General features: G+C 40.3%; 1 protein-coding gene across 1 annotated transcript; it reads right to left on the bottom strand.

The window, feature by feature from the left end:
* Positions 1-26,570: 26,570 nt before the first annotated feature.
* Positions 26,571-137,499, bottom strand: LOC134340875 (otoancorin-like). The gene is made up of 24 exons (XM_063038447.1): positions 137,362-137,499; positions 109,175-109,279; positions 104,759-104,793; positions 93,949-94,115; positions 92,107-92,261; positions 87,247-87,383; positions 85,682-85,815; positions 84,770-84,881; positions 84,388-84,603; positions 81,365-81,532; positions 79,102-79,245; positions 78,202-78,257; positions 74,666-74,771; positions 73,103-73,212; positions 64,286-64,424; positions 47,528-47,721; positions 47,324-47,417; positions 45,307-45,451; positions 36,268-36,449; positions 31,651-31,803; positions 30,524-30,672; positions 28,034-28,173; positions 27,188-27,285; positions 26,571-26,585 (listed from the first exon to the last, which is right to left on the bottom strand). The coding sequence occupies exons 2-24, from the start codon at positions 109,263-109,265 to the stop codon at positions 26,571-26,573; spliced, it is 2,940 nt and encodes a 979-aa protein (XP_062894517.1). The 5' UTR covers positions 109,266-109,279; positions 137,362-137,499.
* Between the last annotated feature and the right edge of the window lie 6,680 nt (positions 137,500-144,179).

Here is a 144,179-nt window from a genome sequence, read left to right as displayed (position 1 = left end):
GGAATGGGTGAGTCACCAAAGTTGTATGACTTCGATGTCGACTTCATTGATCCAGGAGACTTTTCCTCTACCATTTCCCCAGGAAAGCTAGGCACTAACATCACAGGAAAAATTGGGGCTGTCAGCACCCCACGCCTGAGGGTAACCTCTCTCCTTGAGATATTTCTGATAATCACTATCATGTTTGCATAGATAGCTGAAGATTTCCGCAGTTCCGGTCTCACCAGCACTCCCGCGGGTAAGCGTGACTCTTCTTCCTGATTGTCAAGAGCATCTACCTGGATGGCCAAGGCATAGGGCATTTTGGCAAATTTGTCACTCTAGCTATTCCTCCAGGATGTAATATGACAGATTTAGACTGGGTGTTCCACACAGTTCCTCGATTCTGCTCATCATCCTTCTCAGGACGAACTTGCACCTTCTCAAAAGCAGGTCTGAACACAGGATGAATGGACAAGGTCTTCAGAAAGTACTCTCCATTTCTCTCCTTGCAAGCTCCCATGAGCCTTCTCACAATAGAAGTATTCGTTCCCACAAGAATGAAAGCTCCACCCTTTTCGACTGGATCAAGGCAGACCAACAGGGGTCTGTCAATAATTACTCCAACATCTTCCAAAAACTCCAGTTTCAATGACAAGTAACCATCATGGGTACTCCTCAGTACTAAGCTCCCAAATCTGAGGGACACTAAGTGACGCCAATGGTAAATGCATCAAATACCATTTGTAAAAGGATCTATAAAGCAAAGTAACTTGAGAATCTGCGTCAAGTACGGCTCTAGCTTTAAAAACCTTCAATCCATTTGGATACATCAGAGATTGGTCCCACTAAATCTTCAGGAATACCCCTATTATTTGATATTGCATTAGAACCTCTTGCAATTGCTATTCGAGAATCTTTAAATATTACTGGGATAACTCGGGGATTAAAGTCCCATAAATTATCACTCTATGCTGATGATTTACTTTTATATATTTCTAATCCTGAGAGATCCATTCCTGCTGTTTTAGAGTTATTAGCACAATTTGGTCTTTTCTCAGGTTATAAATTAAATCTTAGTAAGAGTGAACTTTTTCCGATTAATAAACATCTTCCCTTATATTATAAATTTCCATTTAAATTGATTAATAATTACTTTTCATATCTTGGGATTAAAATTACTTGTAAACATAAAGATTTATTTAAGACTAACTTTTTACCATTAATAGACCATATTACTCAACTTTCATCTAAATGGTTTCCCTTATATTTAACTTTGATTGGTCGTATTAATGCAGTTAAGATGTTTTTTTTGCCAAAATTTTTATATGTGTTTCAGGCATTACCAATTTTCGTTCCTAAATCTTTTTTTGATAAAGTTGACTCTAAAATTTCTTCATTTATTTGGCAGAACAAGAATCCGAGACTGGGTAAAATACATTTACAGAAAGCTAAGAGAGATGGAGGTTTAGCATTACCTAACTTTAGATTTTATTATTGGGCTATTAATATTCGACATATGAAATTTTGGTTACTTGACCGGGACATACTATTTATTCCTAAATGGGTAGCATTGGAATTACAATCTGTTCAGGGTTATACACTTGGTTCTATTTTAGGTTCCTCTCTTCCTTTTGATTCGAAACGTCTTAAGCAGGTCTCTAACCCGATAGTTAAATATGCTTTGCGCATTTGGTTTCAATTCAGAAAATTTTTTGATCTTAATCAATTCGGGTTAGCGATTCCTATTTTAGGTAACATATTTTTTCCTCCCTCTTTTACGGATCGCGCTTTTCAAACTTGGAAGACTAAGGGTATTTTACGGTTTTTGGATTTATTTTTAGATGGTTCCCTTATGTCTTTTGAACAATTATCTAATAAATATAACTTATCAAGAATACATTTTTTTAGATATTTACAAGTTAGAAATTTCCTAAGTACTATACTTACTTCCTTTCCAATGCTTCCTCCTATATATATTTTAGATTCGATAATTAACCTTAATCCATGTCAGAAAGGTGCATCGGTTATGATTTATAATATTATTATGAAACTTAGGAAAGCTCCATTTGATAAGATTAGGGTAGATTGGGAACAGGAATTGGGGCTTACCATTTCTGTGGATGATTGGGGGCAGATTTTACAATTAGTTAATACTTCCTCTATTTGTGCTAAACATTCCCTAATTCAATTTAAAGTGGTTCATAGAGCACATATGTCCAAAGATAAGTTAGCGCGTTTTTACTCGCATATTAATCCTTTCTGTGATAGATGTTCGGGGCAGATAGCCTCTTTAACTCATATGTTTTGGTCTTGCCCTACTTTGGAAACTTTTTGGAGAGATATTTTCAATATTATTTCTAAGGTATTAAATATAGATATCTCTCCTCACCCTATTACTGCTATCTTTGGACTACCTAAAATTTCTAGTAATCTTTCCCCTTCAGCCCGTAGAATGATTGCATTTCTTACTTTAATGGCGAAAAGATGTATTTTACAACATTGGAAAGAGCTTAATGCTCCAACTACCTTTTTTTGGTTTTCTCAGACGATTTTATGTTTGAATCTGGGGAAAATTAGAAGTAACCTTTATGATTCTTCATTTAAATTTGAACAGATTTGGGGACCTTTTATTCGATATTTTCATTTAATGTAATATTTACCCTTCTTGTTTTTTCTTCACTGTTTTAATGGAGGTCGGGATTGAGGACGTGATTTTAAGTTTAACTCTGTTTAGTTTCAAGTTAGCCCATTGCTTTGCTTTGCTTTTAGTTAGCTGCACGGTGGGTTTTTTTTTTGGGGTTTTTTTTTTCTTTTTTTTCCATTGATATATATAAAATCTAGTATACTATTATGCTATCTTGGTTTCTTATGCTTAAATTACATTGTTTGTAGTATTTTCTTTTTGGTATTGTTATCTTTTGGAATTTTATTATACTTTAACATTGTATTAATGTTTATATGGCTTACCTTTTTTGTATACTTACTCAATAAAAAGATTTAAAAAGAAAGGAATAGTATTTTGCACTTTAGTATTTCCCTTGATACACTGATTGGAACATATTCTCTCCAAAACACCAGCCCAGTCCTTTACTGGGTCTCTCTGTCATTTTGCCTCTTTTCATCTCTGTTTGATTAAACACTGACTTATTTTTCGAATATTTTCATGTCCCTCACAATCTCCCTTGAAATATCCACCTCCTTCAGAGTTGTAACAGAAAATACCAGTCACCGTTCCAGTCAAGAGACCCTTTTCAGCAGCAGTCCACCTCGTTGTAAGTCCTACAGATAGGTCGAGTTTCCCTACGGACATATCACATTTAGCTGAAACATTAGCGGACATCCATCGAATCAGCTCAGTTTGAAGGTTTTCCACCTCATTCTTTTTCAGTGGCATCCGGGACCACTTTAGCAACAGAGGCTACGACTGAAGACACTACTCAACTTTTGCAAATGTCCTGCTTCTCAATCGTATTTTCCTTCTCTCTAACTTCTCTGAGTAACTCAGTAAAAAGTGGAGGAGGGCAGGTCATCCGAATACGTAGAACAATCACGTCATGTGACAGCACACCCCTCACAACTTGCTCCATCCTCAAGCAATTTATCTCAGACAGCTGAATGCCCCCTTTGTGGAACAAGCAGTGCAGCAGTTTCTCCAGCCTGAAAATGTAGACTGACAGCTTCTCTTCTTCCTCCTGGAATATGTGGCTAAGCTTCAACATCAGATCAGCTGCACTTTCTTCCAGAGCTTTCAGGTAATTATCTAACGTGGTTAATGGATTTTCTGCCTTTAGGAACCTCACTATATCAGCTGCCAGACCCTTTAAGCTCTCTACCAGTCTTTGTTTTCTCGTATTATCTGAGCACTGCCATTCATCCAGTAAGTGAGATGTCTGCTCAGCCCAAGCCCCATATTCTTCTTCCCCATCGGGTGTGGGCTTGACCCCAGAGAACACTCCCAGCCTACAATAACTTTGGCTGTCTGCAGATACACTGCTGCATTTATCAACAGTGATGTAATAGTCAAAAAACCAGCCCAGAGTTTAAATCAACCGCTGACGGACCTGTTAAATCTTTCACATCAGTCAACTCTCTTCCCTCAACTTTGCAGAAATGAGAACTTGTCTTTGAAGTCTTCACCCTCAGCTACATGCCCCCCTTCTCTAAAAATAAAGACTGCCCATGGCCCCGCTTCCCCAGGGTCTCCCAACCTATCAGGCAGTGTGACTTCAGTCACGTCACTGCTGGTCTGGACATCCATACCAGCTGATTGGTCAAAACACTGTTCAATCAGCATAACTTTCCCCAAAACTTTTACAGAGCTTAGTACTCTGCCTAAAAGTTCATTGACATCCACGCCGCTCAAAACACAAACATTATTTGTGGATAATCTCTTTGAATCATACCAAACCTTAATCCCCGTGGTGTCCATAGTAAAGTACCTTTCACTTTCCCCAACACTAGTTTAAACACAGGCTTAAACACAAATGGTTTAATCAATTCTTAACAGCAATTACACAGCATTCAGCGAGTCGCCAGATGGTAGCCCCCACGATGGAACATCCTCACCAGACTCGTATGGAAACTTGGGTCACTCCCAGCCCCGCTAACAGCCACGCAACTCAGCGGTAAGGAGGCCACCTTTCATAAGCAATAGGTGTCTAGGGTAGGTATGATTTGGAGTTCAGTCAAACAGGAACATGGTGATATTCCAATTAAAATAACCTCTATTTGAGCAAATGCTGTGTAAATACTGCCCATACACCATCGTCGGTTGGCAAGAAATAAATCATACACCGCATAAAATTGTAAAGAAAATACATTTACAATTTCAGCTTCATCAAACGGTTAGTAGGAAAAAGTAAATGGGAAAAGATATAAAAGGGCCCATTACAGTTAAACCTGTCTAAATATGCACATCATTGGAACTCATCTTGAAGTTGTCTATTTATTCACGCGCTGGACCACATGAAAGCACACACCACATTCTGAACTTTGCTTGAAATTCATCCGAAACAAATGGGATCTCTCTCAAGAGTATTGGCCCTTCCTCCTTGGAGCTATTCATCTGCACAAAGCACCTTGTGCAACAGGCATGCTCCTTCCATGGCATCCTCAACCATCTTCCCTCCTGTCCTCTCTGCAGCTCCCGCCAAAGAGACCAAGGACCTCACCAGTTCCCATCACAAATCTCTCTCTGCCCATCTTTCTCTAGAACCGTCTCTCAGTTCCACCATCCTGATTGGTTGACACAACATTCCTAAGTTGAACAGCATAGCCCCTTATCTCTAGCCGAAACCCAAACATGCTCTCAGCAGGCAACACTGCTTTTACAGAAAGCTACTAAATGAAATACCCTACAGCATTAGCAGTAAAAATCTTAACTAGTCATTGCATTAGTTTAACCAGATCTATTCTACTTACAGTGCCATGGACTTGTTTTGGAGTTAATCATAAGGAATAGCACAACTTAACTTCTGCAGGATTTTGTATTTCTCTTGGTGAGTTTTCCATTCTTTCCATTCTGCTAAACGTCAGCAAGTACTTATTTTTGAGCATGTCTTATTCTGATATCTTACTGTGAGCAGCAGCCATTTTGCACATTATAGCCCTTATTTTCATTGGTGTTTACTGCCAGGCTATCTTCATCAGTCATCTGAAATGTTTTATATCAACCAGCCAACTCCATACAAACAGTGAAGGAAGGGAGAGAGGGGCAACCTTATGGGTATCTGTTGTAATGCTTCCAGCTAAGTTTAAAATCTCAGCAATCAGCAATCAGGTTTGAAATTATGAGTTAGAACCAAACTTTCAGGCAGGTATCTCATCGTCTTCTTCTTTCAACCTTTCACAAAAATAATTCTATCAACTAAAAGAAATAGAATCATGGAAACATAGAAACCCTACAGCACAATACAGGCCTTTTGGCTCACAATGCTGTGCCATACATGCACTTTACTTTAGAAATTACCTAGGGTTACCCATAGCCCTCTATTTTTCTAAGCTCCATATACCTATCCAGGAATCTCTTAAAATACCCTATCGTGTCATCTCCACCACTGTCGCTGGCAGCCCATTCCACGCGCTCACTACTCTCTGCGTAAAAAAACTTACCCCTGACATCTCCTCTATACCTACTTCCAAGCACCTTAAAACTGTGCCCTCTCATGTTAGCCATTTCAGCCCTGGGAAAAGGCCTCTGACTATCCACACGATCAATGCCTCTCATCATCTTATACACCTCTATCAGGTCACCTCTCATCCTCTGCCGCTCCAAGGAGAAAAGGCCAAGTTCACTCAACTGATTTTCATAAGGCATGCTCTCCAATCTAGGCAACATCCTTGTAAGTCTGCTCTCCAACCTTTCTATCATTTTCATATTCTTCCTGTAGTGAGGTGACCAGAACTGAGTACAGTACTCCAAGTAGGGTCTGACCAGGGTCCTATATAGCTGTAACATTACCTCTCGGCTCTTAAACTCAATCCCACGGTTGATGAAGGCCAATGCACCATATGGCTTCTTAACCAGTCAACCTGCACAACAGCTTTGAGTGTCCTGTGGACTCGGACCCCAAGATTCCTTTGATCCTCCACACTGCCAAGAGTTACAGCTTAAATGGATTAAACTGTTTGATTCAGGATGAAAATTATATGCAGGAAACCACACAGGGGGCTTTTTTTAGCTGTTTGACTTTTCATTGTGGAACTGAGAAAGAGATCTCTCATAATTGTGCTTCGTTAATGAGTCCATTTTCTTCAGGCAATTGTTGATCCATTTCCCTCCCACTCTGGCGTCTTCCTGCATTCAGTATCTAATTATGGGAACTGCAAGATAAAAAGCACTTACAGGTCTAGACAAAAAGGCCAACCTGAAATTGTGCAATTTTAGCTGTAACATGTTGTTATGGTATTATCATCAGTTTAAAGGTTAATGTGTTTTGCTCGCAACAGGATTAGTGATATTAGTGTGTGGAGATTGTGCGAAGGATATGAGGTGAGGGTAGAGCACACGGATTAAGTCTTTGGAATGTGCCAGTGGTGTTTCTCAGGCTGCAGTAAAAGACAATGATCTATCGTTAATTATACTAAGTGACCAAAGGTCATGCTCCATGATCACCCTAAGTATCAAAAACAATCACCAAGTTTTGAACATGCTGTAGCAGTAACCAGAGATGATATCCCTAATTACAGTAAGTGCCTGAAGGCCATGCTCCGTGATTGCCCTAAGTATCAAAAGCAATCACCAAGTTTTGAACATGCTATAGCAGTAACTAGAGGTGAAGTACTCGTGTGTGTTACATTTGGAAAGATGCACTGACAGACCTATTTGTGCAGGAATTAAAACTCAAAGAAAGTTTCTGAAGCTGGAGGTGATGTTTTAAATTACTTCATGTTGAGTAAGTTTTAAACTGCTAGACACTATGATGCATGGCTTATACTCACAGCCAAGTCCTTTTCATTCTTTATCCAGAGAAATTAAAAAGAAACTGGTGACAATTGAAATGTCTTTTTGTACGTTTCCACAGTGCCTGAGTTGTCAACTTGACTTGGATCTTCTAGTCAAAGAGAATTACATCTAAAAACTATGCATGAGAAGTTCATCAAATATGAACTCGTCTGTTAGATAAGTTATCAGATTTTGCGTGATTGAATTCTTTCATGATCATCCATGTAAATTCTGCTCTTGATATTCAAAACTTGGGTCAAGTATTTACTTTCACTCAGATTATCACAGATGATGTTGGAGTTTAAAATATTAATCATTTAGAGATATGTGTATGCAGGTAGCGGTTCCATCACATTAACCTTCAATTGAACAGGAAAAGTGCGGTGTGAGTGCAATAGCTACTGACGTAACCTAAAAACTCATTTATGTTTTTCCAGCATTGATATTCCATTCTTCATCACAGCAACACTGCATGTGTAGATATTGACTGATGACAAATCCTGTCTCAGTGTCGATGCCTCTCCACAGTTGAATAATTTACTGACAGTTACTGTCAAGTCTTGCACAAGAATAATGGCCAGGGCAAATTTATGGAAGGTAACCACTCCCTGCAGAACTATAGCAGCAGAGTACAAGTACCTTTAGGAGAAGACGGACAAGGGGAGAGCTAATGAAGCCAATTAGTGAACAGAAATGTATTTTGGTCCAAAGGCTGTGTTGTTTTGTAACCAGGGGTACCGACTGTGATGTCAGCAACTAATTTAAGGATTCTTAGCAGGTGCTACATCAATAACTAATAGAGAATGAAACCTGTCATTGTTCTGACCCTTTCTTCTAAAGGAATATGAAGCTTTGTGAAATACATAGCTGATGGATGATGAAAGTTGACACCCATATGTTATTATTGCTGAAGTACACAGCTGCTTGGAAAGCTGCAGAATTCAGAGGATCAAGAATTAAAATGCCACTGTCGGTCTGTTCATTACCCTGTCCTATCACCATCAGTCTTGCAGAATCTCCCTCATGTCGGACAGTCTGTGTGCTTGTCTGTTCTCAGCCTACATCACAGCTCCTCCCACAATTAGAAGAATGAAGACCTGATTGCTCATTTGCAAAAGTTTCGGGACTTGAGTTGTCCCATTCACTTCCCCAAACTCTTCAAGCCCTGTGTACTAGCAGTATCTTTTTTATACTTTAGACTCTTTGCATCCCCTCAACCCACCCTATCCTCCCACTGAACTCTTTACTTTCACTGCCCTATCTTTATTGGTAATTTTCAGGCCTCCAAAACCCACCAGTTCTGCACTCCAGTGTTTGCTCGGTAGAAGAACACGGACAGGACAATCTACAATCATGACACTCAGGGACTTGGGCTAAATTATTTTTTTCTTTGTGACTGTATGCTTTGCTGAAATCGTAACTACATGTGTTATTTGTGCTCTGTCTATGTGCAGTGAGCTGTTGGTAATGTGTTTTGCACTACTTTGGCCCTGGAGGAACATTGTTTCGTTTGGCTATATTCATGTATGGTTGAATGATAATTAGGATTGAACTTGATACTGGAATACCATTCTTAAGCTCCAATCTTTTTCTACTTTTCCTTCAAGAGGACCATTGAAAGTTGCCTCTGAGATGCACATTTAGACTGAGACATAACGTAAAGATTCTTACTCCTCGTGTATGTGAAGGATGTAAGGAATAAAGTCAATTCAAATTCAATTCAATTCAGTTAGCTTACCTAATTTTTCTCCCAATCTGTTGGCACACAGGTTTTGAACTCTGAGAAATGCCTTGCAACTTATCCAGGATTAACACATTACTTTGAATGGTTAGAAGTCAAGAAACACCATGAGTTGGTAAGGATTTTCAAATTTCTTTTTAATGAATTTAAGAATAGTTTTAACTGCCCTCTTGGTACTTATTGTGACAGGGTTTGGAGGTGAATGTCTATTTTAGGACACTGATGTTTGATTAGTAGCTTCAGAGAATATTGTAAATACGACTTAATGATACTATACCAAATGCTTTCTGGTGCTTGCTAAGACTCCATGCCTCTGATGTGTACGGAATGAAAGGGGTAACTGACTGGTAGACCATAGGCTTCATGCTGGGTTGGAGGTACTCATCTTCAAACACTCTTTCCCTCAAATAGCCAAAGGCTGTGCTGATGTACCACAAGCAGTGGTGAATTTCATCATAGATGTCAGCCACTACTGAGTGGCATCTCCTGAGTTATGGAAACGGTCATTAATTTCCAGGAATTACATTGGACTTTATTGTTGGGGGAGGGGGGTATTTGAAGGTGCAGGAAGTGTTGTGCAGCAACATCATTTGCTTTATTGATTTTGTTTTAGGTATGTAAGACCATAAGACATGGGAGCAGAATTAGATCATTGAAGTAGCGAGTGAGAAAGCAACGTCTTGCAGGGTGGGAAAGCTGCAAGTCTCATTGGGCGTGAGTCTTATTTGAGCCAATAAAAAGAAAGGTGTAAGCAAATCGGCTGTTGTGTGAGTAGGTCAGTGTTTGGAGTGGTCAGGCCTTGGATCAATAGGCTTGGGCAAGCACAGGCATAAGGCTAAAGGTGCTGAGTCTTTTGAAGGCATTTAGTTGATGGTAGAACATAAGGTTAAGAAGTTCGAGCCAAAGATATAACAAGTGTAGGAAGAATGGTAGTTAAGGCACTGGAATGCTCCTCCTGTAAGACGTGGGATTGCAGGGTAATTACGGTCTCCCTGATGACGACATCTGCGGGAAGTGCACCCAACTTCAGTTCCTGATTGAAAAGGTCAAGGAGCCGTAACTGGATGCACCTAGGACCATTCGAGAGGCTGAAGATCTTGTAGATGAGAATTTTACTGAGGTGCACACACCCAGAATGCAAGCTTCAGATAGCAGATGGGTGACCACCAGGAGAAGTAAGGGGAGTATACAGTTAGAGTAGGGTTCCCCTGTGGCCATTCCTCTCAGCAACAAGTATACCCCTTTGGAGACTGCTGTGGGGGGGGTGGTGGGTGAACTATCAAGGCATAGCAGCAGCAGCCAGGCCAGTGGCACTGTGATGGCCTCTGAGGCTCAGCAGGAAAGAGTGAAGACTGGCAGCGCAATAGTGATAGGAAACTTGATAGTTGGGGGACAAACAGGAGATCCTCTGGTCGTGAAAAAGATGCCCGAATGGCATGTTGTGTCCGAGGTGGTAGGGTCAAGGATGTCTCAGAGTGGCTGCAGAATATTCTTTAGAGGGAGGGTGATCAGCCAGAGATCGTGGTGCACATTGGCACTAATGACTTGGGTAGAAAAGGGGAAGAGGTCCTGTGCAGTGAGTATAGGGAGTTAGGGAAGAGACTGAAGAGAAAGACCTCCAAGATGGTAACCTCTGGATTACTCCCAGTGCCACATACCAGTCAGGGCAGGAATAGGGTGATAGTACAGATGAATGCATGGCTGAGGAATTGGTGTAGCGGATAGGGTTTCAAATTTTTGGATCATTGCGATCTCTTCTGGGGAAGCTATGACCTGTACGTGAAGATTGGGTTACACATGAACCAAGGAGGGGACCAATATCCTTGCAGGCAGGTTTGTTAGAGCTATTGGGGAGGAATGAAGAATGGGAACTGGAGTGATAGGGCTGAAGATGGGTGCAGTTGCCATGCCAGTAGATGCAATGTGCCGTGAGTCTGTGAAGAAGGACAGGCAGATGATAGGGCAAAATCGCAGTCAGTAGGATAAATTGAAGTGTAACATGGGGGAAAAGTCAAAAAGGGTGATGAATACAGGATTCAAAGTGTTATATTTGAATGCATGCAGAATACAGAATAAGGTAGATGATTTTACAGTGCAGTTAGAGATTGGCAGGTATGATATTCAGGGCATCACTGAGTCATGGCTGAAAGAAGCTGGGAGCTTAACATCCAAGGGTACGCCTTGTATCAAAAGGACAGGCAGGTAGGCAAAGGGGGAGGGGTGGCTCTGTTGGAAAAAATGAAATCAAATCCTTAGAAAGAAGTGACATAGGATCAGAAGATGTAGAATCCTTGTGGGTAGAGTTAAGAAACCGCAAGGGTAAAAAGACCCTGCTGGGAGCTATATACAGGCCTTGAATGGCAGCCAGGATGTGGGATATAACTTACAAAGGGAGATAGAAAAGGCATGTAAAAAGAGCAATGTAACAATATTAATGGGAGATTTTAATATGCAGGTAGATTGGGAAAAGCAGGATGGTGCTAGATCCCAAGAGAGGGAATTTGTAGAATGCCTATGAGATAGCCTTTTAGAGCAGCTTGTGGTTACAGGGAGGAAATAGGAGAATTGGGATGAGAAGGGTAATAAATCATCCATGATGGAATGGCAGAGAAGACTCTATGGCCTCAATGGCCTAATTCTGCTCCTATGTCTTATGGTCTTGTAGTCATTCAACCCATTATGTCTGCTCAAACATTCAATCGTGGCTGATTTAGTATCCCTCTCACCCCGTTTTCCTATCTTCTCCCTGTAACCTTTGACACTCTTACTGATTAAGAACCTATCAAACTCCACTTTAAATATACCCAATGATTTGGCTTCCACCTCCATTGTTGGCAATGAAATACATAGATTCACCACCCAGAGGCTATATAAGTTCCTCCTAATCTCTGTTCTAAAACGATGTCCTTCTATTCTGAGGTTGTTCCCTCTAGTCTGAAATTCTCTTACTTTTGGAATCATCCTTTCCACATCTGCTCTATCTAGACCTTTCAATATTCAAGACCCAGCTTCACATAGACCAGAGAAGGATGGTTTAGAAGTATCTTTGAACTTGGCTTCTGAACCTGCAGGTATGTATCATGTGCATTCTGTAGCTTTTTTACTGAGGTTGCAGTGACCCTGGTTCTGGAGTTGAGGCAACAAATGTAGGACAACACTTAATTTGCAAGGAAGTTTGTCACAGAAGACATGCAATATAGCTGGAAGAAAGACTAAGAATATTCTCACTTGGCCTTGATCTTTGCTGGTATTTGTTGGTAGAAATGTACGGGTGTAGGAGATCTGCAATGCCATGGTGGGATCAGTTCTTGACAACTTCTGTGAATTCAATTTCAGCCAAGAAGAATGACAAGAAATGCTGTATATAACAGACCTTGTTTCAGTCAAATTAATCAAAATAACTGATGTAAAATTGTCAAAGATTGTCAAGAATCAGTCTTTTAATTTGCTCAACAGCCTTTCCATTTCTCATATTATTTCTTGCCATGCCTGCCCTCTGATCTCCTTCTTTTCCAATGCCTAGGGATCTAATTTCTTCCTCCAGAAAAGTAGTGATTTCTTTGAACTCCTCCTATATTAGTATACATCATTAATGGTTCACAATGTGCTCTCCACAAATACAGCCCATATACAGCAGATGGTAATCTTTACGCAAGACAATTCAATTCAGTCAATGAGCAAATCCCATTCTAACAATTGCTTCTTACTTTCATTCTCCAGGGCAGTCCTATTTTGACCTCTCCATTCTAATAAAGCGCAGTGCAAGCAATAACATTCACCTTCTGGCTAAACATAACCGTCTTCTGGATTTATTAATGAATTCGAAATTTCTGATAGTCTTCAATTCCAGCTTTAAATCTCAAAATTCATAGGTTTAGAGTTTTCCCTTCACTTCCACTTCTCTTTTCTGTTAGCAATTTCATATTTATTTGCCTTCTCCTATTTACTCCTTTTCCAAATTTACCTTTTGATGTTTAGTAACATATTTGTCACCTTTATTCATAGAACATAGAACAGTACACGCCCTTCAGACAACAATGTTGTGCCAACTGACTAAAATCAATCTAACCCCTCGCACATAGTCCTCCATTTTCCATTCATCCGTGCCTATCTAAGAGCCTCTTAAATGTCCCAAAAATATCTGCCTCTAACACCACCCTGACAGTGTGTTCCACACACCTACCACACTCTGTATAAATAAACCTACATGTGACATTTCCCTATACTTCCCTCCGAACACTTAAAGTTATGTCCCCTCATATTTCCCTGGGGAAAAGTCTCTGGCTGTCCACTCTAACTATGCCTCTTATCATCTTGAAAATCTCTCAAGTCACCTCTCATTTTCCTTATCTCCAAAGTGAAAAGCACTAAATTATTCAGTCTATCCTCATAAGACATACTCTGAAATTCAGGCAGTATCCATGTAAATCTCCTCTGCCCTCTCTCTAAAACTTTTGCATCCTTTCTATAATGAGGTGACTCAAACTGAACACAAAACTCCACTATAGTCTAACCAGAGCTTTATAGAGCTGTAGTATTACCTCACGGCTCTTGAACTCAATTGCCTGGCTAATGAAGGCCAACACACCATATGCCTTCTTAACCACCCTATCAATTTGCACTGCAACTTTTAGGGATTTATGAACATGGACCCCAAATATCTCTGTTCCTCCATGCTTTTTAAAAAAAATCCTGCCATTAACCCTGTATTCTGCCTTCAAGTTTGATCTTCACACGTTTCTGGATTGAACTCCATCTACCATTTCTCATCCAAGCTCTGCATCTTCTCAATGTCCCATTCTACACTATCCACAACACCACTAACCTTTGTGTCATCTAATAATCAGCCCTTCCACTCCTCATACACATTTATCACAATCACAAAGAGCAGGTATCCCAGAACAGATTCCTGTGGAACACCACTGGTCACCAGTCTCCAGGCAGAATACACTACATCTGCTACCACCTTCTGTTTGCAAGCCAATTCTGAATCTCCACAGCCAAGTCCTTGTAGCCCATGCCTCCTGACAGTCTGAATGAGCTTACCATGGGGAACTTCATCAAAATCCATATACACCTTGCCCACTGTTCCATCTTCATCAATTTGTTTTGTCACTTACTCAAAGAATTCGATCAGTCTCGTGAGGCATGGCTTGCCTCTAAAAAAGCCATGCTGAGAATTCCTAATCCAACAATGCTTCTCTAAATGCTCTTAAATGCTGTCTCTAAGAATCCTCTCGAATAGAAACCTGCCCTCAGGGATATTGGTCCCTCTCAAGTTCAGGTGTAACCCAACCCTTTTGTACTGTTCATACCTTCCCCGGAAGAGATCCCAATGATCCACACATCTGAAACCATGTCCCCTGCACCAATTCTTCTGCCACAAGTTCATCTGCCAAATGATCCTATTCTTACCCTTACTGGCATGAAGTAAAGGCAGCAATTCAGAGATTGCCACCCGTGAGGAACTCCTTTTCACCTTCCTCCCTAGTTCTATACATTCTCCCTTCAGGACCTCATCCCTTTTCCTAACTATGTTGTTGGTCCTAATATGTATCACGTCTTCTGGCTGTTCACACTTCCCCTTTCGAATGCTGTAGACCTGATTTGAGATATCCCTGATCCTGGCACCTGAGAGGCAACATACCATCTGGGAGTTTCTTTCACGTCCGCAGAATCTCTTGTCTACTCCTATAATTATGGAATCCCTAATCACTACTGCATTCTTTCTCTCCCCTCCCTCTTCCCTTCAGAGACCAGGTCACTGCAGCTTTCCCTAAGTAGGTTATTCCCCCAACAGAATCCAAAGCAATATATTTATTTTTGAAGGGAATGGCCACAGGGAAACTCTGCACTGTTGGCCTACTCCCTTTCCATTTCCTGACAGTCACCCAGCTACCTGCCTCCTGCAACTTAGGTGTGACTACATCCTGTAGCTCTTAGCTATCACTTCCTTGCTCTCCCAAATAAGCCAGCCCCAGCTGTAGTTCTCTAACACAGTCTGTAAAGAGCTGCACCCAGATGCGCTTAATGCAGATGTAGCAATCAGGGAGACCGGAGGTCTCGCCGATCCCCCCATATCTTGCATGAGGAGCACACCACTGACCTGGGATCCATTCTCACTAATTTAGCTTGACACTAATAGAGAAGAAATGGAAAACTGATGCAAACCTCAACCTAACCCTGTCCTATTCTAACAAAAGTGGCTGTTCCATTTAAATGTTCCATTTAAACCTAGTTTCTTTTTATTGGTCCTTGTATAATGCTATTGGGTTTGCTGACTGTGGAGGAAGTTTTAAACTGCAAACTTCCTTGATCTAAATAACTTAGCCAGTGTTGTTGGCCCAATTACACAATCCCATTGTCTTGCACTGCATCTCTTAAGCAATCAGCTTCATTTGGGCTATCAGTCTGTGCTTTATAGAGAGTATTGTTTGTTTGCAAAGCTGTCCTTTTAAATTCAAACTGATTATTACTTGCCTTTTGCATTAATAACTGAAGACTGTTCCCATTTATGGCAAGAAAGTGAGCAAAGAACATCTCATATTCCATCAAGGTAGCCTCCAAACTGATGGCATGAATATTAATAGCTCCTTTGGGTAATTTTTTCCCTCCCCTTTCCCTTTTCTTCTATTTCCCGCTCTGGCCTTTTACCTGTACTCCTCACCTGCCTATCAGCTTCCCCTAGTGCCCCGCCTCCTTCCCTCTCCCCCATAATCCACTCTCCTCTTCTATCAGATTCCTTCCTCTCCAGCCCTTTACCTTTTCCACTTACCTCCTCCCAGCTTCTTTCTTCATCCCCCCCACCCCCACCCACCTGGTTTCATCTATCACTCCCCACTTCCTTTCCAGTCCTGATGAAAAGTCTCGGCCTATAATGTTGATTGCTTATTCATTTCCATAGAGCTGCTGGACCTGTTGGGTTCCTTCAGCATTTTGTGTGTGTTATATTTGTTGGAAGTTTAACTTCCTCAAAAACAGCTCTTTGATCTTAAGTATATGAGAATCTCAACAATATATACGTATTTGGATATACAGGGACTGACATCATGTCTTTGTGTGTGATAGATCATCTCTAACAAATCTTGTTGAGTTTTTCTAGGAAGTTACCAGGAAAGTTGATGTTGCTGCAGCTTGCGCGGGGGGGGGGGAGGGGTAGAGGGACATTTGGGGTTCTAATGTTTTTCTATCATTCATTCTTTTGGGCTTAGGAACATAGAAAACCCTTACAGGCCCTTTGGCCCACAAAGCTGTTTTTGTGGATGTCTGCAAAGACAAGTATTTCAGGCTGTATACTGTATACATACTCCGATAATAAACTGAACCATCGAACCATTGAAGTTGATGAAGGTAAAGCAGTGGATGTTGTCTATATGGACTTCAACAAGGAATTTGAAAAGGTTCTGCACGAGAGGTTGGTCAAGAATGTCCAGTCGCTTGGCATTCAAAATGAGATAGTAAATTGGATTAGACATTAGCTTTGTGGGATAAGTCAGAGAGTGGTTGCCTCTTTGACTGGAGGCCTGTGACTAGTGGTGTACCCCAGGAATTGGTACTGGGTCCATTGTTGTTTGTCATCTGCATCAAAGATCTGGATGATAATGTGGTTAAATGGATCAGTAAATTGGTGACTGACACTAAGATCAGGGGTTTAGTAGACACTGAGAAAGACTATCAAAGCTTGCAGTGGGTACTGGGCCGCTGAAAAAAATGGGCTGAAAAATGGCAGATGGAATCTAACGCAGACAAGTGTGAGGTGTTGTGCTTTGGGGAGACTAACCAGAGTAAGTCTTACACAGTGAGTGGTAAGGCACTGAGGAGTGTGGTAGAACAAAGGGATCTGGGAATACAGGTCCATAATTAATTGAAAATGGTGTCACAGGTAGATAGCATCGTAAAGATCATCGATCAAAGTATTGAGTACCGGAGTTGGTGTGTTGTTTTGAGGTTGTATAGGACTTCGGTGAGGCCTAATATGGAGTATGTGTGCAGTTTTAGTCACCTACCTACAGGAAAGATGTAAATAAAATTGAAGGAGTACAGAGAAAATTTACAAGGATGTCCTGGGTCTGGAGGACCTGAGTTATGAAGATTAGAACTTTATTCCCCAGAATGTAGAAGATTGAAGGGAGATTTGATAGAGATATACAAAATTATGAGGGGTATAGATAGGGTAAATGCAAGCAGGCTTTTTCTACTGAGGTTGGGTGAGACTACAACAAGACATCATGGGTTAAGGGTAAAAGGTGAAACTTACAAGGGGAGCATGAGGGGAAGCTGCTTCGCTCAGAGGGTGGTGAGAGTGTGGAATGAGCTGCCAACTCAAGTGGTGTATGTGAGCTTGTTTTCAATGGTTAAGATAAGCTTGGATAGGTACATGGATGGGAGGGAGGTTTGGAGGGCTATGGTCGTTCAGGTGCGGGTCGATGGGACGTGGCATTTTAAGTGGTTTGGTACAGACTAGATGGGCCAAAGGGCCTGTTTCCATGCTGTGGTTTTCAGTTACTCTGTGAATCGAAGTGTCAGCTGCTACGTTAGAAAGCTGAGCTTGAAAAAGGAAACCCCCCCCCAACCCTGGCCCTGGATAGTGAATATCCATCACACTTGCCAAGTGCCTATTATCCTATTTGCGGAATATCTTGACAAGCCCTACTCACTTTTTAAACCTGGCACTTAAAACTCCACAAGAAACTGTCTTCACAATCTCATTCTTTGTAGAAAGTAAAAAAGGTGCTGGGGCTTCCACATTCGGTAGGCCCCAGCACCCCTTTTGTCATGTCTTTCTCCCTTATGCGGACCTTCCCATTCATAAGTTTGAGTCACACCTTATTCTCTCTTTCCTATTTCTGTGGAGTTCTCAGCCTGTTTCTATTTCCAAACATGCTGCCTTACCTACTGAGTGTTTTGACCATTTTAAAATTTCCAGCATTTATGTTTTTTGTTTAATTTGCAAGGAATGCACTTATTTTCGCTAATGAGCTTTAATCTTAAGCATTCTTCACTCTACCTAGTGCAGAGAAACCACACACAGCTGCTTCATGTGCAAAACAAGAGTCATCTGATTTTTATCAGTGATACTCATTTTAGAAGTCAGAGATCTATATCTGTTTCTTGTACTCCTTGCTGCTAAAATTTACCCTTATCTTTTTGTCATAATATAATGGGTCACTCTCACCTTTTAAGTTTTTCGTATTTATTTTTCTTTAACTCAAACAGAAAGTCCTATAAAATGTAGTGGATTTGGCCCAATACATCACGAGTAAAGCCTTCCCAACCGTTAAGCACATCTACATGAAACACTGTCGGAGGAAAGCAGCATCCATCATCGGGGATCCTCACCGCCCAGGACATGCTCTGTTCTCGCTGCTGCCATCAGGTAGAAGGTAAAGGAGCCTTAGGACTTGCAGCATCAGGTTCAAGAGCAGTTACTACCCCTTGCTAATCAGGCTTCTGAAGCAAAGGGGATAACTTCACTCGACTTGCCTCATCATTGAAATGTTCTCCCAACCAGTGGGCTCACTTTCCAGGACTCTTCAGCTCATATTCTCATTATTTATCACAATTCATTTATATTTGCAATTGGACAGTTTGTTGTCTTCTGCACTTAGGCTGAATGCCCTAGTTGCGTGGTCTTTCACTGATTTTGTTATAGTTACTATTCTGTACACAGGTTGAATATGCCCACAGGTCAATGAATCTCAGGGTTGCATGTATATGGTGACATATGTACTTTGGTGATAAAATTTACTTTGAACTTTGAGGTACAATTGAAGGTGCCTCTGTGGAAATCATGCCAAAGTTCAGGTAAGGAGTACTCTTCTCTCAGACATACTCCTAATTCATAATCATGATTTGTTTTTGTTGATCTTCACACTCAAACTGTCCGAATAATTTAAGTGAAAGCTAAACTGAATAAAAGGGCAATTGTTTTAAAGTCACCAAATTCCTTCCAAAAGCTTTAAGTCAGTCAGAAATGAATATCCCAGCAGAACTTTAACTCAATTATTTGACCTCACTACTGCATTTTCTTGGCTTTATTATGCCCATAAGTTTATTAGAACACAACTCCAATCTCCGAGAATGCATTATAAAGAAAATCGATTGGATGACAATTAGAAAACCTGCGAATAATGAACAAACAGCAAAACAACAAGGTCAAAAGGAACAAATTAATCAACAGCCATTTCATTATTGACTTAGCAAGCAAATTGAGTAATAGTTACACCAGTAATAATTACAACAGGGGATAATTATCTTCCTCCTATCTGAACCTTTATTTTTTTTAAAAGATAAAAACATATTTTTGATCACAATTCTATAAAACAAACAATAAGCAATGTGCCTGGCCTGCAATTAACAGTTGAAAAGCTTTTATGCAGTAAGATCTGCCGTACAATCATGTGCAATTTTTCTATCCCCATTATTTTTCAAAAATATTATAACAGTGATTGGTACAGTTACCCTCAAGAACTTCCGTTTAAGTATATGGAATAATATGGATACACTGAAATAATTTGCACTTCATGTCCGTTTGATCTGACACCTTTCTATTCATATTTTATAATGTTTCCCTTGTAAATATATCACTCAACATTTCTCAGCACTAATTATTATGACTATTCTCTTTGGAGAAAAACAAGTACTCTAACAAGAACAGTTTATTCAAGCCAAATGCTTAATTTGAATATTCAGGCATGAAGTTGCAATTCTTTCCGTTCACTGTTACTGACAAAGATAGCCTACAGTCTTCAGTAGCAATTCTTGATGGATCTCTGCTTTCCTGATGTCAGATAAGGTATGACTTGGAAAAATACAATTCAATATGTTCTTATTTTTTTAAATTAATTTTCTCTAAAAGGATTAAGCAGACACAAAGGCCAGAAGAATCTCCTCTTCAAAGGTTAAAGTAAATGATTACTTTCTGAGATTGACGATTTAAACATACAAATCTAATATTCTGCAGACACCAGACCTGTGATCACATTTGCGTAGAAAGACCAAACTAAATAAATGCTTATTTTAGACCATTTATAAAGTAACGGTGAAAAAACGTTGTCTATTTAGGCATGAGAAACATTCTGTAGTAAATTTAATCCTAGTGAAGATAAATATACACATGAACTTTGTCCTAGAAATTGCCATTTGTAAATTGTGCTCTTACCTTAACCTCTTAAAAAAAGTTATCCTGGTGCAGTGATTTTATCAACTGTCTGGTTGTGCATTATAATTAGCATGTTTTTAAAACTCTTGGAAGAACATTTCTGGGAGGAGTTATGAAGCAAAATTTGTCATGGCTGGAAGCAGGTGATAACCAGTCAGCAGTTCATGTAATACACATAAAATGCTGGCAGAACGCAGCAGGCCAGGCAGCACCTATAGGAAGTACAGTGGACGTTTCGGGCTGAGACCCTTCGTCAGGACTAACTGAAAGAAGAGATAGTAAGAGATTTGAGAGGGGGAGGGGGAGATCCGAAATGATAGGAGAAGACAGGAGGGGGAGGGAAGAAGCCAAGAGCTGGAAAGTTGATTGGCAAAAGGGATACAGAGATGGAGAAGGGAGAGGATCATAGGGCAGGAGCTGAATTTCCAGCATCTGCAGATTTTCTTGTGTTTGGCTTCATGTAATACTTTGTCCAATTTGTCCCCTCTGGTCAGCATAATGGTGTTTAAATTTTCCAGTTGAGTGGATAGGTACTAAATGGGTTTATATACCAATCCAGTATTTTAACAAATTTTTACCAGCTATTTCAGTTACTTCAAATGTGCCAAGATATCTGATCATACACGTTGCACACATTTAAGACTCATGGGTGCTGGGCTGACTGGGTTGCACAGAATGGTTGATATTTTCTGTTCTGTTGAGACTACACCAGACTAAAGTGAAATAGGTGTTACATTGGTAACATGGCCATGCTTCGACTGCATAACTTAAGTAATCAGGTGAAGTGAAGTAAACCTAATCATCTCAATTTTTTCCCCCATCAGGCTACAAAGAAATGTTAAGTAACACACTCAACCCTTTACCTTCGCTATATCACCCAAACTTCTATAAAGGTCAGATATATTTTCTTCCAGCCAACAGAGGAAATTTTTCATCAACACACCACAGACTAACCCCTTCAAAAATAATCTGATAATTTTGGAATGCTACAAAATTCACAGCAGAAATGCTCAGCTGATCATAATCTCTCAGCATTCTGACTAAATTTAAATCTTTATCTCCACCCTAGCACAATACTACTGTACTCCCTCTTGAGAAAGTCACACAGTGAGAGAAAAAAAAAATAGAATCTAGCCATAGTTTGGTAAAAAGAAACACTCGGCTTAAAAAAAAATTCTTCTTCAAACCATTCAGTTCAATAGAAATTGGTTCAGGACCTCACTTGGATTAGCGGGCACTCACGGGGCCATTTACTGTTTATATAATGTAATCTCTGCAATCACCATGTACCTTAACTTGTTTCATTCCAATCATGTGTTTATTTTAACATTAACTAGTTACGATGTACTTGCAGGTTAAAAAAAAATCCCTGCATATCATGTATAAATTTCCTTAACCAGAATACCCCATTTTCTTTCAATTGTCTTCTTATTTAGCCAGGCTCCCTTTCAGTATGATTTGAGTTGAGACATTTAAAATTAAATCTGTGTTGCTAACAAGCTGTATTATTCAATAGTTTTGTGCTTCACAGATCTTGGGAGAAATTCCTTTTTAGCCGTAACATTTTCTTAAGACAATCTAATTATCTCTGCAATACCAATAGTAAGAAATTTACAGTGATTTATAAATTTAACCTAGAATTTCAATGGTTAACTGTATTTGTTGTTTTACTTTCTCATTGCTCAGCGATTGAGATTTTTCCAGTTCTTTAATTCACATTTTAATGCAGTGCCGCTGTCAAGCTGAGAACCAGAAGGGTCAACATGATCACAGGATTCCAGTAAATCGAACCTGATCAGAAACAAAAAACACGAAACACAAAGCAGTCAGTCTGAAGGAAAAGCCTAGCCTTGTTCATGTAATAACATATTAAATACTTAATATTAGAGAAATAAACCAGACTAATCAATTTCCATTTTGTTGCAAATAAGGTGACTGACTTTATTACCCTGCCTGATACCATCATAATCTTTCCATTCAGCTAACTGGGGTGTTAATGGAAAAATAGACAAGGAGAGGTCTTGTCTATTTACAGGTAAATAGAGAAGACCTCTCCTTGGACTATTTTTAAATATACAAGTATATAAGAGATATACGAGTAAAATCATTATCAAGGACAGATTAATCTCATGGTTGTGCATCACTGTTTGAAAGTCTAATTTGTATTTGTTATTTGGAGAATTTCTAGCATTAACACTTGTCAGTAGTGCATTCGCTGCTGGATGTGGAGACAGCTAATGAGATTTACACAGTAAAAGTAGTTTCTAACTAGACTGACACAGCCAGCAAACAATGGAAATGAAAAGCCACATCACTATCAAGATATTTTGGCAGAAGAGAAAGTACGAACAATTCTAATTATAAACACAGTCTTGCATGGAAATTTAGCTCTGGTCGGTGGCAATGAACATGCTGTCTGCCAGAAATAACATGTAATGCCCTGTTCCAGAATTCAGTCCCTTTCAATTCTGTAGAGGTGCATTTTGGATACAGTCTTATAGTGTGTTTGGCATTGCCACTTGGGAACAAATTCCGAGGCCATAATTTATATTCTGCAATGAGTTATATTCTGTAATTATTTATTAACCTTTGCTGTAAAAGGAACAGTAAGGATAGGCAGGATGGAAAGTGCCTAGCTTAAAAAAAAATGAAGCTTTCCTTGGCATTTGATTATTTAATACCAAGGTGCAGGAAATGGTGTAACTATACAAGGACTCTGAGGGCAGAACCATAGTCTTACAGGCACCGTAAACTAAAGGGTTGGGCTCTGTGTAGTTGCCTGTGTCTTGTTTCAGGAGAAAATGTGTGGCATTGATGCATTGCTAGAAAATTTATTGATCATGGCACAATGAATAGAGAGAAAGATACATACATATTATATATGATGTCCTCCAAGAGGACCACAACCTACAACCTTGTCATAGGGTTTGGAGGTTTGCATGCCTCAATGACCCGGAGAGCTACGTTGGCTGGAGTCAGGACTTTGTGCTTTGGCTCTTGCTAGGGTCACCCATGTCAAACGGATCAAAGGGTAGAGCACAGTCTAAGGAGTGGCCCACAGGTCTTCCAGGTTCAGGGGTTCAACCCTGACCGATCAAAAAACAAAATTGTTACGGAAACAGCAATGAAGAATCCCTCTATATAGACAGAGACGGACGGCTTCCATTGCTGCCATAAATGCCAGTGGCATAATGGGCAGTAAGTATCAATTAAAATAATAATGCACAATTTACAAAACTAAAACAATTTTTGTTATAGAATGTCAGCATTATGTAGCTATGATTTTATAGCATAAAAAATTGAAAGTCAGTGAGATCTGTACCTTTTTTTTTCTACACACAAGCTGAGCTCAATTTCAATGTGCATGTTTGTTCCTTTCTCAATGTCCCAGTAATGGGGGGGGGGGGTAAACACAAGCTGTCCTTACATATTTTCTTCCTTTCAGTTACAGTCTGATCACAAAATATGCATGGGCAGAGGTGGCATTTCAGTGACTGAAATCCCATCTCTGTGCATGTACATTTTCAGGAAGAAACCGGACAAAACAAAGCCTGCCACTGCTTTCCTGAGGGCTTGGTTACAAGCTACATTCTGCACAGAATAAAGGACAGATCTGTGAATTTGTTGGATCTCCACAGGTAACTTAGATGTTATTCCCTTTTTTTGACCTACTCTAAATCTTTGAAAATTTTCCTTTGCGTAATTTAATCCCTAAAGTGGACCTTGGGTCCTCAGTTCTCTTAGTTGACTAGGACCTTTTGGATCAGCCACAGGCACAATCCAAATGTCCATGTCCTTCAGTAGGGCCTGGCATCACACATTGCTCTGATTCAGCTAAAGGTAATCAGCAGATAGAGAGTCATGCTAATGTTTGATATGCTGGTGGATGGGAGCTTGGAAGGATGGTTGGATGTTGACGCAGGTGAAAGACTAGTCCAAAAGGCTGGCTGTCAACGGGCACATCACAAACAGTTTCTGAGAGTCTGCCCACTGCTGACAGAGGAATTAGGTAAGTATTAACACTGGCATTTACCCATCACCAGTCACAGGCCTGTGCTTGTCAATGAATGGTTTAGGGAGAGGGACCAGAAAACCAAGCAACAGGAAAGGATGTGCAGAGTGTGAGTGATTAGGAAGATGGTCTGTTTCTTCTACTATTTACACTGGACATTTATATGCTGCTGACATATTGATTGGAGGTTTCCAATGTCACTTCAAGTAGAGTTTTTAAATTTTCATGGACAAGAGGTTCCTGTAAGTTGGTTGATATGACACTTTTTTCAAGGAAGCTTTGAGAGTATCCTTGAACCATTTCTGCTTATCACCCAGTAATCTGTGACAGAGTTTAGAATAGAATGTGTGCTTTGGAAATCTTGTATTGGACATGAGAGTCTTGGCCTGATCTATGAAGCCTCAATGCTGGGGCTACTGGCTTGGGTGAGGACAGTGCTATTGGTTCAATCACACTGACAAATGCATACAACTGAAAAATGTTACCTTGTGACATCTGTAAACTCAAAACTATCCTGCCCATTTACATTCTCAGATAACTAAAGTTTTGATACTTGAAGGCAACCTCTTTACTAGCTATTTTACCGCAGGATCCCAGTATTTTGCATTATCTGAGTGAGACTGTCACGAAGTACAAAAGCACAAATCTATACTGAAAAGCATAGTTGGAAAGTGCAGAATGAATGGACTATTAAGTCAGGCACAGTTTTGATACAATGATATATAACAGGTAGAAATGCTTGCTATTTTTCCAAATCATTTTAGAAGCAATGTTCATTCCAAATTTCCACTACTGTGCAATTCAGAGGAGCCTAACTAGGGAGAGACAGGAGTTCTCACAATGAGTGTTTGTGAACCAATTCCCCGGACATGCAAAAACTCTTTAAGAACCTTAAGACAATGATAATCAGGGGCTCACCTGCACCACCTGTGCTTCGTGGAATTCCAATATTTTCATTCAAAGCATCTCTCTGTGCTGGTGACAGTGCTTTCTTCTGTGTTTCAGTTACAGCACCATAATTTTCTGGTCCCAAGTTTTTCAACTGCTCAATAGTCATAGCCTGAAGTGATGGAGCAAGAGGCATTTTCATCAGTAAAATCAGAGCAATAATTGTACTCCAAACTGAGTTGGTCAAGAAAACTTCGTACTTACTATATATGTCCTCATTTTTTAATTTAAAAAAAGTAGCAGTAAAGAATTACTGAAACAAAAGGGAAGCATTTTTTTTAAAAAATTATTTGGAGATACAGCACAGAACAGGCCCAACAAGTCATGCCTCCCAGCAGCCCACTTGTTTAACCCTAGCCTTATCACAGGACAGTTTACAATGACCAGTTAACCTACTAACAGTCTTTAGACTGTGGGAGGAAACCGGAGCACCTGCAGGAAACCCACGTAGTCGCAGGGAGAATGTACAAACTCTTCACGGACAGTGCAGGAATTTGACCTTCAACCTCTGATGCCACAAACTGTAATAAGAACAGCACAACCACCATGTGGTTGTTGGCCTGCATGTTTCGTTGTGTAAGGTATGAATAATATACATTGATTTAAGTTTATATAAGTTATGCTTGTCATGTTTGTAACGTACTGTACTGATGCTGCAAAAAGCTGATTTTCGTAGCATTTATACCCTGGTTTTGTGTGCTCATGACAAGAAAATGGAACTTGAACATTATACTTTTATACAGTCTGTTAGTTGCTGTTCATAGAAAAGTGTATACAGTATACCATGGTCATAATGATAAACCAAAGAAACATCCCAGTGAGGTAGATTTCCTATAGTATATTTTGCAAATTGGGGTTGAACATACAAAAAAAATGGACTGAGTGCCATTCATGAATTGCTGCTCTACAGACGTTATATTTCTTTCTTTCTTGCTACAGCAGTATAAGGGTTCTCATATTATATTGCACAAAAAAGGGTCTACTGCCAGGCGGCACAGTAGCGTAGTGGTTAGCACAATGCTTTACAGTACCGGTGATCCAGGTTCAATTCCTGCCGCTGTCTACAAGGAGTTCATATGTTCTCCCCGTGACAGCGTGGGTTTCCTCCCACAGTTCAAAGATGTACCGGTTGGTAGGTTAATTGTTCATTGTAAATTGTCCTGTGATTAGGCTAGGATTAAATCAGGGGTTGCTGAGTGGCACGGCTCAAAGGGCCGGAAAGGTTTATTCTCCAATGTATCTCAATAAATAAATTAAAAATTATAATAATTGCAGGATGGTGTCACTGATGATGCATCTATTTATAAATTAAAAGGTTGCAATTTCACTTTCGCAAACCCAAGTATTGGGAAATTGCAAATTAGCAACCCATTAATCCAGTTTCGTTTTATTGGTTTCAACTATTCCATTCTAAGTCCCATTAAATGGGACTTTGACAACCTTTTTGGATGACAATGAGTTGGCATTGGTAAATGAAGGATATCAACATTTCTATGGCCAATGGAACCAAGAAACCAAACCAAGAGAAAACAAATGTTAGATGCCCCAACCCTGCACATCGTGACCCTTCCTTCTACAAGTTCACTTGCAGGTGGATCTTGTAACCTATCTTGAGGCTACAATCTGTTGAGTTTCCAAAGGTGTCCATTTGATGATCTACAGCTCAACTCTAGGATTTCAACTAGGTCAAGGTTGTGAAATGGTCAGTTCTCCCCAGCACTGAATGATTGGCCAGATGGTGTACATCAATGGTCAGTCCCATTAAATAAACATGGATCTTAAGCACATCAAAAGTCAAAGGTATATTGTCACACATTCTTTTTTATGTGCTTCTCTATTGTTTTGTCTTCTTTTAATGATCTTGTTTTCCCATAGAAAGAATAGGGGGAAGGTACTTGCCGAGAAAACTTTAGGAGGGAATTTGGAGACAGCTTCAGGTCTCAGGAACGAAACTGCAGATGTCATCAGTTTTTGTACTTCTTTTGCACTTAATCCAGCTATGAATAGAAAGGTACAGGTACATGATTTTTTATGATCAGATAATTCATTTCTCACATTTGCCATGCTGGACCTTACCCACATTCTACAACACAGAATAACTGGTGTCTGGTTTTGTGAGGTAGCTAAGCCATCCAGCAACTTTTTGTTTTGAAGCGTGCTGCACCAGACAGTCAGCCATTCTTGTCTGGCGCATAGTGTCAGGATTGGTCTCCTTTCGGATTAACTGGGTCACAATTTGAGCATTCCTGACACGACCTTTTATTTTACGAGGACGAGTGGCTAGCTCGACGCTCAACCCGGCATGGATGGAAAGCGTGCTCGTGGGGTGGCCCGACTTGGATTCGAACTTGGGAGCCTTCGCTCCGGAGTCTGGCGCTGATGCCATTGTGCCACCAGCCGGCCATCCAGCAACTAATTCCCCAGATAAATTTTTATTGGCATGCTGGAAGCTTAATTGTTCCTGCCAGTTCTTTTCAATTACACCCTGACCAAAAGCACTGCTCTGGTGAACAAGAGGTACGATTTGGAGAATTCATTTCCAAGGTTAGTGGAAGTGACATAAATTGTCACCATCCAAGATTGAACTGGAAAGATAGAAGATAGAAAAATGGCTATTAGGATTGGGTTAGTAAGTATGAAGGGCAATATCTGCTTGTCTGGTGTGGAGCTAATGGAAGGGGAACTGTTGGGCCAAACGCCCTATTTCTATTTTATTAACCATGCAATCTTTAACATAAAAATTACCTGCTATGACTCCTATCTCCCATAGCTGTGCTCCAGTCCAATTTTCTACACTGGAAAATGCCTGGACTGCTTTTTCTTTCAAAGCAGTGAGAGTTTCTGTCTCAGGACACATTATACTCCCAATATCCCTGGCAGCAGATCTATGTAGTATAAGGGAAAACAAACAGTGAAAGCATGTAATAATCTAAATAATAGTAATGCACAAGTTCATTGGTGTTCAGCTGTGCAAATGAGGTTAATGAACTCCACCTACTTCAAACACTTTCCTTCTCCTTGGTCCTTCTCTACTTATTCATCAATGCAGTTGGTCTAGAGCAGGGGATCCCATCCTGAGGTCCACAAACCCCCTGCTTCATAGTATTGGTCTATGGCATAAAAAAGGTCAGGAACCCCTCATCTAGAGAATAGACGTACTGCAGAGAGAAGAAGGGAGCAAGTCTTGCTCCTGATTCAGTACCAAGATAACTGGTGGTGTGAAATTGAACAGTATGTACCAGAGGTTTATGTTCAAGGAGCTTTGAGTGGTTTTTTTTTTAAACTTATGGGATTTGGATATTGTTGGCATATCCAACATTATCATTCATCCCCTAACTGCCCTTGAGAAGGTGGCACTGAAGTATCTTATTGAACCACCACAATAATTGCAGTGAAATACTCCCAGTGTTGTAACAAGGGAGTTTCTAGCAGTTATGAAAAAACAACTCCAAGTCAGGATGCTGTTGAGCACCCTTGGTGAAAATACAGTTTATTCATCTAGATGGTTGGGGAAGTGATGCTGAAAATGCATGGCCATGTTGTTGCAGTGCATTTGTTCATTAATATACACTATCAAACATGAATAGAGAGAGTGAATATTCAGGGTGTTGAATACTGTAAGATGTGAGCATTGGATATGAGGATGTCTTGGGTTATCTCTACTCCTATGCTGTAGTTGTTGAACGGTGTTACAAAAGCTAATTGAGAATATTTACTGGAAAACAGTTTTCATTTCTGGATGCAAGAGGCACTGCAGATGCTGGAAATCAAGAGCAATACACACAATATGCTGGAGGAGTTTAGCAGGTCAGGCAGCATCTATGGGTGTCCTGGTGAAGAGTCTCAGCCTGGAACATCAACTCTTTTTTCCCATCCATAGATGCCGCCTGACTTGCTGAGCTTCTCCAGTACAATGTGTGTATTCCATTTATGGAATCATTTCAAAAGAAAGAATGCAGTGGTGGGCAGATATTGGGACAGGTAGGTTTGATTGATAAAGAGAAACAAAACAAACAGAAGGCAATTAAAATATTTTTACCCACAGACCTTGGGTGTTCAATTTTTCATCAGACCTATTTTTCCCACCAATTGGGTTCTGAATCCCCACCAACACTTCTTCCCTAAGCCTTTGATTGAGAGTAGCAGGATGGTCTTTACTCTTTGCAATGTGAATCTTTGGACTTGTCATTCATAGGAAGTACTGTATACTCAGCTGTTGAATATCTTCAAAATCTACATTATATATTTTTGGAGTTCAAGGAAATGAAATGATTTGTGGTTCAAAGTAGATCTCTTTACGTGACAGAGAAATCTCAATGGGCTGAATAGCTATCTTCCTGTTTATGTTCTTACTTAGTTTGCAGATTAGATGGTTCAGTTCCTGCTAAAAACCGGACAGCATTGATCAGGTTTCACCATCACACTAAATGCTGGAGGAACTCAGCAGGCCAGGTAGAATCTATGGAAATGAATAAACAGTTGAAGTTTTGGGCAGAGACCCTTCTTCAGGACTGGAAAAGAAGTAGGAAGACACCAGAATAAAAAGGTGGAGGGAAGAGAAGGAGGATAGCTAGAAGGTGATAGGTGAAGCCAAGTGGATGGGGGAGAGGGGATGAAGTTAGTAGCTGTGAGGTAATAGGTGGGAAAGATAAAGGGCTGGAGAAAAAGGAATCTGATAGGACAGGACCGTGGACCATGGGAGAAAGGGAAGGAGGAACGGCACCAGGATGAGGTGATAGGCAGGTGAGGAGCCCCCCAGAGTGGGGAATTGAAGGAGGAAGGGGAAGGCGGAAAAAAATTACCGAAAGTTGGAGAAATCGATGTTCATGCCATCAGTTTGGAGGCCACCTGGACAGAATATAAATTATTGCTCCTCCAACCTGAGAGTGGCCTCATCATGGAAGAAGAGGAGGCCATGGGCTGACATGTTTGAATGGGAATGGGGATTTGAATTAAAATGGTTGGCCACCAGGGAGTCTTGCTTTTTGCGAATAGAGCGAAGGTACTCGACAAAGTGGTTCCCCAATCTACACTAGGCCTCATCAATGTAAAAAGGATGTATTGGGAACACTGGATACAGTAGATGACCCCAACAAATTTGCAGGTGAAGTGTGGCCTCACCTAGGAGGACTGTTTGGGGCCCTGAATGGAGGTGAATGAAGAATGAAGAAAAATGACAGAAGGTATTTTGGTGAATCATGCTTTTGAGGATAGTGATTGTTGAATTGCTTTTACCTGTAGGCAGTGGCGTTAATGTCCTTGATCTCATCTGAACAAGAGGCACAAAGGAAGTAACCCAGTCCAACCAGATCTGTACTCGTTAGTGCACTGAATGCACGACCATTCATAAAGTTCTTCAAAATAGTTTTGGCTCGTGAGGAATACTTTAAGAGAAATAAAAACTCTAAGTCATCATTCCATTCATGCAAGAAGTTAACTACACAGCTACAAATCCATCAGAGGATATTTTTACATGGGTATCTTTGAAAATCCATCTTTAAAGTTGTTAAAAAAAAACACATCATCAGTATTTAGAAGGGCCCTGAACAAAATAACCCAGAAAACGCTGGAAATGCAGATCAAGCAGCACCTGCAGAGAGAGAAATTAAACAAAGTTCATGTTTCATCTGGATGACCTTTCATCAGTACAAAGTAAAATGAGATTTAGGTTGCAGGGTGGAGAGCGGGGTGAAGGGGCCTTATCTGTTACATTCAAGGCCTTCATTTCACTAACAGTGGACCGCTGCTCCTTTCCTCTGCATGGGCAGCAGAGTTTCATTTTTTAAGCATACTTCTGATCTTTAAAATTCTCCTCTTAATCCAATTCCACTCAGTTATCTCCTTGCAAAAATACTTCTGAATGGTGTGGGTATATGTTCGGAATAAAATCCATTGTGGATCCCACTAAAATCTTTAATCAATCCACAAAGTGAACAGAATAGTAACGGGCATGCTCTGTTATAGGTGGATGATCTAGTGTGCCAGGTTACTCCAGATGCAGCCAAGACACAAATTTCCCCCAATTTCAATAGCACTATCTTTGGATGAGTAATGATGAAAGTCAGATTATCTATGAGAAGCCAATATAAAGCCCTACATGTTCTACCTAAATTCTATGCTCTTACATATTTTTTATTATAACCCATTTAAATTCAGGTTGCAGCTTGTGGCTATTTCCAAATGTGGTCTTTGCCTAAAAGAATGCATCTAAATCAGGGGATCCCAAACTTTTTTTTAATGCCATGGACTCCTACCATTAACTGAGGGGTCCGTGGATCTCAGGTTAGGAACCATTGGTCTAAATGAAATGACCGAGAAAAGCTGTATGAGTGATGAATATTAAGTATGAAGCCTACACTCACATTTTTACTGGCCCAATTGCTGTATCCCGAAATCGCACCAAGTGTATCAATGTCAGGTTCAGTGAAATACTTCTTGACTTCCGCATCTTTGAAGCCAAGTGTGATCTTCTCTAAAGAAGCAAGCGCTTCATTGGTGATATTCATGTCATAAACCTGAAGAGACAAGAGTGTTTACAAAATTAACAACATACATTTATATACCGTTTTATTTAATATATTCATTGAAGGGGTATGGGCTTCACAGGCTGAGTCAGCATTTAGTTACCCATCTTTAGTTACCCTTCCGGAGAGGCTGGTGAGCTGCCTTCATGATTTGTTACAGTTCTTGAAGAGTGGGTACAGCCATAATGCTGTTGGGGAGAGAAGTAATGCATTAAAGTATCCCGAGGCACATTACATTGTATAATCAGATACAATTTGATGTAGAGGCCAAAAAAGATGAAGAAAGCTGACAACTGAGTGGTAGGATTTTAGGATCAACTTGAAGAAAGAGAAAGTTAGAGATAGAGGCTGTCCTCAGCCTAAAGCCTGGATCTAATCACCAAAGAGCCAATGTTGCTTCAGGTAGATTAGTGAGGTAATTGCCAATTCATTTTATCCCTTGTGTCAGAGATCAGCCAATTGGTTAGTGGTGGAACTACCAAACCATTCCTGGTGATGGGCACTAAAGTCCTTCACACAGGGTATATTATGTGTCCTTGCATCTCTCAGTGACTCTTCCAGTTGAAGAGGCACTGAGAGAAGTAAAAGGAAATGTACATATTCATTAGGTGAAAGACAGTGTTGTTAATCATAACCTTGTTCATATTTGACTGAATAAAGTGGCACTTTAATTTCCACTCCCACTCTGACTTATCTGCCTGAGGTTTCTTGCACTGTTATAAGGAGGGTCAATGCAAAATTTAGGAACCAGACCTCAATTTCTATCTGGACACATTGCAGCCTTTCAGACCCAATGCTGAGTTCTACAACTTTGGCAATGGTTCCTACTTCCTGTTGTTCTTTGAACTGGACATTTCTGCCTCTCACCTATCTGCGATTTTGGCTCAGATTTTGTCTATATGTAAAGTGTGTCTTTCTAGTAATATGATTTTGTCCAACAGTTTTGCTTTTGGCAACATACAACAGAGAACCATAATCTGATCGTAAATACATCATTAACTTCATTGGTTTCACCCTATCAGAGGTATTGCCTTTGTTCTGCCCATCGCAACCCAAACCTTCTTTGCTTCTGAACATCATTTTGCTTTCTCTTCCCTAGTTCTGATGAAGAGTCTCAAACCTGAAGCGTTATCTCTGTTCCTCTTTCTACAAATGCTGCGTTCCAACAATTGCAGATTTTATTTGTATGCTCTCAAGTTTAGTTTTTGAAGAATGGGAGCTGATCTGATTGGAACATACAAATTCTTCAGAGCTTGTCAGATATGTGCAGGGAGTTCAGGGAATCACGCATTCAGATTTCTTGTGCAGAAGAAGAAATTCAAAACAAGGTGTTGGCTATTCATGACTCAAGATGAAGAATTTCTTCACCTGGAGTATACGGAACAATTGGAATTATGTGTCCAAGAGAACTATCGATTCTCAGCTGCTGAGTATATTCAAATCAGGGGTCAATTTTTGATTTTAAGGCAATCAACTGATATTAAGTATGTGCAGGAAATTAGCAGTGAGGAAAAAGATTATCCATTATCATAGTGAATGGCTTATATCTGCTTCTGTTTCTTATGATCTTCTCAGCATGCCCAGATTATCAATTCATTAATTCCTTTATATTCTTCCATCAGCCAAAGATAAATTGCACAACATTCATCTCCATTACACTGTATAATACATTATACTTTTGTTAAAAGTGCATATTTCTACTACCTAATGTAGTCCATAAGCCACAAGTTGTAATTGCTCCATTGGGTAAGATGGCAGATTTCCTTCTGTAAAGGTCATCACTGAATCAAATGGGTATTTATGGCAGTCAGTACATCCATAATCACCACTGCTAATACTATCTTTCTATTCCAGATTTATTTAATTAGTTGAATTTAAATTACCTGGTGTTCATGGTGGGATTTGAACTCACTCCTTATATTAATTCAGGATTCTCCAATAACATAGCCACTACTCTACACTAACTGATATTAATATTCTTTAATACAATGGAGAGTTTTACATAGTACTTACAAAACTGCATTTAGATGGTTGTTTCCAGTTCTGATTCCTGTGCCTTTGAAAGGATATATTGACCTTAGGAGTTCAGCACTGATTTTATCAAAACTAAACTTGCTAATTTATGAGAACAGTTATAAAATTCAGTCATGTTCCCCTTAGTTTGGCAATTTGATGGGTAATTGAATTGAACTGTTTAAAATTCAAACTTATTCAGGAGACAAGGTACAAAAAAAATACTTCCTCTAGTTGAGGAATTTCAGAAGAATTAACACAAGCCCATTCAAAGGAGAAACAAGAAAGGACCTTCTCACCAAAAGGAATCTTTAAATGTGTAATTCCTTCCCAAATTAAACACTGTGAATACTTGTTAAGTAATACATTCAACACTGAGATCCCACCGGATTATTTTTATTGGATATGGGTGCAAAGGAATAGAAATCCAAGATACATGTGAACTACTTAAAATGGGGTGACAGGTTAAAGGAGTGAATGGCCTTCTCCTTTCTTTATGTTTCCGTTCATGATTTTCTCTCCAGAGACCACCTGACTAAATATAAAATAAATGCTGAAATGTTTCCCCTCAATCCACTCATTAGTATTTGAATTAAATTCATATATCTTGCCTTAAGCTTTAATTAACCCTCTATCATCTATTCCATCAAAAGAATTATTAGATTATTCACTACTTTTCTTTTTTCTAAAAATATGATTAGCTATGCAGCATTAAATTGGTCTTGTTCCTTAACAACCTCTTCAGTAAAAAAGGGGGGGTTCTTGTCAGCTGAAACCACTCTGTGATTTTCATAAAACTACCCCCATTGCCATTCAAACTGGGTTGTTTCATTGCAGCAGCCGGTTTATATCATCATAATCAGACTTAGAAACTTAATAGCCAATCTAAATCACATACTCAATTAGCTACAAGTTATTGCCCTGGGCTGCCAGTTATTTTTTTTCAATCGCTCCATTGATGTTTTCTGCTCCAAACTGCATCTTTAGTTCATTACTCATCTCTATCTCCTGTTGTCACTCTGAACTACTTTAATATCTCAGTAACCCTCATCAGAAAGCCATCCGAAAGACAGAGAACTGACAAATTTTCTTATAGGAGTATTTGGTAAAATAGGTAGATTTTAACTGAAGAAGAATAGAATGTGTAAAACCTGACTGATGGCACCTGTCTTGGCCAGATACAAGGTAACTGTTGTGTTTGTCACATAAATAAGTCAGTTGATTGAGGAGGTGCGTTTATGCAGACAGGGCTTGGAATATGCATAGCATCAGGTATTTTCAATCAGTTCTCTTGCACTGAAGCCTTTCTGGGCTTTGAAACTAATGCGTTTGATTAACTTTATGTGAAAGAACTGTTGTTTAAAGACGACCTTAAGCCGTGCTTGAACATGTTAATGAGAAAAGATGCACGGGGTCTGCGTGTGTGTGCAGACTTCCTGATAATAAGTTCCTCAATCAAAGCTGTACAGTCTCTTGAGTGAAGTTTGGCACTGTGGATGGAAACATGGAACATAGAACAGAACAGTACAGAAACAGGCCCTTCAGCCCACAAACCTGCCCCACATAACTCCTTTGAACTTTCCCCCTTCTCACTTACCATCTGGAATTAGATACTTAAAGTCAGGGAAAAAGATACCAGCTGTCTACTCTATCTATGCCTCTCATAATCTTATAAACTTCTAACAGGTCTTCTCCCAGTCTGTGCTGCAAAAGAGAAAACAACTCAAGCTTGTCCAACTTCTCTTTGTAGCATGTATCCTCAAATCCAAGCAGCATTCTGGTAACTTCCTATGCATCCTGCCCAAAACCTCTACATCCTTCCTATAATGACACATCCTGTAAGGACTAATATTTCCATAATGTGACCTTGGAATTCATGGGAAATCATGGTGGCCGAGATGCATGACAGGCTATGTGAGTGATGCAGTTTGAAGTGTGAATAGATCCTGCCAGCAGAGGTTGCAGATATACTGAATTAGGGAAAATTATGTGGAACATGGGTCAATGCCCATGTTATTAACTCAGGGGTAGATGAGGTCCTTCAGGTGTAAATTAAAGAATGAAGTCATGTAGTAATTGAAGTCATATCACATGCAACAAGGCACCATGTGAAAAAGGGTATGAACATCATGTCCCAAGAATCAAATCACCAGCAAAGAAATTCAGTTCAGTACATGGTCAGTGAAGCTAAGCGTGCTTCTGGAGCAATGGTACTGGTAACTAAATCAAAAGAGGACCTGCAAATACTCCCCAGTCCACTGTCATTCCTTTCTATACTATCAATGTCCCAGAAGCAAATTCACTTGACAGCACCCACTCTGAGGCACGCTATTAGATGAGAATTTCTTCAAATTCTTTTCACTTCATCATGACTGCATCTTCCCAATGATGGTGGAGAATATAACTAGGACACTATCACCCGTGGATATTGCAACTACTCACCTCCAAGGCCCTTGTCTTTAAAGCTTCCAGCTGTTCAATGCTGAAGCCTGTGACCGCAGTCAGTGTGTCCAGAGAATCTACAAAGTCTTTCACCGCAATGCAACGCAGTTGTTCCGCGGTCCACACTTTATTTGCTTCGCCGAGAGCTTCAATCTTGTCAAAGGTGATCATCACTTTACACCCTGGAAGTCACGTAAATAAAGTATGAGAAAGACGACAGTCACAATCTTTAGAGATTTCCCCCCCCCCCTCAGGAAATATCTGATGAAAAATATCAACTCTTGAAATGTAACACAGGACATTAGCCGCAGTGACACAGGAACTCTGCCTCAATTTCATTAGAAATCACTACAAAGCAAGTTCTTAAATTTTGTGATGGAGTAATGGTTATTCTTTATTCTGTTTAATCATCTTTGGCAATGGGTGGAGTACAACAAGAAACCCACTTTCAGGTTTCTTGAAACTCTTTCAGTTGTTGCATCCACTTGAGATGGAAAGCAGGAGTGCAGAAAGAGAACATGAGATATCATTGGCAGACAAGTTAGAAACATAGAAACATAGAAAATAGGTGCAGGAGTAGGCTATTCGGCCCTTCGAGCCTGCACCGCCATTTATTATGATCATGGCTGATCATCCAACTCAGAACCCCGCCCCAGCCTTCCCTCCATACCCCCTGACCCCTGTAGCCACAAGGGCCATATCTAACTCCCTCTTAAACATAGCCAATGAACTGGCCTCAACAGTTTCCTGTGGCAGAGAATTCCACAGATTCACCACTCTCTGTGTGAAGAAGTTTTTCCTAATCTCGGTCCTAAAAGGCTTCCCCTCTATCCTCAAACTGTGACCCCTCATTCTGGACTTCCCCAACATCGGGAACAATCTTCCTGCATCTAGCCTGTCCAATCCCTTTAGGATCTTATACGTTTCAATCAGATCCCCCCTCAATCTTCTAAATTCCAACGAGTACAAGCCCAGTTCATCCAGTCTTTCTTCATATGAAAGTCCTGCCATCCCAGGAATCAATCTGGTGAACCTTCTTTGTACTCCCTCTATGGCAAGGATGTCTTTCCTCAGATTAGGGGACCAAAACTGCACACAATACTCCAGGTGTGGTCTCACCAAGGCCTTGTACAACTGCAGTAGTACCTCCCTGCTCCTGTACTCGAATCCTCTCGCTATAAATGCCAGCATACCATTCGCCTTTTTCACCGCCTGCTGTACCTGCATGCCCACTTTCAATGACTGGTGTATAATGACACTCAGGTCTCATTGCACCTCCCCTTTTCCTAATCGGCCACCATTCAGATAATAATCTGTTTTCCTATTTTTGCCACCAAAGTGGATGACTTCACATTTATCCACATTAAGTTGCATCTGCCATGAGTTTGCCCACTCACCCAACCTATCCAAGTCACCCTGCATCCTCTTAGCATCCTCCTCACTGCTAACACTGCCACCCAGCTTCGTGTCATCCGCAAACTTGGAGATGCTGCATTTAATTCCCTCATCCAAGTCATTAATATATATTGTATATATATTATAAAGGAGAATCCGAAGAGATTCTCCAAGTATATTAACAGTAAAAGAGAGAACAGGTTCCTAAAAAAGGATCAGTGTGGCCCTTTATTTGTGGAGATATGGGAGATAGGTCTGAAATACATACTTCTCATCTGAATTTGCTGTGAGAGACTCATGAACAAGAGAATTCAGGAGAAAAATAAAGTGATATCCTGAAACTTACCAATATTATGAAAGAAGAAATATTGCTGGTCTTGAGGAGCACAAAGATAGATGGATCCCTCTGATCTGACCAAGTGTGTCCTCGGACATTGTGGGAGGAAATTGCTGGAGCAATGTCAGAAATTTTTGTGTCTTCTTAAAGCACAGTGAGGTGAAGGAAAACTGGAGAAAGATTAATGGCGAGCCTTTGTTTAAGAAGGGTTGCAAAGACAAGCTAGGGATCTATAAGCTGGTGAGCCTGACATCAGATGTGGGTTAAGTTACTAGATGAGATTCTGAGAGACAAGATCTAACTGCATTTGGAAAGGCAAGGACTGATGGGGATAGTCAGAATGTCTTTATGAGTAGGAAATTGAGTTTCACAAATTTAATTAAGCTTTCTGAAGATGCGATGAAGTTGATTGACGAGTGCTGTGTAGTAGACATTGTCTGCATGAATTTTATCAAGTTTTTTGACAAGGTTCCGAATGGCAGAATGAGTGTGAGGTCATATGGGATTCAGAATGAGCTAGCCAATTGGATACAAAATTGGCTTGATGCAAGGATGCAGAGGGTGGTAATTGAAGTTTTTTTTTCAGATTAGAGGACTATAACCAGGGTTGTGTTGCAGGGATCAGTGCTGGATCCATTGTTTTTGTCTTATACATCAAAGGTTTCAATGAGAATGAAGGTGGCATATAAGAACATAAGAAATAGGAGCAGACATAGGCCATCTGGCCCGTCAAACCTGCTCTGCTATTCAATAAGATCATGGCTGATCTGGCCATGGTCTCATCTCCACCTTCCTGCCTTTGCCCCATAACCCTTAATTCCCCTATTATGCAAAAATCTATCCAAACTGGTCTTAAATATATTTACTGAGGCAACCTTCACTGCTTCATTGGGCAGAGAATTCTATAGATTCACCACTCTTTGGGAAAAGCAGTTCCTCCTCATTTCCATCCTAAATTTACACCCCTGAATCTTCAGGCTATGTCCCCTAGTTCTAGTCTCACATACCAGTGGAGACAACTTCCCTGCCTCTATCTTATCTATCCCTTTCACAATTTTATGTTTCTATAAGATCTCCTCTGATCCTGCTAAATTCAAGTGAGTACAGTCCCAGACAACCCAATCTCTCCTCATGGTCTAACCCCTCATCTCTGGAATCAACCTGGTGAACCTCCTCTGCACTGCCTCCAAATCCAGTGCATCTTTCCTCAAGTAAGGAAACCAGAACTGCACGCAGGTGAGGCCTCACCAGTACCTGATATAGTTGCAGCATAACCTCCCTGGTCTTAAATTCAGTCCCTCTAGAAATGAAAGTCAACAATCCATTTGCCTTCTTGATAGCCTGCTGCACCTGCAAACCAACCATTTGCGATCTAAAGGTCAGTAAGTTTGCAGATGACACCAAAATTGGTTGTGTGGTGAACAATGAAGAATGTTGTCTCAGGTTCCAGCAAGATCTAGATCAAGTAGGAAAATGAACAAAGGAATTATGGAATTTAACCCAGCCAAATGCAAAATGGTGCAATTCGAGAAGTTAAGCCAGAACAGGACTTACATAGTCGATGACAGGGCATTGGGGAGCGTTGTAGAACACAGAGATTGTGGGCTACATGTATATACCGTGCCTACAAAAAGTATTTACCCTGTGGAAGTTTTCATGTTTTATTGTTTTACAACATTGAATCACAATGGATTTAATTTGTCTTTTTTTGACACTGATCAACAGAAAAAAAAATCTCTACAAAGTAATCTAAATTATTTACAAATATAAAATCACAAAATAATTGGTTGAATAAGTACTCACCCCCTTCAAGTCAGTATTTAGTAGGTGTATCTTTGGCACCAATTACAGCCTTGAGTCTATGTGGATAGGTCTCTATCAGCTTTGAACATCTGGATACTGCAATATTTCCCCATCCTTCTTTTCAAAACTGCTCAAGCTCTGTCAGATTGCATGGGTTCCCTGATTGAACAGCCCATTTCAAGCCCAGCCACAAATTCTCAATTGGATTGAGGTCTGGACTCGACTTGGCCACTCCAGGACATTAACTTTGTTGTCTTTAAGCCATTCCTGTGTAGTTTTGGCTTTATGCTTGGGTCATCGTCTTGCTTGAAATCTTCTCCTAAGTCGCAGTTCTCTTGCTTCTGTGTCAGGTTTTCCTCCAGGATTTCCCTGTATTTTGCTGCATTCATTTTACCCTCTACCCTCAAGTCTTCCAGGGCCTGCTGCAGTGAAGCATCCCCACAGCATGATGCAGCCACCACTATGCTTCACGGTAGGGATGGGGTGTTTTTGATGATGTGCGGTGTTTGGCTTACGCCAAAGATAACGTTTAGTCTGACGGCCAAGAACCTGAATTTCAGTTTCATCAGAACATAGGACTCCAGTTGACTTCAGAGTTTCCCACATGCCTTCTGGCAAACTTTAGCCAAGATTTCATGTGAGTTTTTTTTTCCCAACAGTGGCTTTGCCACTCTCCCATAAAGCTGTGACTGGTGAAGCACCCAGGCAACAGTTGTTGTGTGCACAGTCTCTCCCATCTCAGCCACTGAAGCTTGTAACTCCTTCAGCGTTGTCACAGGTCTCTTGGTGGACTCCCTCACTAGTCCCCTTCTTGCACGCTCACTCAGGTTTTGAGGACGGCCTGCTCTAGGCAGATTCACAGCTGTGCCATATTCTTTCCACTTCTTGATGATTGATTTAACTGTACTCCAAGGTATATCAGTGACTTGGAAATTTTCTTGTATCCATCCTCTGACATGTGCTTTCCAATAACCTTCTCACAGCATTTCTTGGAGTGTTCTTTTGATTTCACGGTGTAGTTTTTGCCAGGATACTGACTCACCAGCATATGGACCTTCCAGATACAGGTGTATTTTTTCTACAATCAGTTGAAACACCTTGACTGCACAAAGGAGATGAATACTTATGCAATCAATTATTTTGTGTTTTATATTTGTAATTAATTTAGATCACTTTGTTGAGATCTGTTTTCACTTTGACACAAAAGTCTTTTCCTGTTGATCAGTGTCAAAAAAAGCCAAATTAAATCCACTGTGATTCAATGTTGTAAAACAATAAAACATGAAAACTTCCAAGGGGGGGAAGGGGGTGAATACTTTTTATAGGCACTATAGTTCCATTAAAATGGTGACACAGGAGGTGAAGAAGGCAGATAGCATGTATGGTGCTCTCACTTGTGGCTCCAAGTAGCTGTTCGCACGAGGCAGCGGCCACACCCTGGTAAACCGCTTCGACAGGTGGGCCTTGTATCCCGGTGAGATAGGGACATGCCTGTCCTAGCATACAAAGTCAGCTCCTTTCCCTTCCCATCAAAAACCTATGCCCTGGGAGAAAATAGGGCATTCATCCACCTTATCAATGCCCCAAGTGATTTTATAAGCTTCTGAATGGTAACCCCTCAGCCTCACGTAAACACAAAATACTCTGCAGATGCTGGGGTCAAAGCAACACTCACAACATGCTGGAGGAACTCAGCAGGTCGGGCAGCATCCGTGGAAACGATCAGTTGACGTTTTGGGCCGGAACCCTTCATCAGGACTGTAGGAGGAAGGGGCAAAGGCCCTATAAAGAAGGTGGGGGGAGGGTGGGAAGGAGAAGGCTGGTGGGTCGAGCACCTCCGCTCCGTCCGCCACAACAGACAGGATCTCCCAGTAGCCACCCACCTCAACCTCAACCCCGCCCCCACTCCCATCCAGACACGCCCACACATGGCCCCCTCCACTGCCATGATGAGGCCAAACCCAGGCCGGAGGAGCAACACCCCACACACCGTCCAGGTAGTCTCCAGCCCCTTGGTATGAACAGAGAATTCAGAGGTGCTCGACCCACCAGCCTTCTCCTTCCCACCCTCCCCCCACCTTCTTTATAGGGCCTCTGTCCCTTCCCTCTACAGTCCTGACGAAGGGCTCCGGCCCGAAACGTTGATGAACCCCTCAGCCTCCTTTGCCTCAGGAAAAATAGTCCCATCCTATCCACCTCTCCTGACAACTGAAGCTTTTCATTATTGGAAAAATGCTCGTGAATTTCTTCTGCACTCTCTCTCTCTTAATTACAGCTCTCCTTGGCGTGGCAATGAGAACAGTATATAATATTTCTGTGTAATGTCACCAACATCCTATATATATGTAATATGTTGTCCCAATAATGCCCTATGGTGGTTGTCCGTCATTTCAACGACGGCAGAAAACCACAGGAGAGTTTTTAAAGTGGAAAAGCTGTTGTACTGGGGCAGCTCGTCAGAAGTTTGGGTCTGGTGGTACGAGTAGTCGTCACACCTAGTGGGTATAACCAACAAGCTGCAAGTGGTAAAGACAACTAAATTACAGGTATATGGATAGGAATCAGGCAAATAGGACCAGCTCAGGAAAGCACCTTGGTCAACATAAAGGGCTTGTTTCCATTCTGCATTATCCTTCAACACTTGAATCTAAAAAGCTCACAGTTGTTTAGTAATTCTTTTGATTTCAGGAGTCTTCTTCTGCCATTCAGCTTCGAAGTGAACATATGTGATGAAAAATCTTTGTGAGAAGAATATACCTGACTGCTTTCCTAAATTAGACTTGAAGCAGTTTGAAGTGTGTCACAGTATTTTAACATAAGGAAGCCAAAATAGTCGAACATGTCAGGCTTTTCTCAGTGGTACATATCTGAAAATTGCTATTTCCCATGTTGGACATGATTTCTCAGTCAAAATACATCACTCTAGAAATTCATCTGGATTTTGTTGGTTGTCGTGCAGCTCTTTAACACCTGTTGTGACCTTTGTGAGCTGACATTAGAAAAGAAAGATTAACTTCATTTGTCACAAGTACATCAAAACGTAACAGTGAAATGCGTCGCTTGTTTCAAATCAAATCAGCGAGGATTGTACAAGTGTTACAATGTTTCCGGCCTCAACATGGGATGCTCAAAACTCACTACTCCTTATAGTACATCTTTGGAATATGGGAGTAAACTGAAGCGCACAGAGGAAATGCATACAGTCACGGAGAATATACAAACTCCTTGCTCCTTACAGATAGCGGTGGGTATTGAACCCTGATTTTATAGCTGGTGTTGTAATGGTGCTACGCTCAGTTGCAGCGGCTTCTAGGGGTCCAACCAAAGGTATTATTGTCTCCTTTAAACATATTTTTTACAATTGCAAGACACTGCTGCACATTAAGAACCTGAAGAAATGCAGATCTAACCCATCAGCGAATTGCTCATTGGTGGAGAAACTGACGAAGCTCGACTAGGTGCAGCTCATGCTGCTGCCTACATCAGGGAGATATCGGTGAGCAAAGTTGGTGTAAAGTCTAACAGCGAGTAATCATCTTAGACACTTTCCTTGTGATTGCAAGACCCTGTTGGCTATTGTTAATGTGGGATGTTGAAAATCTGATTCACCGACTTATTGGAGGATGGCGGAGACCTGCACAGTCTCAGTCATTGCGAGAACTAGGCCTCAAGCCGCGGTGTCACCTGTTTACAGCCGCCCAGGAGAGAGACATTGGAGTCGGTGCAGTCCACTGGAGTGCCGGGGCGGTGTGGCACAGTGTCCAAGCTGGAGTCAGGCCTGCCTCCGGTATTCGCTCGGCAGAAAACAAGCCATATTGTGTTCAAATTAAGAATGCTGCAACATTCATGGGCTCAGGGTTTTGAACTTTTTTTTAAATCAGTGACCATATTTTACTTATATGTGCTATATGTGCTGTCTATGACTGTGTTTTGTATCTTAGCCCCGGAAGAATGCTGTTTTGTTTGGGTATTCATGTATGGTTCAATGACAATTAAACTTGAACTAATCACTGCAATACCATACCGCACTATTAGAATACTGAGGGGAAAATTAAAAGTTGTCCAACTGAACTATAACCTTATCAATGTAAGTCCAATACTTAACCCCCAAAACTCTAATTACTGGTGTTCCCCAAACTTCTGGCTGCACCTGGAATATTTTGCATACTGTCCTTGTTACCCCATTGTAGGGAAGATGTCGAGACTTTGGAGAAGGGTGCAGAACAGGTTTACCAAGATGTTGCCTGAATTAGGGGGTGTGTGCTATAACAAGAGGTTGAACAAAGTCAGGTTGTTTTCTGTGGAGATCTGATAGAGGTTAAAAATGCTTTTTACATTTTGGGAAACAATTTTATTAGAATCAATGGAGTGAATGTTTAATTCAGGAAAATCCTTACAAGAGGTTTCTCATCTCAATCAATTATTAAATAAAAAAATGAAGTATGAACTATTCGAGATGCAAAAATTATAAGCTTTTAGCTATGTAATTAAACATGTATTGTAGATTGTTTGTATCATTTAATTATTTTGAGATCTGAGTGTTGATAGAAAGGCTGGCATTTATTGCCCATCTTTAAATCGGTTTGGTCATTTTAGAGTTAAACACATCTCTCTTCCTCATTGGGAGACCATAATTGGTGCAGATCAATAATAATATATCCTCCTCACTGACAATCAACACAGGCACATTTTAAGGAAGCGTGCTTAGCCTACTGCTCTGCTCTCTCTGCAATCATTACTGTGTGGCTAGGCACAGCTCAAACGCCAACGATAAATTCGCTGATGACACCATTGTTGTTGAGAGAATTTCAGATGGTGACGAGGTGTACAGGAATGAGACCGATCAGTTGGTGGAGTGGTGTTGCAACAAACTTGCAGTCAACGTCGGCAGCACCGAGGGACAGATTGTGGACTTCAGGAAGGGGAAATCAGGAGAACCCACACTAGTCCTCAGTGAATGGTCAGCAGTGGAAAGGGTGAAGAATTTAAAAGTTCCTGGCCATCAACATCTCAGAGGATCCATCCTGCACCTTATGCATCTATACTGAGGTGGTCATGATGATGACGTGCCAGCAGCTGTACTTCATTATCAGTTTGAGGATATTTGGTATATCAGCACAGACTAGCAAATTTCTACAGATGTTTGGTGGAGAGACCGGTTGCATCACTGCTTGGTATGGGGGCTTCAATGCACAGGAGTGAAAGAGGATGCAGAGGGTTGTGGACTCACCCAGCTCCAGCACAAGCCTCCTCACTATTGGAGGCATCTTCAAATGGAGGCATTTATCATCGAGGATCATCACCATCTGAGACATGTCCTCTTCTCATTACTTCCATCAGGCAGAAGGTACAGAAGCCTGGTGACCCATACTCAATGTTTTAGGAGCAGTTTCTTCCCTTCTGCCATCAGTTTTCTGAATAGTCCATGAACCATGAATACTACCTCACTTTTTCTCTTTTGCACTATTTATTTATTTGGTTGTTTGTTTGTTATTGTAACTTACCTGCTGCTCGCTTCTTCATGTTGGACTTTTGCCCTTCAGTGATAGTGAAGATCTTCCAATAAAGTGAAGAAAATTGATCAGATGGAATGTTCTTGGCAGGCTTGTGAGAGGAGAGGATCTGCTCAAGGGCTATTTTTATGTCATCCTAAAGAAGATGTCAATTATTACAATTAAAATGCACTTTAACAATAAAGTATAGGTATTTGATGACACAAAAATATTACATATCCATGCAGATAAAATAATTGGACATTAGGAAATGGAGATTTACTGTAGATAAAGCCTGGGAGACACAGTAATCATGGAGAAGAGAGTCAAAGGATGAAAGAGTGACAGAACAAGGAAATTGGTTTATTGACCTAATGAGTCCACAGCAAACCCTTACACTTATTCTACACAAATGCTGTTTTATATTTCCCACATTTCTATCAACTCCCTCAGATTCTTCCTTTCACCAACACACTGTACATTTTACAGTGGCCAATTTACCTACTTGTTTTTCAGATGAGGGAGGAAACTAGGATGTCCTGAAGAAACCCATGTGATCACATGGGGAGTGTGCAAGACCCACCCAATCAACAGTTGGATCACTGGAGCTGCAGGCCTGATATGCTACTGCTGGTTAGCATGGTAGTCGAATTATTGAACATTTTCGGAAAATCAAATGGTTCATGAGGTTACATTAAAAATTATTTGATCATATTGAAAGTGCTGCACTCATTTTTGTAAGCAAGAAACACTGAAAAGAAATCAATTTTAATTAGAGGCAGAAAATGCAGCAACAAATACCCCATGTTAAAGGTCCAACCACAAGGCAACTGTGAAGCACTCTTCTAATTCCTTTGAGAAATAGCAACTTTAATAGGACACAAGATATTCTACAGATGCTGGAAATCCAGAGTTACATACACAAGATACTGGAAGAACTCAGCAGGTCAGGCAGCATCTATGGAAAGGAATAATAAGTTGACGTTTTGGGCCGGGACTCTTCATCAGAATTGTAAATGAAGGGGGGAAGAAACCAGAATAAGAAAGTGGATGGAGGGAAAGGAGTACAAGCTGGAAGTTGATAGGGGAAGGTAGGTAGGTGGGGGAGAGGGATGAAGTGAGAAACTCAAAGGTGATAGGTGGGGGAGGTAAAGGGCTGAAGAAGAAAGACTAATAGGATAGGTAACTATTGTTACAAAACTAAACATCACTTCTATCCTTTTTTTCCAATGGAAGGTTTACTAGATGTGAGACCATGACATCCTTTCCATGTACTGTATATGTGTTGCACCTCCCAGAATATAAATTCTACTTTTCCGTGGCTTGATAGCTTAATTTGCACTTTTTGTTTGAATGAAGCACCTTGGCATCTCTTTCAAAACTAAAGTCATTATAAAAATACAATTGTTGTTTTCTGCTCACAGGCATGAGAACCAATTAAACATCTTTTCCTCATGACTGGTCATGACATGCGGATGTGGGTAAACTCACCAATTCCACATTCCCAGCTGGAAGCCACCAATGGGAGGACAGTGGGTTGAAGATTCAACAATATTCATGTTGCTTTTCTATATTTATTTATTTAGCAATACAGCGGGGCAAAGGCTCCTCTGGCTCTTTGAGCCATGCCGCCCCAGCAACCCTACAACCCCAATTTCATCATGGTACAATTTACAATGACTAATTAACCTACCCAGTATGACTTACGACTGTGGGAAGAAACCGGAGCAGCAAGGGAAAACCCTCACACTCCACAGGGACTCCTTACAGAATGGCGCAAGAATCGAACTCTGAACTCGGAAGCGCCCCAAGTTGTAATTGCGTTGTGCTAACTGCTACGTTACCATGGTGCCCAACTTCACTTTTCTCACTTCTTGAAGCTTTTTGAATAGTATTAATAACTTTTACCAAACAAAATGTTCCATCCAAGAAAGGTCAGATTTTTGCTATTCAACCCTGTGGCTATATCTATAATACATGTATCAGAGGAATCATAGCTCTGGTGAGACCATTTCTAGAGTCTACTTACATTATTGGGAATTGTTTTAAAGTCTTCACGTTTGAGAACTGTCAGCAAGTCACCTAACTGAATCAATACATCCTCTGTCCAGTTTGAAATAGATCTAGATTAAAGAAAATACTTTATGTTGATATCACATTCAAAGTTGCCATAAACAAGTAGCTTGCCAAACACTGACAACATCTTATCTAACTAAAAGCTAACTCTGCTTACGGAAAGGCTGACAAGATTGTCGGTCTGAGAGTATTTTTCTTCTCTTCACTGAATTGTCCACATTGGCGCAGTTGAGGAATTATTGCAAGGAAGACGGAGTTGTTCAACGTTTTAAGCTCATCAGAACTGAATTCACAGACCAGAGATCCCAAGTTGGTGCCTTGCTCCTCAGTCAATGAGGAAGCAGCAAAATTCTGTTGACAAAGAAGAAAATAAAACCAGCGTACAAGTCAAATAGCAAATCATCAATCAAGTTTTTTTTAACATAAAACTCAAACATCACAAATTTTGCCTTTGTACATGTAACAAGTAAAGTTAATCTTTAATATTCTTTGGTTTTGATCTTTTGTATCAAGGAAGCAGAGAGGTTACATTATGAAACTGGCAGTCTGGCCTAACTAGATACTGGCTGTGAGTACAAGTCATATGAGTAAATGCATCTAATTACACTTCCTGTCTAATCGCCACATCCGTTCAACCATTTTTTCCCTCCATCTGTCTAACATTAATGTTAACTGAGCTTCTGCTTCAAGTGCAGCTCATAACTCTCTATTTTAAAAGTTGCTTTTATTTCTAATACAAAGTCTTGTAGCCTTACATTTCTGACCATTAGCTACTGGAAAAGCCAATTTTTAACTTTTTTTTCCAAATCTTCTCACACCAGGGGGCATCCTAATGCACTCCTTGAAGCTCCACTTTCATTCCTATGTTCCTGAGCCGAACACCACAAGGAGTCTCTAAACCAAAACCCCACATTACGGAGAGTTGAATAATTCTTTGATGATAAATTTAAAATTTTATATTTTGAATTTGATGATATTTTTTATTCCAATACTGATAAAATTAAATCTTATTTAATGTACTGGGAACTGCTCCAAAATTCAAGGAACACAAAACACTGCTTAGAAGTATTTAATCATAGAGTGACAAGGAACGGAAAGAAGTCCATCTGCCCAACAGATCTGTGCCAACCATTTACTCTAATCCTACTATAATCTCATTTTATACTCCCCACTTTCCAATCCAATTCCCCACAGATTTTACCACTTACCTGCACATTACAATGGTTAATTAACCGATCAACCTGTACGTCTTTGAAATGTGGGAGGGAACTGGAGGACACAGGGGAGACCCATAGGGACAGAGAAGATTTGGCAGCTCCACACAGGCTGTGCCAGGAGTCAGGATTGAACTTGCATTGCCGGAGATATTAGTTCCATCAGCTGTGCCACTCTACCAGGCTTCTATCATAGCTTCTATTTTTTGTGTTTATCATGCTCACTAGATTTTTAATCTAGTTTCCAAACTCCCATGAGATAGACTATTAAAGAATCTCCAAACACTGAACACAATGCTCACTAACCTCTTTCAAAAGTTCAGGGAAGCGTGTCAATTTTGATTATTTAGAGAAACAGCACTGTTTGGAGTTACTAGGCAAGTTACCTGTTGAATTTAATCGAGTCTAAACTAATGGGAAGGGGTTCTAAAAAAGATTTGGCTTACTCCCACTTTAATTTTATATGAGCCTGAGCAACTGTTCACAATGTCATAGAATCATACAGAATGAAAGCGGTTCCTCAGACTATCAAGACCATTGACCTCCAATTACACTGATTCTGCATCAAACTCATTTTTTCATTCTCTCAGGATTCACATCAATTTCCCCAGATTCTGTCACTCATCCAGTCACTAGGCAGAATTTACAGTGACTGATTAGTTCACCGATCCACACGACTTTGGGACGTGTAAAGAAATAGAACTACCTGGATGAACCTCAAACGGTCACAGGAAGCATGTACAAGCTCCACATGGACGGCACGAAGATTGGGGATTGACTTCAGATCTCTAACAGTGTGAGACAGCACCTCTGCTGGCTTCCCCATTGGGTTGCCATTGTGGTTATGAGCAGTGAGCAGACACTGTGGAAAGATTCCTTTCAAATCCTTTATAAACTTCGGGTTCACAATTGCGGCACTTTCTTTCTTCCAGCATTTTTGCAAATGAACAGTGAGAGTTAGAAATGAAGCAAGTGAGGCTTTGATACAGGCACCTGGAAAATATGGATCAGGTTTAGGAGAGACAGGTGGCATAGATCAGAAACTGAATGATGTGTGATAGCACACCAGGAGCAGGACCGCACGGCTTGAGAACCATTGACACAGCAAGTCCAATTAAAACTGCCAAGCCATTCATTTTCAGCCCTAGTTTTGACTCTGCAGCAGATAAAGCCAAATCAGAAAATCGATTTTCATTTCTAACTTTGAAATCAATATTTTTCATCCTTTTCAACAGGTTTTGACTATCCCGAGGGATTTGTCATGCTGTGATTGTTTCCTTGATTTGCGAGGAACTGAACTGATGGGGATTTAGTACATTATCCAGCACTCAACTGGGAATAACACAAAGGTTACTTAAATCCCACATGGAATCCTGGTAAAAATAGAATTGAGTGCAATACATCACAGGGGCAATTTGTGGCAGGAATGAGTTACAAATGGCCTTTCCATATCAAATCTGTTCTGAAAATGGTCCCTTGTGCTTTCCCCTATTGAATGGTCATTGTTTATTATGGGAAATACAGTCTTACTATGAACTAAGAGCAATGGGAAGATTATATCACATTTAGTGATCTAACTACAAAAAAAATCAGATAAGATGACATTTATCAAAACAAATGCCTAATAAAGTTCATAAAATTATGAGGGGCATAGATAAAATGGACAGCCAGGATCTTTTTCCCCAGGGTAGAAATGTTGACTACTGGAGGGCACATATTTATGGTGAGAGGGGGAAGTTTGAAAGGGGATGTGTGGGGTAAGTTTTCATTTTTACACAGCGTGCTATGTTCTACGACACTGTACAACAAAAGTTTTGCTTCCTGAATACATTTGGGTGTATCTTATGGCATTTGGTCTGCTGATCATGAAAATAATCATAACATTTTCCTATCACACACCATTTTTAAAAAAAAATTGCCTATATTTGTTATTTCAATTCATACTTCAATTCAGAATAACTGATGCCAAGATTAAGGAGGGCATTTTTGTTAGTCTATAAATCAATGACACGCAATTCGAAGTACTTCTAGTGGGACCGGAGAAAATCACATGGAAGGCATTCAAGGATGTTGTTGAAAATCTTCTTGTAACTACAGAGCACCAAACTGTGAGAAGCTAGTTGACAATGTGCTTCAAAACCATCAAGTGCAACATGTCACTAAAGATTCATTTTCTACATTCCCACTTAGACTTCTTCCCTGCAAACCTTTGCACCATCAGTGGCGAGCATGGTGAAAGGTTTCACCAGTGTCATTGCGGTCATGGAAAAATGGTATCAGGGCAACTGGAATCCATCAATGCTGGCTGATTATTGTTGGACACTTAAATGAATAGCCTCAGTACAAATGAAAATCATCAACAAAACATAGTTAGCTTAGTTGAACTATGCCAAGTGTCAGCACTGTTATGTAATTAAATGCATTATATTCAATAAAAGTTACTTTCTTGTTTCTCCAAATTCCTGCGTGATACAAGTAGTCTGACATTATATTTGTGTTCAACTTCAACGGCCTATCATAAATTAAAAAAAACATCTGAGGAAGCCACACTTTTGAGGAAATTTGTTGTCCAGTGTAATTTATGGAATCATACTGCATAAAAAATAGATTGAGGTTTTTGCCTCCTTCCATCTATCAAACCCACCTCAAGCACTAAACACCCATTTGCACTAATCCAACATCAATCCATTTTTATTCCTCTTGCATTTCCATCAGTTCCCTCCAGATTCTACTACAGTATATACCTACAGATGGGAACAAATTTACACTGGCCAGTGCACGTGCATTTGAGATGTGGGAGGAAATTGGTGCACTTAGCGGAAACCCATATGAAAAATGCACTCATGAAGTGCCAGAGGTCAGGACTGAACTCATATCGCAACAGCTGTGAGGCAGCAGTTCCACAATCTGCACCACTGCTCAGTTGTCTCTGTATCCTATTACTTCAGTAAGAACCTCTTTCCATTTCAGATTTAGCATAAATGCAACAAGTCCAAGAATCCTTGCAGCTGTGTTTGTGATATTTAGTTAATTATCTTGCTTTTAAATTAGCAGGGGTCTTGAGTAACATGGACATCATTGGTTATCTGTTTTGTTTTTCAAAAATCAGCATGATTCATTAATGGTTTTTGCAATGTGACATAAAACGCATGCTCATAATTTGTTGAAGTTATGCATCATTTTAAATTTAAATCAGATGCAGAGCAATGGAACCATTAACAATGCCACAGAGTTAATTAAGGTGTGAGAACAAAGGTGATGCAATATTTATTGTAAAGTCAAAAGTGAACCACGTAAGCCAAAGAGTTATTGGTTCAAGTTCACTCTGAAAATTGACTTTCAAGTTATATTTATTCTAATGTGAAGGATTGCTGTCACAAATTAAAACATTTGTCCTGCCCCAATCCTAAACTGTTAAATAAAAGATTAGAAGCAGCAGATTGCTCATTGAAGATTTCCAAACACCCCATCCTGAATTTGTGAAGATTTTTTTTTTAAAGGGAATAAATTATTCTCAGCAGTGTGAAATTCAGTACCTTGTTAAAGCAACCAGGTTTGTTCCTGGAGTTTTGTGGGAAACTAATTTGTTAATGAACTGATCACAGAAGTGAATAGTTGTAATTTTTAATATTTATCTCCGCTGACTGGTGATCTTCTGCGCATTAATGGTGACTTAATATGCTAAATCAGTAGATAATAGATTGTAAGGTTTGATGGTGACACGATGGAGGACAACAATTCAATATAATTTACATTCTACCTCCTGTTAGATTCCATTGGAAATTTGTGCTCCCAACCAAGTCTATTACAATGTATGTTAATATCCTTTGTGTTATTACATTACACGATCTTCAGATACAGTGTTGTTAGCAAGAGAAAACAGTTTTATTTTCTCTTTGATTACCACTTTATAATGGAATAATACCATGCACTAGATGGCCATTTGGACCGTCTCTGCCTGTTGTGAAAGTGCCAGAGCTTCTGGCCATTTTATGTTTTCTTGTGTTCTGCTATCCAGACTGATCCATGGACTTCACAAGCACTTTCACAACAGATGAATCAAATTCAGCACTTTGTTCACTCAGCAACAAAAGGTGGGTCAGCGGTTTCACAAAAGCAACTTGTTCAATTTCAAGAAATAGTACAAATTACTGAAACAGATTTTTGTGATGTTGATGCTAAAATAATCTCAAGTAAATCCCTGCATATTGTACTGAGATATTAGTAATGCTGTATATAATTTGCTTACATGTGAATTGTTGGACCACACCTGCCCAGACTGGATGCAAAGGACTGATTTCACTGACTTTAGCTTCAAGGCAGAAAGTTATAGACAACGAACAGACGGTGGGAGACAACACCCTATGCCCAACATGCTTTGGCATAAGTGAAAACAACAGCTTTGCCCCATTAAAGCTATGAGGCATTTTACTAATTTTTAAATGTCTCTGATGAACATAAATATTAAGAACAAATAAAATTGTAATAAATAGTCAAAAGTCTTCGAAATTAATAAGCATTAATCAGATATTAATAGGCACTTAGCAATACTTAAAATATTTAACTGAAGCAGGCAAAATAATTAAAAGAAAACTTAGACCATAAGACACAGGAGCAGAATTAGGCCATTTGGCCCATCAAGTCTACTCCACCATTTCATCATGGCCAATCCATTTCCCTCTCAACCCCATTCCCCTGCCTTCTACCCATAACCTTTCAGGCCCTGACCAATCAAGAACCTATCAACTTCTGCCTTAAATACGCCCGAAAATTTGGCCTCTACAGTCACCTTTGGTAATGAATTCCTCAGATTCACCACCCTCTGGCTAAAGAAATTTCTCCTCATCTTCATTCTAAATGCACATCTCTCTATTCTGTGGTTGTGCCCTCTGTTCTTAAGACTTCCCCACCATACGAGACATTCTCTCCACATCCAGTGTATCATGACTTTTCAATATTCAATAGGTTTCAATGAGCTCCTCCCACATTCTTCGAAATTCCAGCAAATACAGGCCCAGAGCCAATCGCTTCTCATTCCATTCATTCCTAGGATCATTCTCGTGAATCTCTGCTGAATCCCCTCCAATGTCAGCACATCCTTTCTTGAATAAGGGGCCCAAACTGCTCACAATACACCATGAGGCCTCACCAGTTCCTTATAATGCCTCAGCATTACATCCTTACTTTTATATTCTCATCCTCTCGAAATGAATACTGACATTGCATTTGTCTTCCTCACCACAAACTCAGAATGCAAATTAACCTTTAGGGAATCCTGCAAGAGGACTCCCAAGTCACTCTGCACCTTGGATTTTCTCTCCAGTTTGAAAATTAGTCTATGTTTTTATTCCTTTCTACCAAAGTGCATGATCATACAGTTCCCCACACTGTATTCTGTGCCATTCCTTGCCCATTCTCCTAATCTGTCCAAGTCCTTCTCAGTTTCTCTGCTTCCTCCACCTATTTTCTACACGCACCTCCACCTATTTTCGTATCATCTTCAAACTTGGCCACAAAGCCATCAATTCCATCCTCCAAATCATTGACATACAGCGGAAAAAGAATCAGTCCCAATACAGACCCCTGTGGATCACCACTAGTCACTGGCAGTCAACCAGAAAAGGCTCCCTTATTCCCACTCTTTGCTTCCTGCCAATCAGCCAAAGCTCTATCTATGCCAGTATTTTTCCTATAATACCACGGGCTCTTATCTTGTTAAGTAGTCTCATATGTGGCACCTTGTCAAAGGTCTGCTGAAAATCCAAGTACTTAACATCTACTGATTCTCCTTTGTCCATCTACTTCTCAAAGAATTCTAACCTAACAACCAATTCAAACATCTTCTCAACTACTGAGGTCAGGCCAACTCCCCTATAATTTGCTTTCTTCTGCCTTCCTCCCTTCTTGAAAAGTGGAATGACGTTTGCAATTTTCCAGTCCTCCTAAACCATTCCAGAATCTAGTGATTATTGAAAGATCATTACTAATACCTCAACAATCTCTTTAGCTACCTCATTCAGAACTCAGGGGTGTAGTCCATCTGGTCCAGGTGACCTATCTACCTTCTGACCTTTCAGTTTCCCAAGCACCTCCTCCTTAGTAACAGCAACTCCACTCACTTCTGCCCCCTGACACCCTTGAACATCCGGCATACTGCTAGTGTCTTCCACAGTGAAGATTAATGCAAAATTCTTATTCAGTTTGTTTGTCATATCCTTGTCCCCCATTACTACCTCTCCGACAACATTTTTCAGTGTCCAATATCTACTCGTGCCTCTCCTTTACTTGTGAAATATCTGAAAAAACTTTTGGTATCCTCTCTGATATTGTTGGCTAGCTTACCTTCATATTTCATCTTTTTCTCCCTTATGGCTTTTTAGTTGCCTTCTGATGGTTTTTAAATATTTCCCAATCCTCTAACTTCCCACTAATTTTTGCTCTATTATATGGCCTCTCTTTTGCTTTTATGTTAGCTTTGACTTCCCTTGTCAGCCACGGTTGTGTCATCCTGCCTTTAGAATACTTCTTTTTTGGGATGTCTCTACCCTGCGCATTCTGAATTGCTTCCAGAATCTCCAACCATTGCTGCTCTGCTGTCATCTCTGCTGGTGTCCTTTTCCAATCAATCTTTCCTTCCCCTTTGCCTCCTAATCTGCAGACCATGAACTGAAATCTATAAGTACTCAGATCCATACTATTGAACCATGTGTCATTTCAGTGACTGATGTGGCACCTCACGACACTAAATCTCACATTCTGCTTCAACTTATGGAAGTTTAACTTTGTGAATGCTGAGTGCTGGGTGTACAGGAGCACAGGAGCAAGATGTACCAGCTAGTTGAGTGGTACCGCAGCAACAACCTTGCACTCAATATCGGTAAAACCAAAGAGCTGATTGTGGATTTTAGAAAGGGTAAGACAAGGAAACACAAACCAGTCCTTATGGAGGGATCGGAAGTGGAGAGAGTGAGCAATTTCAAATTCCTGAGTGTCAATATCTCTGAGGATCTAACCTGGTCCCAATATATCGATGCAGCTATAAATTGAATTGAAATGAATTGACTTCAGTCCTTAAATCCTTCACATACATGAGGAGTAAAAATGTCTATGTTACGTTCCATCTGAATGTGCAATGCGCTGAAGAAGCTAAGACAGGGTGATTGATAAGTTCATGGCCTAAGGTAGAAGGAGTCAATTTTCGAAAACCCAGCACATTTATTTTTCAACATAGTCCCCTCCTACATTTACACACTTAGTCCAGCGGTCATGGAGCATATGGATCTTGGACCTCCAGAAAGTGTCCACAGCAGGGGTGATTGATAAGTTCGTGGGCTAAGGTAGAAGGAGATGAGTTATTAACTTCAAACTTTCTGCATAATCACTCAAAGCGCTGAACTGCATGTGCATGTAACGAGAGTTGCATAACTCATCTCCTTCTACCTTAGGCCACAAACTTATCAATCACCACTCGTATTTCATTAGGAGTTTGAGGAGATTTGGTTTATCGCCTAAAACATTTGAAAACTTCTACAGATGTACTGTGGAGAGCATTCCGACTGGCTGCATCACCGTCTGGTATGGGGGTGGTATGGTAGTGTTGGGAGTCGCTGCACAGGATCAAAGTAAACTGCAGAGAGTGGTAAAATTAGTCATCTCCATCATGGGTACTAGCCTCCGTAGTATCCAAGACATCTTCAAGGAGCGGTGCCTCAGGAAGTCGGCGTCCATCATTAAGGACCCCCACCACTAGGACCTGTCCTCTTCTCATTGCTACTGTCAGGAATGAGGTATAAAAGCCTGAAGGCACACACTCAGTGATTCAGGAACAGCTTCTGCCCCTTTGCCATTTGATTTCTAAATGGACATTGAACCCATGAGCACTACCTCAATACTTTTTTAATTTCTGTTGTAGCACCACTTATTTTAATTTAACTATTTGATATACATACATGTATACTTACTCTAATTCAGCTTTTTCTTCTATATTTATCATGTATTGCATTGTACTGCTGCTGCAGTTAACAAATTTCACAACATATGTTAGTGATATCAAACTAATTCTGATGCGAGTCATCAAATCCAACCAACAAGATTCACTCCATCAGTTTGTAAAGGGATTTATCGGGTTATTTTAAATAGAATGATCCAGCATCTCAGGTGGATAATTTCATGTGCATTATCATGCTGTTTGACAATAGAGGATACTGCAATCAAGCATGATACTGTTCTTATCTAAAAATTCTTTGCATTTTCTCCAGTCAGATATCAGATCTATTTTCCACATTGATTAAATCAATACTTTTTTATCCTGGGACACATGGTGCCATGTTCATGTAGCACCATTGTCCTGAAAAATGTTGTCTCGTTTTTACTGTGTACTGTACCAGCAGTTATAGTCGAAATGACTATAAAACGTGACTTGACTTGTCTGGTGGCTTGGCATGAAATGTGCATCATTCTGATAGTTCACATGACTCTATGGCTTCATACTTGCTGCTTCTTATGGGGTGTATGGGATGTCCAGGGAGGGGGTAGCATCCCTGGTGGCAAGCTTGTAATGTTCTGCCCAGGGGCAGCTCATTCACCTTTGGTCCCCATCTGCCACCCAGCTCTCACCCGTGGCTCCAAGTAACAGTATGCATGCGGCAGTAACCACACCCTGGTACACCACTTCCACAGGTGGGCTAAACCAGCTGAGGGTAGCTGGGAACCTCCAACCTCGGTGAGATAGGAATATGCATACCCCCGCATGCAAAGCTAGTTCCGACGGACTGGGCAGATGAGATCAACTACAAGATCCAATGGCCAAGAAGGTGGTGCTGCAATGCTCCTTGGAGAGGAAAGAGCATGCTAAGGCACAAAAGGCACATGGCTGTCCACTGCAGCCAAGGAAATCTCCAGTCATATGATTTTTCACACCATTGAGGCCGAGAGAGTGAAACTGCCCCTTTCACTATAAAACTTCTCCTGCACAGGTTTTTCTCCATGAGCTGCACAGACAAATATCATTGGAAACGACAGACAAACAACGCACAGAACTTATTAATAAAGTTTTAAAATCACACAAGAGAAACACAAGAAGCTATCACACAAGTAATTCATTTTCCAGAGTTTAGATCCCTTTTAATCAGCAATTCTGCTGAATTTTGAGTCCATCTGTACACCAAACCCAGAAAGTAAATGCATGACTTATCAATGATGCATTAATTAGCATTCCAGTAAGAGGACAAATTTAAGATAATGACTCCACAGCCTGGAATTCTCACTCAATTTCATATTTTATGTACCTATCATGAAATAATAATTCTCTGCTCTTCTCTCTTTGAAATTGTTTCATCTTTAATTGCCTTTTAAATTTAAATCATTTGTTGAGATGCCAAGAAAGAAAATCACGTGATGAAATTATTTTGTGTTTACTGTTTTCTTTGACTGTCACCTTCTGTTCCCTATTTGCATCCTGAACAATTCACATCAAACCATTTAAGTATATTGCTCTGAGCAAAACCAAATATGGCCAGGAGATAGGAGCAGATTGTTATTAATTTACCAAGGAAATTAATGCCAAGGAATGACCAAACTAAGCCAGGGTGGGAAGAGTTATTCCAAATCTACAGAGAACCATAAAAATGAGAAATCAAGTAACCATACGTAAACTCACAACTGTCATGTATTTGATCTTTTGTCTTGGATGATAAGTTATGCTTATATGGGCCAAAGAATAAAAGCTATGAGGGAAGATAGTTAAATTATTTATTTATAAATAGTGTGGATCAGGCCCTTCCAACACAACGAGTTGCATCGCCCAGCAATCCTAGCCTAATTACAGGACAATTTAGTGACCAATTAAACTACTAATTGGCCATGGCATCCTTATAATATGACATTCATTGATGTTCATTCCATCTCAAACAATAGAAATAAAATGAGAGCATCTCAGAAACAGAAATACATTTCTCACCTTCTGAATTTCCTCCCTCCTGTCTTTCCAGAATTATATAATCCCAGACGGAATACTCAACCCATGGTCCACTGATCTTACCCTCACTGTACGTTGTTTCCCAACATTATCGCTCCAAGTCAGGCCATGCCAAAGTAAGTGATAATGAAATGCAAAGACTGACAGCCTTTTTAATGGAATATTTACTATAATTAACACAGTCCAGAAATCAGCAATTCCACACTTCAAAACTGAAACATCTCCAGATGGATACTGTTTAACTTGTTCAGTTTGGCACATGTTATTTAGCAAATGATCCATCTGTCTTTGGCATTTCTGAATAGAAACTTTGGGCTACATTTCAAATATTGCACTAATATGCAGTGATCCTGAAAAATCAAAATCTAGCAACAGAATTAAAAGACACAGCTAATGAAAATTTTTAAATTTGTGATCTTCAAGCTTTCAACAGCAATCCTGAGAAGATGCAGCAAACTAGTAACACCTATAGATAAGGTCTAAGGTCCTACTACTGGACTGATGATATCTACAAAGCAATTCTGACTAAATCTTCACAAATTGACTTTTTAAATAGTATTACTAGATCCTTATCTTTTTTTTTGGCAGCAACACCTTTATCCAGAGGTCAATCAATCAATTTAAAGCAGTCACTAGTAGTCTAATATGCTCATCCACTTCTTATCTCAACTAATTCATAAAGTACCACCTCTTCAAACACACTCTAACTTTCCAGACCATTAGTGCTCTTATAAGTTTAACATAGGTTGAAGAATATCTTCAGAGCATGGTTTATACTTTTGCAATCCACTTATCACCCTTTCTAAGAGTAGTGACACTCTAATCGTGAGAACCAGTGGAGCAGGGGGATTAGAGCAGATGACATATTGACAGTGCAAGGACGTATTTGATATTGATAGGGCTACTTTCAATCCAAGATGGAACAGCTGAAACTGGTTTTCTCACATACGGGATATTTTATGTTTCACCTCATTGTCTGCCAATTTCTTATTCACAAACAAGAGACACTGTCGGAATCTGCCTTTTGTTAATCCCTGCTCTATAATTTTACAATCAATCTTTTGCTGAGAATATCTTCCACAAACCCACAGATACTTTAGCTATAAGCTATGTTAGCATAGGTTATATATGGATTGCAGAGTTTAGCAAAGAAATTTATTCTGACTATCGTTGCATGAAGTAAGGTTGAAGGTGGAAATGAAGTCATTTAATTTGGGATTGAACTGAGAGGGGAATGGTATTTGATGCTGGGCCAAGAAGAATGTAAGGTACAGGTCTTCTTCATAGAATGAACTATGGAATGTACTTGGGATTGACCAGTACTTACAAAATCATAAAAACAAGTTTGAAAATTATAGAGGGAGGTTAAAGTTTGTGAACTGATTTGAATGTTCTCTTTGGAAGTCTAAGGATACACAATAAAGAAGCAAGAGAGTGTTCTTCTTCAACCAATGTTACCTTAGCAATGACTAAATTAGAAAAAAAACTGAAAGTGATGGAACGAACACACACACACAAGATTCTGCAGATGCTGGAAATCCAGAGCAACACACAAGATGCTGGAGGAACTCAGCAGATCCAGCAACATCTATGGAAATGAATGAACAGATGACACTTTAGAAGAATAGAAGAGGAGGGAAGGAGGAGGGAAATTTTTACTGGAAGAAGATATCATGTCATCAGGTTGATGGCTATCTGGACGGAATAGGAGGTGTTGCTCCTCCAACCCGAGGGAGGCTTCATTGTGGCAAAAAAAGGAAACCATAGTCTGACAATTCTGGAATGGATATGGGGAAAGGAATTAAAATAACTGGGCTGATAGTGCATAGGTGCTTGATGAAACAGTCCCCCAATTTACTTCAGGTTTCACCAAAGTAGAGGAGGCCACATTGGGGCATCGGATACAGTAGACCATTCCAACAGATTCGTAGGTGAAGTGCTGCCTCACCTGGAAGGACTGTTTGGGGCCCTGAATGAAGATAAAGGGGGAGATAAATGGGCAGGTGAAGCATTTCAGTCACTTACAGGGTTATGTGTCAGGACGTGAGATTAGTGGGGAAGGAAGAATGGGCAAGGTTATTAAGGAGGAAGCAATCCCTGTGGAAAGCAGAGAGTGGGAAGGAGTGGTGGAGGGAGGATCCTATTGAAGATGGCAGAAATTGTGGCGAATGATGTGTTGAATGCAGAGGCTCATGAGGAGGTATGCTAAGGGCAGTGGGAAGATGGGGTGAAGGTAGCATCAATGGTGGAGGAAGGGAAAGCCCATTCTTTGAAGAAGGAAGTCACCTCTGATGCCCTTGAAAGGAAAGCTGCATCCTGGGAACAGATGCAGTGGAGGCGAAGGAACTGAGAAAGGGAATAGCATTTTTACAGGAGATAGGGTGGGAAGTCAAGATAGCTGCGGGAATTGGTAGGTTTATAAAAGATGCCGGTGAGGAGCTTGGCTCCATAGATGGAAACAGAGAGATCGAGAACGAGGAAGGACGTGTCAGAAATGGACCAAGTGAATTTAAGGGCAGGGTGGAAGTTGGAGGCAACGTTGATGAAATTGATGAGCTCAGTATGGGTGCATGAAGCAGCAGCAACACAGTCATCAATGTAGCGTAGGAAGAGTTGGGAGCATCACCATGGAAGGCTTGGAACATGGACTGATCTACATGGCCAACAAAAATGTAGGCATAGCTGGTGCCTCTGCGAGTGCCTATGACTACCCCTTAAATCTAGAGAAATCCCAGTCCAGATGAAGTATCTTGACCCAAACTGTCAACTACCAATTTCCCTCCACAGATGCAGCCATGATAATTGAGTTAGACCATAAAACCATAAGATATAGAAGCAGAAGTAGGCCATTCGTAGGCTGACCCAATTCTTCCAGTCATTCCCACTCCCCTGCCTTCTCTCCATACCCTTTGATGCCCGGGCTAATCAGGAACCTATTTATCTCTGCCTTAAATGCACCCAATCACTTGGCTTCTACAGCTGATTCTGGCAACAAATTACACAGACTTACCACCCTCTGACTAAAGTAATTTCTCCACCTCTCTGTTCTAAATGGACATCCTTCAATCCTGAAGTTGTGTCCTCTTGTCCTAGACTCCCCAACATGGGAAATAACTTTGCCATATCTAATCTGTCCAGGCCTTTTAACATTTGAAATGTTCCTATGAGATCCCCCCTCATTCTCCTGAACTCCAGGAAATACAGCCCAAGAGCTGCCAGATGTTCCTCACATGGTAACCCTTTCATTCCTGGAATCATTCTCGTGAATCTTCTCTGAACCCCCTCCGATGTCAGTATATCCTTTCAAAAATAAGGAGCCCAAAACTGCACACAATACTCCAAGTGTAGTCTCATGAGGGTCTTATAGAGCCTCAACATCACATCCCTGCTCTTATATTCTATACCTCTAGAAATGAATATCAACAATGCATTCACCTTCTTCACCACCAACTCAACCTGGAGGTTAACCTTTAGGGTATCTTGCACAAGGACTCCCAAGTCCCTTTGCATCTATGTATGCTGAATTCTCTCTCCATCTAAATAATAGTCTGTCCCTTTATTTCTTCCTCCAAAGTGCATGACCAGACCACTTTCCAACATTGTATTGCATTTGCCACTTCTTTGCCCATTCCCCTAAACTATCTAAGTCTCTCTGCATGTCACAAGGGGGCACTGGTAGCGGACCCAAATGCAAGACACAGACACTGAAGTACAAGAAACAGGACTTGACTTGAGTAGGGACGTGACAGGATACAAACAAGGAGCAGGGACAAGAACGCAGACTTGGGCTTGGACCCCGAGCCAGAGACTGGACAAGGATCCAGAACCTGGGTCTTGCTTCGGGCTCAGAACCAGGCAAGGACATGACATGACTGCAGGACTGGAGGCTGGGGACTTGAGGCTCAAGGCTTGGAGATAGGCTTGGGGACTTGAGGCTGGGGTCTTGGAATGCAGAGACTGATAACTCAGAGGCTGGAGCTCAGAGACAGACTGGGAACTGTACATCAACATGGAGCCGGGACTTATCCTTCGAAAAGCCGGGACTCAGCTTCAACACAACACCAACATGAGACAGGACAGTAGATAGACATAGAGCCAGGACTTATACTTAGACAAGCCGGGACTCAACTTTATCTCCACACCAAGGTGGGACAGGACCATCTGTTGGGTAACAGAAGAACAGCCTGACTTACCCCAAGGAGGCAAGGACAAGACAAGACAGATTCCCCTGCAGGGCAACAGTAGAATGGTCTGACACCCCACAGAGGCAAGGACAAGACAGATCCCCCTGCAGGGCAACAGCAGAATGGCCTGACTTACCCCACAGAGTCAAGGACAAGACAAGGCAGGTCCCCCCACAGGGCAACAGCAGAACAGCCTGACTTACCCCACAGAGGCAAGGACAAGAAGAGACAAACACCAAAGAACAACAGACAGTTCCATCTCTGCATTAGCGATAGAACTCAACAGTGGTGCAGGCAAGGTATCCAGGCAGAGAGTCAGGCGAGGGGGGAAAAGACAGGAAGGAGAACAGGACAGTCCAGCAGGGAATCCCTCATTTGCAGAGGTATTTATGTCTCAGCCCCAAAACAAGAATCATGTGCCCACAACAGAAACTGGGGAAAACCAGAAACCCCGGAACAAGGAACCATGGACCGGACTGTGAACCGGAACACGGACTTCACGGACCGGACCATGACACTGCAGGCTTTCTGTTTCCTCAACACTACCCGCTCCTCCACCTATCTTTGTATCATTGGCAAATTTAGCCACAAATCCATTAATGCCATAGTCCAAATCATTGACATACATCGTAAAAAGCAGCAGTCTCAACACTGACCCTTGTGGAACTCCACTGGTAACCGGCAGGCAGCCAGAATAGGATCCCTTTATTCCCACTGTCTGTTTTCTGCCAATCAGCCAATGCTCCGCCCATGTAATTCCATGGGCTCTTATCTTGCTAAGCAGCCTCATGTGCAGCATTTTGTCAAAAGCTTTCTGAAAATCCAAGTACAACACATCTACTGCATCTTCTTTGTCTACCCTGCTTGTAATTTCCTCAAAAAAATTGCAGTAGATTAGTCAGGCAGGATTTTCCTTTCAAGAAACCATGCTGGCTTTGGCCTATCTTGTTATGTGCCTCCAGGTATTCCGTAATCTCATCGCTAACTATCGATTCCAACAACTTCCCAACCACTGATGTCAGACTAATGGATCTAAAGTTTCCTTTCTGCTGCCTCCCACCCTTCTTAAATAGTGGAGTAACATTTGCAATTTTCCAGTCATTCGGTACAATGCCAGAATCTATTGGTTCTTGAAAGATCATTATTAATGCCTCCGCAATCTCTCCAGCTACTTCCTTCAGAACTTCCATCAGATGATAAGGTCATTCCAGGAGATTTATCCACCCTCAGACCATTAAGCTTCCTGAGCACCTTCTCAGTCGTAATTTTCACTGCACATACTTCACTTGCTTGACACTCTTGAATATCCAGTATACTGCTGATGTTTTCCACTGTGAAGACTGATGCAAAATATGCATTCTGTTCCTCTGCCATCTTTGCATCTCTCATTACAATATCTCTAGCGTCACTTTCTATTGGTTCTATATCTACCCTCAACTCTATTTTACCCTTCATATATTTAAAAAAGTTTTTAGTATCTTGTTCCTTCATCATCTTTAGTTGTGCTGATAATTGAATTCCATAACTTCCCTGACACTTACCAGGCAATTCTTTGCGTACTTGAAAAGACTTCTACTTCTTTCCGAATTTTTGGGTAGCATTGACATATTAGCCTGGCCTATCAGCTCAACGATACTGGAACACAGAGTCTGTGGAATTTTCTTCAAATCCACAATATTCCTGAAAAGCATAATTTATGTTTTTACATATCACTTTTAAAGTAGAAAAAAAGGTGTTTTACAAAATAATAAACATCAAGGAAGAAAGGATTATGTCAGATGGCTATAAAGAGTACAATCTCTGGAAGCAACATGCTGTTAGCTGCCTCAGAACTCACAAAACCGAAGTTAAATCAAATTAGCTTTAATGTGGCCCATCTAAGATGAAGAAGGAGATCAAGAGGACCGAATCTCCATATAGAGCTTTGTGGCTTCAAAATGAAGTAGATTTACAAGAGACTGGATTCAAACAGACCATTGTTGAAGTGGGGATCACAGCCTTTATAAAGAGCTGGAAATGTTTATATGGCTGAAGAGGTGTGACCCATATGCCAGTGCTGCTGGGACCCAGGCTTGGGCCTGTTCAACCCTGGCTGGGTCGCCTAGGTGTGATGGTCAGATGTTGAAAGACTAAAAACACCCTGATGATCCCAGATTACATCACTGATGTTGTGTCCCAGCACATCCAAGGATGCATATCAGCATCTTACATTCACAGAGGCACTATCAGACACAGCTGAATATCGTGAAAATGGCTATATTTTAAACATACATTGTTCAAAGAAATCTTTAAGCACATTTTTAAAAGGATCCAAAAATATTCAGAGAGAACAGATATTGCCTCATTTTAACTATTTGACTTTAAGCATGTTAGTTAGGCTGCAATAAGTATTTTCTTGTTATAGATGAAAAAGGAAAATTAATGCTTGAAGGAAATGGATTATTCATTCAGTGGCCATTTTATTATGTACAAAAGTAGAAGCCGGTATGTTCTTCTGTGAATCTAGCCCATCGACTTCAAGTTTTGATGTGTTGTGCATTAAGAGATAATCTTCTGCACACCACTATTGTATATATTTCAGTTACTGTCGCCTTCCTGTCAGCTGGGACCAGTCTGACCTTTCTCCTCTGAACTCTCTCATTAACAAGGCATTTTCACTCCTAAAACAGCCACTCACTGGATTTTTTTTTTTTTTTGCTTGTGTTTTGCATCATTCTCTGTAAACTCTAGAGACTGTTGTGCATGAAAATCCCAGAAGATCAACAGTTTCTGAGATATATAGCATTACAAAAGAAACCAGTTATATTGAAACACAGTTATCGAAATAGTCTTTAAAAATTAATTTGTGATGTGGTAATATATGGGCTTCTTTATTAATGCATTGAATAACAAGTTGCTGCCACATAATTAGCTGATTAGATATTTGCATTAATGGGCAGGTGTACCTAATAAAGTGGCCACTGAATGTAGATAAAAAATGACTTCAGAATGCCCTCACTTCTATTTTTATGTTTTCTTAATTAAACATTCCCATCCTGGGGAAAGAAGTTACTGTTTTTTTTTGTGTTGACAACCAAGTCAGGTATTTATTACCAAAACTGAGCAACAATTCTACATGAAAACATGTTAAGATAGAAGGCAATTACATTTTTGAATGGAGAAATATTATATTGATTACTTTGGATCAGCTAATTCAATAACTATTGCAAGCTCCAGATCTGGTGCGCTAGATGTTGTTGGATGTGTGGGACAAACACATGATGTGTTACACTACTGAACACATGATGTGATACATTACTGTGTCACCCAAATTTACTGTTACAAATGAAGGTCAGTGGCCATATTCAAGTAAAAGGATTTGTCGCTTGTATCCCAAACTGAGTCTGGCTCTTCAGCTTAGCCATGTTCTGGATCCCCAAATGAGCTCAATGGTGAGCATAGGGGTAAAATGGGTGAGTGGGTGTCAGAGATATTGGCCACAACAAAGCACTCACTGACCTTGTTACTTTAACACTGAGGAAAAATAAACTCCAAGCCTGTTATTGCATGAAAACACATTTTAATTGAGAACTGACTAAAATTAATATAAATAAATTGATAGCAATGAAAAGTAATGATATCCAGGGCAGCCAAATCCCCAGGGCCAGATTATTTCCAACCCAGAGTTTTAGGACAAATGAGAACATTGCATTATCACTCAAAAGTTCTATGAACAGAAAACAGAATGCTGGAAGAAATCAGTGGGTCAAGTAGCATCTGTAGAGATAAAAGCTATAGGTCAATGCTTCAGGTTGAATCCCTGCATCAGGTTTGAGAGGAAAATAGAATGGTTGGCATTATGACATTCAGAGATTCCAAAATGATAGATGGAACCATATGGGGAAAGATGTCAGGGTGGGAAAGGTGAAGAAAGGGAGAGAAATTGGGTGACTGTGGTGGTAGAAAAACAACAGGGTTGTGGGTTACCTGAAGTTTGAAAATTCAAAAATTTCTTTGGCTTCGACGCATCCTTTTAGATTGAAAAGTTTGTACCTGTCATTTGATTATTTAAGAAAGGTACAGACAGACAGAAGTGGCAAAATAGGCTGGAGAGACTAGATGATCTAAATAATCTCTTCCTGTGTTCCTATTGGGTCGAATGTGCTCGGGTCTACTCACGGCCTTAACTTTTGCGGGTGTGCACTTCTCAATTTACCCAACACCTTGCAGTCATAGGAGACAACAAGTAGGTCTCAAGCAGCACAGACTGAGGCCCTGTCTCTAAACCTCCTTTGCAGCGCATGAAAACGGGGAAATTGAGCATAGTGATTAGTTTAATGGAGCGTTTATTTAGAGACATGTTTGAAAGAGATTGTTGCAGCTAGTGAATTTAAATCCCTGTAACTATGGAATTAAAAGAAGAATCTTATTGCCAGGGAAGTCTCTGTAAGGGTGTGAATCCAATCTACGAATACTGCTTCTGAGTGGTGAAGAAAATGTGGATGAAGTATCTTCTCCTAGCATATGATGTTTGGAGGAGGGAGAGATTTTTCTAATGCACTGATCAGCAGCAAGTTGTAAGTCAGGGATCAGCAGCAACGATCTGGAATGGTCACAAGATGAGGGATCAGAGTGTGACTGTGACCTTGACTTCCAAGCAAAGTAATCAAGTTTTTGTGAGGCAGAATCTGAGGTCACAATGCCAAGAGGGAAGAAAAAAACAATTCAAGTGGTAGCCCTTTAAAAAAAACACACTAATGAAATTTGCTTGTCAGATTAGCAAGGCAAAAATCTCACTGGAACTGAAATTTTACTCGAGTGTTAATGTCACTTGGGGATGTTTTATGGCAATTAGGAGTTGCAGGGCAAAGAAAAATTCGACCAGAATATATATAATTTTCTGACGGGAGCTAAGACACCCAGAAATCTGGTAACTATAATTCTACTGTGGATTAAGCCAATTTTCAACTGCATTGCCCTTTTTTACTCAGCATTATGCAAAGGAATTTTCAGACCTTTACCTTAGCTTTATGATCTCCCTTTTATACATTCTTTGGCCTTGAGATTATATTGTGGAATAATAGTGAAGAGACTGTATATGCCATGTCTTATTTTTTCTGGAACTCCTTCTTGCTATGTTAATCTACATTTTCTTATGACAAACATATGCAGATTTATTATTGTTTGCATTGCACCACTGTCCTAGAGCAATTTCACCTCCACATCATGTGAGCTCATATTTACACATGAATTTACATATTTTCATCACCTGTTAGAATAAAAGGGGAGGGATTGAACAACTTTTAAATCCCTGGCAACTTTTTTATACTTTAAGTGACACGGGTTTCCAACCTGGGATCCAAGGCATAAAAAAAGGGTGCTTCACCATGATAACGACTTAAATTTAAAACTATACAATGTTATTTCCCTCTTCGATAATTGGCCGATACCTTGGCTGATAATTGGCCGATTCCCACATAGGTAAACATGATCAATTTTCCAGAGGCTAAATTTCAAAACATCTACGTATGTAGTGAAATCTTTTTTTAATTGAAATCATCTGCTGATTCTAAAATATAAATTGGAAATAACACACATGTACTCTGCCTACTGGATTTTAGCCTGCAGTAGTTTGCTACCTGCTTTCTTGTATGAAAATCATTGAAATTCTGTGCTGTTTTCTACCTCCAATGGTGATGAGTGAGTATAATGCGTTATTTCATTCTTTTATTAACTGATTCCAGATTGTTGTCATTTTTAGTTGCTATGGAAACAATTTTAATGACTGCTGTGCATCCTAGCACAGGTGTAAATTCAAGGTTAAAACTAAATCACCTTAAATGCCATTGGAAAAAGAAGTGATGGATCTGATGTAGTCCAACATTAATTGAACAATGCACCATATCATGCTTCAGTAATACTACATTAGGCTGGTGTATTCTAATTCTCAAAGCAAACACTGATTCATTTCAGAGGTCCTAAGGCAAACCTCCTTTGAGGCATAAATCAAAAAATAAAAAGAAACTTATCAAAAACCACATCACTATTCTGTGGAATTGTATCATGCGTAGGATGTTTCACATCTTTGACAGGAGAGTTTTCAGTGGAGCTAGCTGTATATCATGCTTAAAAATAGTGGTCAATCATTATTATGTATTACTATTAATAAATCTGTATGATGTATTTTATAGAACAAAAAAGAATGTTGCTATAATATTGTTATCTGATTTTGATCTCTTTGATTGATGTGCAGTGAATTGTATTGGTTTGAATAGCAGCCAAAAAAGCAGATGTTGATGTTCAGATGCAGAGAGGATCTCATGACCGGCATTCAACACTTGATAATACAATCTGGGAAGAGAGTAGCTTGTTTTAATTTTTATATTTTTTGTAAATTAATCTTTAACTTTGTTAATTAGTTACATTGCAACCAAATTAAAGCTCCAAACTGTGAGGCAACCTGATCTTCATTATGGCCTCATGCCTTCTGTAAAATGTTAAACCTGCACCTGATTAGGTATAAATGTTCAGCAATGTACATATTATGTGAAGTGTTTGTGTTCAAACAGGTGCAGAAGCAAAGAATTCTTGTCTTCCACTGCAGAACCTGGCATCAAATCTGATGAAATAAAACTTGATCCTGTCTCCTGGCTGTTGGACAGTATCAAATGTAAATATTTATTGATACAAGTACTTGTCAGTCATATGTGAAAAGGCCACAGAAAGTTGAGAATATGAAGTGGTATATGCAGTGTGCTCCTTTAGAGTTCAGTTGAGAAACTACAGGTGGGATTTTACTGTGAGCATACATAGGTCTGACAAAGAACAAAAATAAATCTGACAAAAAATGACTCAGGTAATTTTCCTTGCTTCCCTCCTGTCCTCTCAGTGGTGCAAGCCATGAAGCAAGGTGTGCGAGGGGCATTCAGCAACACTCGCACAGCTTGGACCCTGCTGAAAATTATTGTAGCTGGCCTGTGCCATCAATGACTTTATAGGCTACATCTTGTAGGAACCAAAAGCGCTGGCAGCTTTTTGGTTTGAAAAATTTTCAACAAGGTCATTAAACAGCCAATAATTCACGCTTCATGGTTCAGGATAAATAAACATCTTTATTTCCGGAAATGAATGCCAACAATTTGTTTGAAACCTCACCTAACATTTTGCTGTAGTTATTTTCTGTTAAATGCACAGTCTAATTATCATAAGTAGGCAAATAATTCCATGTGTTTGCTGTTGGAACATTGATGTCTGTGTGACTATTATGCCAATCCAATCTAATTACTTCTGCCTGCACTTGTCCCCCAATTCCCTGACTGTTCATGTGCCTGTCTAAATGCCTCTTAAACATCTGATATTTTATCTGCTTTCACCACTTCCCATGGCAGCATGTTCGAGGCACCTGCAATGCTCAGTGTGAAAAAAAAACCTCATGAGTCTCCTTTAAACATCTGTCCTTAAAAGCTTTGACCTCAAATATTTGACATATTTGAATGCCAAAAACTCTGGCTTTCTATCTTATGTATGCCTCTTGTAGTGTTAAATATCAGGTCACCTTTCAGCCTCTGATGCTCCAGTGTCATGGTGGACACTTGCTGTGGGCTGCTTGTCACATATTGAGTTATCTCACCAATATATCTCGGAACTTTTCATCACAGGATACATTTTAGAATCAGCAATGTTATGTTTAAAGACAAAATGAATCTGCATAGGTTTGAAAAAATATCAAGGCTTTAAACATTATAGTGATGAATTAAACCCAGACCAACCAGTTTGTGGAATCATCGCTCATAGCCTCTTTCAATTGGAGAAAATGAATATGAATTGATGCACCTCAGGCTCTTCCAAACATAGTACATCCTATTCAATTTGAGAATAGCAGATGATGCTTTTCTCTCAGTAAGGTAGGACATCATAAATATGTAAGAAAGAGGAATGGGAATAGACCATTGAGACTCTAAACATTTCTTCACCATTGAACAAGATCATGGCTGGTCTAATCTTAACCTTTGCATTACACTTCCACCATTTTACCATAAGCTTTGACTCCCTTGTATTTTAAATATCTATCAATCCCCATCTTGAATAAACTCAATGATTTTGCCTCTATTGTCCTCCAGGGTAGAGAATTCCAAAGATTCATGATTCTCTGTTGAAGAGATTCCTTTTCATCTCTTTCTGAAAGAGGTAACTGGCAATTCTGAAAACTTTCCCCCTAGTTGCAGATGCCCCCCCCCCATTCAATTAAATATTCTCTCAGTATCTCTCAACTGTTTCTGGTGCATTGATGTTGACTCCTGCACATACAGAATTTTTCATCACATTTGCTGTCAAAGTCCACCCTATTTTCGCTTCCATATGGTTCATCACACTCTATTCCACATCATGATATCTCCACCTCAGGGTAATGAATTGTTTTCCGCCTTCCTAAATATGGATTCCCTTCAGCAATAATGGCAGAACCCTTGACTGTGTCTGATCTACTTCCCTTACTATTGATCACATGCCCTTATCTTCACCTTCCACCCCACCAGCCTCCACATTCAAAGGTTGATACTATATAGTTTCCAGAACATTCAATTAGATTTCTTCATCCTTCATTATTTTATTAGACTATTCCCTTAGCAACTCCTTGTTCCACTTTCCAATGCCACCAACCCTGACATATGACATTTTTTCATGCAACTAAAGAAGATGTAACAACTGTCCTTTAAACTCTTTTCTTCCCAAAACTGTGCCCCCAGGCAAAGAAGTGATTCACTTGCACTTGGGTCCAATTTATTGTACTACATTTGGGGCTCGCCATGTAATCACCTCGAAAATGAAAAAAAAAATCAAATGCAAATTGGCTGTTGCTTTGACTGGCCATTCTCCGCTTTCAATCTGCAGCAGAGGCTCAGATTGCTGGCCATTTTGTTTCTCCAGCACATTCTCAATGTAATTCATCTGTCTGCAACCTACTGCACAAGTAATAGTGCAATCACTTGAGTCAAGTAGGATGTTCGCCTAAGGGGTTGTCTGTCAGTGGGCCTTCAGATGGCTGATCCAAGACCAACATGTTCTGATGTATTGTGGGTCGGTCCTCATAATCGTGCCCCCTCCACCACTTGCTGATCACTACACTGCATAATCCTGGAGGTTAGGGTGGATTCCCTTAATAGAAAATACCTGTGCGTGACATATTTAACATGGTAATGCTGATGCACAAGTAGCCTCTACATGGACCTTGACCAATTGGGGTCATGGTCCAGTGGCACGGAGTGCAAGATGACTGGGGACCTTTCTCTGCTGCAACCTTCCTCCACCTTCACTGCTGTTGTGATGTGTCAGCATCTTCCACCAGCTCTGCCACTGAGGTCCTGGTTGGATTGCTCTTTGTCTGAGACCTTCCCCTTGACTTTACCGCTATGGGAGACCCTACCAGGAACCAAGTGCCAGATGACTAAACTCCAGACAGCACTATTCTAGCGATCTCAGGCACTCACAAGCCTCTCCACCATGACAAGGTGATGATCCTCAGAGAGGACAATGCCTCCTGCAACTATTACAACAAAACCCTACATAAACTTGAGGGACAATACATCACCTTTTGCTTTCTCTGTTCAAATTCAATACTACATTCTGTCACTTCAAGTGACAAAGAAATGGTGGGTGAGCTTAATAAGTATTTTGCATTAGTCTTCACTGTGGAAGGTACGAGCAGAATGCCAGAAATTTGAGGGTGACAGGGTGCAGAAGTGAATGCAGTTGCTATTGCTGAGGAGAAAAGTGCTTGGGAAGCTGAAAGGTCTGAAGGTAGATGAGTCAATTGGGTCAGATGGACCATACTGCAGGGTTCTGAAAGAGGTGGCTGAAGAGAATGTGGAGACATAGGTAATGATCTTTCAAGAATCACTAGATTTGGGAATCGTTCCAGAGGACTAGGAAATTGCAAATGTCACTCCACTCTTTAAGAAAGGAGGGAGGCAGAAGAAAGGAAGTTTATCAGCCAGTTAGCCTGACTTCAGTGGTTGGGAAGATGTTAACATATAACATATAACCATATAACAATTACAGCATGGAAACAGGCCATCTTGGCCCTTCTAGTCCGTGCCCAACTCTTACTCTCACCTAGTCCCACTGACCTGCACTCAGCCCATAACCCTCCATTCCTTTCTTGTCCATATAGCTGTCCAATTTAACTTCAAATGACAACACCAAACCTGCCTCAAATACTTCTGCTGGAAGCTCGTTCCACACAGCCACCACTCTCTGAGTAAAGAGGTGGAATCCTTAAGTCAGGTTAGTCAAACCACAAAAATGGAAGTCAAGAATCTTATTGCTTCTCTATTTATTTGACAAGAAAGGTGAAGTTGTGGGAAGTATACACGATTACTTACGGCTCAAAAGTCAAGTATGAAGCCATGAACTCATTAATATCTTCCTCTGTGAGGGTGCTGAAGTAATCGTCCTTCCTGGCTGTAAAGAACTTACGAGCAGAACAGCGAATCTGTAAATTACATAAGGAGTGTCAAAATATGCAAGAGAGGTGTTGCTAACATAATTATTGCTGAAAAGATTTGTAACATCATAAATTTTGAAACTTTGCCAACAGAAATTTGTTCAAAATATTATAACCTACTCAAATATTGTACATCAAGCTTTGGGATCTTAAACTAAGGATTTTTGTTCAACCTGCTGTGTTACATCAAAGCACTAATTGATACGGTATTAAAAGTCAATTTCATGTAAGAGGATAAAATATACAAAATTATTTTCATCTGTATTTTTTGGAAGCATTTTACAATTCCTGAGATTCCATGTCTTATCCTGAACTATCCTGAATTGAAAACTATGACTTTTGTGCTCAGAAACTACCCATTGAGTCCAAGTGACCAGCAAACATCGGCATGCCAAAACATGGCTCAGTGTCCATAGGAAAGATCAGGAGTACTGTGAGAAATTAGTAATTTAAAATGATTACTCAGTAGGATTGACTGTTGAAGAGAGCAGGTTAGTGTCCTTGTAATACACTGAAGATACCAATTCTGGCCATTGGGTCCTCTCCACCTCCCAGGTTCCATACCCTTCTATTATTACCTCTGCAACATTCACTCTCACACAGGAATGCGTGCTCCCTTTTGATTCTTTATTCCAATTAACCTACACCCAAGGTTCAGGTTACAGTGGCCAATTAACCTATCATCACATCTTTGGGACATGGAAGAATACCGGATGAAGCCCACATGATGAAGGAGCATATGTGTAAACTCTGTGTTTTGAACCACTGAAGGTTGGGATTGAACCCTGATCCCTGGAACTGTGAGGTAGCAATTCTACTAGCTGTGCCACTGGGCTGCACTTACAGTGGCATTGTGAAAGTAAAGCAAGAGAGGACTCGGAAATATTTTATATGCTGCAAAGTACTCAACAACTAATACAGCAGCTGAATTGTCTGGAAAAACTGGGTTAAAGTGTGATTTGAAGAGGCTGAGAAAGAGAAGACCAGTTTCCAAAAAAAAAGATAGCACTGTGATCGTAGCTGCCGCCTCTTGAACCTGGGTTCAGTTCTGATCTCTGATGCTGCCTGTGTGCAGTTCAAACAATCTCCCTTCCCATATCCCAACGACATGTGGGTGGATTGGTGAATTGACCACTGTAAATCACCCAGTGTGTGCAGCTGAATAGGAGAATTTAGGGGAGGTTGATGGGAATGTGAAGAGAATAATTCACAAGGGAAATTAGTGAAGAATGGGGCTGCTCGGTAGCTGGAATAGCATTAGATGGGTGATATGGCCTCCTACTGTGTCATGGCCTCGGAAACATGGTATAAAGTGCATCATAAAGTCTAGCATACAGCAAGCTGAATAGACAGTTCCAAGATGGACATTCAATAAAACTAAATATGTGAACCTAGCTGCTGCAAAAAGCAGCTTCATTCAAAATTATAGAAATAAAATTACCTGATAACTGGAAACATGGGGGTTGTTTGCTAGGGCCTTCACTGCGTTAGGTTCCAGTGTGTCAATGTGGTCGCATGGAATTCCTTTGACAGCAGCCTTCAGTTTACTTTCACATGAAAGATAAAAATATATTTAATCAGAACAATAATGAGTACCGGAAGCTCAATATCTAGAAATTGGATCACATAGTGCCAGGTTTTGATGTCGAACATTTCAATGATAATTAAAACATAAATGAAAATCGAACCTTGTGCAAGTCCCATAAAGACCAAGTCTCTGTGCGTCTGATGCATCAGACATCAAGAATGCTGGAGGTGCCTTGGAATGACACAGCAAAAAAAGACAAGCCTTTCAGCTCACTTAGTGTGCATCAATCATTAAAACTCCCATTTTTTACCAATGTTTCTATTGTTCATTCTATGGGGTTTCTGGTTCTACAGATGTCTGTGAAGAGTATGAATTTCAGGCTGTATACTATATACATTCACTGATATTAAATGATCCTTTGAACTACTAATCCTACATTATTCATATTTTAAATTTCTCTCATTATCATCAACTTCCGCCAGACTAGTCATACAGTAATCCAGCATGGACGCATGTCCTTCAGTCCAACTCGTTCATGCTGACAAAGTTACCCAGAGTCACTACAACTCAGCCACACACCAGGGACAATTTACAGCAGCTGATCAGCCGATCAACCTGTACATCTTGGGATATACTACGAAACAGGAGTACCTAGATGAAACCTATGTGAGATGAGACTATAGTGCGGCATGTGTGATCCTCACCTTCCCTGGCTAACCACGAAAGAAAGATATTTTACAGTGTTTGTTGGGCGAAGAACAGATCTAAGGTTGCCACTGGGAACTCAAGTCACGTTAGGCATGTAGTTGCTCAAATGTTCTTTGAGGCACCCACCTCCAACCTACACCCTGAGAGTCATCAGTCTCCCCACAAGCTTGCAACTCTCAACCACCCTGCACTGCACCTAATCAGAACAACACAAGCACCAGAAACTATTATTGAGGCAAAGATAACAAGTACTTAAAAAATAGTACAGGATTTGGTAGAGTCAACAGGGACTTGTAAAAGGGTGTGGGGGGTGGGGTCATGTTGAATGTATCCATTGGAATTTGAGATCTATATAGTGACTACAAGTTTATGTTGTATTTGGATAAGATGCCTGACAGGAGTTTATTAAACAAAATTAGAGGGTAATAATTTGGGCTAAAATACAAGATGGATCATTGAATGGTTAATGGACAGGAAACCAAGGCTAGGAATAGGTGTTTAAGGAGGCTGTGATTTGTGGGGTACAATAGGGATTGTCACTAGGGCCCCAGCCTCTACTGTTCAAATCCTCTACTGATGCTTTGGATGAGGAGATCAAACGTAATACATCCAGGTATGGTCATGGTGGTACACAGCTGAGTGGCAATATGGTTTGTGAAAAGCTTCAGGGACAAGCTCAGTCAACAGGCAAGAATGTGGCGGATGGACTTTCAGGTGGGAATTGTGAGGTAACCTAATTTGGTAGAAAAAAATAGAAAGTTAGAATTTAAGATAAGGTGCCATGGGAATTCAGAGATGCCCGAGTGTCCTTGTACATGAATCACTGGAAGTTAACATATCAATACAGCAATCTATTGGGTTGGCAAATGTTAGCTTTTATTGTAAGAAGATTTGAGTACAAGAGTAAAGATATATTGCTCTAGTTAAATATGGTACTGTTGAGAATGCATCTGGCATATTGTGTACAGATATGGAATTCTGAGCCAAAGAATGACATGCTTGTAATTGAGAGAGTGCAGCAACCGTTAACCATGTTGATTCTGGATTACAGGTTGTCATGGTACTTGATAGGATAGATATAGGAATGTTATTTCCCCTAGCTGGGATGTCTAGGACAATCTCAGAATAAGCGGCAGGCCCATCAGAACACTGATGAGAAGAAATTTCTTCATCCAGAGATGGTGAATCTTATGAATTCTCTATCAAAGGAAACTGTGGAGGGTCAATTACTGAGAACATTCAAGAAAATATTGATTGAGCTTAGATGTTAACAGAATTAGGGGATATGGGGGTAGTGCAAGAAAGGTAAAATATTATCCATTGCTTTATTGAATAGCAGAGCAGATAGAGAGCTGATTGGACTACTTCTATATGTATTTATCTTGCTCTGATCAACTCACCTGATTCACTGTTGCCCCTTGCCTCATCTCAGTATTGGCAATATCACATAACCAACATTATCTCCCCATATCTGCAGACACTCTCATCTCAATTAACATTAACTACCTATTACTGTAATAACTCTTATAACACCATTTACAACACCTAGATTCTAAGCTCACTTCTCTCAGCTATTATCAAAACAACACAACACCCAACTTTCATCATTAATCTCTGCTCACCACTGCTGACTGATATTTCTACCCAACAATTGTTACTAGCTGTGACCTGATCCCTGTCCCAGGTTTGTCATTCCTCCATAAACCCCTAGATCTAGCATAAGTTCTAGCATTTAATTTATGTCCTTTTTGATCAGCAGTAGAGGAGGATTCAAAGGAAAGTCTATGATGTTGCAAAGCCTGTTCACTTATGTACTTCTGAATTTCCCAGTGCCAGGTTCTTGAACAGCCCTACCAGGAGTTACTTGACTACTATGCCTCTAGTGGGGCAAGACGGTTTCCAAATATATCATTTTATACAATGAATTTGTATATATTTGGCATACTAAGTATTTCATTTTTGCCAAAAAGTTCTTCCAAACACTTATTTCAAATTTCTTGGAATCACATTTAAATACACCTAATGCCACATTGAAATTTAGGATTATAATTATGCTTATCAGTGTTATTCACTACAGAAACTTATCCACTGCATTTAAAAAGGAGCCCATCAATATATATTTAAATTAGAGGCAACACTATGCTAACTGACCTCCAACCCCAACCCACTATCAATCAGTACAAGAAAGTGTTTTCATTTATAAACTTGATTCAGCTGGTACCTATCTCATCTCCAATAATGAAGATTGTGAGTTTAAGCTGTATGCCTGATGTTTGAAGTCACAATCAATGTAAATAAGCATGTGTAAGATTGGGGAAATACTGTTAAGGTGCTATAGTTCAGTGACAATTTTGAACTGTTGCCTTGTCTCAGTAGTCTTGTGGTTGTAAAGAGTATTCAAGGTTTACCTTGGAAATTTTGAGTGAAAGATATATTTTTAGGCTCTGATACTCTCTGATCAGTCAATATGTTATTGTTTCAGACACTCTGCTGAGCACATATAGTAGGAGAGAATAATCAATATGGTAATTCACCCTATTTAAAATGTCTTAATTAAAATGGAAATATATTGTTCAGTTTTATATTTTGAGTTTGTATGAATGTTGTTTTCTTAAAGCAAATATGACTAATCAACTGTAAAATGAATGAAGTTACCAAATGTCGTAAGCCTTAAAAACTAATGATTCTTTGAACAATATCTGTCAAAATAATAAATCTCAATGTCAAATTTTTTGGCTTACCTTATATCTTCGGGTTTCTTGAGTTGGCTTTTAACCTGATTAATTAGAGCAACAGACTAGAAAAGAGCAGAAAAAGGTAAGTTAACTTCAGGAGAATCAGAGAGAAATCATTTCAGTTCAAAAATGAAAACAATCACTGGAATCCTCCATCTTAGCATAATTCAAAGAAAGTATTCCTTTGGGCATCATCCAGAATAACACAGCGATTGTGTAAAACTTTCTAATGGAACACTAAGACAAACTGCTGGAGGAGCTTAGCAGGTCAGGCTGTATCTGTGGAGGCAAAGAAACCAAATGCACCCAAATGCAAAGGGATGGTTAACGTTTCAGGTTAAGACACCGCATCATAACCATCCTGATACAGAGTGTCAACCTGAAACTTCCACCATACACAGATGCTGCTTGACCATTGCGTTCCTACAGCAGCTTCATGTTGCTCCAGATTACACCATCTGCAGTCTCCTGTGTCTCTATGGGACACTTTTATTTTTATTCACAGTAGGAAGTTGAATGCAAACTATAATTGAAGGGCATTGAAAATATATAACTTGAAAGTTGACACTCGGCCCGAAACGTCGACTGTACCTCTTCCTAGAGATGCTGCCTGGCCTGCTGCGTTCACCAGCACCTTTGATGTGTGTGGCTTGAAATTCCAGCATCTGCAGAATTCCTCGTGTTTAAATTTGAAAGTTGAAGTACGTTTGTAGAAAAGATGGACATTTTTCCCAAATGACTACCCTGCCTTTGCGTACTGAGAGGCACACATTCAAATTCTCCAAATGGACCTTTGGGAAGTTTAGGTAGTTCTTTAAAGTCCGCATTTCATCTAGGTTGCATATTAATTTCAAGTTGAAATCCCATTCACTTTGGTGCATTTTCCCATCTTTTGCATTCTCTTACCTGACCCAAGTTCCAAGGTTTATCTTGGCTCAAGAAGTCAATACTAATATTCTTAGTCTGATTCAATTTTTCAACTGGAATCTGTGACACCAGTGATTCAGGAAGCGATTTCAGAACTGAATCAATTTCCACTGAGTCCAAGATCTGTAAAATTAAAATATGTTCCATCAGTTTATGTTCCCATGAGAAACTAGTCAACCATATATGGACTAGTTGCCCAAAAGGTAAAGTATATATGTTTCAAGTAGCAATAAGTGCATTAAGGAATGTGAACAGATGTACTGCTTGAGTCCAGGTGGGACAGGAGGCTATACTTTGCTTGTTCCTCTTGTTTATCAGGTTCACTGCAGCAGTTCTTTATTGCCACAATACCTTACCTAATTTTGGATGAACATTAATTTCCAGCGCAAAGCACTTGTTAGGAAATTTAGGTGGGTAATAGAAGAGACATGTGACTTTGAGTGAAGATTGTTCATTAAAGGAGAGGAAACTAAATAATGGTGCAAATGTGTATTCATCTGACAAGTTTGGAATTAATATTTTTGATTGGTCACTGCAAGGGTCAGTTTTGTTCTCAGAATGTAAGCGTACTATGAAGTTAGCAATATTGTACAGTCTTAAAAGTTACTGATAGTGCAGAAGTAGAATATTTATTAAAGGATAAGGAGAGCTGCAAAATAATTTGCAAAAATAGAGTTCGTGAACTGGCCAAATAAGAGGCTGACACAACTGAAGAGTTCAAATATATAATTCTCAGAAAATATAAAATACCTCTGAATAAATCCATAGGAAAGAGAATATCAAACGTTTAAGTACCAAAAGTAAGTGACAAAATTAAGTTTCTGTGAAACGAAAGACAAACTACAAGAGGAACTTAGCAGGTTAAGCAGCATCTGCAAAGCCAAAGGGATGGTTGATGTTCTGGGTTAAGATACTGTATCTGGACACAGCAATGGTCAGGTTGCCAAAGAACTGGTCCAGATGTTACTGACCATTATCCATCAGTTCCAGAGAAAACCACTGGTAACTGCAATTATTGGTCAGTTTTGTTACTGATTTCTGTGCCTGCACATTGCAGCCATCAAGTGCTGAGTCAGGAGGTTGGGTACATTTGGTCTCTTTCCTTCACAACCACCAGGTAACATAAACCATTCATTTGAAAGCAGACACCAGTTTATATTGAAAATATTGGTGTTGGTATGGGGCTTATTTATTTTAATGTACTTGATCTTTGTATTTGCAATAAATCTAGGGCATTTAACAGCATTTTAACTTTTCTGTTACAGTACTTTTAAATATTTAAATATTTTTCAATGAAAGGTATCTGATCTTTAGAAACATTTAAATGCTGTTCAAAGGCCTTTGACAGCAACTGACTGGAGGACATCAAGGTAGCCAGGAGGTTCTGCGTGAAGTCTTATCATTTTATCGCATGGGGTGGCTACTGCAGCCAAGCCTTCAGGATAATTGGAGCCACAAGGGTCTCAAAAAGTGTAACCTTGGGGAAATTGCAGGGGATGTGCACATGCAGTTGTGGGTCAGCCAGACCATAATCTGACCCATTGTGAAAAGCTTTGAGTGTTGATTTATTTCAAGTGCCCATGTTAGAGCTTGGAAACAGACATCATAGGAAGTAATCTGAGAAATAGAGACTTTTTATTGGGGGAAAAGTGACTTAATAAAATATTTTAAGATGAGTATTTCACATTGTTAGTTGAATGATTATTTCCTTTCTGCAGGGAGGCTGGACCATGCTTATATTGCTACTAAGTTGAGGAGAAATTGGTTAGAGAAATATCTTTACACAGAGTGGAGAGGAATGAATTAGCTCCTCGGTGCAATATAAGCCAAGAATATTTGTTCTTTAAGAGAAAGCACTTACTTATTTGAAGCAATAAAAATACGGGGTATAGGGCAGAGCATGGAGTGTGAGCTTAGTTTTGGATAATTCTAATGAGTACCTGGCATAAGAAATTGTCCTCTGCTGTGGTGCAGGTTTCAGTGTTGCAAGATGGTAAGTGAAAAGACTTTGTCTTTTCAAAGTAGAATACTAATAAGAAAGAATATTTCTTTAAAGAAACAAATTGCCTATTGGTTTTCATTATAACAGGCAAGTTCAAGTTAATTTGATTAGATGAACTCATTTGCTACAAATTAATCAGTTTTGGATTATCAATCTTAACAAGTTCAATCTCCAGCTTTGTGGATCGAACTCCTCTAAGAGATGCAGTCCCTCAGTTACAAAATCCATAAAATGACTTGCCGCTTTCATGATCGACGACTTCTGCACTGGCAACATGCCATTTGGAGACTTTGCCACATCCTTTTGAGAAAAAGAATCCAGGAGATCCCGGCCGTTGAGCTTGCTAAATGTCTTTGCTTCAAGACCAGACACCAGAAGACCCAGATTTTTCAACCCATTAGCTGTGACCTGCAGAAGCAAAAACATTTGCTTTTGATACATTGCTCAAGCTCAGTAAAAATAACAATGTTACACACTGCAACAGCAATTGTATGAATTATTCAAAAGGAATCCAGAATGAAACTATTTAAGATACTGATTTCCATCTTTGCAATGTTTTGCAGACATATCTTTCCATCACACACTGCATTTTGTATGGAATTATATTAAAGGCAATGTGGCATCCTGTGAATAATCTGATATCATATTTCTTTTCGGATGTATTTCTTTTAGAGTATCTGAAAGCTCCTTCTTAGACTTGTTCACCTGCTCAGATGAAATGCAACAGGTAAACACTGCCACTTTCATTATTTTCTTTTGACTTTTCCAATCTTGCCGGTTTTATTTGACCGTTTAAAATGATTGAAGGAAAACCTAATACAATTGCAGACTGTGTACAATTACAGGCCTCATGAAAGGTCTCAGTCCAAAATGTCAACTGTTCATTCCTCTCCACAGATGATGCCCGACCTGCTGAGTTCCTCCAGCATTTAGTGTGTATAACAGGCTGTTTGATTTCTATGATGACTGGTTGTTTTTGTTGTGGTAGTTTACTGAGGAAAGGAAAAGTCCTATCTATAGGATGTATTTCACAACCTCAAGATGGCCAAAAGTTCACTAGATTCAATTAAGTAGATTTGAAGAATGGTTATTTTGTAACTTAGGAGTCAGTTTGATCTGCTCAGTATTTATTGGTTCAATTTCCATCTTCTGCACTATACTCCTTCAGTCCAAAACAATGACAGTCATAATCACCATGCACCAAGGAATTTCCTAAATTATGAAACTCTGCCAGAAATAAAATCAAATGTTGTTATAAACCCATTGATAACGGTACACACGTCGTATCCAGGTTTGTGATACAATGTCATACAATGCATTGTGCTCAGCCTCTGAAATGCTTTGTTTTTGAATTTCCAATGAATTTTAGAAGCAGAATAATATACAGTAGTCAATCTATAGAGTGTTTCATGGTTCAGACTGGAGTTGAATCTCAGTCCTATTATTGTGTTTATACAGAACTTTTATCCAAATTACATCTGAACAAGAAGTCAAAATATCAAATTTTGATTAATATAGGTTTCAGACTTTTCAGTTTCATCTTACCCCAATGAGGGAAATTTGTCATATCCAGTGGTTTGGTTGTAGGAGTCCTTGGTTTACTGAGTTTACTGAGTCAGAGTCATACAGCACAGAAGAAGGTCCTTTGGCCCATGCTAAGACTTGCATCTAAACTAATCCTATTTTCCCTCATTTGGCCCATATATCTCTAATCTATTCCTATTCACGTACGTGTACAAGTACTTATAAATGGTGTTGAGGTTCCTCCCTCAAACACTTCCTCTGGCAATTCATTCCATATCTGGACCATCCTCTGGATGAAAAGTTGCCCTTTGGGTTCCTATTAAATCTCTCTCCTCAAACTCTAAGCCTATGTCCTCTAGTTATTGATTTCACAAACCTGGGGGAGAAAAAAACTCTGTATTTACCCTTTCTATGACCCTCATGATTTTCTGCACACATCATTCTCTTATGTTCCAATGTATAAAGTTACAACCTTCTCAATCTGTTTCCATTTCTCAGTCATTTGAGTCTTCGCAAAATCCTCGTAAATCTCCTCTGTATTCTTTCCAGCTTAATCTTTCATATTGCAAAACTGAGCGCAATATATCTCACCAACATCTTGGATTAGTGAAGGAATTTTGATGAGGTAGACAAGGTCTACAGTGGATCACCAAGAAGCACAACCAGCTCATTACTCAGAAACAGAGACATCAGAAGTCAAAAAATAATGTTGGCAAAAGGGGAGGATTGGTGAGTAGCTGATAAGTGCTCATATTTAGTGAGGTTGTTAAATATAAACAAATTCTGCAGATGCTGGAAATCTGAATTAGTTATTGGCCTAAAGATTGGGCAATCTCTACAAACCAGCAAACGATAATCAAGGAATAAAAGGAAGGGAGGAACTTAAAGCAATGTTTCACTTGAGGTAAAGAATTACAATAGATGGGGTTAAAGCCGTTAGGTATCGTGGACCTGATCATCGATATTCTAGGACTTTAAGGAAGTGGTTGCAGGATTGTGGACGTAGTCCGACAGGATTGGAAAACCACAAGTGTTATGCAAGTTGCTTCAAAAACTAAAGGTTAATTAATGCTATAGAATTTTGGTGTTTATTGCAAGTGATATGGATTTTAAAAATAGGGAAATTTTGATTACATAGCACTCCTGAATTATTGTGTACAAGTTTGTTACTATTCTTACGGAAGGATCTACTTACATTGGAAGCACAGCAGGAAAAATCGAGGCTGATTTCTGAGATAAAGGGCTTGACTTACAAAGAAAGGTTGAACAACTTTAGTCATCACTGGATTATAGAAGAAAGGGATGCAATCTGATGGAAACATATTCTATTCTGAAGAGAATTAACAAGGTGGTGTTGATGGGATGCTTCTCTTGTACAGTATTGCAATATAAGGGGTACAGTTTCAGAAATTAGGAGCCACCCATTTCAGTTGGAAACAAAGAGGAACGTCTCTCAGAAGGCCATGACCTTTTGGAATTCTTTACTTCAAAAAACCATGGAGGTGGGCTCACTAGATATGTTCAAGGTGGCTACTGAGAGATACTTGAAGTCTAAGGGAGCAAGTGGGTTGCAGACACATGGAAACGTAGTAGTTTGTCCAAGATTGGATCAGCAATAACTATAATGAATGCCAGAAGAGGCTTGAAGGGGCCAATAGTCTCCGCTCCTATTCATTATGTTCCAGAGTAATGGTTGAATTACATATACAGTAAAGGTGTAAATTTAATGACAGACTCACATTTTGAGATTCTTTGTACTTTTTGACAAGGACCTTGATTTGACCTTTGGACCACCCCTTGATATCCTTCAGTTCTTTAAGTGCACCAGCAATGGCCATTTTGGAGATATTGGACATTTGACTGACTTTCAGTCCGACCACTAAAGATCCCCATTCTTTTATTTCCCCAGCAGACCATTGATTGACATTAGCATTCTCCACAAGCCTCCGATAGATCTGTAGAAACACACACAAGAAATACATCATGTGTCCTTTTGACAGAAATATAAAATCTGATTAGGTTTTGAAATGAAACATGAACTATATTCAAGTTTATGAGCTATATTCAAGGTGATATCTTATTCACTACCAAGCACTCAACATATCATAAATAGGGCATCACCTCCTTTATCTTCCTTGTGCAGCTGAGCAGTTTGTTCTGCAAAGCCATTACTGCTCCATAATTCAATGAATTCAGCTGATCGACAGGGTAGAAGCATGCTAGTTGACCAAGCCTGCAGATGAAGAATAACAATATATTGGGGTTACAATCTGATTTGATTTCGACTTAGACAGAAAATAAATCTCAAGGCAGCAATTAAATCAGAATCAACAGCAGTTTTCCGAATGCACCAAAGCCCATTTCATTCCAAATTAATTATTGTATTAATATAAATAAATTGAGTAATGTTCTTAAGTAAATGCAGTGAGCTCTCATAGCAAAGGTTATTGGAGCATAAGTTTCTCAGATTGTGCATTTCCATTGAAGTTTTGTGATTCATTGAAGTTCAACAGCTCTGAAACTGTGGTTTCTCTGTAGCAAAAGGGACCATAATCTGGACATGGAAGTTTAACTTAGGGCAGAAGCCAGTTTCATCCTCTGTCTCAGCTCATGGCTGAACCCATTATGCTGACTGCTGGGGCATATGGTATGTGGATGTGTTATGAGAGAGATGTTATGAGATTAATCCTCAGGTTTAGCATATAACTATTACTATTTACAAAGTAAATACACATTCTTTTGATAATATTCTACATTTGGTACCTGACTTCAATATCTAACACAGATGTATATTTTATTGCTATTTGAGGTAGTGTCTTCATGTGAGAGAAGAAATAGTAAAATACATGGACCTTTCCTGTCATGATCGGGTCATATACCAGTGAGGTCGTAAGATATCTGTCACACAATCTTAGTGTGTGCTGGTGTCATGTGTACCAAAGAGTTTTTCACAGTCTATGCCCCGGGCAGGTAAAAGTTAAAAAGACTGCTGTCTGCTAAAGTTATACTTTGACAATCGAACGATATTCTTACTTGGCAATTACTGTGTCTTCACTGATGTTAACTTTGCAAGCATTGAGTCCTTTGAAGAGAATGCGAGCTTGTACTGGTGTAAGATCAAACAGCTTGTCTAAAAGGTTGGATGAAAAGTTGAAAAGCTGACATACCTATAAAGAGTCAAATAATTCAATGCTTAGACAATCTGATAGCACATATGGTTGAAGAAGGACATAGAGGTTTATTTTATTGTTGTGATATGATGTGAAATTAATTGCCCAGGTTAGATTTGTTTCAATTACTTATTCCTCAGGAGGAAAACCAAGCAAGCTACGAGTAAGTGGATTTTGAGGTTTGTTTAACCATTGCCATGCTTTCAATAGTTTGGCAGCGCGAAGAGCAGATATCTCATGTACGCTGCAAAATGTGATAGAGGTTGAGTTTTATCCAATTCAAGCATTAGTAGGCTCGAAACAAAAACATTTTGAAAAGTAAGTGATAGAAAACCAAAAACCAATGTTTCCTAGTAATTAGTGCTGGGAATTAGTGGAGACTTTTTTGTGACTGACATATGGAACACAACTGTTGTTGGTATGGTACTTGCATTAAAGGGCAACTTCATGCACACTTCATTCCCTCTGAGCAGCATTTCAGGCATTTCCCCACTTTCTCAGGTCAGCCAAACATCTTTTCAGGTAACGTAACTTCTCTCCATGAATGTGTCTTTTTCCTTCGCATGTACACCTTGATCTCATCCCACAGCACAACTACTAAGCTGAGGCAAACCAGCACCTCTTTGGAGGCTATTCAGCCATTACTTTGGCAACTAATACCTTCCCATACAACCTCTTGTCTTCTTCTTTTGGCAATCATGCCAATTCTTAGCCAAGAAGTTGCACCAAGGCTCCAAAAATACGTTCAATGTAGCTGGACTTTAGTCCAGATTTGTGGGGTAGGACAGTGTTGATCCGGATCACATCTTCTGCTTCCCCAAACCTACAGGACAATGGATCAGCCTGATATCCAATCACTGCAGAGAGACTCGTTACTCATTCAAATCCTCTCCTCTGCATAGAGCTTCAAACATGTGCTACGAGAACCTATTTCCCTTACTATTTCCCTAAAAGTATTCCTTCTTTTCCTCCTCATGTCTTCTTTTAGGGGAGGGGATGTTTTCTATCCTTCCTTGCTCATTTCATTCTTCAAACTTCATCCTTCTCTTCCTTGGCCTTGCCCTCTCCTCTTTAAAACCCGTCCTATTCCTGAATACCAGTGGATTGCTTCTTCCTCCACTCTTTTCCCCTTCCTTTCTCCACCCCTGCCCTCCTCTAATGTGCATTACTGGTAGCAATTGCATCAGTGGAAAACTCTTAAATGTTTGCTCCATCCAAACAAGAAAACTTGGATTCACTGCAGCTTAGGAGCAGAAATGTCAAAATGTAAAAATTGCAAAAACAAAATGAAAAATATATATAAAGGATGGAAGGAACTTACGAGTATTTAGCAAGCAAAATAAAAAATGAAATCCAGTCTCTGAATAGTTCCAAATATTTAAATACTTGAGTTAAATTATTCTGTAAATAGTCAAAGTGAATGCTTACCACACTTGGTTCACCTTGTGCAATACTCTTGAAAGTCGATGTGGGGGCTTGGACAATGAAACGACCAAGTATGTTCAAAACATCGAGAGTGATCCAGTGGCCTTTACCCTTCCCCTTATCCTTACCCTTCCCTTGATCTGTGAAGAAGAACAGAAAACTAATTACTGATTATTACAACCTTAAAATAGTTATGATTCTAATTACTACAACAGCCTTAAAATAGACGTTCTAGAATTTGACTTATCAACATTTTAATAACACTACGTCCTTCTTGAAAATGTAGGAGACATAACACATATGTTTTTTTTAAATTTCAACAGAACTAAGTTATTATATTGGAGGTGTATTTGCCTTTTAAGCAGGCAACAATCACAGTTCAATTGTTTATGAAGCTCCACAGGAAATCAGATAATAAATGATTCCATAATTTATTTTAATAACTTAGGTGAACATGAAATATTTGGCAGGAAATAGGAGAGTTTCTGCTCTTCCTTAAATTTTGTCTTGTGAAATTACATGCTGATTTGTACTGGCAGACAATATTTTGTGCACTTCTCTGAAAGATTAATCCAAGGATCTCTACTGCTTCATGAACTTACACTAAAAGTTGACACTTATTCTGTGTGTGGTTTGGGTAGGTAGGAAAATCCTGCTCAGATCCTCTGTATATATCTCTGCTTGAACTGTGTACATCTGCCCAAATACCATATTGATCTGTCCCAGTATGGCATATATCTGCCCATGTACCATGTTTGTCTGTCCCTGTACTGCATGTATCTGCCCATGTACCATATTGATCTGTCCCCTTAATATGTACACCTGTTAATGTACAGAACAAAAGTATTTGGAATTGCAGTGGATTACACCTACTTCTGTGTAAATTAAAGGCACATGGATTAACAGGCCTGCATAATCTTATAGATAGGTCCCTCTAAGAGCTTTCCTGTTACTCTGTCCTTTCCTACTTTCTGCAGGTCTCCTTTATGCACCCATTACTGGATCCTGACCTAGTCAATGGAATCCAAATTGCTGTACCTGTCCCCCACCCCAACCGACAGATTCCTGTGGTGACTCTTCTATACCACAGACAGAATTGTGAAGACTTACTGTCAACCTGTGATTCGCTGATGGACAGATTCTTCTTTCAGTACATTATAGACAACCTTGCACCATGTAGCCCTGCCTCACTATGGTCCTTAAACTGTGAAGAATAACAGAGTTCCTCCACTAGCCCCAACATTGTTTCTGTGCACACAAAGTGAACTAGGTCATTTCTACTTTTCACTACAGTTTGGAGGATCAATCAAATGCAGCAACAGGTGTGCCCACATGTAAAATACGATGTGTTCCATTGCCAGGTTAACATTGTTTTTGAAACATGGAACAGTTTTAAGGCCATTTCATTATTACATTGAAGTGTCACAGGGTTAAATTGTTGGTATGAACTTTGCATAAACTATATAAAATATTTATTAATGACAAAGGAGGGAAATAAATGTATTGTAGATAATACAAAAATAGACGGGAGAGCTAGGTGTGAGGTAAATGCAAACTTCAAGTTCCTGGAAGATACTATTTCAGAGGACATGTCCTGGACCCAGCATGTAAATGCAATTGCAAAGAAAGCACGACAGTGCCTTAGGTGTCTGCAGAGATTTGGCATATCGTCAAAAACTTTGACAAACTTCTATGGTTGTGTCGTGGAGAGTATATTGGCTGGCGGCATCACCGCCTGATATGGATACACCAATACTTTTGAATGGATAATCTTACAACAGGTCCAGTGCATCACAGGTAAAGCCCTCCAACCATTGAGCACATCTGGATGAAACGCTGTTGTGGGAAAGCAGCATCCATCATCAGAGATCCTCACCACCCAAGCCATATTCTTTTCTCGCTGCTGCCATCAGGTAGAAGATATAAGAGCCTCAGGACTCACACCACCAGATTCAGGAACACTTATTATCCCTCAACCATCAGGCTTTTGAACAAAAGGGAATAACTACACTCCCCTGTCCATTTATTGAGATATTCCCTCAACCAATTATCTCACTTTAAAGACTCTTTCATGTTCTTGTTATTTATGGCTATTTAATAATATTTGCATTTGCACAGTTTGTTGTCTTCTGTACTCTGGTTGATCTTTCATTGGTCCTGGTATAGTTACTATTCTATAGATTTGCTGAGTATGCCCACAGAAAAATGAAATGAATCTCAGGGCCATTCATGGTGACTTATACATACTCTGATAATAAAATTTACATTGAATATTGAACTTTGAAATATTTTCAAAAAAGATTCAGGTGACTGGATAAAACATTAAGAAGTGAATAATAATAGTGGGAAATGTGAAGTAGTTTGTTTTGGAAGGAGAACATAATGGAGAAAATTTACATAATACATTTGCAGAATGGGATTTGGAAGTTCCTTGAGTATGAAGCACAGAAGTCAAGCATGCTGGTGCAGCAACTAATGGGTAAGGCTAACAAAATGAAGGTTGAGCACCTTCGCTCCAACTGGCGCAAAAGGCGGGATCTCCTGGACTCCACTCATTTCAATTTGACTTTCCATTCCCATTCCAATAGGTCTGTCCGTGCTCACATCTACTGCCACAATAAGGACACACTCGCGTTGGAGGAGAAACACTTCATATTCTGTCTGGGTAGCCTCAAGCCTGGTGGCATGAACACCGATTTCTCTAACTTGCGGTCATTTCTCCGCCTTCCTCCTCTCTTGTTCTCCATTCCCCATACTGGTTTCCTCACCGCTTCCCTCTTCCTCACCTGATCATCATCTCCCCTGGTGCTCCTCCTCTCCTTTTATTTTGTACTGTCTACTGTCCTCTCCTATCAGATTTCTTATTCTTCTGCCCTTTATCTCTTCCATCTACTTAATCCAAGTTTCTCACTTCATCCCCTCTCCCCCTCTTACCCTTTGGTTTCATCTATCATCTGCCAGCTTGTATTCATTCCTCTCCACCCAATGCCTTATTGTGAATTCCACTCCCTTCCTTTCCAGTCCTTATGAAAGGTCTGAGCCTGAAACATTAATTCTTTATTCCCCTCTATATATGCTGCCTGACCGGTTAAGTTCCTCCAGCGTTATGTGTGTGTTGCTCAAGATTTCCTGTATCTGCAGAAACTCTTGTACTTTTAAAAGAATGAAGGCCTTCCTTTTAAGAGGGGTTGCGTAACAGTATGGAAGTCTTACTGCAGCTATACAAGGCACCAGTGAGACCATATCTGAACCCTATAAACAATTTTGGACTCCCTATTTAAAGTAAGACATCACTTCATTGCAGGGTGGTTCAAGGAAGATCCACAAGAGTGATTCCCAGACATAGAGGGATGTCTTATAGGAAAGGTTAAGCATGTTGGTATTCAGCTCATCAGATTTTAGAAGAGTGATATTTGATCTTGTTGAAATATGCAAGCTTTTTATCTTTGGAGCTAGACAGTAAATTCTGAGAGTCTGTTTCCTGACCAGAACCAGAGGCAATGATCTTAGAATACAATAATGCACATTTAAGACTGTGATGAGGAAGAGTTTCTTCTCATGCAAGATTGTAATCTTTTGAAACTGCTTGTCATAAGAACCGTGAGGGTTGAATCTTCGGATGTACCCTTAGTGGCCATTTTATTAGGTACCTCGTAGAACTAATAAAGTGTTCACTGAGTGCACGTTTGTGGTCTTCAGTTGCTGAGGACTATCCACTTCAAGGTTTGACATGTTGTGCGTTCAGAGATGTTCTTTTTTGCGCACCACTGTTTAACATGTGGTTATTTGAGTTACTGTCGCCTCCCTGCCATCTTGAACCTGTCTGGCTATTCTCACATGAGCGCTCTCATTAACAAGGTGTTCTTACCCACAGAATTGCCACTCACTGGATTTTTTTTTGGTTTTTCACACCATTTTCTGTAAGCTCTAGGGACTGTTGTGCACACACATCTGAGATACTCAAACCATCCCATCTGGCACCAACAATCGTTCCATGGACAGATCACATTTCTTCCCCATTCTGATGTTTGGTCTGAACAACAACTGAACCTCATATTCATGTCTGAATGCTTTTATGCATTGAGTTGCTGCCACATGATTGGCTGATAGATATTTGCATTAAATATGGACACCAGCAGGCTCAAGGGACTAAATGATCTATATTTTTTCCTCTTTCTTACGTTTTTGGCTTGATTATGATGTTATGATTGTGTCTTATGCACAGATTCTTTTTGGATGAAAAGACAAAATTGCAAATTTAGTAGTTATTTTAATAAATGAACAAGTAATTCTTGAAAAACTTAGTATAGTAAGAATCATCTGCAAGGAGCAGGTATAACAATTGCAAGGATTGCTTTTTCTCATGACTTCAATATATACAGTATAAAGATTATAATTATTGTTTTATTATAAATTTGACAGTCTATGAAGATTTCATGGGAGATATAGTATATATTTCACCATACAAAGATGTAAATTAAACTAGTTCTCACTGTCGTCCAGAGTACTTTGGTACTGTATTGTTCTTAAAGTGAAACTCAGTTTTTTATTTTGATGAAATTTCTTTTGGTAAAGTGCTGGAATTATCAGATGAGCACATAAATGCTGAGAGTAATTTTAATACATTAATTCCATAGACTCTGCCTGTGCAGACACTCAGAATAACAAAAAAGACAGAGAAATTAACTGCCTTTTTCTCCTTCCTACTTTCTCAGTTGAAGTGTGATATTTTAAGTGTGACATTTCAAATGTGATACCGAGGGGAAATGCTGAAAGCTGAGCAATGGCACCATTTCAAGATTTTTATATAAGTGCATTTATTCATGCTTTCTATTGATCCAGCTGATGTTTGCTGTTTGTTACCTTTATCTTTGCCTGGATCACCCTTTGGGCCTTTATCATTGGTGTTCATTCCATATGGTCCTGATGATTTTGTGTAAATAGCTTCCACCCACTTATAAATCTGCTTCCTGGTACCAGGAATTAGGTTATTGTATTCTTTATTCAGGACCTTCATTCTGTAATGAAAAGTTAATCAGGGTACAATAATAACACAGTAAAAACAAATAAAAGCACTTTGATAAATGATTTTTGGAAGGCTTATACAGTATATATGTATAATGAGTGTAATTGGTGATGATACAAATGAAGAAAATGATGCTCCCTGCACAACAAGACTTAACCAATCACTAAATGCCAATGCACCTCACACCGCTTTATCCCTGGACTCTGCAGCATTAAACTGGGGAATCCATCTCTCTGAACGTAAACCATCCAGGGTTTTCATAGAGTCAGAAATTCTGTTTATTTGAAAGAGGATTCCCAAGAATTATAAGGGAAATGGTAGTTACTTTGTCTCTTTTTATGAGCACAGAGACAATCAGATAGAAGCAGGTGCTTCAAACCATGGCCGCACTGACCACCCATTTGCACTCATCCTGACATTAACCCCATTTTTATTCTCCCCATACTCTCGTCATCTCTTCCCAGATTCTACTACCCACCAACCTGTTAGGAGCAACTTTCAGTGGCAGAGTAACCTACCCACTCGCATGCCTTTGGGATGTGGGAAAAAACTGGAGCACCCAGAGGAAATCCACACATACATAAGGGAGCATGCAAACTCCACACAGACAGCACCTGAGGTCAGGACTGAACCCACATCTCTGGCACTGTGAATCACTGCTGTGTGTGATGCATGAATCTTTTTACAAGACTTCTTCATTATTTAATTCCTTATATTTTAGCTTATGTTTAAATCAAAAATTGGTTTTATCCATTTACTACAATGAGAGACATTTAAAAACTGTTAAAAAATGCTTCTCAATTTTGAGAGGAGTGGGACCCCAGCATTGATTACTTGAAGCCTAATCACTGTAGAGGACACACACCTTTCTATGTGAAGGATCAATTTACCTGGCTTTCTTTATCTGGTCCAGGTATGAGTGGGTAGTGGCAATAGATCACATGCTAGTTCACGTTGCAATTAATGACCCCACCAGCATATATGTTCTCTGAACAATGAAGCTGCATGAAAAATGTCTTTACACACAACATGAAGGATTCAAACGAGGGCCCATGTTCCTTGAGGGGTAAACACAGTGATCATAAATATTTTGATTCCCATCCATTGTGGATTTCCAGTGGTTGAGTAAACTGGGAATTCATGGAAGGATTGATTTCTATATTGGCTATTTTTCTAACATATTTTGTTGTCCTTTGCCAATACAAACTATTTCCTGCAAGAAGAACATCATTTATTTATTGGCTAATGTGTGCCATCTTTGTTTGTTGGGATAAAAGAGGCCTTGGGAGTGTGTTGATTGTACAGCAGGTCATATCATCCAACCATTTCAAGTAAAAGTTCAAGTTTAATTGGCATTCAACCAAATATCAATACTCATGAATAGAGCCCAATGAAAGAGTGTTATCATCCAACCAACTGGGTTCCAAACCTCTAAAGGTTGAAGCAAAACATGAACCAGGCACATTTCACCAGATGACCCCACCACCCCAAATTTTCACTATATTCATCCCCCTCAACCTACGATCTTTGTTAATATAAAGGCACATGGGCTTAAGGAAATTAGAGGACAGAAGAAAAGAACAAGATAAAGATAACATATTAAAATATGGTTTATTTCTTAATTATGCATCATTATGCATTCAAAAAAATTTTGTCGTAAGAAGTCCTGCAACACTTACAGTTTCCTCAGATTGGAAAGACTAACAGTAAGGTTGAATGATTTGACGCAACCTGGACTCAGAGTGCTGATCGATTCTGTAAGGCTTTCAGGAAAATCCGTGATATTGCCTGGAGCACTGAGGTTGTTCCGTAGATCCTTTTCCCATCCATGACATTGGTCCAACCTCTAGAATTTAGAATGCAGAAAATGTTAAATTGTACAATTTCAAATACCTTTGGAAGTGGAAGAAATTATATAATCACGATATGGTTTGTCTTATATTCGCTGTAATCTATACAAGAATATAATATCTTATACATTTCATTTAGATTTTGCTATATTGTTACACATTCTTTGTTTTCAGATCTCTCACATATCTACAGCAAGACTCCCCAGAGGAAGTTCATCCTATCATGTATTTTTTAATTAGCAGTTAGCTCTTTGAATATGCATTAATATTTCCCCCTCATTTTATTTACTCCCAAATATGCCAATTCTTGGATACAATTGTTTGCCTGTTTTCAGGCCCCATGACCCTAACGTATTGAGCTCTAATCATTCATCCCTATGATTTTTTTTTCTGGTGCAAAATTGAACCTAACAACTGTTTCAAAAAGCCTCAAAATTAAACCGTGAAATCTGTTATTACCAGTTTTAGAACAGCGTTGGTGGGCGGACGCAACATTTTGGAGCAATGAGAAGTAGGAGTTAAGTTTCCGACGTTATTAATTTCTTTCCTCATTTATCTAACCTCATGAAGCAGCCCCTTAAACAGTTGCTTCATGCTACAATTAGCCTGCTGGTCAAATTTCAGATAGGAATGGCTCTCAGTGTCAACATTAGAGTAATTTTCACTCTCAAGCACTTTGCCTCGGGAACCTTGTGGATGCCTCTGCTGATATCTACATTTTAGGCAATTCCTTACATTTGAAGATGACTTAGTTCTAGCTTTGGGGATTCCACAGTGGCTAATGAGGCTACTTCAGGACCTGAAGACTCTTCACAAATGGTTCGGAAGGTGCAGACAGATGTATAGTAGTTAGTGAAGTGGTAACCTCCTTCCATGAAGGCCTGCTTCAGGGGCCTGGGCATGTAAACACCATGGCCTTCCCAAAAGAACAGATTGACTAACTGGAGCCTCAGCACTGGAAGTGTTAGCCTGGGACAGGTCACTAACATTGATTTGCTTATCCTTCCGATCAATTTTGGGGATTTTATGGAGACAGCATTAGCGGTACTTTTCCCATTCTTTGGAATACTGACTGCAAGAGGTCCAAGTCCTAGAAGCAGACAGGATAGGGATTACTTGTTTTGGTACACTGTAAATTTTGTGCCAGGTATGAGATCTTTATCTTCATATGGGCTTTCCATCAACTGAGAAAAGGTTTTGCTGGTGCATTGAAGGCAGTGGTGAATTTCATCATCTCCAACTGTTGTTTCTGAGAATTGACTCATGAGATATGTGAGAGATGGTGCATGTTTCCAACAACTCACTATGAACCTGTACTGTTGGAGGCAGTGTCGTATATTAAGGGCAGGTCAGTAGTGAATCTTTTTCCTGTGGTCATTGACTAAAAGTCACACATTGTCATAGACTTCACAGAATGAGCCTGTGATGGCTTAAGTTTAGCCTCCAAATGTGTGCAATCAGGGCATTGCTTCTACTCGACAACTGAGGTTCAGATTGCCCTGATGGATGTATGACCTTTTGCTGATCTCCACTGCAGTGCAGAAGTCAAGATTAGCTCTTCTGCTAAAGTGGGAATCCATTATCATGATTATTGCAATATGTGCATTCACACATGCAATGAGCATTTGACAAAACTGCATGTGTCCCAAAAGAGCTGGTACTTATGGAAGGCACTAAGGCCTTTAGAGGTTCAGTCTCCAAACCTCCAAATACCTTACCACGGAACTGCTTACAAAAAGTAGTGGATACACCATCGTGGGTAAAGCCCTCCCATTGAGCACATCTACACAGAGCACTGTTGAAGGAAAGCAGCATCCATCGTCAAGGACCTGTCCCCCCCACAAACCTTCCAGGCTATGCTTTCTTCTTGCTGCTACCATTAGGAAGAAGGCACAGGAATCTCAGAACTCACACCACCATGTTCAGCAACAGCTATTACCCTCAACCATCAGGCTCTTGAACCAGAACGGACAACTTGACTCACTCCATCACTGAAGCGTTCCCACAAACTTATAGACTCACTTTCAAGGACTTTTCATCTCATGTTCTTGATATTTATTGCTAATTTATTATTATTATTATTATAATATTTTCATTTTTTCTCAGCTCAAGCCGGTAAAACCTGAGGTATGGGTACTTCCAAGCACACTCATTTCTCAATTGCTAAGAACATTCTGAATCATCCAGAGGCATTTTGTATTATGGCTTTTTGGAGATTATTCCTTTTTTCTTTCTTTTTGTACTTGGACGGTTTGTTATCTTTTGCACATTGGTTGTTTGTTCTATTGGGTGGAGTCTTTCAATGATTCTATTGTGTTTCTTGTATTTACCATAAATGCCCGCAAGAAAATGAATCTCAGCATTGTATATAGTTGAATATATGTACTTTGATAAATATTGCTGTGTAGGATTAGATGTTTAATGCTATTTTGTAGTGACTTTGGGATGATACCAGTTGTAGATATTACTATCGGGACAATGTACAGTGTACCCTGTTCATGTTCCATAGTATTTCAATTTCATCTTTTAATTCAGCACATTTCTGGTGCTTAAAGTGTCAGACTAGAAAATGCCTCAGTTTATTTTGATAACGGTGGCTGTTCCTCTTTTGTTGTTAATAAATAGGTTGAATATAGTCCATCAATGTTTCATCAGATGTTGTAGGAATTTCACAAGCATTGGGTATACTTTATACATATTTTTTATTAAGCATGAGCATGGGAAAGAATCAAATGACTTTTAGTAGACAATATAACAACGTGAAAGGTTTCTGTTTTTCCCCTGGCCTGATTTAGAATTACAGAATCTATTATCAGTTGTTCTGTGCATCCTTTCACACCCTTACGGCATCCTTTCTGCTCTTCTGTCAGAATATTGTGGTTACCTAAGTGACCGGAGATCAGTTGTGAGACGCATGATGTTACAATTGTCCATATAGCTTGTAAACACGTAATAGGAGAATATTTTGATGGGTCATTTCTGATTTCTCCTTGAGGTAACAGACTATGGAATTAAGGGAAACAAGTAGTGAGATCATGGAAACTGTACAGATCGTAAAGGAGGAGGTCCTTGCTGTCTTGAAGAAAATTAAAGTGGATAAATCCCCGGGACCTGACAGGATGTTCCCTTGGACCTTGAAGGAGATTAGTGTTGAAATTGCAGGGGCCCTGGCAGAAATATTTAAAATGTCGCTGTCTACAGGTGAGGTGCCGGAGGATTGGAGAGTGGCTCATGTTGTTCCGTTGCTTAAAAAAGGATCGAAAAGTAATCTGGGAAATTATAGGCCAGTAAGTTTAATGTTGGTAGTAGGTAAGTTATTGGAGGGAGTACTAAGAGACAGAATCTACAAGCATTTGGATAGACAGGGACTTATTAGGGAGAGTCAACATAGCTTTGTGCACGGTAGGTCATGTTTGACCAATCTTTTGGAGTTTTTCGAGGAGGTTACTAGGAAAGTGGATGAAGAGAAGGCAGTGGATATTGTCTACATGGACTTCAGTACGGCCTTTGACAAGGTCCCGCATGGGAGGTTAGGAAAATTCAGTCGCTAGGTATACATGGAGAGGTGGTAAATTGGATTAGACATTGGCTCAATGGAAGAAGCCAAAGAGTGGTAGTAAAGAATTGCTTCTCTGAGTGGAGGCCTGTGACTAGTGGTGTGCCACAGGAATCAGTGCTGGGTCCATTGTTATTTGTCATCTATATCAATGATCTGGATGATAATGTGGTAAATTGGATCAGCAAATTTGCTGATGATACAAAGACTGGAGGTGTAGTAGACGGTGAGGAAGGTTTTCAGAGCCTGCAGAGGGACTTGGACCAGCTGGAAAAATGGGCTGAAAAATGGCAGATCGAGTTTAATACAGACAAGTGTGAGGTATTGCACATTGGAAGGACATACCAAGGTAGAACATACAGGGTTAATGCTAAGGCACTGAGGAGTGCAGTGGAACAGAGGGATCTGGGAATACAGATACAAAATTCCCTAAAAGTAGCGGCACAGGTAGATAGGGTCGTAAAGAGAGCTTTTGGTACATCCCTTTATTAATCAAAGTATTGAGTATAAGAGCTGGAATGTTATGATGAGGTTGTATAAGGCATTGGTGAGGCCGAATCTGGAGTATTGTGTTCAGTTTTGGTTACCAAATTACAGGAAGGATATAAATAAGGTTGAAAGAGTGCAGAGAAGGTTTACAAGGATGTTGCCGGGACTTGAGAAACTCAGTTATAGAGAACGGTTGAATAGGTCAGGACTTTATTCCCTGGAGCGTAGAAGAATGAGGGGAGATTTGATCGAGGTATATAAAATTATGATGGGTATGGATAGAGTGAATGCAAGCAGGCTTTTTCCACTCAGGCAAGGGGAGAAAAAAACCTGAGGACATGGGTTAAGGGTGAGGGTGGAAAAGTTTAAAGGGAACATTGGGGGGGGGGCTTCTTCACACAGAGAGTGGTGGGAGTATGGAATGAGCTGCCAGACGAGGTGGTAAATGCGGGTTCTTTTTTAACATTTAAGAATAAATTGGACAGATACATGGATGGGAGGTGTATGGAGGGATATGGTCCGTGTGCAGGTCAGTGGGACTAGGCAGAAAATGGTTTGGCACAGCCAAGAAGGGCCAAAAGGCCTGTTTCTGTGCTGTAGTTTCTATGGTTTCTTATGTTACGTACCCCGTAACTGGGTTGCCAAACCAGCAGAAATGGATCACTCAGTTGGAGTCTGGAGTACTAGAACTAAGAAAGTTTTATTAAAGAAACAAGCAACACAGTAATCGAAAGGATAATAAATGCAACAGTTCAGTGATGATAAACACACATGTGCACAGAATTAAGATAACAGCATCAATCAAGCTCTATCGTTGTCTAGGGGTAAATGACCAATTTCAAAATGACTCAAAGTTCAGTCCAGTTTAGTAGTTCAGTTCGCAGTAATCGTTGCCATGGCGATGGACAAGGTGGGGGAAGAGAGACAGAATAGGAACAACTGATCATTCAGAACACTGCTTCACTCACAGACCAGCGGGATGGCTCACAGACCAGCGAGATGGCTCACAAACAGCTTTTGGGCAGGTCCTTGGTGATGTCACCTGAGGTCACCGACTGTGACCCCTCCTCCAGATGCGGTCGATCCTCTGCAGTGAACCCGGCACCCAGGCAAGGGCGGACACACACCGGGTTCCCGCTGATCGTACCTTTCCACCCTTGTCGTTGTCCGGTACTTCTCACCCACTCGTGAGAAGCGCACCGCTTCCAGGGTCTCGTTACCTCGGGTGGCGTGTGTGTCTGTCTTAGCGAACCTGTCCCTTTTTATCCCCCTGCTGGGGCATCGCCTGTCCATCACTTCAAACAGTTCAGGGTTCAAAGGGGGGAGCCACTCCAGACAGCTCTTCCTCCCACATCCCTTCATTACACATCTCCAGACGCTGCTCCATTGTTCCTTATCTCTCCTTCCCCTGAGGGCAGGTGGCAGACCAACTGCTGATGCCACTGATGCTAGCCCAGGCCAGCAAAACATCTTAATTTTATGTGTATTCTCGTAACACTATGTTTTATCTTCTATCAAAATTTTGAGCACTTTTTCAGGATTTTTAAGACAATTGTTAATACGTATGGATGAAGGCAAGTAAATTTTCATACCAATAATTATGAATATTATCACTGCCAATACTTTACCCGTTGTGGTATTTTTTTTACAACCATTTTAGCATATCCATTGTAACTTCAGGTGTCTGCATGTATTCAATTGTGTGAGTGTGTTCATTTTCCTCCCTAATCCAACATGCTTCTTAATTGCATGTTGCCCAGTTTTATTAGATATCAGACCGAAAGTTCATTACCTTTGTTGGTTATTCTGTGTTAAGCTTGGTAACATATTGGTGCATCGAATTTAGTTTCAATGTCCTGTATTAACCTTTTTCAGTGTTTCTGAACTGATAATTCTGTTTTCTTCATCTGACACATTTCATGTATCTATTTTGTTTGTCTTTGTATACACCAAGCGTTTCTTTTAGTGTATCTGTAAATTCTACAATGTTTTGTTAGGTTGATCACATTGTGTATGGATCTTATATTTCCTTAGCTTTTCTCTTAACTTTCTTGCTCTGGTTATTCATTTTACACTCCATTAGGTGGAGTATTATTATTCCTTTTTTCTTTCTTTTTGTATTTAGACAGTTTGTTATCTTTTGCACATTGGTTGTTTGTCTGTTCTCTTGGGTGTGGTCTTTCATTGATTCTATTGTATTTCTTGTATTTATTGTAAATGCCCTCAAGAAAATGAATCTCAGCATCCTATATGGTTGAATATATGTACTTTGATAATAAATTTACTTTGAATTTCTTGGTAAGTTACTGCTATATATTAAAAAGAAACTACCTTTTGTGCTCTGGTCTTATGAAGCCCACACAAGCTCCTCCATGAACACCCCCCCTCCACCAGCTCTGGCACCACCCTCCCTGTAACATGCACCCATTTCTTGCCAAAACCTCACTGAAGGAAAGGAACTGGTCTGCATTGTGATGTGCCCTTTAGAGGACTCCTTGAGCTCAGAGCTGTGAGGAGAAGTGGACAGGTTTTTGGTGCCATCTCTTGGGTCAGATATCTTCCACCTGTACTTGTTTTGCATTTATTTCCAATCTAATGAAATTGGGACCACTTGCTCTTTCACAAGCTTTCTTCTGGTCATTTCTGCCACTTAAATTTAGGATAGTTCCATCCTGCCTGAGTCTCTTTCTTCTTGCCCTTCGATATTAACATGTTAACACTATCTTGAGAAGACAACTCTTCTACCTGCCACTTAAATGCTGAAAGCACATAGCAATGTGATACATGGGATGCCATTCAGCATTGTGGCAGGAAGTTGTCTAGAACTCTCCACATTAATGCAGGAGAGGTGTGTCTGAGTCCTTAAAAAACATTTGACTTGTGGCTTCGGTGTTTTTAAAAGTGTGGTTTTTTGCGACTGGGCAGCAATGTTGTGATTCAGATCTATGTAGTTGAACGCCTTGCCGGAAACAAATTTTAGATTTTGCATTGATGTTGATATCAAGTGGACTAACTGGTCGCCAGAAGGCCAGTGACAGGATTTGCAAAGAATGTGCAAACTCAGTGAATATAACATTAATATGTTTTACAGCAGTTTCTTTAGCAAGTTGAAGAGATCAGTTTCAAGGCTGAGGTATCAGTGAAATATTCAACCACAACATAATCATAAACAACAGGAATTCTGCAGATGCTGGAAATTCAAGCAACACACATCAAAGTTGCTGGTCAATGCAGCAGGCCAGGCAGCATCTCTAGGAAGAGGTATAGTCGACGTTTCAGGCCGAGACCCTTCATCAGGACTAACTGAAGGAAGAGTTAGTAAGAGATTTGAAAGTGGGAGAGGGAGGGGGAGTTCCGAAATGATAGGAGAAGACAGGAGGGGGAGGGATGGAGCCAAGAGCTGGACAGGTGATTGGCAAAGGTGATATGAGAGGATCATGGGACAGGAGGGGGGGAACCAGAGGATGGGCAAGGGGTATAGTCAGAGGGACAGAGGGAGAAAAAGGAGAGTGAGAGAAAGAAAGTGTGTATAAAAATAAATAATGGATGGGGTACGAGGGGGAGGTGGGGCATTAGCGGAAGTTAGAGAAGTCGATAATCATGACTTATTAACATTGTGAAATCATAAAAAAGGGTTATTAGCCACTCCTCTAGCTTAGCAAACAGTGCAGAGTAGTAATTAAGCCAGGTACCTATTTGAAATATGTAAGTTCTCTGAATATTCTGCACAATGAAATCAGAGACCATTTTTAAAAACATTCAAAACAATTTTTCTGCATTTAGGTAGGAATATTTTCCCCTTGTCTGCATTCAGTAAGGAACTGTACTTACCAGCCCTGTTCACCAAGGGGACTTGTTTATGAACATTTAATGCAATTTTCAATGTAAAAAAACTACAGATATTCATTTTCCAGAATAACAATCATTAAAGACCAGTACTGGTAACCTGAACACCTTGCTAAGAATGTAGCCTGAATCCATGGCATGCAAAATAATTACTTCTTTAAAGGGAATGTGATGGTCATCAGTTACCTATTGCACTATGTTTTCTTATACTACAAGATACTCATTTTAACAAATTTATCGGTGATTTGAATTGCATGCTATTATTATCTTATTAGGCTTGCAGGCAGATTTCCTGGCTTTATGAGCACTGTAATTACTAAGCAATTATTCACTGTTACAAAACTGCAATCATTACATTATAATCAACACAGTCTGACAGGCAACTGTTAAAATACCAGCATTTCCAGGTGTCATCAATAATTAACCCTTATTGTGCTTGCCACAGCCTTGAATTGTTCTGTTAACTGGAAGCAGTGCCTTTTATTACATTAGTTACACATTATACATTTGAAGGATTTAATCAGTAAAAGAGGGATATTCAATCTAAAATATTCATTAGGGCAACAAACATTGGGAAACAAAGGCACCATCTTTCCCTCTTCCCCCCACCATTCCAAACCCTATTTTTGCCATGTGACATTGAGAGACAGTCTCATTGCAATCACCTCACCCATCCTACAATCCCTTTGCATTATAGCCACCATCTCAAGCTGAAACAGCCTCTTCACAATGATAGATTCCTCCATTTCTGAGCTGGCCTTCTGACCCCATATGTTCTTGAACACAAAAGTTGCCTACTTCTACCTCCATAACATCACCCATCTCCATCCCATCTAAACCTGAAATCTTTGTAAATGTTAATCCTGGCTCAACTATCAAACGGGTATTCTATAATCCTTCACTCATTATAAATAATTTTGCTGTGCTCTTTTATTCACTTCAACATGTCTTTTCTTCACCATCTTGAATCCCATAACCAGCTTCTATTTCACTATGCTTTCATCAGTTTTTAAAGACTTCTTTAGCTTTACTCATTTGTCTTAGTTTTCCGTGTTAACTAATATATCCATTTTTGGTTTAGTGTCCAATTCTGTGATGATCTGTGGATATTTCCTAATGTTAGAACAGCAGTATGAATTAAAATTGCAGCAGTATTAACTTAACATTGTTGAACATGTAATTAATTTGAGATCTCTTAAAGAACTAAGAGATGAACAAAACACCAGATGTTGTTAAGATATTAGGTAGAAAGTTTCTGGATTAACCCATAATCTATTACATACAGTAATACTGTACATCAATCGGGTGCTTTACCTGTATAATGTGCCTCTGGATCTCGGCAAGGCTATATCAACCGGTGCCCCTATTTTCAGTTTCATTACCCAGCGACTTGAACTGTCATTATTTGAGATTGAATGGCAAGTGAGATCAGAATCAGTGAGAAAGGTGAACAATGTGTGAACGCCATTCAAGTTCATAGATAAAGAATAACAACATTGTAAGGTCTCAAGAGAGTTAGTAAACAAATTGTCAGGTTCTTCAGCAGGTGTAAAGAGAAGGGAGATGGAGATCATCTTCACCCTTACTCATATCAAATTTCATTCAGTTGCAATTCCCCTGCATTTTTGACATACATAGGCTCTTGTTTAAGAATGCATTGATTTTAAAGTTCTCACTAATGTTTTATGAAACAAAATAAAATTATTTCTTCTTAGCCTTATAATCACTGCTGCCACATATCCTTCAAGGTATCTACACTTGTCCAATTCTCGGCTCTAAATTATTCAACCATAAACAGCTAAGTTTTCAGATACCAAGGCCCCAATCTCTGGAGGTAGTTCCCAAAACCTCTCTAAACTCAACACTACTTCATGAAGATGATTCTTAAACCTGGTTTCCTTTATCAATCTTTTGACTCACAAAACTAGGTGGCTTAATTGCTGGACTTCTATTCATATTATCTCTGCAAAGATCCACAGGGTTTCTTGTCACATTAAAGGTAATATACTGTACTGAAGTAATTTTATGTATTACACCATACTGCTGCTGCAAAAAGAAACAGATTTCATGATATATGTGAGTGATGATAAACCTGATTCTGATATGGGTGTCTGTTGTGGACTGAAACTGGGAAAGAGGCAGGGAGAGGGGAGGAAGTTGGAAGCACCAGAGAGACATTCAGTAATGATTAATAAACCAAATGTCTGGAATCAAATGACCTTGCCTGGTGCCTCAGGGCTGGGTGTGTCTGCTCCCGCGCCAACCTCCGCGCCTGGTACTCCTTCTCTGCTACCTGCCCCACACACCAGCTCCACCCTCACCGTTCCCAACATCTTTTGCTCCCACCAGATTTACGTACTCACTGTCCGCTCCACGTTGACATATACAGTAACATACAAATGTATGTTTCTGTGGTCTCATCCAGGAATGGTAGATCTCTAATTGGAAATGCGGTACTCATGCAATGTATGTTGTTGTCTCAAGCCAGGTGTCAATGAAGGGAATTGCAAAAGGAATCTTTCTCAATTCTGCTTGCTAAAAAATGTGACTGAAAGGTTTCAGTACTGTTGGCAATCAAGTGAGTTAGTTTTATTGAGGGGTCCACAATAGCAGAACTCCATGAGCTTGTTGCTATACAAGATCAAAGCAAGCAGCTCCAGGGAACTAGCTGGTGGAATGCATTATGCTGAAAGACCCACTTTTCTTCATTCATATTCACTGCCTGAAAATTTGAGTGAATTACGTTACCTTTTTTGAGTCTTTACCACTTCTTTGAGAAGCCACTGTGAATGTCAAACAAGATACGAATGTTAGTAACATCGGGGAAAAAAAATTGCTATTCATGCACTGTTGTTCATTGATTTATTTGTAATACATAAACATGTCTGCATAGATACATGTTGAAAAGATTCCGAGGTTCTTTAATCTTCTAATCTATAGGGTAAGTAACAAAGTCAGTGTTCCATGACAGTTTGATGGATGATAACACACTAGATGAAGAGACGGGTCAAAGTTGGCGTATTATTCCACTTAGTTGTATTTTAGCACCAGAAACTGATGTCAATAATAACCTCTAATACAGTCAAAATAGATATTCTCGAACCAAAGGAAGACTGTTCAGGGATTTTGAATTAAACCCAGGTCAGTTTTAGTGTCTACTGATTTGCTAAAGAGCCTGAAGTAAAATCATTGCTTTTATTTATATAAAATCAAAAGTAAAATCCCATGCTATGCAGAAACCAACGTATGGAGGATATGAGAGGTCATAGAGCCATAGGAAAGTACGGCACAGAAACAAGCCCTTGGGCCCATCTAGTCTGTGCAAAACCATTTAAACTACCTGCTCCGGGACCATAGCCCTCCATACCCCTGCCATCTGTGTACCTATCCAAATTCCTCTCAAACAAAATTGATCTTGCATGCACCACTTGTGCTGGCAGCTCATTCCACACTCTGATTGGAGAAGTTGCCCCCATGATTCCCTTAAACATCTCACCTTTCACCCTTAAGCCATGTCCTCTAGTTGCAGTCCCACTCAACCTCAGTGGAAAAAGCCTGCTTGCAGTTACCCTATCTATACTCTGCATAATTTTGTATACCTCCTATCTAATCTCCCCTGAATCTTTTACGTTGCAAGGAATAAAGAGCTAACTTATTGAATCTTTCCTCATAACTCAGGTTCTCCAGTCCCTGCAACGTCCTTCTAAATTTTCTATGTACTCTTTCAACCATATTTACATCTTTCCTGTAGGTGGGTGACCAAAACTGCACACAATAATCCAAATTATACCTCGCCGATGTTACATACAATTTCAATATAACATCTCAACTCCTGTACTCATTACTTTGATTTATGAAGGCCAAAGTGCCAAAAGCTTTATTTATGACTCTATCTACCTGTAACACCATTTTCCATGAACATTTGGACCTGTACTTCCAAATCCTTTTGTTCTACAGCACTCTACAATTCACTGTGTAAGACCTACCCTGGTTGGTCGTACCAAAGTACAACACCTCACACTTGTCTGAATTAAATTCCAACTACCACTTTTCAGCCCATTATTCCAGCTGGTTGAGATGTCACTAAAGGCCCTGATATCCTTCCTCACTGTCCACAACACCCCTAATCTCAGGGTCATCCACAAATTTACTGATCCAGTTAACCACATTATCATCCAGATCATTGATATCGGTGACAAACAACAATGGACCCAGTACCGATCCCTGCGGCACACCACTAGTCACAGGCCTCCAGTAGAGAGGCAACCATCTACTATCACTCTCTTACAAAGCCAATGTCTAATCCAATTTACTACCTCATCTTGAGTGACAAGTGACTGAACCTTTTTGACCAACCTCCCATGTGGGACCTTGTCAAATGCCTTGCTGAAGTCCATATAGACAACATCCACTACCATGCCTTCATCTACTTTCCTCGCAACTTCCTTGCAAAGCTAAGAATACCTTTCAATAATTTTCCCACTGCTGATGTCAGGCTCACCGGCCTATGATATCCTGGTTTATCCTTAGAGCCTTTTTTAAATAGCAGAATAACAGCCAGGAGACAGGGCATGAGCCCATGATTGACTCCATTTCTCATTGATTTTCCTGATTAAAGCATTGAACATGGCAGAGAGTGGAAAGTGAGTGGGTGCTCGGCGCCATCTGCCTGGTCTCTCTGTCTCTCTCATTCGTTGCTGCTGGAGGAAGGTGCATGCATTTCGCCAGTCCCTCTCTCCCTCTCGCTCGATGTTGCCGGAGTCTTCGGTCTTGGCCAAGGTTTAATCGACGCGGTTTGTGGATTGGATTCTGCAGTTCATGTTATGTATGTCTCTCGTTCCTGGTTACTCCTTTTTAATTGCTATCTTTGCGCGATTTTGATCGAAGCGGACTGGCTGTGCGGGCTGCAGTCAATGAAAACAGAGCTAAATTGAACTGGACTGAGGTAAACTGAACATTCCTGGACAGTTTCATTGACCCTGTGGTTTGATGTTTTATATTCTGTGTGTTTTACACTTGTTTTTTTTTGCCATTTGCGCAATTTGTTTTTTTTTCTTTGCGCGTTGGATATTTGATGTTTTCTTTCCAAGATGTTTTTGTTTCATGGCTGTCTGTGGGATGAAACATCTTAGGCTTGTATACTGCAGACATACTTTCATAATAAATACACTTTGAATCTTTGAACATTAGCTATCCTCCTATCATCCGGTGCCTCACCTGTTGCTCAGGATGATTTAAATATCTGCTACGGCCCCTGCAATTTCTGCACTAGCCTCCCACAGGGTCCAAGAGAACACCTTGTCAGGATCCAGGGATTTATCCACGCTAATTTGCCTCAAGACAGCAAACACCTCCTCCTCTGTAATCTGTATAGGATCCACGATCTTGCTGCTGCTTTGCCTCACTTCTATAGATCCCGTGTCCAGCTCCCAAGTAAATACAAATGCAGAAATTCCATTTAAGATCTCCCCCATCTCCCTCGATTACTATCCTGGTCTTCCAGAGGACCAATTTTGTCCCTTGCAATCCTTTCGCTCTTAACATATCTGTAGAATCCCTTAGGATCTTGCTTCACTTTGTCTGCTGGAGCAACTCATATCTTCTTTTAGCCTTCCTGATTTCTTTCTCTTCCTTTTTCATATTCCATAAATACTTAATTTGTTACTACAGCTGCTATGCACCTCCCTTCTTATCTTAATGAGGGGCTCAATATTTCTTGAATACTGAGGTTTTCTAAACCTGTGATCTCTGCCTTTTATGCTTTGTAGATTCAAAATTTCACTTTTGAAGGCCTCTCACTTACCAGGTACACCTTTGCCAGAAAACTGCCTGTCACAATCCACACTTACCTGATCCTTTCTGATACCATCAAAATCGGCCTTTCTTCAATTTAGAATTTCGACCCGTAGATTAGACCTATCTTTTAACATATTTACTTGAAAACTAATGGCATCATCATCACTAGATGCAACCTGTTCCCCTACCCAAACCTCTGTCACCTACCCGCTCTCATTCCCTAATAGGAGATCAAGTATTGCACACTCTCCCATTGGGACCTCTATGTACTGATTAAGGAAACTTTTCTGAACGCATTTGACAAATTCTATCCTATCCAGTCCTTTTAGAGTATGGGAGTCCCAGTCAATATGTAGAAAGTTAAAATCACCTACTATCACAACCTTATGTTTCTTGCAACAATCTGCAATCTCTGTACAGATTTGTTCCTCTAGATCCCACAGACTGCTGGGTGGTCTATAATATATCCCCATTAACGTGGTCATATCTTTCTTATTCCTGAATTCCAACCAGAAAGCCTCACTAAATGAGTTTTCCAGTCTGTCCTGACTGAGCACTGCCGTGACATTTTCCCTGACTAGTAACGCCAATCCCTCCATTAATCCTTCCCACTCTGTCGCACCTAAAACAACGGAACCCCGGAATATTGAGCTTCCAGTCCTACCCCTCCTGCAACCAAGGTCATTAGTGGCTACAACATCAAAATTCCAGGTATTTATCCATGCCCTGAACCCATCTACCTTTCCTCAAACACTTCATGCATTTACACAACCCAGAATATTATAGGTTGATAGGTTCTGCTAATTTCCCTTGCAGTTCTCACCCAAAATTAGCCCAATGAACACTATTGATTAAGGAATTGCAAGAACATAACTTCATATTGTCTCATGACATCGAGGAAGACCGTTTAGCCAATCTGGTCTGTGCGTCCTTCCATCAATCCCATCAATTCCATTTCTCTCCCAAGGTGCTCTTTCTTCTACCATCTTACCTAAACTATCTGGGGATAATTTACAGCTGCCAATTAACCTTATAGCTGCCAGAATTCTAAGGGAAAACACACATGTAGTCATAGGGGAGGTTTAGATGGTATCAAAGGTCAGGGTAAACGGAGTAGGTTGCAGGACTTTTGAGACAGCAAAACTATCTACTGCACCACCTTGCTGTCCAGGTTCCAAGTTACAGTCAAAGCAACTTGAATTGCACATTGTCGAATTGAACTGACTAGTGTTTTGCAATGTATGCAATGAAATTAATCGAAAAAGAGTTAGAAAATTAGCACTAGGGAAGAAATAAAACCACATCTCTGTGAGAACTCAACTGCATCACAAATCGCCAGCTCTCCCCAAGCTGGACATCATAATTTACCTGTTGTCTGACCGATCAGGTACAAGCAGAAAATGAAGATGATGACATCAAATTTCAGTCCCATTCTCGTAGGCACTCCAAATTTTGACATTAACAGCGAAAACTCTATCGAACAAAAAGATAAAATGCCGATGAATATAACATTTTACTCATTGATTGTAACTTCTGTATTTTCAGTAAGTGGTCTAATTTATTAATACCAGAAACAATTGTATAAGTTGAACTTCAAATCAAAGCACATTATTTAAAGTAGAAACTTAAAAATAATAGTAATTATCATGTAACTGTATCATATTGAAAATATAAAAGGAAAATATCTTTTGAGTTGCTAGAACTAAATATCAGTCATGATACTAATAAGAAAATAGTACTGTTCTGACATTAATTTCTGGTGTAACACACCCAATTCAAATTGGATTTTGCCCAATTTTGTAATCTTTTCGAAGGTGATCCAATTCACCTTGAAAAGTGCAGTAAATCAAAATAGGTAGGTACAATCCATTTTGCAGGCACTGGATATTTACATCCTTCTAAGTGAAATATTATGTAAAAAATAAAACAATGTTTTGATGTCTTTCATCTAATGGCACCACATTGCAGGCAAACAAAATAAGTCTAAATTCAAGAAATTACTGTACTTGTCAGGTAGGGGGAAATAAAATGCATTTGTAATATAATATTACTATAAAATGACAAGTAACTGCAAATAAAAATATTGTGAAGTATTTTTAACCGTCCTGGACCCAGCAAGTACGTGCAATTGCAAAGGAAAGCACGGCAGCACCTCTACTTCCTTAGGAGTCTGCGGAGATTCGGCATGACAACTAAAAGTTTGCCAAACTTCTATATATGAGTAGTGGAGAGTAGATTGACAGGCAACATCACGGCTTGGTATGGAAATAACAATGCCTTTGAACAGAAAATCCAACAAAAGGTAGTGTTTGGCCCAGTACATCGCGTAAAGCCCTCCCAACCATTGAGCACATCTGCATAAAACGCAGTCAGAGGGAAGCAGTCATCATCATTAGCGGTCCCCATGACCCAGATCCTGCTCTCTTCTGCCACTAGAATTAGTTCGTTGCTTGCCATAGCATGGTGAGTTGTCATGATGTCTCGAAGCACTTACATACAACACAGTACATCACACCACAGGACCAGGCCCTTCTGCCTACGACGTCTGTGCCAAATACAATGCTAAATTAAACTAAATCTCTTAAACTGTACAAAATCCATATCCCTCCATTCTCTGCATATTCATGTATGTATCTTAAAGCCTCTTAAATGCCACTATCATATCTTCTTTCACTACTGCCAACAGGCACTTAGCACTCCCTGTGTAAAATACTTGTTCTGCACATCTGCATTTAACTTCCTCCATTAGATTAGATTTTAGATTATGAGGACACGCAGTCCTCTTTTATTGACATTTAGTAATGCATGCATTAAGAAATGATACAATGTTCCTCCAGTGTGATATCACAGAAACACAAGACAGACCAAGACTGAAAAACTGACAAAAACCACATAATTATAACATATAGTTACAACAGTGCAAGCAATACCGTAATTTGATAGAAGAACAGACCATGGGCACAGTAAAAAAAACTCTCAAAGTCTATCAAAAGTCCCAACATCTCACGCAGACGGTAGAAGGAAGAAAACTCTCCCTGCCATGAGCTTCTAGCGCCGCAAACTTGCCGATGCAGCATCCTGGAAGCACCCGACCACAGTCTGACTCTCAGTCCGTCCAAAAACTTCGAGCGTCCGACCAGCCCTCCGACACCAAGCACCGAGCACCATCTCTGCTGAGCGCTTCGACCCCAACCCCAGCTGCCAGCAACAGGCAAAGCCGAGGATTTGGGGCCTTCCCTCCGGAGATTCTTGATCGCACGGTAGCAGCGGCAGCGAACCGGGCATTTCAGAAGTTTCTCCAGATGTTCTTCTGTACTTCTCACGTCTGTCTCCATCAAATCAGGATTGTGCACGGCCCCTATTTAACAAATACGATATAATTTCACCGGAGAAGAAAACAAACCAAATTTGTTCAATATCTTCTCGAAGGTCATAAACACTAATCCAGGCAGCGTCCTGGAAGACTTCTTCTGTACTCTTTCTAAGGCTTCCATACCTTTCCTGGGATACAGCACACTGTAATCCAAGTACAACCTAATAATTGTTTTATATTGATGCAATATTACATTTTGAAGGAGTGGAAGGTGTCAGAAATCTCATCATTATTACAGTGTAGTCAAAAGTGGTGCACATGCTCAAACTGCAGAAATAGCAGTGAGAAATATACACAGAAAATAAAGGAATACGTTTGGTTGGGGGTTAAGGTTTGAGAAGTACACTGGTCTAAGTCACTGGTTTTCAGCTAAAAACTGGATGCTGGGAATCTGAAACAACAAGAAAAATTGCTAGAGACGGTGTGCAATCTTCCCTTTTCAGTTGACCACACCATTTAAATAAAAGCCAAGGGAAATCAGCCTTCAAGTTCGTATTTCTGCAGAAAACCACATGAAACATTGTAGAAACTTAAATTGCTTTAGTTGCATGCCTATTCCTCTGACTTGTACCCTCAAGCAGTACAACAGGTCATGAAATTGGCTACAGCTGTCTTGATGAATTACTTCAAACCCTCTGGGCTAACAGATGCTGTTGGCCAAAAGTCAGCTTCTCAGTTGGCTGGTTAGCAGCAGGGTGAACAGTGGTAGAATAAAGGTACTGGAGGAATCCAACAGGACATGCAGCATGCATGGAGGATGTGTTCAAGAGTGCAAGAAAGGAGACCAAATTGGTACCAATGGAATCATGGAACCATTACAATACCTTGGCTGATTCCTGGTAGAGGAACTCCACCAGTCCCACACCCTCGTTCTTTTCCTATCATCTGCAAACTTTGCTCTCTTATATGTCTATACAATCCCACTGACGCCTCAAAGTAGCATTGTCTTTCCCTCGGGCCAGGAAATGAAAATATTCAGCATCACACAAAAAAATTGTAAATGCTGGAAATATTCAGCAGGCTAGACAGCATGAAGTCAAAGGCTCACCCTTACAAATATTAGCCTTTGTCTATCTTTCAAGTGATGTTGCCTGACATCTTGAGTGTTTCCACTTTTACCCCTTAACCAGTACTTCAGCAGACCTAATAAGCTAACTCTCAGAAGAGGGACTGCTGAGATAGATGGAAAGTTCTTTTCTAAAATAGTTTCCACTTTCCACAGTAATGATAACCATAGACTAAGTTTTCTTGATGCCATGACAGATTTCTGACCTTGTACTTGCAAAGGGAAATACCACAACAGCCCAGTGATGCTGCAAAATGGTTGACTCTCACAACTATGCTGATAAGACATGCCCACACTTTCATCTGGAAAGGGTAGAGACCAAGCTTTGGCAAAGTCCTGGTTAAGACTAGAACTGGACTTGACGTTGCTGGTTCTCTGGCAGGTCTATTTTTGCAAGCATTTCATTGCCCACATCACCAGTCCTTCCATGTGGACTTTCCCATCAAATTGACGACCAGACTTCTAAGTAGTCTGCGCCTTTGCTCACTGTACAAACTATTCTTTATCACTGTTTTGTCTGCAGGCTACTCATAATTATTTATTGATTTACATTAAACATAATTTTAAAAATTCAATTGCTGTGGTGGGATTTGAACTCTTGCATTTGGATCATTAGTCCAAGTTTCTGATCTGCAGTGTGCACACTTAGCTGCTATGCTATTCTGTCATCTACTGGTATCTTTAAAATATTTATTACATTAATTCTCAGTCACAGATAAGCAGCAGATTAAAACTTCTGCATTTGGCTATTAAAGAGGCAAGGTCACCTGGTTTTTCTGGCGAACAGCCTCTTTAATGTATGCGTATAGAAGTGCTTTTTGTTATATCTGCCATGAATATGTCCTTTTTAAAAGTGCTTATGAGTTCAGTGAAAATACACTGTATAAAAAAAACTCCAAAACACATTTGCAATATCCAAATAAATGTGAAAAGAGGAACTCTGTTTCACAGCATCTTAACCACATTCTCAGTAATGTAATATCCATAAATTATTGAGCCATTTTCATGTACTACACCAGAATCTCTCTGGTCTGAGGTTCTGAGGTTCAGCTAGATCTGTACTAACCTTCAACTAATTAACCTTCCAGTGCAATGTTTGAGATCTCAGCCAACGTTTCTGATTTAGGGTGATTTTGGAGTAAGGACAATTCTTGGAACCCTTGTAGGATCCAGGAGTATTTATATTTAAAAATAATAGTTCTGTTTGGGGAAAGATGATCTTCCTTTGAGGGCAAATTCTGTGGTCTGAATCTGGTGCTGGACTTGAGAGTTTCAACACATATCAGCTATTAATATTCAACCTTTGTGCCAAATTGTGTGCAATGATTAAGATTGGTGAGTTACTGCATGGTATCATTGTGAAATTGACGAGTTTCAGTACCCTGAAGGATTTGGTTTAGTGATACAAAGAGATATTTTTTCAAAGAAATGCAACCTATTTGATGAAGTGGATCAGGATAGGTCTTGTAGTTAGATGTAAAACAAACATTTCTCTTTTCAAGGTGGAGTGTTACACTAACCCGGGAAATTTCAGATATCATCCAATCAAGATGTATTCTCTCAATGCATCAACTCTGTTCAAAATCAGCCCTCATCAGACCCTAAGTATCAAGGGAAAGTGTCCCAAACAACATGGTCACCAGAATTCAAGACATTCATTCAAAAGTCTAATAATTCTCAAACTCCACAAATCAAAAAGCATAAAACCACAGGTGTTTGAAATATAAAATAAAAATAGAGAATGTTAAAATTGGTTGGCAGCAGCAGCTGTGGGGCACCAGAACTAAGAAAAGTTAGTAATCAAACATGTTTTAGTTTGCAGAGAAGCGGGAAGGACAGGAAAACTTAAAGGGAATGTCTGTGAGAGATTGGAGACTGAGGCTCCTTTTGTTTTCTCTAATCCTTCCTCATCTCTGCAAGTTAAAACATGTTTGATTAACTGATCTGTGTTCTGATGTCGCCAAACTTGGTTGGTATTTGTTTTTTTTCCCCCATAATCCCAAATCAACAAGATTTGCTCAGGCACTCTCCCTAACCTCTATCACTCCATTGCAGTCAGATGTAATTACAAATTGATTCTAAGGTACTATACAGAGGGTGTTCATTGACTTCGTATGTCATATACGAGAATGTAAACACTCTGAAAATATGTCTTGCAAAATTCGATATCCAATATTTTCATAAAGAAGAAACAATAAAATAGCTTCCCAAAATGATCGTGAATACACATAATTTACAACATTTTGCAAAATTTTTAAATCCCAAATTAAGAAAAAGTGTTCAAAGATATTATTCAATATTAAGGGATTGTAGGGAAATATTTTACATTCTCAACTCGAGACAAGTTAGTGCTTAGGTGCTAAGAATGAATACACAGTGACACTGTTTCAAATCTTTTGAACTTTGCAAATGGTTTTTACTTACTATCTATATCATATTTTGTATGCTGCCCAAGTACTTTTGGGAGAATATTATCAGTGATTTGAAAGCCTCCTCAATTCTTGGCGTCAATTTACATTACTGCATACACTATATGCATTTAACAAAACACCAAACTACTTGGTTACTTGGGGCTCATAGCAGTGGATTCTTTAACTCAGGGTTCAATGCTATGAAAGAAGAAAATCTATTTTTAAGTACAAGAATAGAGTTTGCAGCCCTTGGAGGCAGGAGGCTCATTTGCAATCTGCTGTTGATGTGACCATTTGGAAGTGACATCATTGCTTTTCATTGGCTAATGATGACTAGTTCTATAACGGAGTAATTTTTGAAGTTTAGCTAATGAAGTGAGAGAAGCAAATCTTATGATACAAACTCAGTAGTCATGAGTCAGTTTATCTGCCTGGGAGAAGTAATCAGAGTCAAAAGCCAACTAAATTACAAAACTGAATGAAAATTCTATACTTAAGAGACAAAGTTACTGCAGAGTACAGTCTAAAAAAGTAAAGGTTTGTCATGGCTAAGAACTGGAAGAACTGGTTGGATGGGGCAATTCTCACATGCATATTCTCACCTCAAAAGCCCTCTATTTTTCAGTAACTACTTCTGTTGCATTGTCACTATTTTAATTCGCCTTTAAATTATAATAGATGTCCTATTAAGACTTATCCAAATTAATCTGGATTGAAGTGAACTATCTATTACAAATCAAAATGGAAGAACTTCAGCCAGATTTGTGAATAAAATATTAATTCTAATTTAAATAATGAATGGGAGGTTGAAGTATCTGTGAAAATATCCTGATGCAACTTAAAAATCTTGCAATAAACTCAAAATATATCAGAAGCAAGTCCTTGTGGTATTCAGGAGATTTGTCAAGTAAGTAAAATGTCTTTACTGTATAACCTGAGTTTAGGGACTCCCGTAAAAGCTGGGCCCACCTACATTGTTTTTATTGTATATTTTTATAGAACTTCATTGCTCTCATTTGGTTTAGGAGCAGAAATTTCATGAGATTTCCTTATCAGAATTCAGTTTTCTCACTCTGGGCATTAATTTCATAGATTTTCAGGTTCTAAATGAAGTGGAATGGAACTGTCAAGGAAGTAGTTTAATTTATAGTCTGACTAGGGAGGTCAAGGTGATAATTTGCTCTGGTCTTCATGATTCAGTTGTAAGTAGATGGTTACACCTTCCCTGACCTGTCTTACACTGTTGGGAGTGGTTTAAAAACTTCATTTGGAATTTGAAGCCTGGAACTTTATGGATCAGTCCTGAGATCGCAGTTGGTGATATTTGCATTCACTTGAAAGTAGAAGATTCAGGTGTGCCCTTGATTTGGTTCATTTATTATTGCCAGGCAATGAATGCCAAATCCATTCTTCATTTTATGATCAAACAGCAACACTTTATACTGTTGGCCAGAAAGAATGATACTCTACAAATCAGTGAATTTAAAAGAATCAAGGACAGTGAAAGCAGTCTTTGTTCTTCTTGCATGGTTGGGGATGGAGGCTGCCATTTTGTGAAGACACTCTATTCTCCATTTTGTAAGCTTGACATGCTGGGCTTGATCAATGTTTTAAAGAAGACACAATGATTCTTCAGGTAACCTGCGGGACCGGAGATCATTTCCAAATAAGTTATTTGTTTGATGCTCTTTGGTTGGCAATAACATGCAGGTTTGTGAAAATTGGGGTTGATGCCTGCCTGAAGTGATTTGACCTCATTGCTGATTGAGAACAAAGAGCCATAAATTATCGACTGTCACTTGCTGGGAAGAGGGCAATAAATTGATGTTGGCTTGGAGCAGAGCCAATAACAAGGTATTAAAGGTCAGACACATGGCCTGTGGCCAGTGACACTGGAATTTGATATTTGAATTGGTAAGGAATGGATATAAAAGTGGATGCTTTGTGTGTGCTGGTAGCGGTAACTTCGAAGAATAACCATCGCAGATACAAGCGTAAGCAACCTTGTGTGAAACACATGGCAAGTGAGTCAGGACAACGAGGAACGCCTGGCCAGTGTAAACTCCTTTGCCCGGGTAATACCTTTGCTATTCTTTGACTGTTCAGGAGAGTCAGGGATACTTAGTGGGTGTGCACAAAAAGTATTTAGTGCATGCATTCACGTACTTGTTAGTTTGAACAATAAAGGTACTTGTCAGTAAATACAGACCTCTCTATGCCTCACTAAGCATTGTTGCAAGTAGAAGTAGTATTTTTTAACAACAGAATTGGCGTCCTTGTCGTGGGCTCGAGGTCAAATCTCCTGTTGAGTCAGCAAGAGACTCGAGCCGGACCACATGGGTGAGAAACAGAGAGAATGAAGACTGGGTAGCTAGTTAGTACTGACCCAGGATGAAGAATTTAGGGAAATCTGCAAGTCTGAAGGACTTGGATTGTTTTGTTTGGAGGGAATTCCTCCAGAAGTACATAGTGGGGAAATGGCCACAGTACAAGGAGTATGCTGGACACACCAGCAGTGAAGGCGGTGAAATGTTTCTTTAGAATTACCAAAAGGAAATTGTTGGATAAAGAATTTAAGCGACTATTGAAGCCAGCGGCAGTCGCCTGCCTCATTGAGGAGTTATTAGGATATCAGCAAAAAGCCGACGCTGAGCGAGATACATTAGAAGATGAAAACAAAAGAGTCAGAAAGGAGTTAGAAGACGAAAACAGAATGCTCCGAAAGGAGTTAGAAATCCTTAAGGGAAATTTTACAGATTTACAGAAACAAAGTATGGATTTGGTGCATATGAATCAATTTCACCTGAAATGCAAGAAACTGGTTAAAGAACAAAGTAAATGGGAAGAAGCTAATTTGGCCAAGAGCCAGGCAGGGGAATTAAAGAAACAGTTCAGTGATTTAAAAACAGCTATAAATGTGATACAGAAATCAGTTTCTGAAAAGAGAAGTAATACTAGTGATCAGACAAAGTGTTTAAAGCAGGTACAAAAGCTGCAGGACAACTTGCTGCACAGAGAGGAATAATATGTGCTTTTGGATCTGAAAGAGAGGAGGAGAGTGAATATGCAGATATAGATTGGAACAGTTTAGCTGCAGCAGATGATGTGACTAGATATGGTTGTGATAATGATGAAGTGCTTTTTCCTGAGGATCCCCTGCCCGCAAACGATGCTAAGGAATTGTCGGTGCCAACAGCACCACTAGCCCCCCTAGTTACTATTAGAGAGGGAGGAGCTGGGGCAGGAAATCAAAACCAGAATACAACATACACTACCACACCACATCCAATTTCTCATCTAGGCAGTGTACGATGTGCTTCCAAGTCCATCAAACCTGCACACATGGGGCAAGGCATCTCTGTGCTCCAAGCGAGGAACCCTGGAGCACATCCTCAGCGGCTGTGCAAGGGCACTTGGTGAGGGACGGTACCGATGGAGGCATGATCAGGTCCTGAAGACCATCGCTGAAGAAGTTAGCGCAGGAGTTGAGTGGGCGAAGCAGTCCCGACCCTCCAAGCAGACCATTGCCTTTGTCAGAGCTGGGGAGCAGCCAATACCCACCAAAAGAACACCTGCAGGCATCCTGACCTCTGCAAGGGACTGGCAGCTGTTGGTGGACCTCGAACGGCAGCTGAAGTTCCCCAACCATATCGCAGTCACCACCCTGCGACCACACATTGTCCTTGTGTCTGAGACTACTAAGCAAGTGGTGCTGCTGGAACTGACAGTCCCATGGGAAGATAGCTTGGAAGAGGCCTTTGAAAGGAAGCTCTCCAAGTACGCAGGACTGGTCAGCAACTGTCAGCAGGCTGGATGGAGAGCGAGGTGTCTCCCAGTGGAGGTTGGTTGTAGGGGATTTGCAGCCCGTTCCTTAGCCCGAGCCTTCAGCAATTCGGGCATTGAGGGAGAGAGGAAGAGGAGAGCCATCCGCAGTACCACCGATGCGGCAGAGAGGGCCTCAGGATGGCTGTGGCTCAAAAGAGGGGAGCCATGGAGTCATAAGTAGCTAGCCATCTGGACACAATCTGGGGTCTGATCAGCCCCAGCTGGGTCACCTGGAGGAGGATGTATGATATTGAAAGACCTGAAACACCCGGTGATTCCAGGAACATCACTGAAGATGTTTCTAGAAGCATCAGTAGATGTACGTACGCAGCTCCATTTGGAGTACAGCAGCTCAGGGACATTGCCCAAGATATCAGGATTTGTGGGTTTGGAGATGACCCTCGGGAACTGTTTCAAGCAACTAATCATCAGAGAATAATACACGGCCTAGGTGACGCCGAGGAAAGGAAATTGATTATGTGTTTACATCCAAATATACGCTCGGCTTTGCCAGATATACAACAAGGTGGGGGCACAAATGAGGGATTAAAGACAGCAATATTGACTATTATGGGTATTAACAGAGGGAACCCGGTAGAGGCACTAGCCAAATGTTACCAGAGGAGAGGTGAACATCCCACTGCGTTTGTGTCCCGTTTATGGACAGTGTTCCAAGGAGTATATGGAACAGCATTAGATCGAGACCACTTAGGACCAGAGCCTTCAAATAGATGGTTAAGGACATTGGTGTCTCACTCTACCGATGAATCTAAAAAAGGTATTACAAATGTTTGATCCCACTGAACCTACACATAATGAGGCATAGATACTGAGGAAAATGAGTAGATCATGGGAAAAGGAGACACAAAGGCCAAATAAACCAGCTCATGGGAAAGTGCTGCCTGTTGGAGGTAAGGCAACTGCCTGGAGAAATGAGGGTAGGGGACCCACCTCAAATATCACCCCACCACACTATCAAGTGACCAGGAAAACCAGAGGAAATGAAACAGTGTCGAGAACAGGCAGACTTGGAGGTGGAGTACTTAAATGCTATAACTGTGGTTAAGAGGGACACATCAAGAGAGAATGTCCAAATCTAAGAATTGGGAGACTAGAGCAAGGAGGTTTGATCTTGGAGGGGCCAGATAGAACAAGCCCACAAAACAATGCGGTGGACACATCACCATCTAGGGGAATGTACTCCGAGCTTCAGTGATGGTGTTGGCCTCACCAACAGGGGTGTGTGACACAAAATGGGACAAGACTGGAAGTTCTCTAGTAAATGGTAGGGTCAGAGGTCGCCCTGTTACTTTCTTATGGGACACTGGAGGATCCTGAACACCACTAACGTAACTAATGCAAACTGGGAAATACAAGGTAAAATTATCTTAAGTGGATTTACAGGACATTCACAAGTAGGACATGTGAGTGCACCCTTAGAAGTTAGAATAGGAGACATAGCATTAGAACATGCCATATTGCTAGTTGAATTACCCCAGGAGCAGGAACATATACTGGGAAGTGATTACATGGCCAAAGCGGGGCTTTGTTCTGATCTAGTTAACTGTATGATTTGGCAAATGCCAACTGGTATGAATGACATATGCCACAGACCGATTCCAGCAGGTGAATATCAGGATAGAATATGCACCATGGGTGAAATGTGGATAAAACCAGAGGAGATGAGCAACAATCACAGAACTCAGGTCCATTTGCACAGTACATGACTGCGGAAAGATAGCTGGCGGTGTGTGCATACAAGCTCCAGACTCCAAACCACAGAAGCAATATGGGTTTCCAAAAAAAAGCTGAGGAAGATGTGGGTAAGGTAACACAGAGTTTTGTGCAATAAAGGTTACTGAGGCTAGTAGCCTCAACTAATAACTCACCCATGTGGCCAGTGAGGAATCCAGATGGTAGTTGGAGACTGACAATAGACTATCGAGAGCTGAATAAAGTAACCCCTTTAACAGCCCCAACTGTAGCAATTAACCCAGAAACAGTAATCAAACAGAATGAAAGAGCACAGTTTTAGACATAAATAATGGATTTTGGTCTATCTCCCTAGAAAGAGAGTGTCAATACAAGTTTGCATTTACCCTTCAGGGACAGCAATATACATGGACTGCCCTACCACAGCGGTTCCACAATTCCCCATCTGTATTTCACCAGCATTTAGGGGAAGGGTTAAAATGGTTCTCAAAGCCTGAATGCTTGGTCCAATATGCAGATGATCTACTCCTGCAGACTGAAACTAAGCAGGAACATTATCAGCTATTGACAGAACTGCTGTAATTATTACTCACTTTGGGACTAAAGGTAAACCCTAAAAAAGCAGAGATGATGAAACAAGAAGTTAGTTATTTAGTTATTTGGGTATGAACTTGACACCGGGAAAAAGAGAAATTGATAAACAAAGAGTGGAATCGGTTATGAAACTGCCTATTCCCCAAGATATGACAGGGCTGAGGTCCTTTCTGCGGCTAATAGGCCACTGTAGGGATCACATTGATAGATTTTCCACTAAGGCAGCTCCTTTAATGAAGTTACTGGAAAAGAATGTGGCGTGGGAATGGAAATCAGAACACAGCCAGGCCATCAAAGCTCTGAAGCAAGCATTGGCCACTGCACCTGCTCTAAAAACCCCAAATCCAAATGAGCCATTCTCAGTAGAGGTGGCTACAACTGATACCACCCTCTCAGTAGTGGGAAGTTAAGACCAGTAGTGTATGCTTCACGCATGCTCTCACCAGTAGAACAGGGGTACACTGTATGTGAAAAACACTTGATAGCGGTTTTCTGGGCGGTACAACATTTCACCTACATAGTGAAGCTTAATCCACTTACAATACTGTCAGAACATACCCCCGTACAATTACTGTTTGGTGGAAGGACTAAAGATGGTTCAGTAAGCCAGAACAGAATTGCTGGATGGACATTGCTGTTGCAAGGGAGAAATACAACTGTAAAACCAGTAAGTACCACCTCTATGTTAGCTGACAACCTGGTGTACCAAGGTGGCGAACATGAGTGTCAGGTTATGATAGCAAATGATCCCAAGGGACCGTTTGTATCAAAACAAAAAGGAGGGGGTAGAGGCAAATCAGACAAAGTAATGCCTGAGACCAAAGACGAAGGAGAAGGGAAAACCAGATTAGTATATGTAGCATATACTATAATTAAAATTTTTGCAGATGACTCCTCATCAGTACAGGAAGGTGAAAGAAGAAGTGGGTGTGGCATATATGTGGAGGATGAAAATGGACAGGAAAGGTTTCGTATAGCTTTAAAGTTACCCAAAACCACAAGTGCACAGGCAGCAGAATTGGCAGCTGTAGCATATGTGGTTAGCCCCCCCCCAGAGTGTTTTCCACCTGGATCAGTCAGTCTGATAGTATGTATGTTTGTAACAGCCTTACAGAACATTCGCCTCCGTGGGAAGCAAGAGGGTTTGTTTCAGCTGACAGAAAGCCCCTCCCATCTGCTGCTCTGTTGCAATATAGAGAGAAAGAATATGGAGTTGTAAAGGTGAAAGCCCGCTCTAAATTATCCCCTGAGGGGAACAGGAAGGCTGATGAGTTAGTGAAGCAAGGTGCTTTAAATGGGCAGGAATGGCAGCCACAGATTAGAGAGACGGGAAGGCAGAAGGAACAACAGGTTAAGGTTATGGATTTAACCGAGGAGCAGAAGAAAGATAAAGAATTTTAAAAAAAATAAAAGAAGTAGGGTCAGAAATGTATGAAGAGCACAGGGGTGTACATGTTAAGGATGGAGTAGTCCTATATCAAGGAAAGTTTGTGGTCCCAGAGGGAGGAAGAAATCAGATGATCCACTGGTACCATGATTTATGGAGACACCAGGGAGCTGAAAGCACCCTGGAAAAGATAAAGGGGGTGTGTTGGCAGCCTATGATGAAGGACGATGTGGAGCACTATCAAGAACTGCTTGATTTGTGCACAATATAATCCTGACGGAAATGTAAAGAACGGAGCCCTCCGATATACCAGACCAGTGGAATGGCCTTGGACTAATTTGCAGATAGATTAAGTTGGTCCCTTACCACCCACCACAGGAGGGTACAAATATATTCTTGTGGTAGTAGATACTTCCATCAAATAGGTGGAAGCTTTCCCAACTAAGTCTAACATGGCCAAAGCCACCGCAAAAATCTTATTGGAAAGGGTTTTTACTCGCTGGGGATTACCTCGGAGTACAGAGTCGGATAGAGGCACACATCTTACAGCCCAGATAATGCAAGGTGCCATGGCACTTTTAGGGATTAAGCAGAGATTTCATATACCCTATAGACAAGTCTAGTGGAATTGTGGAAAGGATGAACTAAATTTTAAAAAATATGATGGCCAAAATGGTGCAACAACATTGAACAACATGGCAAGTAGTTTTGCCTTATGTGTTGATGATAATACAGTGATGATGATGATGATACAATGGCATCTTCAACAGGTTACACCCCTTATAAACTCATGACTGGAAGAAACATGAGAGGGTTAGAGGAGTTGTTAGGATTAGATTTGTTAGAACCTGAAACAGATGGGAGTGTGTCAGAAGAGTGGGTACAACAGTTGGTAGAGACAGTGAAGGAGGCCAATTATGTGGCAGCCCATCAAATAGGAAAGAAGAAACAACAGCATAAAGCCTACTTTGACTCAAAAGTCAGTCCCATAGAATTAAGCCCAGGACAAAGTGTGATTATTAGAATTCACCAACCCACTTCATTTTAAAATCCAAGGTTTGCAGGGCCCAATGAAATCATAGACAAAGCAAGTCCATCAGCATACAGGGTACTAACTTCTCCAGATAAAAGTGGATGGTACCACATCAACCAGTTGAAATTGGTGGGGGAGAAACAGGAAAATTATCATCATCGGCATGTAACAATTGATGTACATGATAGTCCCAATTTGAAGACTTGACAACCGATGTACATGATAGTTCTGATTTGGAAGATCGGAGTTTGGAACAGTTATTCCAAGAAGATGGCAACAGATCTGACCAAGGAGGAATATTTCCATTTTCTCAGTCTGAAAAACAGGGGAGGTTTGTAAAGAAAATGAGAAGAAATACATTGGTTCCTGTCTACCCTATCGTGAAACGAAATTGGTTGAGAAAAGATGGACAACTTGGGTCCAAAGACAATTGGGAATCTAGATTGCGTTGGTTGGAAAACCAGATAGAAAATATGGACTTAAAGTAATTTAAGATTGGAACTGGAAATAAGAGCAGATATTACCCTTTGTGTGTTTACAGGTTTAATTCAACATGAAGAGAATAATGTATCTTATGGTGATGGAATTGACCATGACTGGGGCCATGATTGGTTGTGCTTTAAAAACATTACTGCGGATGAACTTGTCAACAACAACTTCATTATATGAAGACTATTCAGTGATCAAAAGCAATTTTTCTCAGTGGACACGGGTAATACGGGCACATGTGGAAGAAGTAGAAGACTCAAATTTGTATTATGCTGGGGTAGATGGTTTGATGTGTGTGGATAAAACATTAAATATTCCAGAGGGTACAAAGGTACAATTCCTATGTAATAAAATTTTAGAAAATACCTTTGTCAGTTTGGTACCAGGGTACCAGCATGCGCAGGTAATTTTTAATTTAACTGAAATAATGGTGCCTGAATGGTGCTCACCTACAACGGAACAATTATTTACTCACATTCTTGGGAGACAACTAAGCAGGATTGAATTCAGGACAGTCGAAAATAGAAAGGAGAGAGGATTGTTGGAATTACTGGGAGCAGGTTACACATCAGGGGTTGCAACAGTCAATACTTTAGATATAGCAGAATTGGAAAATCAGATACAGTCTCTTCAGCTAAAAATGCGGGATATTACTGGTGAAAATTATCAGGATCAGATGCAAACTAGTCAAATTGGTCGGAGTGCATCACAGGTAATGCTGGATTCACTTAAATTTCTGAAACCACTTCAGGATACAACAAATTTGATAATTGACCGCATAGACCTCCTAACTAAAGGAACTCATAAAGGAGAGATCTGTGCTACATATACTAATTGGTTGCTCGCCATGGTTGGTACGAATTTATTACAACTTGATGCACATCAAGTACCAAATTGGATATCAGATGAGCAATTGATAGAACGGGTTGGAGAAGAGATTCCCTTATGTCATATTAGAAGTCTTACGCTAACCATTAGAGTACTGGGTACTTGTGATGATGGTAAAGGGAGGTTGTGTGGGTGCAGTATTCCACATTCCCCATTATGGAAATAATTTAACTTACTCCTTGAAAAGGGTTCACAATGTAGGCAAATATCATGCGAGTACTTGGATATCCTTAAGCAACCCACCAAAATATGCTATTGTTATGAATGGCATCAGAAAAGGGATAGATTTATCGAAATGCCATCGGGGTGGGGTGAGCCACTGGGCTTGTCCAGAAGAGATGACTAGATGAAAACTTGTGGATTGTGTTTTCAATACTTATGAGAATTGTTTATTATCTATTTTGCTTGTGAATAATAATTCTTTTTTCAGTATGCACTGGTGCGACAAACATATTATATAAGCAACATCAGCCATGAGTTATACCAAGGGATGGAAAGAGTGTCCTTTGGAAAGTCACAATGTTGCAATTGGGGATGTAACTTTAAATTTGACTATTGGAGGACAAACTTTGCCTCAACCAGCAGTGGAGAAGGTGGTGGAGGAAAGTCTTGCAATCCAATGAACTGATACAGATCGATATTTGTGGGTCTATATTGTAACTGAGTTGCCACCGATTTCTTATTTGACTGAAGACTGGACACAAGTGGTGGAGGAGGCAAAGGAGATAATTCATCAGTGGACTGAACATACAAAAGTTATTAAGACACATGCTGAGAAGGCAAATGAAATGTTGAGTGACTCAGACTTTTGGGATAAATTTTGGAATTGGGGATCAAATATTCAAATACATCCATGGGTGAGAATAATCTCACATACTGCTGTAATATTAACTTTTTGCACACTGATAATTGTATTATTTAATGTGTATCAACTTAGAAGATGGAAGGCTGAAATTATACCAAAAGTAGAGAGTGATGATTTTGCAATATAGAAAAAACGATGGCCACTATAAAAATTGTATAAATTTAGTAAGTAAATGTTGTAATGCAAGTGCAGCACACCTGCTGGGGATCCATGGCAATCTAATGGATGGTCAACAGAATAGAGGAGGATAGTGATCCTAAGATAAATATCTTTGGATCAAGAGGAGGGAGATGTTGGCCAGAAAGAATGTAAATCTACAAATCAGTGAATTCAAATGAATCAAGGACAGTGAAAGCAGTCTTTGTTCTTCTTGCATGCTTGGGAGATGGAGGCTGCCATTTTGTGAAGACACTCTATTCTCCATTTTGTGAACTTGACATGCTGGCCTTGATCAATGTTTTAAAGACAACAATGATTCTTCAGGTAATCTGCGGGACCGGAGATCATTTCTAAATAAGTAGTTATTTGTGAGATGTTCTTTGGTTGGCTATAACATGCAGGTTTGTGAATATTGGGGTCGATGCCTGCCTGAAGTGATTTGAGCTCATTGCTGATTGAGAACAAAGCCATAAATTATCAACTGCCACTTGCTGGGAAGAGGGCAATAAATTGATGCTGGCTTGGAGCAGAGCCAATAGCAAGGTGTTAAAGGACAGAGACACGGCCTGTGGCCAGTGACACTGGAATTTGATATTTGAATTGGTAAGGAATGGATATAAAAGTGGATGCTTTGTGTGTGCTGGTAGCAGTAACTTCGAAGAATAACTATCGCAGATACAAGCGTAAGCAACCTTGTGTGAAACACATGGCAAGTGAGTCAGGACAACGAGGAACGCCTGGCCAGTGTAAACTCCTTTGCCCAGGTAATACCTTTGCTATTCTTTGACTGTTCAGGAGAGTCAGGGATACTTAGTGGGTGTGCACAAAAAGTATTTAGTGCATGCATTCACGTACTTGTTAGTTTGAACAATAAAGGTACTTGTCAGTAAATACAGACCTCTCTGTGCCTCACTCAGCATCATTGCAAGTAGAAGTAGTAATTTTTTTTTTTTTTTTAAAAACAACAATACACTCATCATACTGCTGACTCCAGCCCTGAGCTCTCCACAGAGTAAAGAGGTGAGCTGTAACTTACTGAGCCAGTGGATCTGAAACAAATCATATCCGGACCATAAGCTTCCCCTGCCAATGCAGCATCATTCATTTAAAGAGATCACCAGACTTCATTATGAAAGTAAGTCTTGCTTTTCATTTCACTACATAATGTTTTTCTTATTAATTTACAGTAGCTTAATGTGCTTTAAAATGAAGCCATTTTAAGTTTAGTAAGAATTAGTAACGTTTTAAAACATTACTATATGTCTACAGCTTTTAATCTTTTTAGTATTAGTGCATTGTTGGGAGCTAGATGTTGGCTGTCACCAGTAGATTCAAAGACAGAGGCTCTGCAAATGAGCTCAGTTCCATCGGGCTACGATACTCACACCCAATGATGAGTCAATAACCTCTGCTGCTTATATCTGTGTTCCAGATCTGCCTCTGTTGCAATATTTATGAGTGTTGGAAAAAAAAAACTGCTGCTTAATCATCTGGAGATCTGAACACAGGACTGCTCTGTCTAGTTGTTGAGCCATAGAATGAAGGCCAGTTTATTGCAGGCTGTATGGTCCAAAAATGTTAGACCTTGGGGTTAATATAGAGTGAGAGCATCAACAAAGAGTTGGATTCTACATGATGATTAAGAAAATTATCCAAAGGGCATGTTTCTATGGCAGCGGTTCCCAACCTAGTGTCCACGGACCCCTTGTTTAATGATATTGGTCCATGGCATAAAAAAGATTGGTAACTCCTGTTCTATGGAAACAACTATCATTAGTACTTAATTTTCACTAGTGAAAGTTTAAACATTTTTCAGAATCAATAGCTTGAAAGCCTTCCATTATCTATTTCTGTGGACTCGAAGTGTTCTCAACACATGCTCATTCAAAGTTGAATCCAAGCCAACAACATCAGCCAGGAGAGACACACAAGAGGTGGAAATCTGGAGCAACAGAGGCACCGGAGGAAGTTTTCGGCCAGGCAGCATTTATGGAAGGAAATAGTCTGGAGTCAGTCCAAATGAAGAGTCTCAACCCAAAATGTTGACTGTCCATGGTCTTCTAAAGTAAGCCAGAGTTTCACATCAGAAAATGGTGGCCAGATATTAATGCCTACAAAACTGTTAAATCATAAATCAGCCTGCACTGCAGCAATTTTACATCAAAACCAAGGTCACCCAAATATCAATGGTCAGTTTTCAGAGTGCAACTATCATGATATTTATATACATCTGAAGGCCAAGATCCTCACACTTGTTAACTCAGTCAGTGAGGCATGTACAAGAATGTGACTTACATTCTACAACTTCAAGACAGGGACAGTGGATGTGCTCAAAGCCTCCTTGAAAACAAATGCAATATTCCTATTGACTCCTGGAAATTCTTGGCCTCAGATGACTCAAAGCGGAGGAGAATTTAGGGTAGCACAGCAAAGCTATCCCATGCATTAGAAAAACTCAGAAGTCCTTCATGAGGAGCAGACAATCTCCCAAATTTCCCAGCTGTACCATCCCATCAGTCAGGTTCTGCCACATCTATGGAGAGATTTGTAGTTCCCACATTAGCCTCACCGGTCATCTCCTATCTCATAGATACGGAGTGGAAGCAAGTCATTCCCAGTCCCAAAGTTCTGTCTGAGAACTAAATATTAAGAGAGGGTGCTGGGAAGGAGGTTCCTGAATTAACAATCCACAAACAGGATAATATTTATGTTCCCATTAACAAAGGAAGTTACTCAAATGCTGAAAAAAGATCTGTACTTGTATTTCTCTGTCACTGCCACCCTGATACAATAATTCAATCTTCAGGCTACTGAGTTATTGAAAGAGATCACTTGCCATTTGTTAGGGGGCAAAAACAAAACTTCCACATTGAAGATAAATTGATTCTCATTTTCATTACATTGTTTCTCAGTCTAACCATTCAGGATATTATAGAACAGAAGAAACGTTTTAGAAGCTCGTTCCCTTGGTTTAACTAAACACAGTTTGCACAGGATCACAGCCTAATGAGTCTGAGTTTGTATAAATAGCTCAACTACTTATGCTGTAGACACAAAGCAATCTACATATTCAGTAATACTCACAAGAGATTGTCCTGCACCTTGTTCAATAGCCCAAACACGAAACAATGCTACTCAGAAATCAGAATGCAGCTTTCAGTGCACTACAATATACTTGCACGAAGAACTAGTCAGAAGTCAGCTCTTCCAAAAAAAATGTGCAATTCATTGCAAACTCATACAACCACTTTTGTTGTGGTTTCCACTCAAAAATATGTACTTGATTGTGGTTTGATTGGGTGCCAACTCAGGAAAACCTGCCTGAGCTGTTGCCTGGTTTCTGTGCATCTAAAATGGAGGGGTTAGATCATTACTGTACATTTCATATGACAGCCAATGAAATACATCATAGCTAATCAAAAGTGGGGTGGGGGGCTGGGTAAGGTCTATTGAAAGTATTGAGAGCCCCAAAGTTCTTTGAAAGAGACATTCTAGTGCTGGTGAATGAGATGATAGCCAAGAGATAATACAAGAATAAAACAATCATGGGATGTAGAACATCAAACAGTACTGTACAACAAAGGGTTATTCAGTTTTCACAATGACTATGTTATTGTAGGTTCTTGATTAAGGGTATCAGAGGTTAGGAGGAGAAGGCAGAAGAATGGGGTTGAGAGGGATAATAAATCAGCTACGATGGAATGGCAGAGCAGACTTAATGGGCTGAACAGCCTAACCCTGCTCCTATGTCTTATGGTCTTACATCTTATGCCAATTGGAGCTAATCCCATTTGCCTACACATCATGTATATGCCTCTTAAAAGTTGCCATTTTTTCTGCTTCCACCATTTCCCCTGGCAGTGCATTCCAAGCACCTACTACTTTCTGTAGGTGTGTATACAAAAGAATGTCTCTTGAATCTCCCTTAAACTTTCCCTTTCTCACCTTAAGGCTATCTCTTCTAGTATTTGACATAAGCACACAAGACGTAGGAGTAGAATTAGGCTGTTCAGCCCATTAAGTCTGCTCTGCCATTCTATCATGGCTGATATTTGGCTCTTGATCACCTAAAAATGAATGATAGAGAGCCATAAATAGAATAGACAGACAGAATCTTTTTTCCCCCAGGGTTGAAGTGTCAAATACCAGAGGGCAAGTATTTAAGGTGAGAGGGGTATGTTCAAAGGAGCTGTGAGGGATACTTTTTTTTTATTATTAAAAAACCACAGAGACTGGCGAGTGCCTGGGCTGGTGGTAGAGCCAAATAAGTTCGGGACTTTTAAGAGATGCTTATACATGTGCACGTGAACGTGAGGGAAATGGAAGGATATCAATGTTGTGTAGGCAGAAGGGATTAGTTTAGTTGGCCATTTGATTACTAATAATTTGATTTAGAACAACATTGTAGGCTGAAGGCCCTGTTCCTGTGCTGCACTATTCTATATTCTATCCATCCAATCTATACCTGTCACTATTGTATATACCTCTATCAGGTCACCCCTTCGCCCTCAGTGCTCCAGTCTAAACAATCCAAATTTATCCAACTTCTGCATCAAACTAAAGCTCTCTAATCCAGGTAACATCATGGTGAATACCTTCTGCATCCCCTCCAAAGCTTCCATATCTTTCCTGTAATGTGGCAACCAGAACTGCACACAGTACTCCAAATGTAACCACTGTGCTCCAAAGTTTTACTGAGCAGTGGCATGACTTACTGGCTTTTATGCTCAAAATGTGAACCAATGAGGGAAAGTATACTGTTCACCTAATTTACCTTCTCACCACCCCCCTCCCAATTATATATGTGTTGTTACTTTTATAGAGCTGTGGACTTTCACTTCAAGATCCCTTTCTGCACCAATTCTCCAAAAGGGTCCTGCCTTTCACTGTATACTTTCCTCTTGTACTTGATGTTCTCAGGATTAAACTGCATCTGCCATTTCTTCGCCCTCATTTCCACCTGATCCTTCCTCACCATCCCAATGGCAACCTTCTTCACTATCCACAACTCTGGCAATTTTTGCGTAATCTGCAAGTTTACTAATCAGCCCATCTGCATTTTTGTCAAAATTATCACAAACTGAAGTCCCAACATTGATCCTTGCAGAACACCACTGGTCACAGAACTCCAGTCAGAATAACAACCATGCCACCACTACATCCATCTTATGGCCAAGCCAGTTTTGAGTCCAATCTACCAAGCCTCGTTAGAGCACCTCCTTGCCCAATTACTTGCGAGAGCTTAGGGGTAGGCATCCAGGTGAGCATGATAAAGGACAAAGAATACAACCAGAAATGTTCCACTCAGGATGAAGTATAACTGGCCCTGCAACACCAGTTCAACTCCCCACAGGATCCCATGCACCTTAATTTTCTGGATGAGACTACCAAGAGTGTCCCTGGTTGAAATCTTTACCAAAATCTGTGTATCACGACCCAATCTTCATCAATCATTTCCATCCCCTCAAAGTCATGCTGACTAGTCCTAATGAGCCCATGTTTTAATTTGCAAATTGATCCTGTCCCGAAGAATCTTCTCCAATAATTTCCCTCCCACTGTTGTGAAGCTCACTGGCCTATAATTTTGCACTTTGCTTCCTCTGCTCTTCATTAGAAAAGGAACAACGTGGACAATTCTCCAGTCCTCTGGGACCTTGCATGAGACTAAAGATGATACACAAATCTTTTGTCAAGGCTCCAGCAATCTCCTCTTGCCTCTCTATATCCTAGGATAGATCCCATTTGGCCCTGAGGTCTTACCACACCTTAGTGTTCTTCAAGAGCCCCAACAGTTCCTCCTTCTTGACATCTTCATACCCCACACTGACACCATTACCCTCCACATTCTTTTCCTTGGTGAATGTCAATGTGACATTACCCCATTCACCTCCTCTAGTTCCAAGTATCGATATCCTCTTCCAATCTTGAGTAGTCCTCCCCTCTCCCTAGTTATTTTCTTGTGTTTAATGTATAATTTGTAAAATGCCTTGGGATTGTCTTTAATCCTACTCCCTACGATAAGAGTACAACACAAATAAAATCTTTCATAGACAAATACTCATCGCCACCTACATGCAGTCCAAGTCCCTAACCTCCCACCACCTCAGATTGAGGACTCACATAAAGCAGGCCAATACAAAAAATCATCCATAGGACCATAGAACACTACAGCACAGAAAACAGGCCATTCGGCCCATCTATTCTGTGCCACTAGTCCCATTGACCTGCACCCAGTCCATAACTCTCCAGACCTCTCCCATCCATGTATCTATCCAATTTATTCTTAAATCGCAAGAGTAAGCCTGTATTTACCACGTTAGATGGCAGCTCGTTCCGCACTCCCATCACTCTGAAGTTGTTCCCCCTAAACCTTTCCCCTTTCACCCCAAAGCCATGTCCTCTCGTATTTATCTCTCCTAATCTAAGTGGAAAGAGTCTATTCACATTTACTCTATACCCCTCAATTTTGTAAACTTCTATCAAATCCCCCCTCATTCTTCTACACTCCAAGGAATAAAGTCCTAACCTGCTCAATCTTTCCCTGTAACTCAACTCCTGAAGACCTGGCAACATCCTAGTAAATCTTCTCTGCACTCTTTCAATCTTACTGATATCCTTCCTGTAGCTAGGAGACCAGAACTGCACACAATACTCCAAATTTGGCCTCACCAGTTTACAACCTCTCCATGGGATACCTAGTGTCTGAACCTTCTGAACTAACCTCCCATGTGGGACCTTGTCAAAAGCTTTACTAAAGTCCATGTAGACAACATCCACAATCTTTCCTTCATCTACCTTCTTGATAACCTCCTCGAAGAATTCTACAAGATTCGTTAAACACGATCTACCACGCACAAAGCCATGCTGACCATCCTTAATCAGCCCTTGGCTGTCCAAATACTTGTATATCCGATCTTTCAGAACACCTTCCAATAATTTACCTACTACTGATGTCAGGCTCCCTGGCCTGTAATTACCTGATTTACTTTTGGAGCCTTTTTTTAAAAACAATGAAACAACATGAGCTACCCTCCAATCCTCCGGCACTGCACCCGTGGCTAAGGACATTTTAAATGTTTCTGCCAGGGCCCCTGCAATTTCTACACTTGTCTCTCTCAAGGTCTGAGGAAATATCATGCAAGGACCAGGGGATTTATCTACCTTTATTTGCTGTAAGGCAGCAAGCACCTCCTCCTCTTTAATCTCTACATGTTCCATGATACTACTGCTTGTTTCCCACCCTTCCATATACACTATGCCAGTTTCCTGAATAAATACTGATGCAAAAAAACTGTTTAAGTTCTCCCCCATCTTATGAGGCTCCACACACAGACAGCCACTCTGATCTTCTAGGGGACCAATTTTGTCCCTTACTATCCTTTTACTCTTAATATACTTGTAGAAACCCTTCGGGTTTACCTTCACATTATCTGCCAAAGCAACCTCATGTCTTTTTTGCCTTCCTGATTTCCTTCTTTAGTATTTTCTTACATTTTCTATACTCTTCAAGTACCTCATTTGTTCTTTGTTGCCTATACCTGCTATACACCTCTTTTTCTCTTAACCAGATCGCCAATATCCCTTGGAAACCAAGGTTCCCTATGCCTGCTAACTTTGCCTTTAATCCTGGCAGGGATATGCAAACTCTGCACTCTCAAAATTTCACCTTTGAAGGCCTTCCACTTACTGAACACATCCTTGCCAGAAAACAACTTATCCCAATCCACTCTTCCTAGATCCTTTCTCATTTCCACAAAATTAGCCCTACTCCAATTTAGAACCTCAACTCAAAGACGAGACCTATCCTTATCCATAATTAACTTGAAACTAATGATATTATGGTCACTGGACCCAAAATGTTCACCTACACATACTTCTGTCACCTGACCTGTCTGGTTCCCTAATAGGAGATCAAGTATTCCATCCTCTCTCGTAGTTACCTCTATATATTGATTTAGAAAACTTTCTTGAACACATTTGACAAACTCCAAGCCATCTAGCCCTTTCACAGTGTGGGAGTCCCAGTCAATGTGGAAAGTTAAGATCCCCTACTACTACAACTTCTTGTTTCTTACATCGGTCTGCTATCTCTCTACAGATTTGCTCCTCTAATTCTCTTTGACCATTGGGTGGTCTATAATACAACCCTATTAATGTGGTAACACCTTTCCTGTTCCTTAGCTCCACCCATGTGGCCTCTGTAGACAAGCCCTCCAGGCTGTCCTGTCTACGCACAGCTGTGATATTTTCCCTGACTAGTAATACCACTCCTCCCCCTTTCATCCCTCACCCTCCATCACATCTGAAACAGCAGAACCCCAGATCATTAAGCTGCCAGTCCTGCCCCTCCTGCAACCAAGTCTCAGTAATAGCAATAATGTCATAATCCCACGTGCCAATCCACACCCTAAGATCATCTGTCTTACCTGCAATACTCCTTGCATTGAAATAGATGCACCTGAGAGCATTTCTATCACAAACGAACCTTTGAGTTCTGTCTATACATGCAGTCCTTGCATGACCTTTATCCTCCGCCACCTCACTATCTGCTCTAATACTCTGGTTCCCCTGCCCCTGCAAATCTAGTTTAAACCCCCTGGAGCAGCACTAGCAAATTTACCTGCAAAGATGTTAGTCCCCCTCCAGTTCAGGTGCAAACCACCCCATCGGAACAGGCCCCACCTTCCCTGGAATAAAGCCCAATTGTCCAGAAACATGAAGCTTTCCTTCCTGTACTATCTCATTAGCCACATATTTAGCTGCATTATCTTCCTATTTCTCACCTCACTTGTACATGGCACGGGTAGCAATCCTGAGACTGCAACCCTGGAGGTCCTGTCCTTCAATTTTGCACCTAACTCCCTAAACTCTTTGCAAAACCTTCTCCTCCTTCCTAACCACATCATTGGTCCCTACATGGACCACAACATCTGGCTGCTTACTCTCCCTCCTGAGAATACCAAGAACTTGATCAGAGATATCACAGACCCTGGCACCAGGGAGGCAACAGACCATCCGGGATTCTCGATCTCTCCCACAGAACCTCTTATCTGTCCCCCTAACTATCAAATCCCTTATCACTACTGCTCTCCTCTTTTCCCTCCTTCCTTTCTGAGCTGAGGGTCCAGTCTCAGTGCCAGAGACACGATCACTACAACTTGTCCCTGGTAGGTCATGCCCAGCAGCAGTATCCAAAACAGTATACTTATTGTTACTGGGAACAGCCACAGGGTGCTCTGCTCTTACTGTCTATTCCCCTTCCCTCTCCTGACAGTCACCCAGCTACCTCCCTCCTGACTTTTAGGGGTGACTATCATCCTGAAACTCCTGTCTGTTTCTGCCTCACAAATGATCCGAAGTTCATCCAGCTTCCCACATACTGCATACAGAGCACTAGACTGCCCTAACTGCTGCCTCCATTACCTAGTTTTAAGTTAATTAAAAGGAACTTACCCAGCCTTATGCCACTGGGAGCAATCTCATTCTCAGCCTCTGCTCACCAAAGACTCAAAGCTCCACTCCTATCCTGAGCCACTCACACACTGGCTGCTCCTCTTCAGTTACCCCTCCTTTTATTTGTCCCTGCCAATTATCTCAAGTACTCACTCCCTCTAATCAACTAATCAACACTCTGTTTAACCCTTCAGTTGCCCTCCATGCTCCTTTTAAAGCACATTCATTGCTGCAAACACAAGAAAATCTGCAGATGTTGGAAATCCAGAGCAACACACACACAAAATGCCGGAAGAACTCAGCAGGCCAGACAACATCTACGGAAAAGAGTAAACAGTCAACATTTTGGGCCAAGACCCTTCTTCAGGACATTCATTGCTACATGTCCTCCATTAATGCAGAAACAGCCAGGACGGAAAGGTGATGCCATGCTCTCTTGGTCCACCGCTTCAACAGGTTGGAACGAGGGTACTTTTCCTCCAGAGCAGAGGGACCACTAAACCACCCACTCACTGATCATTCAGTAATACTCTGAGCAAATGTGAACAGAGTTTATTTAAGTTGGGTGATGAGATCGCAGTGCCCAGTGAGATTAGGATCTAGCTGGTGAAATGCCCGTTCTGAATTGAATGCCTGCTTAAAGTAGAACTCAGTGGGATGGGCTCTTTGTACTACTTGTGACTGAGTCACGTTCTGGATTGGGAAGCTCCAATTTGTATTGGAAAGGATGATTGACATCACTGTTGCTGATGTGGGAAAAGCTTCGGACAAGATGGCACAGATTCTGATAGTTCCTGATCCGGTTTCACACTTGATATGATTTCACCCAGAAGTGGACGCAAAGGAGCTTTGCAATGGTTTTGGATTGCATTACTTTTGTGTGACACAGTAGCTCTGGAGATAGAATTGCTATTTCATAGTTCCAGCAAATCAAGTTCAATCCTGACCTTTATCTATCTGTGTGGAATTTGCATCTTCCCCATGATCAGTTTCCCCGTCACCCCAAGAATATGCTGGTTCTTGCACCTAGTATTGGTAGGTGTCAAGAGAAACACAGTGGAGTTAATGGGGAAGTAAGAGAACAAATTATAGCAAAACTAATGGGGGATGAAATTGATGGGATTGCCCACCGAACTGGCAGAAACTCATGGGCTGAAAGGCCTCCCATATCATGAGAAAGCAGAAGTACTGCAGAAAGCAATTCGATTTTTCAGCAAAAAAGTTTTCTATAAAGTTCCGTGCATTATCAGCTGTTCTATGTATAACCTACTTCTTAAATTGTGAGGCACATTGGCCTATTTTGGATTATAAAACTTAAATTGCTGTTGTGGGAAACTTCAGCTTTTTGTTGTTCACTGATGAAGACAAATCAGAACATCGCTTCACCTCCTCCCCACCCTGTATTTCAGTGGGGATGTCAAACACATCTTAACAACAAAGAGATGACAAGCCCTTTTGTGTTTTCTAAAGCCAAGTTAAGAAACAAAAAAGAAGTTAAACATTTCCCTTAATGTTGTTTTAGAAGTTAATTAAATAAAATATTGCTTTTCTGGTGCAGGAAATATATATTCAAATAAAAATTATGTATCATACAATGATAAAATAACACAGCTGTTCTTTAAATTATTCACCAATTCGTCATTTTCTCCTTAACCCAGTAAACAGGAGCATGTGCAATGAAGTATACTCCACCCCCCCCCCATCCCCCCAGTAATTATTGAGCATTTTAAGGAAGTTCACAAAAACAATTCCAGGATTGAATGCCTTGTCATATGAAAAGTGTTTGATGTCTCTGGGCTTGTATTCACTGGAATTCAGAAAAATGAGGGGTGACCTCATTGAAACCTACTGAATTATGAAAGGCCTCCATAGAGTGGATGTGGAGAGGATGTTTCCTATGGTGGGAGAGTTTAAGTCCAGAAGACACAGCCTCAGAATAGAGGGGCGTCCTTTTAGAATGGAGGTGAGGAGGAATTTCTTTAGCCAGAGAGTGGTGAATCTGTGGAATTCTTTCCCACAGGCAGCTCCGGAGGCCAAGTCTTGATGTATATTTAAGGCAGAGGTTGATACATCCTTAATTGGTCTGGGCATGAAGGGATACGGGCAGAAGGCAGGAGACTGGGGCTGAGAGGAAAATTGGATCATCTGTGATGAAATGGAGTAGACTCAATGAGACAAATAGCTTAATTCTGCTTCTATATGTTGTGGCCTTATGGTCTACTTACAGTATATGAAATATATCTTAACTTTAAAACAGAAGTCTGCTTTTAGATTGAACAAAGACTGCAGTGTCCCTTACCTTCTGTTGTGGCTGCAGTTAAAATGAAATTTCAGAGCTGGTTCAACCCTCTCTCTTCTGCAATTGCTGATAGCTCAGTGTTTACTTGTTCAAGCCTGTTAGAAGACAGGGTGGAGTAAACATGAGGAGTGCTTTATATTCTCTCACAGTTTCTGTAGAAAATGAGATGCAAACATCCTTTGTCAAATTGTTGTCTCCCTTAAACACCTCCCACTTTGTGCAGTTTTGAAATTATTGCATTAACCTATAGGAGAGACTGTTCTCAAGTTGTGCAATACAGATACTGCTGTTTCTGTTGCTCTATTGCTTTTCTAAGGTGTGAGCACATGAATCATTCAAGGTTCCAACCTGTTTATTTTTAAGCAGCTTAGGCTTGTTTGTCAGTGCACTCTCCTGATGCTGTTAAACTAAATCCTAACTGCTGACGGAGGCTTTCCTCCACCACTTCACTGGCAGAGTTGGCTTTTCGTGTTTGCTTTGGACACCAGTTATAATTCAGGACCTGATGTTATTACTCAGCTTCTGGGTTTTGTGCAATATGAAACGGAAAGTTTGATGGTGCTGGTCTTATGGCAAGAAAAATCTATATATTGCGCTCCTGAAGTTTTCAAATTTAAGAAATATAATGCAACACCTAATGCAGGATCTGTAATTAGTATTTTTCAATTTTCATATTTTTTTCTTATCCACAAAGGGTCTTATCCACAGCATGGTCCTTTATCTTGGAAAGATTTTCTGATTGACATTTCTTTAATATCTGCTTTAATGTGTTTGAAAGAATGTCAGCTGGAAATGAAGATCTCAGGTTTTGACTGGCAGAGCCTGTCTAAACCTGTGTGTTTTCCACAAGCAGGAGTGGAAACCATGAGTAATTCTGGCCCATATTTACTGTATCACATCTGAAGCTAGCTGTAGAAACTTGTATTGCTGACTTAACTACGGTTGCTCTTTAACAGAACATCACTTCCATATTTGATTTTAATGGATTGATTTTTGAGGACAACACTTTGTGAGTTTCTGTCTTCCTTTCATTGAGCGTAACAAAAAAAAAGAAGCCTTCAGCTGCAAGTTACCTCTCCCTATCTCAAAGATTCAAGATTCAAAGTATCAAAGTACATTTATTATCGAAGTATGTATGCAGTATATAACCTTGAGACTTGTCTCCCCATAGACAGCTATGAAACAAAGAAACATCGTGAAATCCATTCAAGGAAATCATCAAACCCCCAACATGCAAAAAAAAGAACAAATTGCACAAATGGCAAAAAAAAGAGTGAAAAGCACAGAGTATAAAATATCAAACCACCAAGTCAAGGAAACTGTCCAGGAATGTTCAGTTTCAACTCAATTCAGTTCAACCCAGAGCTGTGTTGTTCGTTGCCCACAGGTGGCAGAGCCAGCCTGCCCCAATCAAAATCGCACAAAATAGCAACAGAGGAAGGTGCAAAAGAAACACATCATAACATGAAGTACAGAGTCCAATCCACAAACTGTGCCGATTAAACCTTGCCCAAGACCCAAGACTCCGGCAGCATCGAGCAAGAGGGAGAGAGAGAGACCAGTCGATGCAGAGACCTTCCTCCAGGGGCAGCATGCGAAGGTGATCAAAAGACTGGTCAAATGCACGCACCTTTGTCCGGCAGTAGCAAGCGAGAGTGAGAGGCCAGTCACTTGCAGGCAGATGGTGCTGAACACCTGCTCGCCTTCCGCTCTCATCCTTGTTGATTTCAATATTCCTCAATGTTTCAGTCAGTGAGATGACCGAGAAATGGAGTTGATAATGGGCTCATTCCCTGTTTCCAGGCTTCCTGGCCTCTGGGCCACACACTTCACGCGAAACCTCACCAAGATACAAAAAAAGTGCTAAAAAGCTCAGTCAACCCCAAAACACCCATCAAACTGCAGATCACAGGCTCCAACAATAGCTGAATCATATTTGAAAGAAGAAGGAGTAAAGGAAATAAAAGAAGTAATTTCATCAACTGTCTGTAGGACTTAACCTTTGGTTCCATTGTTTGCTGGCACCATCTTCTCCAACCACCAAGAAAAATGCAGCAACAGAGTCCTGTGTATTCCAACTTTAACACATCTCTTTCCCTTTAGTTTGGATGAAGACAAATATAAAATATGGACAGGAAATGTCAGTTATGAAAAATAACATTTTAAAAATAATACTTTTCTATTTACATATTCAGTGTTCCTGGTTATTTCTCAGCCATTTAGAACAGCACAGCTCAGATTGTCCTGGAACGGCATCGAACAGTAAAATTCCACCTTCATTCATGACAGATGTTTTGCCACGCCAGCTTCAGTAGAAGCTAAGGATAATTGTGGTTCCAGCACATAATCATATGGTTGAGCTAATAAATGTGATGTGCAATGAATTATCTGGTATTAATGACACTTAATCTGGTGACCTTAAGCAGATGAACCATAATGACAACATTCCAGTCCAATTCTTCCTGGAAAGCAGTTTACTTGCATGACATTGAATACAAGTGACGATCATTAACTTCAAAGTGGTGTCCATGAGCTCTGTGTCATAATGAAACTCCTGTAAGAGCATGCTGAGATCTGGTGTCACCAAATCCAAATATATTTTCTCACCAATAACTCTTCAGATTTGTTTTATTTCATTATAAATATGTTTTCTTGTGGTCCATCTTTCACACTGCATAATCCATCAAACCATTCAAAACTGGGTGTTATGGAGCCAAGACACAAGCTCAACTCCTTTCCTTCTAATGAATTTGGCAAACTCAGTAATGGAAAACTTGCATGAGCAACTCTGGAAGGCCATGTGGAGGAAAGGCCATTCTCAAAGTTGAATTATTTACTTGACAAGTAGAAGTACCCATGAAAAACTTTTCTGTCCACTTGGAGTATGCAACTACTGCAATCATCATTATTTTCATGACATTCCTTTACTAGATCCTCAAAGAACCACCTACAACTTTGAATGCCTCAATTATTAATAATAGATAATCTTCACATATCCAGTTGGATGGCAAGTGGAATGGTAGGGTCACTGCTTATCAAGCCTTGGCTGTGAATTGTGTATTGTCCATTTATTCTGGTGTTGGTACAACCTCACCTAGCAGTGGTGTCTCACATGGAGTTTCAACAACTGTACTGTTCATAATCTTACAAACTCTAATTACGTGCAGGCAGTGCTAATACCCAACTCTACACTCTCAGTAAAGCCACAAAGATACGCTGACCGGCTGCATTCCAGCCTGGTATGGGAACACCAATGCCTCTGAGTGGAAAATCCTACAAAAGGTGGTGAATTCGACCCAGTAAATCACGGTGAATGCCCTCCCAACCATTGAGCACATCTACATGAAACCTTGTTGGAGAAAAGCAGCATCCAGCATCGAAAATGCTCACCACCCAGGCCATGCTCTTTTCTCCTTGCTGCCATCAGGTAGAGGGTACAAGAGCCTCAGGACTTGCACCACCAGGTTCAAGAACAGTTACCACCCCTCAACAATAAGGCTCTTGAACAAAAGAGGATAACTACGCTCATTTTATTCCTGGTGTTTCCCCAATGAATGATCTCACTTTAAGGACTCTTTATCTTGTTAATTCATGCTCTCGTTATTTATTGCTATTTATTTATATTTTGCATTTGGCAGTTTGTTGTTCATTGATCCTGTTTACAGTTACTGTTGTATAGATTTGGGGAGCATGCCTGTAGTAAAAAAGAATCTCAGGGTTGTATGTGACGACATATATGTACCCTGATAATAAATTTTACTTTGAACTTTCATCTTTGAACTTTACCCTCTCAGTAAAGCCACAAGTCATACCTGCTTATATTCTCCAAAAATACTCTGCAGATACCTGGAAACACTTCGCCCTTTCTGTTCCAACAACTATCTCCAAACCATATTACGCTCTCCCACCTCCTTTTTTATCTTTGATTTCTTTTGTGCCTCCATCCATCATTCACCAGCCACCAGCTCCCAATTGTCCATTCCCCTCCTCTACCTGGCATAACCTCTTCTACACATGGAAGCTTTACAGAGGGTGCAGGGGAGATTTATGGGAAAGCTACTGGATCATATGTTATGAGAAACTGAGTGAGCTTGGGATTTTCTCTTTGGAGTAAAGGAGGATGAGAGATGACAGGAGACATAGATAGAATGGACAGACAAGGCCTTTTTCCTAGAGCAGGCATGGCTTATACAAGAGGGCCTAATTTTAAGGTGACTGGAAGGATGTTCGAGGCAGAAAGTTGTGAGTGAATGGAACACACTGCCAAAAGTGGTCGTAGAGGCTGATACATTAGGAATATTTCTCTTAGGTAGATAAATGGAGGGTTATGTGATTAGACTGATCTTGTCTAGACTAAAAGGTTGGCACAACACCATAGGCTGAAGGACCTGTACTGTTTTATGTTCATCTCACACCCTTCTCAGTCCACCAATCACCTCAGACTCCAGTCTCACCACTCCGTTTCTCCTCTTTCTTGCCTCTCCATTATCAGTCCTCTTACAGGATTTCAACCTGAAAGGTCGACAGTTCCTTTCTCCACTCAGATGCCGCTCAATCTATTGTGTTCCTCCAGCAGACTGTATGTTACAGACTCTTGTCCTTGAAATGTTCCAGACTTACTTGGAGAAGTTTGTCACTCCTTGGTCAATACGCAAGTATTCTGAGCCTAGTTGTGATTAATGTTGTGCTGTCTAAGTGGGGAACCTTGATGCAAAAGCACTCAGACACATATCACAATACTCCACATGGCCTGACAGAATTACACCATTGTTGTAAAGTGATGCATCTCAGGAAAGTAGCAACAGCTTCACAGGATCAAAATTACTTTTCTGCAACAATGTTTTTACTGTCATTGCTTTGAGGATGCATTAATGGAGAAAACAAAGTGAACGATTCAAAGATCTTACTAACAGTACTTAGCATGAAATCTCTCTCTCAGACAACCAGTTCCTGGCCTGTAGTGTAACCATAGAATCTTGTGATTGAGTTTCTGCTAAAACTGTTAGATGTGACAAAACCATGTTCCAAGCATTTTGTCAGGAGTAGGACCCAAATGGAGCTTCCATTCCCTATTTCCTCCACATTGATAACATCTTCCAGAGTTGTTTGCTTTTACGTTCTGATGTAGAAATCAACCACACATGTTTGTTTGTCACTATTAAGGATAGGGATGATTTGGGAGAGACAGCAGAGCACTCTTTGCAAATCTGCCAGCCTACAGAAATTAATCTCCATGCAATTTTAATTCCTATTGGCATGCAAATCATAATGAATCCATACAGAGCTGACGTTAGTGCAGACAGGTGTCAGGCAAGTTTATATCATCACCCTAACATCCCTCTCGCCACAAACCTGCCCTTTCTGCCCAAAAAATGTGCTATAGCAGTAGAACTAGTTTTCAAAACCATTGTGAAACTGTTCAATCTACCTCACCTACTCTCAGTGTATAATTAAAGCCTTTGTGATTCACTCACTGAAGCATAAGACTGTAGAGTTCTTTGACAGGCCCCTGAAAAACATGGACCACACCCATACCTTATGAACAGTCTCTCAACAAAGTAACCTATGATTAAATTCACTATTCTATCCTTTGTTAGGGAAAAATGTTGCAGAGAGGTCAAGATCTCAAACTTGGCACAGCACTCAAGAACTCTTGACAGCAACAATCCTAGTCCTCTTATATATTTCCGAGATGTGGACTATTTACGACATGCATCTGAAGACACTAAGGAAACACTACCAATGCTGTCTCTGTGAAATTTAACGTGTGACCATATTCTCTGGATAATTTCGTGTCACCCCATATCATGGCAGCAAGTCAACGTGCTTTCACTTAAAAAGTGTCTGCTATTAGTCATAGTCATAGTCATACTTTATTGATCCCAGGGGAAAATTGGTTTTCATTACAGTTGCACCATAAATAATAAATAGTAATAGAACCATAAATAGTTAAATAGTAATATGTAAATTATGCCAGTAAATTATGAAATAAGTTCAGGACCAGCCTATCGGCTCAGGGTGTCTGACCCTCCAAGGGAGGAGTTGTAAAGTTTGATGGCCACAGGCAGGAATGACTTCCTATGACGCTCTGTGTTGCATCTTGGAGGAATGAGTCTTTGGCTGAATGTACTCCTGTGCCCACCCAGTACATTATGTAGTGGATGGGAGACATTGACCAAGATGGCATGCAACTTGGACAGCATCCTCTTTTCAGACACCACTGTCAGAGAATCCAGTTCCATCCCTACAACATCACTGGCCTTACGAATAAGTTTGTTGATTCTGTTGGTGTCTGCTACCCTCAGCCTGCTGCCCCAGCACACAACAGCAAACATGATAGCACTGGCCACCACAGACTCGTAGAACATCCTCAGCATCGTCCGGCAGATGTTAAAGGACCTCAGTCTCCTCAGGAAATAGAGACGGCTCTGACCCTTCTTGTAGACAGCCTCAGTGTTCTTTGACCAGTCCAGTTTATTGTCAATTCGTATCCCCAGGTATTTGTAATCCTCCACCATGTCCACACTGACCCCCTGGATGGAAACAGGGGTCACCGGTACCTTAGCTCTCCTCAGGTCTACCACCAGCTCCTTAGTCTTTTTCACATTAAGCTGCAGATAATTCTGCTCACACCATGTGACAAAGTTTCCTACAGTAGCCCTGTACTCGACCTCATCTCCCTTGCTGATGCATCCAACTAGCCAAGTTAAGACGCCAAGAGTGGTTACCCGCTGAGAGCTTTGCTCTTGTCTCTAGAAGACAGAACATGTGGATATGGTCGTGTGAATATAATACCATGCTGTTATGGCAGTCTGAAA

The sequence above is a fragment of the Mobula hypostoma genome, chromosome X2, assembly GCF_963921235.1.
Source record: "Mobula hypostoma chromosome X2, sMobHyp1.1, whole genome shotgun sequence".
Classification (NCBI taxonomy): domain Eukaryota; kingdom Metazoa; phylum Chordata; class Chondrichthyes; order Myliobatiformes; family Myliobatidae; genus Mobula; species Mobula hypostoma.
Note: the sequence above shows the minus strand (reverse complement) of the source record. Positions and strands in the feature narration are given on the sequence as shown.

Excerpts from the sequence above, each read along its gene's own strand:
- LOC134340875 (XM_063038447.1), bottom strand. The coding sequence starts at position 109,265 with ATGTCAAAATTTGGAGTGCCTACGAGAATGGGACTGAAATTTGATGTC. Across the intron at positions 79,246-81,364 it reads AGTCGTCGATCATGAAAGCG|ATCTTGGACTCAGTGGAAAT; the intron begins GCAAGTCATTTT and ends TTAATTTTACAG. Across the intron at positions 45,452-47,323 it reads TTAAAACAATTCCCAATAAT|GATGACATAAAAATAGCCCT; the intron begins GTAAGTAGACTC and ends CATCTTCTTTAG.